This window comes from Pleurodeles waltl, chromosome 10, assembly GCF_031143425.1.
Source record: "Pleurodeles waltl isolate 20211129_DDA chromosome 10, aPleWal1.hap1.20221129, whole genome shotgun sequence".
Lineage (NCBI taxonomy): Eukaryota > Metazoa > Chordata > Amphibia > Caudata > Salamandridae > Pleurodeles > Pleurodeles waltl.
Window position 1 is genome coordinate 1,069,029,675 of NC_090449.1, and position 118,873 is coordinate 1,069,148,547.

Sequence of the window (118,873 nt, forward strand, 5' to 3'; positions counted from 1 at the left end):
ATCTTGTGCAGCTGGTTGTGTGTATGGCGTGGGTGTGTGTCACTGCTGTTTTCCCCCTCCCTCCCTTGTGTGCCAGGCAGCTGTACTGACTGTCTTCTTCGCTGGTGTTGGTGGTAGAGCATGACGTAGAAGATCATCGGAAAGACTTGCAGTTCTGGTTCCATGGCGCCGTGGTTTTTGCCTGTGTCTCCAATGGTGAGTCCTTTTACTTCTGAGCTCTGTGTCTGCCAGGCTTTTGATGGCGTTGGTACCGCCCCGGAAAAGGTGGCGGTTTGCTAGGTCATAATATGGTGGGCGGAAGTTTGTCTTCTGCCTGGCTGTAGGCGGCTACCGCCGTGGTGGCTGTTGTTTCTGCCCTGGCGGTCGATGGGGTACAGTGGCTGTCTTTCGGAGATATCACCGCCCATGGTCATAATTTGGAGGTAGTTACCGCCAGCCTGTTGGCGGTATTACCGCCACTTTATCACCAACCACCAGGGTCGTAATGAGGGCCTATATCTCTGTATATTATTTGTAGTGTGGGTACCCATGTTGTAAGAGTTCTTGGCGATACGTAACCTGGTGTGTTCCCATCAAGGAGAGCATGTGTTTTCATATCTGTGTGACGTACCTGCATGATCATTGCAATTGACTGTAGTGCAACCTGTTGAAGTATACTTTGTGTGACCCCCCACTCCCAACAAGAACATTGAACCCCAATACTGGTGGCACACGGGCACACCTTTACGTTCCTCCAATACTGAAAAAAGAAAAAACATACAACAGTCGTAGATGAGGGCTGTCTATGTGAAAACCATCTGAGGAGACGTGGCAGCTTCCATTATTGGCCTGTGCCTGGGCCCTGTAAGATGAGAAACGATAACCAAAAGAAAGCCATCCTCGGTTCCTTCCACATTATAGAACATATACAGTCCCAGTGCGGGTGACTCTCCATTACCAGTATAATTGCCTCTTCCCGCTACCAGATCAGTGTGTGGGGTGTCGTGGTTGGCCCATTACAGGTCCTCATTGTCCATTATTCATGCAATCACGAGCCCTCACCACGTGACCTCGCACTTGGTAGACTCTCCTTCCTGTCTAAGAGTTTCAGGTAGGAGAATAAATGTAGCATGTTTTGGCGGTCGTCCGCCGTTCAGGGGTTGATGTCTGGGCCCTTAGTCACATCTAGGAGCATTGATCTAGAGCTTCCAGTTTCTGAATCTGGAGACATCTGTGGACTGTCTTGCAGCAGCGCAAAAGTGTTTTCAGTGGGGAGTGCTGTGTCACGCACGCCCTCACGCGTTCTGCAGCTGCTTGCGTTTTAGTAGGTTTGGCTTGAAATAGTTTCCGGGGTTGCTGGTGGGCGGTAGAAGTTAGCTATTCCCCTTGTTCCTCTTCTTCTGTTGTGGATTGGGCGATGCCTTTAGCGTGCATCCATGTGCAGGCATGTGCAGGCATCCGCAGGCATGGGGAAGATGTCAATTCTATTATCATCAACAGGTACTCAAAGTTTAGGAGGAAGCATCAGAGCGTATTTGATATTATGTTCCCAGAGGCGTTGTTTAATTTGTACATACGATTGTCGTTGGCGCCGTACCTCCGTTGTAAAATCTGGATAGGCCGTAATGGAGGCCCCCTCGCAACGCTCAGAACCAGTGTTCCGGAAGCATTGAAGTGTCATGTCCCTATCTCTGTAATTAAGAAAGAGTGCTATAAGAGGGTGTGGCGGCAACCTTGGGGGCAGCGATTTTTCAGGAATCCTATGGGCACGTTCTATGGAGAAAATTTTTGGTATTGACCCTTTCAGCACTGTTTTCGTGAGCCAATGTTCTAGAAAATGTCTGCACTCTGACCTTCCACTTTCTCTGGGAATCCCATGAATCGTACATTATTACGGCAATATCTCCCTGCAGCATCCTCTGCTCTTCTGTGTAGAGTTTTCACTTCCGAGTCTAGTGGCTTCACATGATCCTGCAGCTCCAAGACAGTAGGATCCATAGAATTTCTGTTCGCCCCCACCACTGTTACCCTGTCTGTCAGCTTACGGTGGTCGGCTCTAAGTAAATTAACATCTTGGGAAACAGAGTCCATTCTATTCTCTAGGGACAGTTTAGTGTCCATGATAGCTTGCAATATTTTCTCAAATTGTCCAGAGTGTGATTGTAAGGTGGCCTCAAAGTGCTGTAGAGTCAGTGGGGTTAAGGTCGCCGACGACAAATCGGGTGGTCCCTCACGATCACACTGTGATGACGATCTGGCGGCCTTAGTTTTCCCCATCATGCCTTCCGATCAACTCCTCCTTGCAGTATTTGTAAACCAAGTCCTCGCCTGGCAATCTGAGTCTCAGGTTTCCACAGCAGCAACGTTCCCCAAGTGGTACCCTTCTGCACTCGAATGTTTGTGGCAGGCTATGAAATTGCTATGATCTCCCTTTACATGTCATTTCTCATCGAGGCGCCCTCGGGTGTGGCCACCAAAGCGGGGTGAGACACTTGTAGGGAGTAAGGTTCTCAATTGCCCCTCACGGTGATTTCCACTTAAAATTGAGGGTGGGACATCTTATACTGACCTGAGTTAAGCTGGTGGGAAGGGTGGTGTTCCCTCCGGTAATATGTCCAAGGCTATTAGCACCGGTGTTGAGCTTTTGTCTCGTGCCCAGTCTTAACTTCCGCCACCCCCTCCTAGATACGAGTAGAGGATATGATTATCCACCCACCCTCCAAGTTTCACCGCATGGCCTCCTCAGTTCAGCGCCAGTTCGTGCATCGGGTTCCCTTGCGCAAGCGTAGCACATGATGGCCGCTGGAATATCTCGGCAGAGGACCCAGAAGAGATACCGGAGTAGCAACAAGGTCGCCAATGAGGCCGCCGATCCGGAACGCTGTGCAGTCCCACCACAGGTGGTATCACTTTGTGGGTGGGGGCCGAACCAGCGCTGCTCCCAGCATGATCGGATGCTCGCCGTTGGCCCTTGCCCAGATTGTGTTCCAGGGGCTCCAGTGCGGTCTGCAGGTTGTCTTCATTTCTAGCGGCCCCGGTTTGGATGTTCCTCTGCTCCGGTCAGCTTCTGCTCGATTCCCGCTACTGCCTGGGTGTTCGGGGCTGTCTTATGGGTGATGTTTGGCAGGATTTTTCATGGGCCTGAGGCAGAGCTGATTTCTAAGCGTCCGACTCGGCCACCATCATGGCCACAGTCCCTGTTGTCTTCTTTAAACATGGTAATATTGACTCACCCCCCGTTTGGCACATTTAATTTACTTGTAAGTCCCTAGTAAAGTGGTACTGCATGTAGCCTGGGCTTGTCAAATGTTGTTAGTGGGGCTGCAGCACTCTGTGGCACTTTCTGAAGTAGCCTTTTAAACATGTCTCCCACTGCAGTCTGTTGTGCAGTTAAGGGCTAACCTTTGATTGGGAACAGGTAGAAATGTCAAGTTTGGTCTAAAAAAAAAAATAATAATAATATTTTGATACCCTCTTTAATGGTAAAGTTGGATTTTAAGTAACAGTTCTGAAAATCCCATTTTTAGAAAGTTGGCATTTTCTTGTCCTAACCATTTGGTGCCTGCAGCCTGTGTACTGGGTCACGTGACTGAATTTAGTTGGCAGTTTGTCTTTGTGTATTCCTCCAAGACAGACAAAGGAGGACTAAATGTCAGGATGGGAGGGACTGAACTGTTCCCTGCCTCAATTAAATTTTGAAGGGCTACCTCCAGCACACCCACAAAGACCCTAAAACCAACCATTTGTCAACCTAGCCCCATTGGAGCCTGCCTGGGCAGAGGAAGGAAAGAAATTCAAGAACCAGTTGTGGATGGGCAGTCTAGATGTTTCATCCACTTCAAGGGCAGGCACCAGATATACATATTGAACCCTCAGACTAACTCTTCAGTATACTCCTGGGCCTGTGGAAGAATTTAGAAGGACTTTGTTGTACTCCAGTGGACTGCCGTGCTCCTTGCGCCCCATCTTGTTTCTCAGAGGGCTACCCAGCTGCTTGCAGCCTGCTTTGTTTCTCAGAACACTGCCCTGCTTCTACCAGAGGACTGCTCTGTTGTTTACGACTTGCCTTGTTTCTCAGAGGACTATCCTGCTGGTTGAACCCTGTACTATCAAAGTGACTCCAAGGGTCAGTTGGCTGACCTTCTGTTCTGAGCTACAGGGACACACCAAGCACCAGTGGCCTCCCTGTGACTGTCCAGCTGCAACCAGCTTGGACTAGACCTGAAAATGGATCTGCCTGAGCCCTGCTGTCCTCTGCAGGAGCGAGTTACTCCAGTATTGGAATCTTTCATAGATTCACATGCTTGGATCATTCCCCGTCGTCAAGATGGGAGTCCCCGGTACCTTAGAAAAGACAATGTCCTAAAGACATAACAGGTATAACATAAAAAACTCTACATTTTAGCAATCTATCCAAGTCCTTATGTAAAAAGGACCAAACTTGAAACTCAGCCAATCAGAGACCACCACCCTCTAGAACCCTCCTGAGAGAAGCTTCAGCACCTCAGATTTTCTAAGCACTAGTGCGCAAGTCAACGGTTGAACAAAAGATACTGAAGGTTAGCTTCCCCCGGGAGCACTATAGTTACAGGTAAGTAACTTATTTTCTTACTCCAGTATTGGAACTTTCATAAATTTACATGCTTGAATCAGACTATAAAGCAGTATCCAGAGCACATTACATTGATTCTACATCCTCCAACTTAATCAGAGATTACTGAGCTGTTCTCAATAGCATGAAGTACATTACCTTCCATACATATAATATCATGAATTTGTACACATACTTAAATGTTAGGAAAAAAGAACATATGCAAATGAAACACAGCATATTTAAACCATGCAATGTGCATAATAGAAAAGAAGGATGGAGGGAGGCAATGTGAGCTCACCGTTACTGGAACAGATGCTGCAGAACTGCCTGACCAACCGCTACATCTCCCTTAGGAATGGCATCCAGAAAATAGTGCTTCATAAACGTGTGAGTAGTCTTCCAGGTGGCTCCTCTGCAAATGTCCTGCAGGGGTACCCCTGCAAACAGTGCCATTGACACTGAGACAGTCCTCATAGAATGTGCCCTCACTGAGGATTGTAAAGGCTTTCCACCTGCTTGGTGGCAAACGTTTATAGCTGCTACTATCCACCTAGCTATACTCCTCTTGGAAAGGGCCTGTCACTTCCTAGGGGCATTTTATTCAACAAATAATCGAGCAGTCTTTCTAAAATTCTTGGTTCTTTCCAAGTAAAATTTTAGATTTCGTTTGATGTCCAACAAGTGCAGAGCTTTCTCTGCCGAAGATGTTGGGTTCGGAAAGAAAGATTTTAAAACCACTGGTTGGATAATATGAAAGTCTGATGGCTTCTTTGGAACAAATGGGGTTTGTACGAAGTATCACTCTAACCTGTTTAAATTGGAGGAAAGTCCCCTGAATGGTCAACGCCTGGATCTCACTGACCTGTCTATAAGAAGTAAGGGCTAGTAACAGAGCCACTCTGCACGATAAATGCTTCAGATCCGCTCTGTGTAGCAGTTCAAATGGGTGTTTCATGAGCTGAGAGAGAACCATGTTGAGTTGCCAAGACGGTGGAGGAGGCGTGACCAGCGGAAAAACTCGAAAGAGTCCTTTGAGAAATTGTTTGATTAATCTAGAAGACCACAGAGATGGTGACGTAGGTGAATGTCTGAAGCGAGATATCGCCGCCAAGAGCATCTATATGGGTGCATGCGCCAAGCCTGTAGACGCCAGATGGAGGAGATAGGGCAGTATTCGCTCCGGCGGTGATAGTGGATCAATATGCTCCTTCTGACACCATAAACAAAATCTCTTCCATTTCAAAGAGTATGATTTATTGGTGCTATCTGCTCTGGCATTTGCCAAAATAGCCCAACACTCAGGGCGAATGTTTAAATGGGCGAACTCATTGTGTTCAGGAGCCAGGCCGATAATTTGAGTGATTTGGGGTCTGGATGTAAAATCTGCCCCCCGTTCTTTGTCAAGAGCTGTGATAAAACTTTCAGCGGAATGTGAGTCGCCTCCGAGAACAGGAGGAGTTCCGAGAACCAATGTTGGCGGGGCCAGCACGGAGTTATCAGGATGATCCTGCAATGTTCCTGTTTGATCTTTGCAAGTACTCTTAAGATTAGAGGAGTGGGAGGAAAAGTGTAGGCAAATATTCCGCAAAATGCCATCGAAAACGCATTCCCCAAGAGCCTGGATGGGGAACCCAACTTGCATAATAGCGCCATTTGGTGTTCTGCGGGGTTGCAAAAAGATCCATTTTGGGTTTTCCCCACCTCCTGAAGACCTGGTTGAGCACCGCCTGGTTCAGCTCCCATTCGTGTCAGGAGGACATCAGTCTGCTGAGAGTGTCTGCTGTCTCGTTCTGTCTTCCTGGCAGATGTTCTGCTCGTAGACTGATGCCATTGCGAATGGCCCAATCCCAAATCGTCTGCGATTCCGGAGATAGGAGGAGAGACTTTGTACCCCATTGCTTGTTTAAATAATGCATCGCTGCAGTATTGTCCGTCCTTATGAGAACTGCTGAATGTTATATTCTCAGGAGGAAAGCCTGCAGGGCCAGGGAGGTCGCTCTCAACTTCAGGAGATTGACATGATACTTTTGGAAGGAGTTGCTCCACTTCCCAGTGATTTGAAGATCTTGAAGATGCGCTCCTCACCCCTCTAGGGAAGCATCCGTGGTGAAGACCAACCGAGGCCAAGGCGGTAGGAAAGGAAGACCTACCGTGATGTTTTGCTGATCTTTCCACCAGTGGAGCACCTGAACCATCCGAGGAGTTACTTTGATCAGATCTTCGAACAAGTTCTCTCTCTGTATCCACTGAAGATCTAATTCCTCCTGCAGGGGACGCATTCTTAGGTGACAAAATGGGACCAATTGTATGCAAGAAGACATCATCCCCAGAAGCGATTTGTAGGTGCGTACAGAAAGAGAGTTTTTTTGTTCTCTGCTTGCTAGGCAAACAAGTTTTGCTTGTCTTTCCATTGACGGGAAAGCTCTGTCCTTGATGATGTCAATTTTTTCTCCTAAAAAGGTTATCCCTCTTGTTGGCAAGATGTTTGACTTGTTCTGATTCAGAGTGGGACCCAGCTCGTCGAATTATACTATGCAAGCCATTGTTGAGTCGTGAGCTGCTTGAGACGTCCACACCTTTATTAGCCAATCGTCTAAGTTGGGAAAAATGTGCAATTTTTTCCTTTCTCAAGAAATCTGATACCGGAGCTTTACAAAGGTAAAGATTCTAGGGGCGGACTTGATGCTGAATGGAAGAACTTTGAATTGGAAAGGGCTGCTGGCTACAACGAAATGGAGATATTTTCTGTGGGCAGGTGAAATCGGAATATGAAAGTAAGCGTCCTGTAGATCCAGAGACGTCATATAATCTCAGTGGTTCATGCGGAGAAGAAATCCTGCAAGGTTACCATGCGAAAGGTTTGCCGTTTAAGGTACATGTTTAGGTCCCTGAGATCTAGAATGGGACGCCAAGATTCCCAATTTTTTGCGCACCTGAAAGTAACAGGAGTAAAAACCCGTGCCTTTCTCCGAAGAAGGAACTCTCTCTATCACTCCCTGTTTGAGCATGTTCACGTCCTCCAACCGGAGTTGTTTTAGATGCTTCTGCAAGAAGGTATAAGGAGGACTGGAAGGTGGGCATTGAATGAACTCTAAAGTATGGCCAAATCGAACAATTTTTAAAACCCAATGATCCGATGTTATTTGTTCCCACTTCTTATAGAAGTGTGATATCCTTCCTCCTATCTTCCGGCTCTGTGGTAAAGTTGTAGCTGGAGACTGAAACTTGTCATTGACATCTATCTGCCTCTTTGCCCTGACACGGTCTTCCCCTAGGAGGGGGTGTGGAGTAGGACGCCTGAGGTGGTTGCCTTTGGGTGTATTGAGACCGAAGTTGGGAAAAATTAGCAATTTTTTCTTTTTCAAGAAATCTGATACCGGAGCTAGGCACTTTGTAAAAATTCTGGGGGCGGACTTGAGGCCGAATGGAAGAACTGTGAATTGGAAATGGCTGCCGGCTACGACAAAATGGAGATATTTTTTGTGGGCAGGTGAAATCGGAATATGAAAGTAAGCGTCCTGTAGATCCAGAGACGTCATATAATCTCCGTGGTTCATGCGGAGAAGAAATCTTGCAATGTGACCATGCGAAAGGTTTGGTGTTTAAGGTACATGTTTAGGTCCCTGAGATCTAGAATGGGACGCCAAAGATTCCCAGTTTTTGCGCACCTGAAAGAAACAGGAGTAAAAACCTGTGCCTTTCTCCGAAGAAGGAACTCTCTCTATCCCTCTCTTTCTGAGCATGGTCATGACCTCCAGCCGGAGTTGTTTTAGATGCTTCTGCAAGAAGGTATGAGGCGGACAAGAAGGTGGGCGTTGAATGAACTCTAAAGTATGGCCAAATTGAACAATGTTTAAAACCCAATGATCCGATGTTATTTGTTCCCACTTCTTGTAGAAGTGTGATATCCTTCCTCCTATCTTCCGGCTCTGTGGTAAGGTTGTAGCCGGAGCCTGAAACTTGTCGTTGACATCTGGCTGCCTCTTTGCCCTGACGCGGTCTTCCCCTAGGAGGGGGTCTGGAATAGGACGCCTGAGGTGGTTGTCTTTGGGTGTATTGAGGCCTAAACTGATGCATAGGAGGGGTAACGAGAATTCTAGTAGCCCCCTCTATATGTCCAGACTCCCCAACCTCTGAAGGCACAAAAAGGCATTCTCTTAAACTGAAGTGTCCCTAAGGACCTCGCTGTGTCTGTGTCTGATTTGATGGCTTGCAAGGCCTCATCCACATGCTAGCCGAACAACACCTCTCCATCAAAAGGAAGGTCCAACACCTTGTTCTGAACCTCTGGATGAAAGGAAGTAGCCCTCAGCCAGCCGTGACACCGGAGCACTGCTCCACCAGCTAGCTGCTGAAAGGCTGTTGTTGCAATATCAATAGCACAGTCTATCGCCTCAGCCGAGGTGTCCTTGCCCTCCAAGAGGATTTTCTTCACCTCCGCCTTTGAGTCTTCTGAGAGGTGGTCCAGATACAGGGCAATATCAGCCCACAGCTGTCGGTCATACCTCCCCAGGATTGCCAATGAATGCGCTGCCCTCACTATTAGGCCACACATGAAAGATAAATGTTTCCCGATGTTGTCAAGTCTTCTCCCCACTTTGTCTGGAGGAGCTGAAAGTGGTGTTGATGGATTTTTGGACCGTCTCTGCGCTGCCTGGGTTATAACGGAGTCCGGCTTCGGGTGACTAACAAGACACGCCAGGGCGTCCTCTGGGGCCTTAATCTTTTTGTCCAACCTAGGCAAGACTGCCGTCACCGTACCTGGATTTTTCATTACTTTGAGACCTTCCTCCCAGATGTAGACTACTGTCGGTATGGAGCGGACACTGTTTTGATACCGCTCCTTGAAGTCGTATAAGAAACTATCCATCTGTTTCGATGGCATGGGTTTCACAAATCTCTTTGCCGCACTCTCAAGCAAATTATGGAAACCCCCACTATCTCCTGGGGGAGAATCCACTGGAGTAGGCGATGGAGAAGAGGATGTTGGCAATATATAGTTGTCCCAATCCGAGTTGTCCTGCAATTCTCCTTCTTCCCTCTCTTCGTCCGAAGATTCAGTAACCTGCATGAAAGACCTTTGCGGGGTACTTCTGGCCAATCTAGGAGATGATCTAGGTTGTGATGCTGGAGTGTCAGGCATCGATGGAGGAGGTGCCATCTGAATGTCTGATTGTGGCGCTGATGGAAACCTCCTTTTGTAATCTGACAACATAAACTGTAGATCAGATATAAGGGAACTCGGAACACAAACCATGTCCTCTGGTACATATGTCTGCTGTCGCTGAGGAGAATAATACTGTTGAAAATATTCCTCTTCATCCTCTTGACACTTAACTTGAAGCTGTGAAGGGCTATGGGCTGCCCCAAACAGCCCATCGTCATCCGAATCTTCCTCCAGAAGATGAGTTGGGATTAAAGGTGTAACCTTGCTTGGGGAAGTAGCTCTTGGAGCAATATCTTCCCTCCCATACACAGACTGCATTTTTCTTTTCGTCAACGGTGTAGTCTCTGATAACCCTAGCGTTCCTGTCGACGGTGTGGCATCCTGTGAGCTGTGTGAAATCCTGAATTTCTAAAGTCTGTGCACCAGACTTTGAGAAGGTCCCTGTATCTGTCCCACACTCCATCACAGATGGCCTGAGCTTGTGACGTTGTCCCAGCCTAGTGAAAGTGCTTTCTGCTTCTTGGCACTATTTTTATTTAAATGTTTCAAACTGAGTCTCTCCAGTTCTACTGATTGGATTTTTGTCGTTTTGGCCTAATTTTATTAAATTTTGCTTTATTTTACTCAATTGGTGTGGGATATCTTTTGTGTTGTGTTGTGTTCTCACTTTATTACAGTTTGTGTGCTTCATAAATACTTTACACATTACCTCCAAGGTGTGCCTGACTGCTTTTGTGTCAAGCAACCAGAGGGTAAAGAGCAAGTTAATGTAACAACCTTTCTGGTTAATCCTCAAAAGGATTGTGGTTGTTGCTTGGGAAAGGTTTTCACCTCCCTCAATCAAAAACCTAATTTCTCACATTGGTAGCAGCGGAGGGATCCAGTGCTTGTATTTGTGCGGTGCCACTCAGTGATTTTGTGTTACACTAAAATCTCATTTAAAACCTTTTATAACAGAACCAACCCTTTTCCAGTTCTCCTTGATTGGCTTATTTAGCTTTTTCCATATTCACAGAGAGCCATTCGCAATGGAGAAGGCTGAGGCAGAGAGAGCCATGAGCAAAGAGAAATGTTTTGGGGCAGATGTGAATTTTAAGGAGCTGGACAAAAAAGTAATGGTGGCAGCAGTCCAGTGTCCCATTAAGTGATGCAGGTCCACATACCCAAAGACTTGTTGCCAAGCTATGTGATGGGGGATGATCTACTGTAGATAAATGTTTTTCTGCCTATGAGGTAAGCCTGAGGATGCACATGGTCCCAGAGGAAGATTGTGGGTGTGTGCAAGCTTGTGGAAACGCATGTCCACAGTGTAGAGGGACAACTAGAGGAGGGGGATCAGATGATCTTTGCTCTCATGAAGGCCATTCACTTACCAGGTTTGGGCTGACCCCTGAGATGTGTTGTATAAGGTTCAGGGACAGCCATAAATTGCCAAACCAGTCTTGGATGGACGTCTTGGATGGACTTCTTGGATTACTTCAGCAAGGCACTTAGTGGTTGGTCGAGGAGCAGTAAAGTGATTGATTTCAATGGACTGTACGACCTGATTCTGACAGAATACAGGCTAAGTACTTGCTTCACAGAGTTGTGCCACGCCTGATTGACAGCAGGGTAACTGATCTCCGGAAGCATGCAAAGGAAGAGAACCACTGGATCAGCACTTGGTTGTCCAGGAAGGTCCCTGGGAGTGAGTCCAAGAAGAGCAGTTTTGGTTCCTCCAAGCAGAGTGGTGAGGAGGTCCAGGGTGACGCAGGCAAGTCCCTGAGTAAGGTGAGGGGAAGAGTTCTCATGCCCCTTCTGAGAAATACCCAGCAACAGGTGGTAGAACATACTCTGATCTCCCTTAGTTGGGAGATAGACTCAGAGGGTAGACTTGCGGCCCCTGAGGGTTGGAGTCATCACTTCATCAGATCACAATAAGTAGGATCCCTGTCACTGTTCTGAGTGATAATGGTGCCAGCTAGACCATGGTGGTGGAGAGGTTGGTTTCCCTGGACCAGTGTGAAGGGTGAGTCAGGCCTTTGTCCACCCTATGATCCTCATACCCCTAGAATGGGGTGGGGAGGTAGCCCTGAAGAAGGCCATAGTTAGTCCTCAAATCCCCATTGATTGCATTCTGATAAATTAGTTACCACATGTATTAGAAGAACTGGGAGTGGCCGTCGAGGGTGTGCTGGAAGCTCTGATTTCTGGGGGTACTGCCCCCAGAGGGAGAGAAAAGAGGCCTGGGTGGAGGGGCAGGAGCTGCAAGCAGTCCACAGTGGGAGGACTAGTGGATCAGGGGTTGCCAGCTGTGAAAAGAGAGTGAGCTGAGACTGACCCTGGTGAGGCCACTTCTGACCTGGAGGTGCTCCCTTCGCAGTCAGAGACAGAGGCCTTGAGGCAGGCACCAGGCAGGCCCTTGCATAACAGTGTGTGCCACCCTCGGAGAAAGGTGGGGTTCCACCTTGGAAATCCTGGCTGACTAGGCACCTGTTCAGCCTCAGAGTACAGACCTTGGGCTAAATGCCCAGTATCAGGGTACTACCCCTGGAGTGATGGGAATGAGAGTGCAAGTAGGGTATCTATCAGCCGGACCAGCCCCGCCCCCCCAAACCCACTCTGAGAAACCTGAGATGTCAGATGACCCTCAGGAGCAGTTAGGAAATGCCTTGCCAGCCCAAAAGCTGGAAGTGAGGACTGCCCAAGACCCCTGCTTAGAGCCTCCATCTGGCAGTGGATGGCTTAGGACCTGGCTGTTGACATTCACAGCTGTCAATGACCTCTGTTGGTTGCTGTCGTTAAGGGCATACTTTTCCTTGGGTTGGGGACAGAAGTCTGATTCAAAGGGTGGAGTGGGCCACATCACTATTGGATATGGTGGTACTGCCTGCTTACAGGGATGCACCTGTGTGCAAGTTATGATCAGGTGATCTGCAGATGGGTCCACAGATGAGAAGAGTTACCATGGGTCGGATCAGTGGCTCAGGGGAGTATGCACCGATGGATCCAACTGAGTTCGGAGGGGCATAGAACTGACATGTGCCACTGCAGAAGAGGCCCATTGTCTAAGCAGGGAAGTCCATCAAGGTATTGATTAGTCTATCCTAGGCCCTCTCTGCAGGGTCACCCCCAAAGCTTTACCCTTCCTGTCTTCTGAACCTGTTTATATTGTCTTTTAGGACTTTGCCACTGCTAACCAGTGCTGAAGTGCCTAGGCTCTCTTCTTTCGACATTGTAAAATTGACTTACACCCAATTGGCACATTTAATTTACTTTTAAATCCCTAGTAAAGTGGTACTACATGTACCCAGGGCCTGTAAATTAAATACCACTAATGGGCCAGCAGCACTTGTTGTGCCACCCCTTAAATAGCCTTTTTAAACATGTCTTAGACCTTCCACTACAGTTTTAAACTGCCAATTCAACATGGCAAAATAAACCTTTTTACGGGCTTAAACTGTCCGTTTAATACATATTTCATACCTAGGGTGGGCTCTGAACAGCCCATGGGGCTAGATGAAGTGTATTTAAAAAGCTGGGCATATAATTGTAACTTTTAAGTGTCCTGATGGTGAAAACCCTCTGAATTTATGTTTCACTACTGTAAGGCCTACCTCTCCTATTGGGTAACATTGGATTACCCTATTACATTTAATAGGTGCTAAAGTTTGATTGGAAATAGGTAGAAACCTCAGGGTTGGTGTCAAAGGAACTCTTAATTGTAAACCCCCTTTAATATTAAAGTTGGATTTTAAGTCACAATTCTGGAAATCCCTCTTTTAGAAAGTTGGCATTTTCTTGTCCTGACGTTTTGGTGCCTGTAGTCTGTATCCTGAGTCACATGGCTTGATGTACTGGCAGTTGGGCATTGTGCAGTCTTACAAACAGTGAGACAAAGGCAGAGTAGATAATGTCAGGATGGGTCTCTCTGCCAGGAGGATGGGAGGGGTGAAGCTGCTCCTTGCCCCAATTGCATTTCTAAGGGACTACCTCCAGCACACTGACAAAGAACATGACACCAACCTATTGTCACCCGAGACCTCTTGGAGCCTGGGCAGGAAAAACAATCAGCTGCGAGGGGTTGGGGGCGCAGGGTAGTCTTAAAGTTTGTCACACTTCAAAGGTGGGCACTAGGTCTGTGACTAGTATTGAACCTTCAGACCAACTTTTCGGTACTCTCCTGGACCTGTGGAAGAGTTCATAAAGACTATCTTGTACTCCAGAGGACTGCCCTGGTGTTTGAAGTCTGCCTTATTTCTCAGAGGACTGTCCCGCTGCTAAAGGCCTGTCCTATGTCTCAGAGGTTTGCCCTGCTGCTTGAATAAGAGAGGACCAGCTGCTTCAACTAAGGACTACCAAAGTGACTCCCGAGGTCAGTTGGCTGACCTCGTGTTCTGAGCTACAAGGACACAATAAGCTCTAGGGGCATTCTTGCAACTGCCCAGCTGACTTGCTGCAACTTGCCTACTTGAGCCCTGCTGACTTCAGCTGGAAGGAGTTCCTGATTCATTCCCCCCCCCCCCCACAAGAGGTGCCTCCCCAACTCCTGGGTATTTAGCTGGCATCAGTTGAGCTCTTCCTGTGAAATCCTGAAGTTCCAAACTCTGGTCACAGGCCTTTGAGACAGTAACTTTCTCAGCAGAACTAACCTGGCCCTTGTATCTGTCCTGCACTCTGTCACTTTTGGCCTTAACTTGCGACTTTGCTCTGGTCCAGTGTGACCAGATGCTCACAGTTAGCATTTTCTGCTCTTGGGGCTTTTTACTTAAACCATTAATTTACGCAAATCTGGTTCTACTGATTGGATTTCTGATTGGTCTCATTCTGTTTATTAAATTCTACTCTATTTTTCTAAATTGGTGTGCAATATCTCTTGTGTTGTGTTTTCACTTTATTGCAGTTTGTGTGCTGCATAAATACATATTGCCTCCAAGTTAAGCCTGACTGCTTTTGTGCCAAGCTACCAGTGGGTTTAACACAGGTTAATTTAGTGACTTTCATGGTTCAACGTGAAAATTGTGGTTGTTGGGATGGGTTTTCACCCCCTCAATCAAAAACCCAATTTCTCACACAATCATCACTCTGTTACAGGAATTCAAAGAGGCCTTCTGGAATTTGACGCACCTCTGTAGGAGAATCTTCAGATTGTGTTGGTGTTATACTGATGCCTACCAATAGTGATCGAAGGCCCTGCATTCTCCACCTGCTGCTGGTTGACAGAGTGCCCCCACACCAGCTGGTCTTGTGTATTTATACTCATATAAATGGCCACCAAGTTAGAAAGCCACCAATCTTTTAAAAGTCCTTTTGTCTCCATGTGCCCTGCTGTCTCAAGCTAGCCAGCTCATAGGAGTCTGGCAACGGTTGCTACCACCCTTCAACTCTCCAACAGTGGAGCCTGCGGCGTTCTGTGCCTCAACACTTATCTGTGGCACTCTTGAAGAAGTGAGCCATGAAGAGAACTCTGAAAAGAGCGGCCAAGTTGGATTCCCTTCAAGACACCAGTCAAGACTATTCAGCCATTAAAAATTATGATATTATCAACACATCAGAACGAGTGCTCGGGTGACTTCTGAATCTTTACTCCTGTGAGAATAATACATGTAGGTATGAATATATATAGGCAGATATCTTTGTCTAACACAAGCCTACCTGTGAAGTAAACATCAGTACTATTACTAAAACAATATCTTTCATACAGTGGGTTTTCATTTATTTTCTGATCACCAGGAAGGTCGAGGATGGAGGCGAAAGCAGCAGAATATTAAAGGTAGATGGAAAAAGAAAGGCCAGGGTGGGAAGACAGGTCAGAGGTAAAGACTCTGAGAAGGAAATGATGAAAGAGTAAAGAGAGGGGAAGCTTTAAGTGTGAATGGATCAAGCAGGAGGCAGAGGCACAGGACAGTGATTGAGACATTATCACAAAGCATCCTTTGTATCCTGGAACAGTAATCGATACACATGCACCAAAAGGTTGCTGAGTTTGTGTTTATTTTTTTCATTATTACAATATTTGATTACTTTCAGAGTAAAGAAAAGGCAAAGATTAAAAGAAAAAAAAATACAAAGAAAGCAAGCAGATGTTTACATTTATGGCCTGGTGCGTAGCATCACACCAGACAGCGCAGTTCCTATGGCAAATCCATCATCTGCTTCCTGGGTGGAAAATGCTATCACTCTGGACTAAAAGGCGTACCCTAACAGCAACCAATCACGGATTAGAGTGCTTACTTCAAAGAGTTGAAACAAAACAAAAAAAGGCTGGACCTGTGTGTTCATATGGCAACTGGCTGCAGGAGAGGGGTGAGTGGGAGTGGCATATCTGCAGAGTTCCAATATATTCTAAGCTTGCTGGTGACAGAATGAACCCCCACACTCTCCTCCTGCACAGTAATTGTCTCTGTAAGGCCTTCCACTGCATCTTCCGCTGCGCTCTCACTTTCTCCATCCATTGTGCCACAGGGCATGTGCTGTCAGGGTATGCCTTACAGAATGGGTCACTGCCTGCTCCAGGCAGTTTGCCACAGTGCAAGTTATTCAGGGATGGGACCACCTTATAGACTTGGTCTATACTCACTGCACCCAATGTGCCACAGTGTAGGCCATGCCAGATATGGCCCTGTCGAATGAATCATTGGTCATTGTGCCATAACAAAAGTTAGGCCAGGTAAATGCATGGTAACTAAGTACAGGAGCCCACAGCTTTCACTAAGCCAACTTACAGTACTAAGTATCTTTCATTCAGCATTTTTTTTTTGCATGTATGGGATTATATGTAGAGCCACAAGCTTGCTCGGAAAATACTACTTTGTGCAGAAGAGCTGTAAAATAGTTTTGCATTTTGTATTGTAACTGCTTCCTTTTTAGTTTAGCCGTAGACAGCCAGTTTTAAGGATATTGCCCTTGTTCAGCTATACCAGGCAGTGCCTCTCTTGCCACTTAGTGAAACCCCCCCTAAATTATTTTTTCATTACTGTAGGGCCTAACTCTCCCATTGAATAATATTGGGTTACCCTGTTATATTTAATAAGTGCTACATTTTGATTGGGAACAGGCGTAAATCTCAAGTTTGGTCTCAAAGGAGCTGTAATATAAAACCCTCTTTAATGGTGAAGTCAGATTTTAAGTTCTGGAGATCCCGCTTTTAGAAAGATGAGATATGGTCAGTGTGTGCCATGCTAGGTCGAAGTACACAACAGCCCTTGAGTGCCATTAATTGACGTCATTGGGAATCTAGCAGGTAAGGTCTGACACACAAATAGATTTGTCTTCACAGCACACCAGAAGTGTAGGTGATTTGTGAGCAGGAAGTACTTTCCAGAATTTAACTACCAGCACTGAAAAGACTCCCTCGTCTGTAGACTTTGTAGAAAGAAATACCTAAGCAGAAGGTGTCTGCAGGAAGGCTAATGTGAGTGAAGGAGTTGATCAGCAAGATAAAGGAGATGACGACTTTCAGAAGAACTCTCTGAATAATGAGAGCTTTAAACTAGGAGGTGAAGAGCCAGGCCACTGTATTTATGCGGCAGGAGAGGACAAAATTATGCAGTAAGGTTTACTATATTATGTCGCATCAAAAGGCTAATTATGAGGCATAATACAGCACATTTTCTAATAGCATTAATTTACTATTTTGTCATCTTTACACGCACTGACACTGTCTGGGGCAGAGGTTTCATCTCATTAGTAGACATCAGAGATTGAGGGATACACTCGTCATGTGTAGTTCAAAACCCTTAGTGTTCTTTTTTTCTGTACAATGCAATCCGGCCAACACCTGCTTTCCAAAACAAAAAAGCTTCTTCGGGACCTCATAATTGTGTTAGCAACACTTAACACTGAAAACGAATATATGAAAAACAAAAATATATAAATTCACAATTAAAAATGCCCATGAAAAAAAATAGTTTGAAATAACACTGTTCCATCTTTAAAGGATTTAGTTCATGCATTTTATACTGAACGGATACTCAATACCTGTCGATCCTCTAGATCATATTGCCTTAGACATGTTCAATCATGTGCACACAACATTCATGATTTTCTTTCATTGAACAGTATGCATCACCTAACAAATAACTGCTGATTGTCAATCGCTTATCTCATGGTCAGCATTTGAATAATCATACTCTTTCTTTAGAACGTCAATTGTGAATTCTGATGAGCTAGAACAGTTGTGGTCAAATACTTAAAATAAATTAATTCCTCATAAACTTTGATTCACTTCAAATGATCAACAAGAACTCCTCTCTGATCTAGATATCGTAGCCCATTGACTCCTTATCAGTTCAGTGCTCTCCCATGTCTATTACAAAAGCAAGCAATCTCTCTAACATGCTATCATCCTAGGGTTCTCACACCTAGTTTCATCTTTCCTCCTGTTGTCTGAACATTCTTACCTACATGAACAATATTTTTCCTTTCTAAATTATAAATTCCATTTATCACTCAATAAAAATTAGATTAGTCTAATTAGTAAAGTAATGTAACATTTTTATTGTAACTGGATGCTGTTCTCAAACTATTGATTAAAAAAATATAACAAGCATTTACAATACAGTAGGTCTTGCATTTGAGTTAGAGCTATTGGCGTTGTAAATGCATACCTGGACTTTTCTTGCTACATAAGTTGGTCAACCCTGACACATAATTTGGTCCTCTCTGCCACATAATTCCAGTGGCCCTGCATATAAATAAAGCAGTACCATTTACTGCAAAGAGTCTTGCCCTGATAACATTGAACATTTCTTAGATTGTTTTTAGTATTGTTTTCTTGTAATTTATACTTAATGTGGGTGATGTGTGAAGGACTGCTACTGACATTGTCAGAGAAATGTTGTTTGTTTCATGCAGCATCTGTGAAAAAAAGGCCCCTTTGTGACCAAAACAGGACCTCGTACTTGAAAGATGGGAGGGTGTCACTGAGGTTATTTGCAGTAATATTAGTGAGTTGCTGCTGTGTTACAAGTACTGAAAACAAACATCACTATTCCTGAACATTGGATGTAAACACATTAAGAATTTGGATGGGTGTGCCTGTGCATTGTCAGTGACCTGGCCAAAGAGGGCGAGAAAGAGCTGGTACTGGATCATGATTCAAAAGTATTACGAACACAGGCCCCCAAAATATGTTTGGCCCAGGGCCCCCAAAATCCTCAAGATGCATTAGGGGACAACTAGGGCAAAAGTATGATAAATGTGGTTGCACAAGTAGGGAAGTGGATTAGGCTGCAAGTAGCTTGGAGAGAATATCTCATGAAGATGGTTTTTCACCTGAAAAGCATTAACTAAAGAGTTTACGACAGACATGGAGCCTTATATGGGACAAAATTGAGTCATGATGGCTGACATCTCCTCGCAGCTATTAATAAGAAGCTGGAACTGGAGGGGCGGCTTTTAATCAATGTGACAAGCGCTAATCTGTGTAAACACACGTTTTCATCCCAAGCTTTCAGTGGCTGAAACATACTATTATATGGTAAGTAGGGCTCACAATAGGGGCTTAAGGGGCAGCGGAAAGAGGGAGGAATGCAGATTTGTAGTGTAGTAAGTGGGATAAAGCACATTACTTTGTGAAAGACCAAAAGTTTAAGTCTTTCCAAAAAGAGAGAGTGCGGATGCATTTTTGCCTGTGTGTAAAAATTCCTGGTGAAATCTGACAAACACCACACCATGCCCAACTGAAAGCACCTTTTCGAGCCACAAAGGATGGAAGGGTATACATTTTAATGCGACTTCAAGCTCGTCACCTATGTAAATGCTTGGTGCTGGACGACTTATGGCTTGAAATCTTCTCCAGAATATTTTTTGCTGTTTTGTATAGTGCCAACGCAACCAGCAGGCACTGAAGTGCTTTACAGGAGCACCAGTTAAATTACCCAAGCGCAGATTAATTTTTTGGGGGAACGGGGAGATTAAGGGAATTGGCCAGAATCACGGGATGGTGAACTGACGTCGATAATCCAAACTTTGTTCCCCTGTTACAAAGGGAGCAGCTTTAGCGCTATGCCACATTTGAGACATCTGTTGACGGAGAGCGTTAATTACAGTGGGAACGCTTTATATAGCATGGACCAAAAAAATAAGTTTAAGTAAAGCATGTGAAATGTAAGCAGGAAGAACATGGTTAGGTTAACACTTTTACACTTATAATATGCTGGCTGAAAAAAAAAAACGGCAACATTTACGGTTCTCGTGCATGAAGCAGGGAAAGGGTTCAGTACCACAGACTGTCCCTAGGTGTCCCTTGAGACCTCTTTTGGCCACAAAAGGTACTGCACCCTGCATTCTTGAATTCAGCACATCCCCAATGACTTTAAGGAGCCATGCTGAAAACAGAAGCGCGGTGCCCGATTTGTGAAACGTTTTACGCTGTGCATTCGGGTTATGAGGGAGGGAGCCAAGAGTAATATGCTGGTGTAAGGCTGCGATATATGTAACTTCACGTAGTGATGTAAAGCGATCTTCTGATCGAGTTTGCGCTATATGTAACTTCACATCCTCATGTGGAGCACTCAGACACCACAAAGAAACAACGGCATGCCTAAAACAAGGAAGAGAAAGAAACAACATACAGCCAAGCAGCACAAAGCGGAGAGGCAAAACAAAAAAGTGCGCCAGAACAAGGTATATGGTAAATCGTGCAATAATCCTTGTAAAAGGGTAAGTCTGCAAGGTGGTAACAAAGCAGCCTCAAGGCAGGACAAGCATGAAGCATTTTCCTACAAAATCAAGAGAATGTTGAAAGGCAGGCCAAGGAACGAATGGAAGTGATGGGCGTTAGATGAGCGTGGCTAAAGCCCACAAATGGTGATTACAACATGTCGAGAGACATCGATTGCGTGCTGCCTAGGCTCGACCTAAAAACTAGAGGGCTTAAAGGACTCTTTTACTATTAAGAAGGGGTAATATGAATTGATTGATTAGTAAACAACAACCTAACTTTGTTATTGTTAGATCATATAGTTCAGTGAAAAGAAATCATGAATGTTATGTGGACATGATTGAACATTACTTTATGGCAACAAGATCTAGAGGCTCGGAGAGGTATTGAGTATTCCTTCAGCAAGAGACACTTTAACTAAATTCTTTAATGCTATAAAAAGGGTTATTAATTTAAGCTAAAAATATTTTTTTCATGGGGATATGGAATGCTTTTTGTTTTCATTATGTTCATTTTTTAGTGTCGGTAACACAACTGTAATGCCCTGAAGAAGCATTTTTTTTTCCTCCAAAACACATGTTGGCCAGATTGCATAGTATTGAAAGGAAGAATGTTAAAAAAAAAAAATCTTTAACTAAACATGACAGGTGTGCCCCTAAGTCCTTGATGTGATGAATATCAGTTTCGGCAAATTGATATAACAGGAGGGAACACCTCTGCGGTCTGTTAGTTGTGTATGAAAGTAATTCTGTTTGGAAGTAATTTATCTCATCAGTATCAGTTTGATACCCAAATACAGCAATAAGCAACAGAAAGATGACTAGTCAACCTTTGCTAAGGGCCTTCCACTTTGTGGCAAAAAGAGAAGCTGCATTTTTAGTAACTTTTGTTGCATTTGAGCTAGAAACAAAATGCGGAAAATGCTGTGGTCGCACAATCGATAATTGCAGAGTTCTTCACTTAGAGAGGGGGCCTCAGGCGGTAAGAGTGTACCAGGTACTCCTGCGCCTGGTGTTTTTTGTGAACCGATTGGATACTTATGTATTTTTGGCACACTTAAGTACTTACAAGTGGTAAAGTGGTATACCCCCCCCCTTACAAACTCTTCCAACGGCCTATGTGGTAAATATCAGACGCGAATACAGTTTTATCTTGCAGCAACATATGTGCAGAGGTCTACTGAAAAAAAATAGAAGGAAGCTGCACTCAAAACCAAGTTAGTCTAGGGGAGCCCAAAAGAGCTGTATTGACTCCACGACTTGATACATACAGCTGTGGTGGCAGAAGAACCTACAGTTAATGACTATGGTGAACTGCACGGTTTAAGCTTACAAACATAAGACCTGCTCGCTCGGGTAGAGTTGGATTTGACTCAACTGATATTGCCCTAATCAGGAACAGTCAAGAGAAAATGTTGTCTTAGCACAGAATTACATAGCTGAACATTAGATGAAGCAAGGTGCAGAAGATGAAAATTAAAGAAAAAGGGAGACATTGTGGAGTCGCAAGGCACTCAACAAATGATATGGTGACGAGAGGTGGATGTGAATGGAGGAATTGTAAATGGCTTGATCTCCTAGGATAGAAGTGTGTACCTTTCTGGTCACCGGGCCTCTTTTCCAGACTGGATGTGAGCTGTAGGCTAGAAGCAAGTGATGGAGTAGGTCATAATCGGGGGCAAAAGCCTTCATCAGCCCATGTGAGCTACTGGCCTTCTAACAGACAGCCCAAAAGGTTGCCTTTTGGGAATGCACAGGGTTCATACACTGATTTTGGACATGTACCTTGGTGCACCTCAGGCACAGGTGGACGTAGAGTCACGTCTGTAGCGGCAAGGATTCAGTGGAACTGTTAGCCTTCTCCAGTAGTGAACTTAGAAAGAATATCTGCTACGGGCAGTTCTTTGTGTTTCTCTGTGCCCTGGGACCTCAAACAATGAAGGAACCTACAAAGATGCTAATGAGCTACAAGAAAACAAAAACTGTTGAAACCACTCTTTAGATCGGCCAGACAATGGAGGAACATTCAAATAAGCTGTGACTGTACAGAAGATGATCCGCCCTGGAGATCCCTTGTTCCAGGAATGGAGCAAGTGGTCTTTATATTGGAAAAGTTGGTTTAAAGACCTTTGTGCATGGGAGCGAGGCAATCCCGTATATCTGCTCTTCCATGGTATGTGCCTTATTCTAGGATTCCCTGATAAAATAAGCTTTGGTCCCCTAAAGGTCCAAGCCAGACTCATCTGACTGCTGAGCTCTTGGATGGACAACTATTTTTTGTGCTATAACTTTTTGTTCAAAGGAGTCTGTGCTTGTGTTCCACCAAATTAAACAGAGGTGTATGACTTTTTCAAGTCCCATCTCTCAAAACTATCCAGGATTTAGTCAGTTTCTCTTAAAATTAAAAAACCTTTTGAAGCCCATTTGTGCAGGTATCGGAGATGACAACAGTGCAAGCTATGCCACTCTACCCAAGGGGTTCCTTTCAAGCGAGGGGCAGCACAGGCTGTTTTAGCATGACTGTTGTATTGGTGTGCTCTAATACAGTGCCACAGGTGCAGCTCTAGACAGAACAGACACCTCAGGCTACCTCCAAGACTGCTGAAGAGAGGCAGTATAAACTGCACACCCAATTGTACAAGTGCAACCCTGGGGCCGTATTACACCAAATACCCAGGTAGTGCAACAACACGCTTTTTGCTCCCTCAGTGCATTTTGTGATCACAGAAGGGGCAGCAGATGCTTGGATGGGCCATTTTGGAATATTGCTGGCAATACATGTGACCGGGCACGATCTCAAGGGAACATTTTCTTATTTGCTTGGAAACATGGCTTAATGGAAATGTGGAAACACTGTCTCTGTGCTATGTTATGGAAGGGTCGCAGGGGCTATCAGTGTGCGCTGACTTGCACCACATTCATTTGGGGCACAATCAATGTTCCCCCTTTCAAGGGCACTGATTAATAGGAAGTGGATAAATGAACCTCCCCCCCAATGGGAGGTGCAGTCACTCTCCAAGTAGCCCCCATTCCATCTTTCACTAGTGCGCTGTTTCCAGTGGAGGTGCTGGTTCACGCCTGTAGTGGGAAATGCGCATTTGTTGTGATGTGCACTGTCCCAGTCTGTGCCAGAGACTCGGATTTAAGTATGGGCTGCGGTACAGATTGGACCAGTGGGCCTTTTCTATAATGAGGCCTTATTCCATAGGCAGCCTTCAAAAGAACGGGGGAGTGAGATGCCAGCTCCGGTGTCATGCCCAGGTAATCCAGGGAACCTATGCTAATAGGAAGGGAGCACCTTGCCACTTAGAGGCAGACGCTGGGTGGCAGCTCATTTCACTCAGCCTCAATGCCAGGTGGTCAATTTGCAGTCTTTTTTTAGGGTCCTTCATTTACTTCCCTAATAACGAAGTTCCTGGAAATGCCTTAATAAGTTATCTATATCTTTTCCCTGGTCCAACATTCTAACTTGTACAACTTTTCAAGTGCTACACCATTAGCTTCAGTTCAGATGAGGGGTGCACGACCAACGTGCAGAGATCCCCCTCCTAAAAAGTTTGAATCACTCCTTCAATGTGGGAAGGAGACTGGCCTACCCTGATAGTGCAGCAGGGCGGGGTTAAAAGAAGTGACTGACATGTGGCGGCGTGTGCTTTAATCTAAGCAGACAAGGAGTCACCGGCGTGGCTAGAAGTTGTAGGTTGTCTCCCACGGATGAGCAGAGCTGGCAGATGGAAACAAGGTGGAGCAGCCACGGTCGATAGAGGGCGGTAGGTTGTTTGTTTCATCATTATTGGCCGAGAGCACAGTGCAGTGCCCCACATCCAAGCCAGTCTAGAGCTGTCATTCTCAGTCAGTGCAGCAAAAAGATGCGTCGTGGGGTGAGTTGTGCTTTGCGCTTATTGCCATAGAATTTACTGTTATTGCAACTCTTGCACATAAGGATGTGGATGGGGTGGTACAGCCAGCCACAGGCTGCTACTCCTGTGCTCAAGCTTTGGGAAGCTAGTCGGCCCGCAATAAGGTAACACTGGGGAATGTTAAGGACTTCTCAGCTGTGGGACAGTGGTCGCAGCTGTGGGACAGTAGTCTCAGGTCAGAAAGAGTGGCTCTGCACAGTGGTTCCTCAATTGTGGAACAGTAGTCTCAGTTCAGAAAGAGTGGTTCTGCACAGTGGTCCATCAGCCGTGGAACAGTGGTCTCAGCTATGGAACAATAGACTCAGTTCAGAAAGAGTGGCTCCGCACAGTGGTCCATCAGCCGTGGAACAGTGGTCTTAGCTGTGGGACAGTAGTCTCAGTTCAGAAAGAGTGGCTCTGCACGGAGGCCCCTCTTCTCTGGAACAATGCTCGAGTCACCGGAACCCATGTTCTGCAAGGCCCAGATCACGCTGTGGAAGATCTGGTCCCTCCCTGGGGCCACGGCGGCCTAGGCCACCCTCCTTCAGTCTCTAGCCTGTAAGACTAAAGGACGGGTACCCAGGAGTGTGTGTAGATGGCACAAGTAGTTAGAGTATGTACAAATGCCTGGCCCATTGCCAGAATGAAGGCTACCGTGACAGGAGGTTCTGAGTTTGAAATGTTCCCAGCAGCACTGCCGCCGCCAAAGTATGGAAGTGACAGTAAAAATACTGATTATCGAAAAGATCCCTAAACTCTGCAAAAGTTCCTGCATGCTCAGTATGGGATGGTGCTGTGTGGTCTTCAGTGTGAGGCTTGTTGCCCCCTGCCCACGACTGTCAGAGTCCTACACTGTTTAGTTTTTGCTTTCACCTCTGCCTGGGTTGGAGACAATTGGGAACTTTTCATTTGTGTGAAGGAGGCTTTCTTCATCTCTGCTTCCAGAGGAACATGTCTACATTTTGAGCCTCTACAGCTACGACCTAGAGGTAAAACCATGGAACGTGTGGGTTGGCAGTCGTCGGCAGAGCTCCGATTGGTCTCTCGTTATCCTGTGCATTGGCCTTTCTTAGCCTTCAATTTATAGCCAAAGACTGATAGCCTATTGCCTGCAGTGGTTGGTGGTACCAACGTTTCTCTCTTGTTTAGCTCATGAGGAACAACTCCCCAAATTCACTGCCTGGTCTATCTTTTTATTTCCCGTTGGCACATGGTGGGGAATTGCAAAACTGATATACTGATTTATTGCATAATGTAGTCATACTGAAACAGCCAGGTCTCCAGGGCACCTCTTTTAGGCACCATTGAAGGCATGGGGGAATACACAGGCAGAAATCGCATGAGAATACAGTTGTGCTTACTACACCTTCAATACAATACAAACTAGCTTATCTCAGATACTGTCGTTTTTGCCAGAGAGTGGTCAGCATGTCAGCCCTTAGCGCAGGAAAGCCCCAGGCATTAAGGTGCCCGCCTGTCTTTCAAACAGAAGAGCAAGCAGATCGCATATGCAATATTAAAATCTTTCGCAGGCAGGATTAAAGCATTACAGCACCCAGCCAGTTGCCCACATGTACGGGGCAGCATAGAGTGCGCCTTCGCTAAGCAGCACTAGCAGACACGGCTAGGGCTTCAGAGGCATTCTTAGGGTTAGGAGATTCCCTGCATTGAACTGTGGATCACCCTAGGGGCTTTGAATCCCTTCTAAGCAAGAAACCACGGTGATTTCAACCCAAAGTCTATATGTGCTTGGATTTGGAAGCCCCTAAATGTTCTTCCCGGTGCCTCCTTTCGTTTGAGTGTTAGGTAGGGAGGTCTTAGCCCAGTCTCATCCATCACTCACAAGATGGGCTTTCCTCCTGGGTGAAGGGAGCTGCAGTAGCAGCAGTCTTCCCTGGCACTGCGAGTTTAACCTCCACCATGTGAATCCTGTACCCCCACCTCCCACTCTCCACCCAGTTCCCTGCCCCCCTCCCCTCCAGGTTTAATCTAACCCAAGTGAAACACTGTTGGTAAATCACACGACTGTTTCCACAACATCCAGGGACACACAGGAGACCACTGGCTACTTGGAGGCTGGAAGAGGGAGTCGGTTGGTGGCTGTCGGAAAAGGAGAAAGTCACAGAGGGTTGGTTGGTTCCTGGGGGTCACCCACAGAGCAGGAAAGGTTGGAAAACGTGGGGTTCCAGGAGGGCGGAGACTAGTGTCTAATTCTAGCGTGGACACCGGCACAGGAGGGAGGTGGTTTGGTTTCTAGGGTTGCAGGTCTCACTCACGGTAGAACACGTATTCGGTGTACGAGGTCCATATCTTGTCGTCGGTCTGGTCGTGGGCGAAGGCGCAGGTGCCGGTGGAGTTGCAGGCCACCATGTGGAAGCCGGCGTCCGCCAGTCTGTCGAAGGCCTGCTCCAGGAAGGTGAACTTGAGGTAGTAGCGGGAGGTGTAGCGCTCGGGGGGCCGGTCCGGGTCCCGGCTCTCGTTCAAGGTGTCCCCAAAGACCTCTTTGGCAAGTGAGGTCTTGCCGCACACCATGATCCGGGCCACTCGGCGGAACTTGGCGTCGGTCTGGCTGTCCCGCCCCAGGGTGTAGGAGCCCCGGTACCCGATGGTGACAAAGCCGGACCTCCGCAGGTCCGGCACGGCCCCCAGGGTGTTGAGAGCAGAGCCCCCCGCATTGCAGGATGTGACCCCGGCCAGGGCCGCGCTGACGGAGGCCAGGTTCCGGGCTATGTCCGCGTTGGGGGAGGGCTCTTCCGGATCACTTTGGCACGGGTCGTCGCAGAGGGAGTTCTGCTTGCTGAGGCGCGGGGCCAGCACCTTGGCGAGCTCGGGCAGCCGGAAGTACTCGGCCTCGCGCTGCAGGCGGCTGCGCTCGGGGAAGTGGTCAGGCAGCACCAGCTGCTGGTCCCGCAGGTAGTCCAGGATGTACCGGAAGAGGAAGCCGTCCCGGTCCAGGAAGAAGCGCCCCTTGCTGTCGCGGGCCAGGGCGCGCGCGTTCTTCAGGCTGAACATGTCGAAGAGCAGCGAGCCGGGCACGCTGAGCAGCGTGTGGTAGCGGGTGATGTACACCTGGCCGCCCACATTCAGCTCCACGATCTCGGGGAAGGACGCGGCCTCCTCGCCCACCTTGGCGCCGTTCGAGTGGTCTGCCAGAGCCATGCTGCGAAGACAAACAAAAGGGCCTCGTTAGAGCAGCCGACAGCACAGCGTGGCACACATCACATTCTACTGGGCGAGTTCGAGAGTGTCTGAAGGATAATGACTAGCGCGACTGCAAAGTACTAGGAGTGCTGCCAGCTGCTATAAATACAACTAGTGGCGATCATCCTTCTGCGCGCTAACACCAGGGCCTCTATGCCCACACGCCTGGCATGTGGCACCTACCGCTAATCTAGTTCAGGCACCCCAGGGCATCTGTGCCCATCTTTCTTGGTTGAGGCTTGTAGCACCCATCCGAGCACAGCCTCCTCCTCAAAGGTTGTAGTACCCACCTCTGTAAGTGCACCTCAAATCTGGCATGTAGCACCCACCGCTAATCTAGCACCCATGTCACCCCGGGGCTGCACCCATACTCTATGCAGGCCTCTGGCACCAGCTCCCACCTACCCCATGCACCTAAATCCTCACGTCGTACCCCCTTCTATCCCAGATCTGAGATCTAAACACAGCTCTAGCAGTGCTCCTCAACCCTGCCAGCATTCACTGCTAGACCACCCTCTCATGAAATTAAAACCACCTAAATATCGCAGCACGGTGAGCCAGTGCTCCAGTCCTGACAGGGAAATTTGGGAGCCACCACCATTTCTGAACACTCATCTCAAAGTGTCACTCAGTCGTGACATGTTGGACCTTACACTGCACCTCTGTTGTGACATAGGGCACTGCATCATTAAAACCACACAGTCACACACCGCCCCACCAATGCACCCCACTCCCAATAGGTAGCACCCACTGATCGTGCAGCACGAAGACCCCACCCGTGCTTGGTTCTGGGGACAGTACAGAGCTCTGAAGTCAGCATTACATCGAATAACATTTACATCCGTTGCAAGAGATTAGTCGCTCGAAAACATTCAATATGTAAAAGTAAAAGATACATATTTAAAGGTCCAGGATGAATATGTGAGCTCGCACCTATTCATTCATCAATCATAACAGTCCTCTCTCAAGGCACGTTCGCATTACTCCGAAGTCCTCCGGGGGTAAAATGCGCATTTTATAGCAGAGCTCCCTTAAACCACCTTAATGCGGCAGCAGATAGCCCTGCGCGCTGCATTCCCTCGGCAGGAGAGAGAATGCAGCCTGATTAGGTTTTTATTGCTAAAGCTGCGTTCTCGGCCAGTTCCTCATTTGAGCATTCATCTCTGCAGAGAAGGTGAAGGCTTCTGGCTTCAGGTGTGCTTTACTAATCTGTGAGTACCTCGGGAGTGAAACCAGATTCATCTCTGTAGAGAAGGTGAAGGCTTCTGGCTTCAGGTGTGCTTTACTAATCTGTGAATACCTCAGGCGTGAATCCAGATTCATCTCTGCAGAGAAGGTGAAGGATCATGGCTTCAGGTGTGCTTCACTAATCTGTGAGTACCTCTGGCTTTAACCAGGTTCATCTCTGCAGAGAAGGTGAAGGATCCTGGCTTGAAGTGTGCTTTACTAATCCGCGAGTACCTCGGGAGTGAAACCAGATTCATCTCTGTAGAGAAGGTGAAGGCTTCAGGTGTGCTTTACTAATCTGTGAATACCTCAGGCGTGAATCCAGGTTCATCTCTGCAGAGAAGGTGAAGGATCCTGGCTTGAAGTGTGCTTTACTAATCTGTGAGTACCTCGGGGGTGAAACCAGATTCATCCCTGTAGAGAAGGTGAAGGCTTCAGGTGTGCTTTACTAATCTGTGATTACCTCGGGAGTGAAACCAGATTCATCTCTGCAGAGAAGGTGAAGGGTCCTGGCTTCAAGTGTGCTTTACTAATCTGTGAGTACCTCGGGGGTGAAATCAGATTCATCCCTGTAGAGAAGGTGAAGGCTTCAGGTGTGCTTTACTAATCCGTGAGTACCTCAGGCGTGAATCCAGATTCATCTCTGCAGAGAAGGTGAAGGATCCTGGCTTCAAGTGTGCTTTGCTAATCTGTGAGTACCTCGGGGGTGAAACCAGATTCATCTCTGTAGAGAAGGTGAAGGCTTCTGGCTTCAGGTGTGCTTTACTAATCTGTGAGTACCTCGGGAGTGAAACCAGATTCATCTCTGTAGAGAAGGTGAAGGCTTCTGGCTTCAGGTGTGCTTTACTAATATGCGAATACCTCAGGTGTGAATCCAGATTCATCTCTGCACAGAAGGACCAGGATCCTGGCTTCAGATGCGCTTTACTAATCTGTGAATACCTCGGGCGTGAATCCAGGTTAACCTCTGCACAGAAGGCCCTGGTTCCTGGTGTATTTTGCTAATCTGAGAATGCCTAAGTGTGAAACCAGCAGCACTGGAGTGTGGGACATTCTCGCAATTCAGACATCTTTGACAGAGGTAAATCATGCCAGATTGTGCACAAAGCTCTTCTGATGAGGCTCTGTTCAACAACTGTAGCAACCTTACAGAGGAAGGCAATAGACATCAGGGACTTTTCCAGCTGTAGCAGGCATTATCATGACATGTGACAGACTCTTCCCACATGTAATAGTCTATTATTCCAGGCTAACACGGCATCACTCTGACACGTGTGTTTCATCCCCAGCTCCAACAGAGCCTCGTTCTGACACTCCCGATATATCCCCAGTTCCAACAGAGGCAGCCCCATGACACCCGCGTTTTATCCCCAGCTCCAGCAGAGGCATCATCCTGACACACGTGATTCATCCCCACCTCCAACAGAGGCATCACCCTGACAAGCGCGTCCCTCCCCCCCACACTCCCCACTCCAACAGACTCATCATCCTGACATGTGACTCTTTCCAGCTGTAACAGAAACATCAGCCTGTCTTGTGTGACTCTTCCCTGTCTGTAATAGAGACATCATCCTGGTACGCACGATTCACCCCCAGCTCCGACAGAAGCAATAGCCGAACATTTGACTTTCAAATCCAAGGGCCGAGCCCTGGGGCCCTGCAGCCGAGACACTGCACTTGCATATCGAGAAATTTGTCATACAAACCTCTTGGAATCTGTCTTCAGGGAAGGATTTCAACCACTTCAGCCCTGTGCCCCTAATGCCCATCTCAGATAAACTAGAGTGCAGGCATGTACAGCAAACAGGTCAAGCAGTGCCAGGACTGCCTTTCCTGCTGCATCTAGTCTGCATTTTAGTTCTTTAGATGCTTCCAAAAGAGCGGTCTCTGTACTACATTTAGGCCTGAACCCTGATTGCCTGGGGTTGAGAAGCGAATTGAGTTAAATATAGTTGGATAACTGCTGGTTAACAACCCTCTTCACCAATTTTGATGAGACTGGCAGTAAAGAAACAAGCCTATAGTTCTAGGAATGTTAGGGTCAGCATTGTTTTTTTTCAAAAGAGGCAGAATTTTGGTCTGTTTCCAGTTACAATGAACAATGCTGGATGACAAGAGACTAGTTTTGAATGGAGTTTGATTCTGGATTGATGATGTCAACTCCCTGTGCTAAACCAAAAGGATACAGGAGTCTGAAGGGGAGCCTGACTTAAGGACTAAAATCGCAGCTCTTGAGTCATTCATCGAGATCAGGTCAAAGGAGGAAAGGTGACTGGATGGGCTATTGTAATTAAAACTTTCTGAATTTCTAAAAAAAATTTTTTTAAATACTGGCCAGTTGTTTACACCATTTGACTGAGGGAGCCTTATAGTGGTGGCAGGCCACCGGGTTTCAACATTTTTGACTACCTAAAACAAATAAAGTCTAGGCTTATTTCCCACCATATCAACACCTGCCTCAAAGAATTTTCTTTTAGTGGACTTGATTAGATTGGCGTAGGGTTGTAGTGCCAACTTGTATTTAGCTTTGTCTTCCCAGCTATAATTTTTGCACTAAGCCCTCTCCACCTTTTTGCATGCTTTCTTCTCCTTCCTCAGAGGTTCGTTAAACCAAGGGCAAGAGAGCCTGGTAAGACATGTCAAGGGTTTGGGGAGGGGAGGTAATTGTTCCACTAGGAACAAATCCATTTGTCAAACACCTGCACATCTAAATCAAGAGGACCAGGACAGTTGGATGCAGTACCTTTTAGAGTGCTGTGCAAGCTATCCTGAGATATCCTAGAAAAAGGTCAAGTATTATCAAGTGTTGGGGAAGTACTGAGACTTCCGTACAGGACCAGCTGATATCCAAAATGGATCAAATAATGGTCGATCCATGGGAGAGGAAGTGGGTCCAACAAACGTAATCTTTTGTTGGAGAATACAAGGTCGATAGTATGTTCGCCTGAATGTGTGGGCTTGGTGACCATTTGCGAAAGGCCACGAGGGGCCATAATGTCTTTAGGACTAAGTGTACCTTTATCCAAGGGGGCAGTCCCAGTGGATATTAAAGTTGCCTAGTATAAGACAGTAGGAGTAGCAAGACCTGCAGCAGTACTTCATTAGGAGAATTCAAGACGGGGTCTGCGGGTCCAGGGGCTCTAAAGATTACCACCAGCCAAATGTTGGGCATTCAGTGCCAGGCAGAAACCAAGGGCCTCTGCCTCCAGTAAATAGTCTACCGGAAAGGTGGAACGTGAGTAGTTATGTTTAAAAATAATAGCAATGCTGCCACCTCTACCATTGGCGTGGTCTAGATTCTGAATCATGTAGCCTGAGGGAATAGATGTATCCAAGATAGGTGTGGAAGAGGGCGACAGCCAGGTTTCAGTGAGGAAAAGCACCTGGGGTCTCATCACATAAAAGGTCATATGCATACTGCATGTTTATGCATGGACCATGCGTTAACAAGAAAGGCTTTAGTGAATCTAGTTATTGGTTGGAGGAGAGGCTGCCATGGGCCATACTAGAGGGGTGTGCCTTGAACTCCAGACCACATAGCGTGTAAGCAATATCTGCCTCGCGAGGGAGTAGTGTGTTAGGACAAGTAGGGAGATGTTAAAGATAAATAGCTCATCTTTTGAGTACTGCAATCTTACCCTAAAGACTCTTGACGAGCCAGCATGGTAGCTGGCGCTGGCCACTTCTGAGAGGCTGCCATGGAAGAGCTGTACACTTAAAGCTCTATCACGGTCACAAAAATATTTAAAAAGCAGCCCCCACAAAATCAACAACCCCCCTGCGCAAATGAGCAGTGTGTTCATAAAGATAAAAGCAATATAGAATAAAAGAAAGCAACTTAAAAAACAGAGTGCCCCTTACAATCCACTGCACGTCCGCATTAGGCTCAACTTAAGCGCTGATGCAAGAGTCAAGCAGAGAGCAAGCAGCCCACCGACTGCAGACACTGGAGCGGGGAAGCAAAAGCAGAGGTATTAAATTGCCACCATGGGAGAGTAATACTCTTAAAGCTCTACAGCGATCACAAAAATATTTAAAAAGCACCCCCACACCAAATCAACTGTTCACCTGTGCAAATGAGCAGTGTCTTCAAAAAGAAAAAACGGCACCGAATAAAAGAGAAAGCAACTAAAAACAGCATGCCTCTTACCGTCAGCTGGGATGAATATAACCTTGTCCTTGAAGCGGTCTAGTAAAGTAGGCTTTTCAGATAGCTTGTCAAACCCACCTGCTAAAATATGTCATAGACAGCTTCTATCCTTGTTGGCGGGCCATAAGAAAAAGAGAAGTCTACTTCCCGAAAAGTTCTCTTCTTTCCAAATAAATCAGTAATGCTTTCTTCACACCTGACAAGGACCTCTCCCTCAGATTGACAAACTGAAAGCACACTCTCTTGTTCCGCATGAAACGTGCTGTACTTTATGTTTAAACTTAGGGTCAAGTTTGAGAACCACCCTATCTGAAAAAGAAATTAAGGCAGCATAATTCATGCCTCCGCTAACATTCTAGCAGAGGTAATAGCCACAAGGAATATTTCTTTGACTGTTAACCATTGTGAATTTGCTGACTTTAATGACTCAAAAAGGAGACTCTTGAAGACCTCCAAGGAACTGCACGCAATCCAATGGAGGAACTAACATGGTTGAAAAGGTCTCCTAAGTCGAAAACTCTTGAGGAACTTCTTCACAAAAGGGGATCAATATTTTGGAAAAAAATCAACCAGTGACTTACTGAAACCTCTAATGGCTGCACACTGAGAAGACAAAGTAGAAGGAGATTTCCCCTTTTGGAATATATCGTTCCAAAAAATTCAGGACCGTAACAGGCCTAAAAGGTAACATCTAGATTCTTCAGGGATTCTTCAGGGAGCACCACTTCTCAAAATGTCTCCAGTATTTTGAGTAATAAGACAAAGTCGATGGTGTGTTGGACTCTGGGATAGAAATGGCTACGTTTCTAGAGCAACCTAGATTTTGCAACACAATCCTCTCAACTTCTACCCAGAAGGCCTTAACACTTTTAATGGCTCATGAGACAACAAGGAATAGCTGATCGCTGGAGGAGCCAGCGGACATTTTTTTACATTGCTGTTTCGCTAACTGCTTCAGTTTTGGAAATCACATTTTCTTGGGTCAGAATGTTGTTACTAACATTAGAATAACTCCCCCTCCTGAATCTTCTGAAGCTTCCCAGGGAGAATGGGAGGAAAGTTATACAGCAGAACTGTCCACCATATGAAAGACAGAGCATCCAGTGCCCATCCTTGACTCTCCAATCACTTCGTGCAGAAGGGTTAGATGGGAAAGTGAAAAGATCCTCCTTGGAAAGGCAAATGTATCCACTCTCTGCTAGAACGCCTCCCTCCGTAAGTGAAAGTTTGCCAAAGATGGTATATCCATGCTTGGGCTGTCTGCCTAATAATGGTGTCTTCATGGGATGTACATCACGATTAGTGACAGAATGTGTGTCTCTGCCCATAGACAGATTCTTTGCACTAAATTAGATGTCTATTTATATAATTCTTGGCCACCTGGTTGGCCATTCTAACTATCACTTCCATTCTCTTGAGTGTTGAGAAAAAAATAAGTGAAAGACATTCCATAATGTTGACAGTTATCTTCAAATTGAATAGGCTATTTTTGACCAACTTTTCTATCCTTCCATTTCCTCTAAAGTAACACCACAACCCCTCGAACTTGCGTGGATGGATACCACTATTGGAATTGGCTGATTTAGGGATGCTATCTCCCCCCCCCCCCTTGTGAAGCTTCTGTGTTTAACCACCAACTAAAATCTTGAGTTGAGGACTGTGAAATCAGAAGAGCATCCTCATAATTCTGGGCTTCTGGAGACCAGTCATCTAAAAGGTGGTGAAGAAGGGGTTTAAGATGGAGATGAGAGAACAGCACCACCACCGCCGTTAAGCCCCGAACTCGCAAAAACAGGCTCACGCGGGCCTGCTGGTACGATAAGTCTCTCAGGGCATCTTACAAAGTCTGAGGTCTTGACACTGATAAGGAGCCTTGAGCTCTCCTTATATTGAGTAGGGTTTGAATTAACAGTCTTTCCCAAGCAGGCACCAGATTCATGTTTTTTTTATTGTTTTTTTTTATCTTCAATACAAATAGCAGGGAGAGCAGACACTCCAGGACTCTCATGATGTTGGATTTGGCCTCAAACAAAAGAGGAGTAGAAATTAGTAGTCATTCAAAGCAAACTATCCAGATAGGGCATTATTTAAATGCCCACCAAATACAACCACTGAAGCGAACACCTTTGACACATTTTTTCCGAGATGTTGAAAGGTAAAAAGGGAAGAGGGCTGATGGATGGGCACGGGAAAATGTGCGTCTTGGAGATCCAGTGTCATCAATTAATTAATGTTCTTTTCTTCCGCTATTTTCGGATTTGGAGATATGGTCTAAAAAGCTTTTAACCTGGGAAGAGAAGCCGACAAACCCAAGACTGATAAGCAGCATATAACTCTGATAAATTGAGCCACAACCAGCTCCTGGCTGCCACAGAGGCTCCTGTTGCAGTTGACAAGGACCACAGGAATTAATGTTGTCCCTGGTATATATTTTGCTAGCATTTTTATGTTGCACAGAACTACTGCAGCTAGTCAAACAAGGACTGAAAATCCTTTAATAAAGTTTGTACTGCATAAGCCGCACATGAACTTTCTTTCATGGCACAATTGAGGCGGCATAGGTACACTTTAGGGCACGCTCTAATTTGTTACCACATGCATCTTTCAACAGAGACTCCTCAGAGGCCAGTGATGTAGCGGATATCATACATGAGAGCATTGAATTCACTTCTGGGACATTTGGAAGTCATTTAAATAATTCTGAAAAATATCTCTTTTCAGAAATTGTGGGAAATTGGACTTGTCTGTATCCTTCGATTTTAAGATATTTTTCTAAAGATAATTTATAGGGAAATGGTCAGTCTCTTGTACCTCATACTGAAAAACAAAAACACAAAAACGTCTTCAGAAGTCTGGAAAGAAGGTTCAAATCCCAACACCTATCTTTTGTGTACCAAGATTTGTTGAAAACTGGCTCCCTGTACATATTTTCTTTATGACCAATAACTTGCTCCTTATTCTTATTAGATAAGTCCAGTATTTGTTTTTTGCAGCTTGCTCATTGAAGGCTGCAGATACAACGTCCTGTATCATAGGTTACAGATAAAAACCTTGACAATGTAATGACCTCTTGATCATACTCCCCCACTTGGTGCCTCTTTTGTGAGCACTTAGCTGGATCCATGGCTTATGAAAGAATAGCCCCAGTCATTCAGTAAGCAGTGACTTCCTGTTTTAAGGGGTTTCCGTAGAGACCACATCTCTTCCCACAAGATTTTGGTACTGTTAGAAATGGGGTCTCTGACTGGCAGTCAGTTTGTACTCTGTCCAAGCAGAGACCCTCCCTCTAGTCAGGGCAAGGAAGTTACACTCCTAAGACAACCCCTTATCACCCCCTTGGTAGCTTGGCACTAGCAGTCAGGCTTATCTCAAAGGCAATGTGTAAGGAAATGCCTCCTTGGCATGGTTACCCCCTGACTTTTTGCCTTTGCTGATGCCAAGTTATGATTTGAAAGTGTGCTGGGACCCTGCTAACCAGGCCCCATCACCAATGTTCTTTCCCCAAACTGTACCTTTGTCTCCACAATTGGCACAACCCTGGCACCCAGGTAAGTCCCTTGTAACTGGTACCCCTGGTACCAAGGGCCCTGATGCCACAGAAGGTCTCTAAGGGCTGCAGCATGTCTTATGCCACCCTGGGGTCCCCTCACTCAGCACATGCACACTGCTTGCCAGCTTGTGTGTGCTGGTGGGGAGAAAATGACTAAGTCGACATGGCACTCCCCTCTGGGTGCCATGCCTACCTCACACTGCCTATGGCATAGATAAGTCACCCCTCTAGCAGGCCTTACAGCCCTAAGGCAGGGTGCAGTATACCACAGGTGAGGGCATAGGTGCATGAGCACTATGCCCCTACAGTGTCTAAGCAAAACCTTAGACATTGTAAGTGCAGGGTAGCCATAAGAGTATATGGTCTGTCATACACGAACTCCACAGCACCATAATGGCTACACTGAAAAAGCCTGCGCTTTTGGTATCCAACTTCTCAGCGCAATAAATGCACACTGATGCCAGTGTACATTTTATTGTGAAATACACCCAGAGGGCATCTTAGAGATGCCCCCTGAAAACATACCGACTTCCAGTGTGGACTGACTAGTTTGCCAACCTGCCACACACACCAGACATGTTGCTGGCCACATGGGGAGAGTGCCTTTGTCACTCTGTGGCCAGGAACAAAGCCTGTACTGGGTGGAGGTGCTTCTCACCTCCCCCTGCAAGAACTGTAACACCTGGCGGTGAGCCTCAACGGCTCACCCTCCTTGTTACAGCGCCACAGGGCATCCCAGCTAGTGGAGATGCCCGCCCCTCCGGCCATTGCCCCCACTTTTGGTGGCAAGGCTGGAGGAGATAATGAGAAAAACAAGGAGGAGTCACTCCCCAGTCAGGACACCCCCTAAGGTGTCCTGAGCTGAGGTGACTCTGACTTTTAGAAATCCTCCATCTTGCAGATGGAGGATTCCCCCAATAGGATTAGGGATGTGTCCCCCCCTCCCCACAGGGAGGAGGCACAAAGAGGGTGTAGCCACCCTCAGGGCTAGTAGCCATTGGCTACTAACCTCCCAGACCTAAACACACCCTTAAATTGAGTATTTAGGGGCTCCCAGAACCGAGGAAGATAGATTCCTGCAACCTGAAGACGAAGAAGGACTGCTGACCTGAAGCCCTGCAGAGAAGACGGAGACACCAACTGCTTTGGCCCCAGCCCTACCGGCTTGTCTCCCCACTTCAAGAAAAACTGCAACAGCGACGCATCCCACAGGGTCCAGCGACCTCTGAAGCCTCAGAGGACTACCCTGCATCTAACAGGACCAAGAAGCTACCGAGAACAGCGACCCTGTTCAACAAACCTGCAACTTTGCAACAAGAAGCAACTTTTAAGGACCACACGTTTCCCGCCGGAAGTGTGAGACTTTCCACTCTGCACCCGACGCCCCCGGCTCGACCTGTGGAAAACTAACACTACAGGGAGGACTCCCCAGCGACTGCGAGCCCGTGAGTAGCCAGAGTTGACCCCCCTGGCCCTCCACAGCGACGTCTGCAGAGGAAATCCAGAGGCTCCCCCTGACCGCGACTGCCTGCTTCAAGGAACCAGACGCCTGGAATCCACACTGCACCCGCAGCCCCCAGGACCTGAAGGAACCGAACTCCAATGCAGGAGTGACCCCCAGGCGGTGGCTACCCCGAGGAGCCTCCCCTGTGCCTGCCTGCATCGTTAAAAGTGACCCCCGGGTCTCCCCATTGATCTCTATTGAAAACCCGATGCCTGTTTGCACTCAGCACCCGGCTGCCCCTGTGCCGCTGAGGGTGTACTTTCTGTGCCTGTTTGTGTCCCCCCCGGTGCCCTACAAAACCCCCCTGGTCTGTCCTCCGAAGTCGTAGGTACTTACCTGCTGGCAGACTGGAACCGGGGCACCCCTATTTCCATTGAAGCCTATGTTTTTTGGGCACCACTTTGACCTCTGCACCTGACAGGCCCTGAGCTGCTAGTGTGGTAACTTTGGGGTTGCCTTGAACCCCCAACAGTGGGCTACCTTGGACCCAACTTTGAACCCGGTAAGTGTTTTACTTACCTGTGAAGTTAACAATTACTTACCTCCCCCAGGAACTGTTCATATTTGCAGTGTCCTCTTCTAAAATAGATTATTGCCATTTTTGCCCAAACTGTACATGCTATTGTGATAATTCAAAGTTCCTAAGATACCCGAGTGAAATACCTTTCATTTAACGTACTGTTTGTAAATCTTGAACCTGTGGTTCTTAAAATAAACTAAGAAAATATATTTTTCTATATACAAACCTATTGGCCTGGAATTGTCTTTGAGTGTGTGCTCCTCATTTATTGCCTGTGTGTGTACAACAAATGCTTAACACTACCCTCTGATAAGCCTAATGCTCGACCACCCTACCACAAAATAGAGCATTAGAATTCTCTTTTTGCCACGATCTTACCTCTAAGGGGAACCCTTGGACTCTGTGCATGCTATTTCTTACTTTGAAATAGTACATACAGAGCCAGCTTCTTACACAATGTGTCAAATATTTGTATCAATACACACAGTAATACAGTGAAAACAACAAAAATCCAATATACACAAGCAAAGTTATGAATTTTTAAAGAAAAAAGTCTTAATCCATAGAATTCAATGGATGTGTTGTTTTTACACAAAGTACCTGGTTTGCGTAAAAAGTTACGCTGCACAGATGAGCATGCTTCAGAAAAGTCAACATTGTGTTGATTCCTTACTCGCAAGTGAGGCTGTGCATTGTTCTTCTTAAATTGAGTAGGGGAATATGTAGTTTTTCCTCTCATGCAAGAGAGCGAAGTGTCGATTTCCGGATGGGCAACCTCGGATCCACGCAGGTTCACGATGACTTCGACAACCAGCGACGATGCGTGCTAAATCCGGCCGCACAGTGGTGAAGAAACGCACTGTGTGGGGGATGTGTCGATTTTAGCAGCTGCGATGCAGGTGGTGTCGATTTCCAGCTCCGATACAGGTGGTGCGTCGCTTTTACAGCAGCTTTGCAGATGGTCGGTTTTTCTCCCTCACGGTTCCTGTGCGTGGATTTCCACCTTGTTCCACCAGCTTCACCTTTCAAGGGATCAGGGACTGGAGTGGGCACCACTTGGCAGGGTAGGAGTCTCAACAAGAGAGGCCAGGTACAGGCAGAGGCAGAGAAGTCTTTGATGGCCCGAGACTTCAAAACAGGGGGAAAGATCAGACCAACCCCTTGGAGACACTTCACAAGTAGGAAAATACCACAAAGTCCAGTCTTTGTCCTCAGGCAGAAGCAGCAACTGCGTGCCAACCCAAAGCACACTCGCAGGCAATGAGGCAGTACTCCTCCTCCAGCTCTTGTCCTTGGCAGAGGTTCCTCTTGGTTCCAGAAATAATCTAAAAGTCTGGGGTTGTGGGTCCACTACTTATACCTATTTCTGCCTTTGAAGTAGGCAAACTTCAAAGGAAAGTCTCAGACTGGGCCCAGACACACCTGTGGGTTGGAGACTGCATTGTGTGAGGGCAGGTATAACCCTTTCAGGGGCAAGTGGCAGGTCTGAGCCATGTTTACAGAGCTACTCATGTGGGTGGCACAATTAGTGCTGCAGGCACACTAGTAGCATTTTATTTACAGGCCATGGGCACCTCTAAAACACTTTGATAGGGACTTGCTAGTAAATCAGATATGCCAATCATGGAAAAGCCAAATACACATATAATTTTCACAGAGAGCACTTGCACGTTAGCACTGGTCAGCAGTAGTGAAGTGTCCAGAGTACCAAAACCAGCAATAACAAAATCCAGCACACAGCCAAAAACATAGGAAGCAGAGGCGAAAAGACAGGGGAAACCACGCGAAGGATGCCAGGTCTAACAGGTACACTCGCACACTCCAGTGGATGTGGTGGAAGCAGACCCTCTCATCCTCTGGTATGAAGGGGACAGATACTGCCAACTGTCCAACCTCGCAGAGTGTTTTACGATGTCCCTACTCAGCACACAAACACAGGATGGCCCATTGCACCAGAATGCACTTGCTCTAGCGAAACTCTGCAAAAAACTGTAATATATAATCTTTACTGCATGCTTAAGAAGCATTGGCAAAACCAATAGGTCTTGCAAATGCAAGAGCTATTGACTTTGTTAGTGTGTTTTAGCAATGTTGTACACCAGCATGGCTGTTGTTCAGCATGGCTAAAAGTTAGTGGCGTAAAGGAGAGTGGTGTGGAGTGGCAAAGAGTGGAGTAGAGTAGTATGGCAGAGAGTGTTGTGAATTAGAGTGGCATAGCGTGGAGCCACAGAGTGGCAAACACTGGTGTGGCAGAGTAGAGCGGACTGGTGTTGAGTGCATTTGTGTTGCAGACAATAGAGGCATTTAGTGCAGTGGCACTGAATTCAGCAGTTGTAGCATGCAGTGGCGTAGAGTAGTGCAATGGAGAGTGGAGTGGTGCAGAGTGGCGAGAAATGCAGAGGGCAGGGACGCATAGTAGTCGAGTGGCATAGAGTGCAGCGACGTAGAGTGCTGAGTAGAGTCCAGCATAGAGTGGTGTGGAGTATAATGCCATAGAGTAGTGCAGAGTAGAGAAGCATAGAGTTCAGTGGTACAGAGTAGAATGTCATAGTGCAGTGGTGTAGAGTGGAGTATAGAGCTGTAGCGTAGAGTACAGTGGTTAACAGTACAGTGGCATCGAGTGCAGTGGTATATAGTGGAGTGGCGCAGAGTGGAATTGAGTGGCGTAGAGTAGACTGTGTCAGAGTATAGTGGAGTGGTGCAGGGTAGATAGGGTGCATTGGCTTAGAGTGTTATGGCATAAAGTGGTGTAGAGTGCAGTGGTGTAACATGCAGTTGCACAGAGTGCAGTGGTACAGAGTAGGTTGGAGTGGCATACAGTGGATTTGCATAGAGTGCAGGGACATAGAATTGAGTGTTACAATAAAGTGCATTGACGCAGATTGTATTGTCAGAGTGCAGTCTTGCAGAGTGGCATAGATTACAGTGGCACAGAGTGGGTGGTGTACAGTGGAGTTGTGCAGAACAGATTGGTGGGGCCTAGCCTGGAGTAGTAAAGTGCAGTGGCGAAGAATGCATTGGCATAGAGTAGAAAGGCACAAGGTAGAGTAGAGAAGCATAGAATGGAGTTGTGCATAGTGCAGGCTTATGGAGTGGTATAAAGTGGAGTGGTGCAAAGTAGAGTGCAGTGGTGCGGAGTGGAATAGTGTGGAGTGGAGTATTCATGGTGTGGTAGCACACTTCCATTACAAACAACGTATTTTTAATTTAAAATGACCATTACATTTGCACATACATACATTGTTTTCTAATAAACCTATATAGGGCACAGATGACAATTTGGAACTTGCATAACTTAGTTAAGGATTCGTTTTGATCATATTAAAGTATTTGGTTCCAACACACTTCAGAAATAACAGAAAAGGTCCCTCATTTGTGCGTTCATATTTCTAATATATTCTAAAATACTTACACAGCTCATTTAAATGTGTGCTAGAAACAAAACTCTTTCATACCCCAGTATCCAGCAAGATAGTCTCATAAATCTTCTCACTTTGAAGTCAGAGAAGGAAACAAGCATCCTTGGAAGACAGCACCTGAAATTTGGCCTCGATCTTTGAATGCCCAGCAACTGTGATGAGAAAAGTTCCGTCCTCAGCCACGGTGGTCATGTGTGGAGGACGGAACCATTCCGTCCTCTGAACGCAACCAGGAAATCCCTCTGCTGTTTACAGCAGAGAGATATCCTTTTTACTAAAAACAGCTTTGGGAACTGAGAAAGAGCTTTCTCTGCTCCAAAGGTGGTTTTCAGTGAAATGATGAGCAGCGTGTATGATGCGCAGACGTCGTTTCACTGAAAACAAAAGTGAAATGAGCCGATTGGCTCATTTCACTTTCCCTGCTGTGTGATTTGGGGACTATGTCAACCACCCAAGCACCTAGGCAGACTGGAGAAGTACAATTGAAAAGTGGATCCCTGCTTGGGGATTGCCACAGATGGGCAATCCCCAAGCAGGTATCCTCCCACTAGCCCCCAATGTCTCCCCCCTCCCCTAGGTACCAGGGATTCATATTATTAGGATTTTTAATACATGGGGGTGGGGCTGCACAAAATGGGCATGCTAATGCTCCCACCCTCAAGACACAAATAAGAACAGCCTTACTGGCCCCCAGGAGGCAGATGGGGGTTATTACCCACATCTGTCCCACTTAGAGATGGCGCGGGGGAGACAGAGTGCCCACTAGACAATAGCGTGTTTTTTTAAAAGGGGGGGGGGTCGGGGTTCCCCAAAATGGGCATACCAGTACCTCCCCTTTCCCTCTCCACACACACAAATGGGAACAGATGGGAGTTATTACCCATGATCTGACCCAGTGAGTGAGGCAGAAAGCGTGCTTGACACCAAGGATTTCTTTTTTTTTTTTATTATTAAAGAGGGATGGGGACTGCCCGCAATGGACATGCCAATGTTTCCTCACATTTCTGTGAAGGAAACTTCAGATAAAATTCCACCCAGCATTGTCCCACTTCTGCTGATAAAAATGCTGTGCCACTTGTGTGGTTGGGCCTAGTGGCAGCAACAGGAACAAATCCAACCAATGTCAATAGGAGTCCCCACACAAGGGCTCTCATTGTCCTTTTTTTGATAAGTTCCTCTCACCTGCGCCAGCCCAGTCACACAAGTGGTGCAGCATTTTTATCTCCAAAAGTGGTCAGTGGTAGGAGTTTTGTGGATTCCTGCAGATTCCATCACAGAAATCTAAGAAAAATATGACATTCCAGGCAAAGTTTGAGGTTTGCAGGGCATTGTGGATAAAACAATAAATAAATAAAACCTCAATGGATCCATGCAAGTCACCTCTCTCTGGATTTCGTTAGGTGTCTAGTTTTAAAAAATGTACAGGTTTGCTAGGTTTCACTAGGTGCCAGCTGAGCTAGGGCCCAAAAACCACAGCTGCCCACTTAGCAAAAACCAGTCAGTTTTGTGTGGAAAAAAAATGATTTATCCATGTTGCGCTTTAGGCCGTTACCTGTTGCTGTCACTAGGCCTACCCGCACAAGTAAGGTACCATTCTCATCAGAAGACCCAGGAGAATGCTGGGTGGAAGGAAGTGTGTGGCTCTGGGAGGATTCCAGAACTTTCCATCACAGAAATGTGAGGAAAATGTTTTTTTTTGGTCAAAGTTTGAGGTTTGCAAGGGATTCTGGGTAAAAAAAAACCTGGTGAGGGCCATACAAGTCACCCCATCCAGGATTCCTCTAGGTGTCTCATTTTCAAAAATGTACAGGTTTGCTATGTTTCCGTACATGCCAGCAGAGGTAGTGCCCAAAAACCACAGCTACTCACTTTGCAAAAAACGGGTCAGTCCTGTGTAGACAAAAATGGATGTATCCATGTTGCGTTTTCGCCAGTTTCCTGTTGGCTGAGGTACCATTTTTATTGGGAGACTTAGAACACTGAATAGTAGAACAAGTGCTGTTGCGATTTGTATTTCTCTGCATTTGCACCTTCAAAGTGTAAGACAATGTGTAAGAAAAAAGTCATTTTGAGAAATAATCTCTAATTCACATGCTCATGAGTTCCCATAAATTCAGAGATGTGCAAATAACCCCTGCTTCTAAACTCCATGTCTTGTGCCCATTTAAGAAATACGTAAGTTTCCTTAATACTTTTCACGATTTATAATTTACCATATGAATTGCTCTATACCAGATACACAGTTAAAACCAGGGCAAGGTGCTGCTCAGTTTTTTACTCTGGGTACCTTGAGTTCTTGGAAAACCCACAAACCCTACATATATCCCTACAACCAAAAGGGTCTAGCAGATGTAATGGTATATAGTTTTTGTGAATTGGTCATTGTGACGAAAAGCTACAAATGAAAATGTCACAAATCCCTGTTTTTCCCACTAATTTTCAATTTTTCTTTTATTTCAACACTTTGCTTCTTTGAGAAAACCTTGAAGAATCTACATAAATGACCTCTGGCTGAGTTCAGAATTTCGTCCAGTTTTCAGAAATGTATAGCTTTCGGGGATCCATCATGGATTTCACACCTGTTTCCACCAAAAACTGGAAGGAGGTTGAAAGCACAAACAATTGAGAAAATGGTCTATCTCCCAGTAAAATGCCAGAACTGTGTTAGAACATGTGGTTTTCTGAATCAAGTGCCTGTTCCTGAAAGCTGGTGACTTAAGCACAACAAACTTTTTGTTGATGCTATTTTCAGAAAAAAATACACTTTCTGATGGATACAACTACCTGTGGATTCCTCACCTAAAGAATCTTCCCCTCGCGCCAGCTTTCGACGGAAATTTCCTTCTGCACGTCGACGATGATGTCACAATTGCCTGACTCCACGCGACACCATATGATGTCATCCAGGCAATAAGAAGCCCTCGTCAGTTCCCTTTTAGCCGTACCTTCGAGTAACGGTTTTTCTTCGAGGCTACCAGGGAGCTACAGTTTCACTTCGGTGTAACTATGTCGCAGCCGAGGAAGTCGGGTTTTAAACCCTGTAAGCAGTGCAGAGGTCGCATGTCGGTCATAGGACCCACACGACAATTGCTTGTGGTGCCTTAGTTCCGACCATGAAGTCGAGTCGTGCGGTTCATGCCAACGCACGAATCCTAAGGCCCTGAAAGAACGGGAGGCTAAGTTATTTCTTGCTCGATCCAAGAAGAAGAAGGATAAGCATCATCATAGAGAGTCTTCTTCTAAATCTTCGAAGTCTTCTTCTAAATCTTCGCAGTCTCATCAGCGTCATCGGAACTCTCGGCGCCGATCGAGCAGAGACCGCTCCCGTTTGAGGTCACCATCTGCTTGGCGCCGACTGATGTGGGAGATCAGCCCAACTGTGACGCCTCCACCTCGGACGACTCCAGTTTCACCAACGTCTCCACTGTCGGTGTATGAAGTGGATCTGCATCAGGAGCAGAGGGCTTCTCCGGAGCAGGAGATGCCTGGGCCGTCATCGGCTTCACCTCCAGCACCGGCTCCTCAAGGTTATCCAGCTTTCCCGACGCCTGGCACGGACCAGGCAGCATTTCTTAATGCTATGTTTAATATCTTTGCCACAATGGCGCCTGGAGGTGTGCATGCGGGCCATCAGGTCCTTTGGCCTTTGACATGGGTGCTCCGGCTCCTTACAGGCTGACACCCTTTATGCCCTTTCTTCCTTCGGGAAGTACCGCTTCGGCGCCGATGCCTTTGGCGTCGCCCAGAATTCCTGTGGCGCCGGGGGATCCCGCGTCAGATGGCTCAGAGGATCGACACCGTCAGAGGTCTTCGGCGTTGGCTGATGCCTTATCGATCCCGGGGATCGAGTCCAGGCTCCGCTCCAGGAGGTTGGCTCTGAGGCTGCTGGAGGAACCAGAATATGAAAAGCTGCATTTGAAGGAAGGAGAGCTAAATGGAGCCTTCAGGGGACCTGCAAGGCTTGGACACTGCAAGTGGCCTAGACAGTTACCCGGAATGGGACTTGGCTTCTCCGGGGGAGTATACAGAGGAGGCTGCTTCTTTTCATGCTGTGGTGCGGAAGGCAGCAAACTTTTTGGATCTTCGGCTTCCTGCTGCGGATGTGAAGACCAACATCCTTACTGAGGTGTTGCATCCAGCATCAGCTGTGGCGGAGCCCCTTCTTCCTTTCAATGAGGCTCTTATGGACCCTATTAGGGAAATTTGGAAGAAGCCAGTGACTTCGGCTGCCGTTAACAGGGCGGTGGCAAGATGCCAGGTGATCCAGACTTTTTGTCCAAGCACCCGGCTCTTGGTGGTGCAAGCGTTGTGCTCCTCCCGTATCGTTCCCCAGAGTTCCAGCAGACAGGGAGTATAAGAGAATGGACCAGCAAGCTAAAAAGGCCTTCTCGTCATGTAGCATGGCTTTGAAATCCACTATTGCTACTTTCATTTTGGGACGTTACATTTATGCCCTTATGGATGAGGCTAAGGGGCACCCTGGAGTATCACAAGAGGTGCTGAACCTTTTGTCGGACACTCAGGCGGCGGCAACCCAGGTGATTCAGTCTGGGCGGGACACCACGGACTCGATAGCCAGGGCTAAGGGCACGTCCGTAGCGATGAGGCGGCATGCCTGGCTGCGATCGTCAGGGTTCTCCCCTGATGTTCAGACCACTCTGCTTGATCTGCCATTTGATGGAGACAAACTTTTTGGATCGAAAGCCAACTCTGCTTTGGAACGATTGAAGGAGAGTATCCTTGGGACTGCAAGCAGCCACATCCTCTTCTTTGAAAACATTTAGAAGGTTTAGAGGATTTGGTCATGGCGCTTCCTTTCGTGGCAGGCTCCATGCGGCAGGACAGCAGTCTGCAGGAACGCTTCCTTTCAGATCCTTCAGGGGCAGGGGTAGAGTACGCACTAGAGGGGCCGCCCAGCAGCACTCTGCTTCTTCCTCTTCCTCCGGAGGGGTACAGCAGGGAAAGCAACCTTAGTTCTCCATCACTCCCTGTTCACACATCTCCTGTAGGGGGGAGACTAACTCACTTTCTTCACATGTGGGAGTCAATAACATCAGACTCCTGGGTCACCGACATTGTGGGGAAAGGGTATGCTCTTCCCTTTCAGGAGTTCCCTCCTCCCATCCCTCCTCGCCCATCCTTCTGTTCGGACGACCATCTTCTGTTACTGCAACAGGAGGTGATACCCCTTTTGTCAAAGGGCGCAGTGGAGTTGGTCCCGGAGCAGGAGAGGGGTCAGGGCTGCTATTCAAGATACTTCCTGATCCCCAAAAAGGATGGTCGGTTGAGGCCAATCCTGGACCTGGGGATTTTAAATTGGTTCCTCAAGCAGGAAAAGTTCAAGATGCTGACCCTGTCACAGGTTCTTTTGGCGTTGAACGAAGGAGATTGGATGGTGTCCGTCGACTGGCAGGATGCGTACTTCCATATTCAGATCCTCAAGTCACACAGGAAGTATCTCCGGTTTGTGATGGGGTCGCAACACTATCACTTTGCGGTCCTTCTGCTTGGTCTTACTTCAGCACCTCGAGTCTTCACGAAGGTGATGGCGGTGGTTGCAGCGGAGGTCAGAAGAAAGGGGATAGCAGTATTTCCTTATCTGGATGATTGGTTGATCAAAGCCAAGTCTTCAGAGCTCTTGCGACATCACCTGCAGTCGACAACTCAGTTGTTGTTCGATCTGGGCTTTTCAGTGAACGTGCCCAAATCTCACCTGGAGCCCTCTCAACGCCTCCTGTTCATAGGGGCAGTACTGGACACAACATTGAATCGGGCCTTTCCTCCGCCGCAGCGGGTTCAGGACATTCAGGCGTTGATTCCAAGATTTCTGAATGGAGAGGTAGTTCCAGTCCTCAAAATCCTTCGTCTGCTCGGTCTGTTCGCTTCTTGCATTCTGCTGGTCACTCATGCACGCTAGCACATGAGGGCTCTTCAGTGGTGAGTCCGCAGGCAGTGGTTTCAACACAGGAGATCTCGAGGACTCGATAAGGATCTCCAGAGACGCTGCAGCGGATCTTCAATGGTGGGCTGCGGTCGGCAACCTGTCGCAAGGAAGGCCGTTCTCGCTACCTTCGCCAGTGGCCACAGTTGTAACAGATGCTTCCACTCTAGGGTGGGGAGCTCATCTGGGGGACCTGGAGATCAAAGGTTATTGGTCTCCAGGAGAACAGAGGTTTCACATCAATCTGTTGGAATTGCAGGCAAATACGTCTGGCTCTCAAGGCCTTCCTCCCGTCCCTTCGCGGTCAGTCGGTTCAGGTCCTGACGGACAATACTACCGCAATGTGGTATATAAACAAGCAGGGAGGAGTGGGGTCGTATTTTCTCTGCAGAGAAGCTCTTCGGCTCTGGTCCTGGCTTCAGGACCACCGGATTTGCTTGGTAGCAAATCATTTGGCCGGAGTTCTGAACGTGCGTGTGGACAGTCTCAGTCGGATCATCTCGACTGATCACGAGTTGCGTCTTCATCCATATCTGGCCCTTTACGTCTTCCAGAGGTGGCGGTATCCACAGATAGATCTGTTTGCCACTCGGGAGAACGCGCACTGCCCGTCGTTTTGAAGCCTCCAGTATCCGGTGCAAGGAGCTTTGGGGGACGCGTTTCAGATGTCCTGGAAGGTTCAGTTGCTTTACACGTTTCCTCCCATACCCTTGATTCCTCGGGTCTTGAGGAAGATCCGCCAAGACCGGGCACAAGTGATCTTAATAGCCCCGGATTGGCCAAGACGGGTGTGGTACTCGGATCTTCTCCAACTCTCTCTGTGCCCTCCACTCCGTCTCCCGTACAGGGTAGACCTCTTCTTGCAGAGGCAGGTTCTACACCCCCACCTCCAGAGCCTGCACCTTCATGCCTGGAGATTGAACGGGGCAATCTGAGTTCCTTTTCTCTCCCGCCGGAGGTGGTGGAAGTTATTTTATCGGCCAGGCGACACTCCACCAAATCGATCTATGCAAGCAGGTGGGCCAGATTGGTCAGCTAGGGTGGAGAGAACCAAATTGGTCCCTTGAAGGCCCATTTGTATGAGGTATTGTTATTTGCTTTATCCTTGGCACAGAAGGGTTGTGCAGTTGCCACAGTTAAGGGTTATTTATCAGCGCTGTCGGCTTTTCTGTGCCTTCCAGACCAATCCTCCTTGTTTGTCACCTCTTGTATTGAGGTTCATTAAGGGTCTCACTAATAAGTTTCCGCCCACTCCGTTTGTTATGCCACAGTGGGATCTTAACTTAGTATGGACCTTTCTTATGGGATCGCCATTTGAGCCGATGCACTCTTGTTCCTTAAGATTTTTTAGTTTTGAAGACTTTTTCTATTGGCCATAACATCTGCTAGAAGAGTGAGTGAGCTTCAGGCTCTTAGTGTAGAACCCCCATATATTTCTTTTTACAGGGACAAAGTGGTGTTAAGGACCAAGGCGGCTTTCCTCCCGAAGGCTGTTACACCCTTTCATTTGGGACAGTCTATTACTCTCTCTTCCTTTTATCCTCCACCTCATCCATCCAAGACGGAAGAGAGGCTTCACCGGTTGGATCCACCAAGAGCGTTGAGCTTCTTTGTCGACAGGACGAGGGAGTTCAGGCAAGACAATCAACTCTTCGTTGGTTATGTGGGGAAGAGGAGAGGCAGAGCTGTCCACAAGAGAATGCTGTGCATGTGGGTCATTCTTTGCATCAAGCTATGTTATTCTTTAGCAAAGAAAGAACCTCCTGTAGTGCACCGAGCCCATTCCACCAGGGCTAAGGCTACTTAGTCGGCCTTGGCTAGGGGTGTTCCTGTGGTTGACATCTGCAAAGCGGCAACTTCGTCATCCCTCCATACTTTTGTCAAACATTATTGTTTGGACTCTGAGGTCAGGAGGGATGGCCATTTTGCCCACTCAGTGCTGCAGGATATCTTGGTTTGACCATTCAGGCACCCACCTCCTGAGGTGGTACTGCTTTGGGACTCTATTCTTTAGGTGAGGAATCCACAGGTAGTTATATCCATCAGAAGAACAAGTTACTTACCTTTGGTAACGCCTTTTCTGCTGGATACACTAGCTACCTGTGCATTCCTCACGTTCCCACCCGCCTCCCTGTTGCCTGACTGGTCTTACCACGAATTCCTTGGGTGAGTACCTGTATATTGTACATATGTATATGATTATACGATGTATATATATATTGGAAACGTGTGGATATGTATATATATTTATATGCATAATTTGTGTTGTTTCCATTAGTTTTGTTTCATATTATTGGAATAAAAGTTGGTAGATAAGTTTGATTGATGTACTTATATCACTTCTGTAATGTCAATGTTCACCTGTTCGCCTCAAAGGCACGTAAAAAAATGGTGAAAGCTGACGAGGGCTTCTTATTGCCTGGATGACGTCATACAGGGTTGCGTGGAGTCGGGCAATTGTGACGTCATCGTCGACGTGTAGAGCTAGAAGAAAATTTCCGTTGAAAGCTAGCGCGAGGGGAAAATTCTTTAGGTGAGGAATCCACAGGTAGCTAGTGTATCCACCAGAAAAGGCGTTACCGAAGGTAAGTAACCTGTTCTTCTTCTGCAGCACTTTTTTCACATTTCCCCCCCCCCAAAAACAAAATTTAGCTATATTTCTGCTAAATTCTCCTCCACAGGAATCCACAAACCCAGAGTACCTTTAGAATCCCTAGGATGTTGGGGGAAAAAAAAAAAAAGTTGCATAATTGGCGTGGTTAGTTTATGTGGACAAAATGTTATGGAGGCCTAAACGTGAACAACCTCAAATAGCCAAAAAAGGCTTAGCACTGGGGGAGAAAGACCTATCAGCAAAAGGGTTAAGGGCCTAGTAACAGAAAGCAAGCGGAATGGATTTCTAGGTCAACTTTCTGAAAGTCCCCAAGATGTCTTTAGCAAACCAGACAGCTGTGATAGGCTGCAACCTAAAACTGCTTTACATAATAACAATGCTCACATAAGGCATAGAGGCAGACCTATCAGGTGGGGTGCAAAATTTGAGGTGGTCTTTACTGAGACATTGGTTCATCTAGAAGTACATTTTTATTATCTGTGTTTTAAGGTTTCCCTTCTTAACCCTAAAATTCTGTAGAGTTGGTGTTTATCCTGCCACTACTAGTAGGAGCTATTTCACTAGGGTTAGATCCTGTGAAATAAAGGGTTAACGCAGTCTTCACTGCATCAGATGCATGAATTCTAAGGTAAGGAATCTGCAGCTAGATAGAGTCTCTACCAGATACCTTGTTACCGAAGGTAAGCAACTTGTTCTTTAGCACATCTCTCTGGGGAGTGTTCTTGTAGGAAGTTGGCTCTGTATGTACTATTTCAAAGTAAGAAATAGCATGCACAGAGTCCAAGGGTTCCCCTTAGAGGTAAGATAGAGGCAAAAAGAGATAATTCTAATGCTCTATTTTGTGGTAGCGTGGTCGAGCTTTATCAGAGGGTAGTGTTAAGCATTTGTTGTACACACACAGGCAATAAATGAGGGACACACACTCAAAGACAATTCCAGGCCAATAGGTTTTTATATAGAAAAATATATTTTCTTTGTAAATCTTGAACCTGTGGTTCTTAAAATAAACTAACAATACTTTAAATGAAAGGTATTTCACTTAGGAACTTTAGGAACTTTGAATTATCAAAATAGCATATACAGTTTTCACACAAATGGCAATAAGCTATTTTATAACTGGACACAGTGCAATTTTCAACAGTTCCTGGGGGAGGTAAGTGTTTGTTAGTTTTGCAGGTAAGTAAACCACCTACAGGGTTCAAAGTTGGGTCCAAGGTAGCCCACTGTTGGGGGTTCAGAGCAAACCCAAAGTTACCACACCAGCAGCTCAGGGCCAGTCAAGTGTAGAGGTCGAAGTGGTGCCGAAAACGCATAGGCTTCAATGGAGAAGGGGGTGCACTGGTTCCAGTCTGCTAGCAGTTAAGTACCCGCGTCTTCTGAGGGCAGACCAGGGGGGTTTTGTAGGGCACAGGAGGGGCACAAGTCAGCACAAAAAGTACACCCTCAGCGGCACGGGGGCGGCCGGGTGCAGTGTGCAAACAGGCGTCAGGTTTGCAATAGGTTTCAATGGGAGACCCAGGGGTCTCTTCAGCGATGCAGGCAGGCAAGGGGGGGGCTCCGCGGAGTAACCACCGCTGGGCAAAGGAGAGGGCCACCTGGGGGTCGCACCTGTACTGGAGGTCGGATCCTTCAGGTCCTGGGGGCTGCGGGTGCAGTGTCTTTACCAGGCGTCGGGTCTTTGAAGCAGGCAGTCGCGGTCAGGGGGAGCCTCTGAATTCCCTCTGCAGGCGTTGCTGTGGGTGCTCAGGGGGGGTCAACTCTGGCTACTCACGGGCTTGCAGTCGCCGGGGAGTCCTCCCTGTAGTGTTTGTTCTCCACAAATCGAGCCGGGGGCGTCGGGTGCTGAGTGCTAAGTCTCACGCTTCCGGCGGGAAACATGTGTTCTTTCAAAGTTGCTTCTTTGTTGCAAAGTTGCAGTCTTTGTGGAGCAGAGCCGCTGTCCTCAGGAGTTCTTGGTCCTTTTAGATGCAGGGTAGTCCTCTGAGGCTTCAGAGGTCGCTGGACCATGTGGAACGCGTCGCTGGAGCAGTTCTTTAGAAGTGGGGAGACAGGCCGGTAGAGCTGGGGCCAAAGCAGTTGGTGTCTCCGTCTTCTCTGCAGGTTTTTCAGCTCAGCAGTCCTTCTTCGTCTTAGGTTGCAGGAATCTATCTTGCTGTGTTCTGGGAGCCCCTAAATACTCGATTTAGGGGTGTGTTTAGGTCTGGGGGGTTAGTAGCCAATGGCTACTAACCCTGAGGGTGGCTACACCCTCTTTGTGCCTCCTCCCTGAGGGGAGGGGGGCACATCCCTATCCCTATTGGGGGAATCCTCCATCTGCAAGATGGAGGATTTCTAAAAGTCAGAGTCACCTCAGCTCAGGACACCTTAGGGGCTGTCCTGACTGGCCAGTGACTCCTCCTTGTTTTTCTCATTATCTCCTCCGGCCTTGCCCCCAAAAGTGGGACAGTGGCCTGAGGGGGCGGGCAACTCCACTAGCTGGAGTGCCCTGGGGTGCTGTTACAGTGCCTGCAGGGGGAGGTGAGAAGCACCTCCACCCAGTACAGGCTTTGTTACTAGCCACAGAGTGACAAAGGCACTCTCCCCATGTGGCCAGCAACATGTCTGGTGTGTGGCAGGCTGCTAAAACTAGTCAGCCCACACTGGTAGTCGGTTAAGGTTTCAGGGGGCATCTCTAAGATGCCCTCTGGGGTATATGTTTCAGTAAAATGTACACTGGCATCAGTGTGCATTTATTGTGCTGAGAAGTTTGATACCAAACTTCACAGTTTTCATTGTAGCCATTATGGTGCTGTGGAGTTCGTGCATGACAGACTCCCAGACCATATACTCTTATGGCTACCCTGCACTTACAATGTCTAAGGTTTTGCTTAGACACTGTAAGGGTATAGTGCTCATGCACTTATGCCCTCACCTATGGTATAGTGCACCCTGCCTTAGGGCTGTAAGGCCTGCTAGAGGGGTGACTTATCTATACCTATAGGCAGTGTGAGGCTGACATGGCACCCTGAGGGGAGTGCCATGTCGACTTAGTTTTTTTATCCCCACTAGCACACACAAGCTGGCAAGCAGTGTGTCTGTGCTGAGTGAGGGGTTCCCCAGGGTGGCATAAGACATGCTGCAGCCCTTAGAGACCTTCCCTGCCATCAGGGCCCTTGGTACCAGGGGTACCAGTTACAAGGGACTTACCTGCATGCCAGGGTGTGCCAATTGTGGAAACAAAAGTACAGGTTAGGGAAAGAACACTGGTGCTGGGGCCTGATTAGCAGGCCTCAGCACACTTTCAAATCATAACTTGGCATCAGCAAGGGCAAAAAGTCAGGGGGTAACCATGCCAAGAAGGCATTTCCTTACAGTTATCCAACTAAGTTTTTTTCTTTGATTTAGAACCTTTTATGTGTAAGATCAATTTAGAGCTCTTCTGCATGTTTTGTTGCACTGCACATACTTGGGGACATTGCCACAAGACCTTGTTATAGGCCACATTAGCACAAGTGTGATAATGCAAGATCACCAACCAGGGAAAATAAAACAATGATAGCATATCCAGGGATATACTTCTTATTTTGTCAGAGTCTAACTCCTGTCTAACAAGAGGTGCTTGTATCTCAAAACCTCATCACAGTACAGTTCCAGGCACAGAGAAATGTACTAGGCAAGCAGAAATCCGCCCCGGATGTCTAGTTTTCAGTCAAGGCACACTTCAATGCACTAACCAAAAACATTTAAAAAATTGCTACAGATAACACGGAGAAGAATGTAAATAATGGAATAATACACACACAGCCTTCAGTGACACCCAGCGCACACACACCTCCATCTCCCTTGTGCACACCAGTACATGCATGCAGACAATTTGCAAAGACACGCAAACTCTACACACTAGATAACCTAAGGCTTTCCAAAAAGCATGAAAAGTAGCATGACTACACACAGACCATGCAGCTAGACTGACAGACACGTCTGGCAATCCATCTCCTTTCGGAAACAAATCCTACAGCCATACTCATGCACGCGCACACACACACACGCTGAACAATAGCTTGTCCGAAGACTGTCCACAAAGCGTGACAAGTAGCACCAACGTGTGTGTATATATATCCATCCCTTACTAACCCTGACAATGCATTGAAGTTCTTTTTTTGGCAAGTACCATGTGACTCCAGAACCCAAAGTGGAATAGTGTGGGTTAGTATAGGCAAATATAAGTTGTTAATTAGAGTGAGGGACATGTGAGTCTCTTAGTTGGATTGGATAGGATAGGATAAAGCAGACCCTCCAGGATTTCGTGATTTAGCGATTAGAAAAAAATTAAATAAATAATAATAATTAGATTGGCAGTTTTGTAAAAAGCACACACTTTTTTTTTTATAAAAGTGCCTGTGAAATTCACAGAATACAACCCTTCATTTTATTGGTCCTGCATTGAGCCAAATCAAACGAAGTTGTGGGGGGGGGGGGGGGGGGTAGGGTGGGGGTCAGGAGGAGGCAAGATGTTAGCTTACTCACTTCCCTGTTGCTATGTCACATCCCACTGCCTGGAGGCGCCTGAAGCAAGACTGCTGAAGGCAGGAGAAGAAGATCAGAAGTATACTGAAGGGACAATGGAAGAGAGAAGACAGAAGGGAAGAAAGAAGTCAGCCGAAAAAAAAAAAAGAACACTGCTGCTGTTTGGAACGGCACACTAAAAAGCAGGCATGTTTTGGCCCAGCACGATGCATTTTCTCTGCTCATGCTCCTCCATCCTCAGCAGTCCCACCGTCCACGGACTGAAAGCGGATGGTGTGACTGCTGAGGGCTGGTGGCAGAAGTGAGGAGCACAAGGTGGCGAGACCTGGGGGCAACACATGTTTTTCTTTTTACCTAAAGAGAAGAGAACTCTGGCCTTCCATCCATGTGCATGTGGTGGGTCCCGCTGGGGGAAATAAAAAATAAATAAATAAATTGGGGCCTGCCGTCCATAGGCATGCGGAGGGTCCAGCATGCTGTGGGACCCACCGGGACAGAACTTTAAAAAATGTATAATACGTTTCTGCTAAAATACTGCAAAATTTAATTTTTTGGGCCACTAAATTGTCATTTTTGTGCCATAAAATTTGCTAATTTATTTCAAAATCAAGATCCATAACAATGTCATAGAAAAAAAATAAAACCAAGGCCTATAAGCAAATGATCAAATAACCTATGTAAGCTATGCAGTGACATATATGTTAAGCATAAATATACATATTTTAAATATAAGTAATATATACATTTGTTAAGACCTATAAGAATAGCTATGTATGTGTGTGTATATATATATATATATATATATATATAAAATATTATATATCTCCTAGTGGTGGTTGCCACTCGGTAGTTATCGTTAGGACCATATTTCCAGAGAAAAAGTCTAGCGGTGATTTCTTGTTGCACATGGAAAGTTTGGGGGTGATCTGTCACACGGGGGCCAAAAAAATGGGGGCTCAAAAAACATTGCATTCCACATGTTAATTCCCATAGGATTTTTTTAGACATGACTACAGGCCGAACCACTGGACGGAATTACACCAGATTTGGCAGAAAGCTAGCTGTTGGTACGCAGATTAAATTTTCGCTTATTTTGTGTGAATCTGTTCAGTAGTTTTTGGGATATACAAATTTATTTTCTATCTCTGGACGCCAATACTTTGCGAATAATAGGCAAAATTTGCGGTTGGGTGGGTATAGGGGTTTGGCTGCAGGGCCTGGCTGCAGGCCTGGCCTTGCAACCAACCTCTGCTGTGCACAGCCAAAGGGTGTGCACAGCTGGGGTTGGAATAACGTATAGTAATTACATTTCCTATGCCATATACAGCTAATTACTCCACATCTTATAACATTTATGAGATCTTGTATGGCATTTTGATATTATCACTGCAACATTTGCAAGAAAATTATTGCTAAGAAAACTATGCTTGGCAAGTGCACAAGTTATAGTTACCTTAGAGCATGAGTTAAATAACATAATGGCACAGTCAAAGGCTTTTTGCCGAAACGCGTAGGCCAGGTTTTCTTTGTGGCACCTCGCACTTTATTGAATGAAACAAAAAATCCCTTTTGAAAAGCAACTAGTCTAACTGAATTTGTGCTGTCCCTCAGAATTGCCCGAAGAACAGTGCAGATTGGGGGCAGACATATATTTTGTGTGTGTGTACAAAGAAATGCACATATTCAGATACATATAATCAAATTATACATGCTTACATACACAGGCATTTGCAATACTTTTGTATTTTGAGTATGATGGTCATGTAGGAAAGAGCCAATTCTTGAGTAGTCTTTTGAAGGTCAGATTGCTATCTGTGTTTGGGGTAGTGAATTTCATAGTTTGGCTACTTAAACTGAGAAAGGTGTAACAATCATTTTTGTTTTTATTGTATGCTAGGGTTATAAGACGAGCTATTAACCTGGAGTGGAGGTTCCTTTGTTGGATGTATTTGACGATTTTATTTCTGATGAAAAGTGGTCCTGTTTCTTTGTGGGTGATGCTAAGGAGCTTGAAGGTGGGTCTTCCTGCAACTAGAACCAATGTAGAGCCCTCAAGGCAGGGGTGATGTAGAAGTAGTCTGACAGCAGAGTTCTGAATCTGTTGTAGTCTTCTCATAGTTGATATGTATGATTCATAGTAGAGGATATTGGTGTAATCAGGTTTTCATAGTACAAGAGAGATAGCAGCTTGGACAGTGTGTGGAAATCCTAAGTGGAAAATGATGCGTCACAGAGTTTTCTTAGTATTGAAGCTTGATCTTGCTAACTTATACACTTGGCCATTCATTGATAGCTTAGAGTCCATGGTAATTCCAAGGTTTCTAACTTTCTAGGTTACTTTACCAGGTGGCCCCAGATCATCAGGCCAAGTGCAGAGAGGTTCCTAATTTTAACAATTGCCATATGTGTGTATTTCCGTTTTTGGCACATTCAGTTTCAGGTGGCTCCATGTCATCCACTGATCAACAACTCTGAGACAACTGAGGATTTTTGAGTGTCTAATGTATTTGGGGCTTTCCAATTCAATAATTATTTGTCATCTGCTTAGTTATAGCACGTGGGCTGAAATTAATTGATCATTGCCGGTAATTACTTCATGTACACTCTACAGACACAGAATATCCCTCCACACTCTGCAGTATGTACTTGACACACCTCCAGCAGACTAAACCCCAGCAGAACCTTTGCCCTAAAAGAACAGTCTGATCTTGAGAGGGGAGTGAGTGCGAATCAGGCGGAGGATAAACTAGCCTGCTAGAAGGAGTATATTCCTGAAGATCTGTGGAAAAGGTGTTGCTGCCCTAGCACATCAGGGGTAAACGACAGGCCCTGCCACAGAGTGTTTCAAGACTCTCAGAAACAGCCTCGCACCATCTACAGGCTGCCTGGGCCTCAGTGCTAATGCAAAGTTTTCCAAGGCCTAAATACCCATACAAAGTATGCCCAGACCAAAGGACCCATGCAGGTTATGTTCATGTCAGAGTGCTCATTTAAGGTGTGCCCAAGCTGAGTACTGGTAGAAGGCCTGCCCAGGTCAGATTACCCGTGCAAAGTCTTTCGGAGCCAGAGTACTGGTACAAGGTCTGTCCAAGCTAGAATACTCATAAAATATCAGCTCACTGCAGAGTACTCCTACAAGGTCTGCCCAGGTCAGAGAACCCCATTCGAAGTCTTCCAGGGCCAAAGAACCCCTACAAGGTCTGCCCAGGTCAGAGTACCCTCCACAAGGCCTGTCTGGCCTATAGTACCCCCCCCCCACAAGGCCTGTCAGAGTACTGTGCAAGGTCTGCCCGACCCTGAGTGCCTATGCAGGGTATGCCAAGTCAGAGTATTCACACAGCTGAGTTCTGGGCACAGAACCCATGCACAAGCTGCTACTGCCACAGTTTTGTTCAGGCAGCCCACTACATGGTATGCATCTTTAGGCTTTCCAGGACACAGTTTACATCTGCCAGGCTGCCCTAATTGAAGTACACCTTTGCAAGCTGCCTAGGATGGAGTTCATATCTGCAGGCTGCCCAGGACACAGTGCTGATCAAGATGGTTTACATTCATAGGCCTCCTAGGAAACTGTTCCTAGCTATAAGTTGCCAAGACCATAGCACAGGTCTGGAGGCTGCCAGGACAGTACTCTTCTACAGACTCCTCAAAAAGGCGTTCATCTGTCCCTGGAAAGGCGAAGGAACGGTGATGGAACACACACTGGACCCTTAAGTAGACTATTACACCCATTACTCTCTGTTGATCAATAACCCAGACACCAAGGCAAATTAAATTGTCAGATGTATTTGATGTGATCTTTCCCTAGTGAATTCACAAAAAGATGTGAACTGCCCATCAGTCTGAAGTGCCAGGCCAGAAGAGCACAGGCTCTACTTGGTCTACAGCATTAGCAGCATGTCCTGGCCCTCCCCAGTGCACCATTCTCCTGATACACTAGAATGACTCTCCCCTAGCCCGTTCTTAGCACGAGAAGGACCCCTACCTGGCAGTGCCTTAAGCTACCTGCACCTACCATAGTGGATTTCCTGATCATTGTCGGAAGCAGCCAATGTCCATTGAAAGGTGTGAACTCTCCCCCCCCCCCCCCCCCCCCCAATCTCGACAGACTCAATGACCCTTTGGTTGGTGGGGGCTTGGTGAGGGGTAGAATGCCTGTTAGGTAGCTCTCAGAAGGAGCCCCTCCTCACACAGTATAATTCATTTGTAAATTGGCAGGTTGGGGTTAGGGCCAGGATTCTGACTCGGTGCCTCAGTGCCAGGGGGAATGCCCATGCCGCAGGCCCATTGTGTTGCTCTGCCCTTGAATCAGACTTAAATCTTTGATTGGAGCGTAAGGCCCTGCACCTTAGCATCGCCGGCATTACCCTTCTTCGACAAAAGGTGGGGGTGGGATCTGTACCTTAGCATCGCCAGCATTACCCTCCTTCGACAAAAGGTGGGGGTGCGATCTGGTCCTTAGCATCGCCGGCATTACCCTCCTTCGACAAAAGGGGGGGGGGGGGGAGATCTGGACCTTAGCATCACCGCCATTACCCACCTCCGACAAAAGGGGGGGGGGGGGGGATCTGGACCTTAGCATTGCCGGCATTGACCATCTTCGACAAAAAGGGGGGGGGGGGGGTGGGGGGGGAATCTGGACCTTAGCATTGCCAACATTACCCTCCTTCGACAAAAGGGAGGGGGGGGGAGAGATCTGGACCTTAGCATCACCGCCATTACTCTCCTTCGACAAAAGGGGGGGGATCTGGACCTTAGCATTGCCGGCATTGACCATCTTCGACAAAAGGGGGGTGGTGGGGGTGGGGAATCTGGACCTTAGCATTGCCAGCATTACCCTCCTTCGACAAAAGGAGGGGGGGGGATCTGGACCTTAGCATCGCCGGCATTACCCTCCTTCGACAAACGGAGGGGGGGGGATCTGGACCTTAGCATCGTCGGCATTACCCTCCTTCGACAAACGGAGGGGGGGGGATCTGGACCTTAGCATCGCCGGCATTACCCTCCTTCGACAAAAGGTTAATGCGATTATTTCACATGCTTTCATAAGGCATGTGTCACATACATGGCTGTGCCCCATTGTCCATAGTGAGCTGAGCCCACAGAAGCACAGGTGCTGTATACAGAGTACCAGGATAGGATAGCTCCCACTACAAACCCCTTCCACCTGTGCTGGCGGTTGCAGGGACAGTCTACAAACATCTAGGATGGGATACCACCTACTACAGACACCTTGCAGCACCCTGTGCCTGTGATGGTTTGATACAATGGCTGCTTACAAAGATCAAGGATTGGGTACTGCCTACTACAGACACCTCAGAGCACCCTGAGCTTATGGTGAAATACAGGGGCTGCCTACAAAGATCCAGGATGGGATACCACTTAATACAGATGAAGGAAGGTGGCCTGGTGTGTGGTGGACACCTATGGTGTTGTCACCTTATACCAGGTCCAGGTATCCCCGATTAGTGAAGTGTAGGCAGTGTCGAGGGAGCCAGGCTGTCTAGAGGTAGCTGTGGATGAGCAGCCAAGACCTATCTAGGAGATGTGCAAAGCTTATGCAATACCAATATAGTCACAGAACGTGAAAGAACCACACAGTGTTAAAAAAATAAAGGTACTTTATTATGTAACACAAATACTAGAATACTTCTCTCGTAGGGGATTTCCATGTATAGTCATAAGCATTGAATAGTTCCGCGCGCCTGCGGGGACCCCGGAGCACTGATGTGAAGTATATTCTTAAGTGCAAACACCAGCCGTTTAAAGAAAAGGTCTGTCAAAAAACACTTAAGAATAACATTGTGCAGCCTATGTGAACAGCTACACAGGCCAAATTGTTGAAAAGAAAATCAATAGTAGTGTAAATTCATGTTCAAACACCTATTTATTCTAGAAATGTAATAACAAATACATTCTCATACTTTATTTACACCTCTGATGAGAATAAAACAATGCAGGGCAGTGTAGCCCATAGGCTGCCATTATACAGAATGTAAATAGAGCTGTGCCTTTAAGAAAAGTAAAGTCTTCCTGTTTCCCATCATGCACAGCAAAAGGCAGTTGCCTCAGTTCTTTTTTCCGGCTCCTGCTGACAGGACCCTGAAGCATTGAGCTCTACCTCACAAAAGCTTTTGTGACAGAAATTCATTGAAATATCTTCTGAATTTCATTTTCACTCGACGTTTTTACCTTTGAGTGATCATTTTCTACTGATTTCTGTTAAATTCTGACAGAATTTTGAGGTTTTTCTAGTTAGAAATGCCTTCACTTTTTGATAAATGTCCTTCTTGTGGAAGAAAGAAGGCTAAAACAGATTCACATAGGGTCTGTATAATTTGTCTTCCATCCAGCCACAAACCGGAGTCGTGTGACATCTGTAAAACCTTCTCTAGAAGAACCCTTCGTGACAGAGAGAAGATCCGACTCCAGGCGAAAGAGGACAGGAGAAAAAGTGGCCATTCCACTACAGAGCGAGGAGAAGGTCAGACTTCTACCAGGGCTCAACCGGTTTCCTCCATGACTCCTTCCAGACCTGCTGAAAAACGACATAGATCTCCGACGACGTCGAGAGCGTCGACGTCGAAGCAGGGAACGGCGCCAACATGTTCGCCGTCGAGGAGTGCTTCGCCGGCGAGAAAACGACATCGTTCGCCGTCGACAGCTATTTCGCCGTCGAGGCGGCGAAGACACCCGACGTCGAGAGGATCTGGGTCGCCGTCGACACGGCGAACACAGTCCACGCCAAGGAGATCCGAGTCGGGCTCGCCGTCGACACGGCGAGGGAGATCGCCGTCGAGAGAGAGTGTTCGCCGTCGGAGGCGTTCACCGTCACTGCACCGACGTCGAGGTTCGTCGTCGAGAGGTTCTCAGCGGCGAGACGAGTCGACGTCTAGAGGCACTCGGCGTCACCGCAGTTCGACGTCGAGGAGTGCTTCGACGTCGAGAAGACCATCTAAGAGGCCTAGAAGGGTTTATACAACCTCAGAATCCTCGGCCTCGCTTATCCTACTTCCAGCATCACCACAGCTCTCACAAAGGCAGTCGCCTTTACCCGAGACTACTCTCCAACCTTATCAGACTCACCATCCCCAAGAGTGTCTCCCATAGATGATGTCAACACATTTCAGGAGGTCTTAGTGAGAGGGGCAACCAAGCTGAATATCCCGCTAGCAGCTCCAGCCCAATCGACATCAGTAATCTTTGAGACCTTGCATCAAAGGACATCTTCACGACCTTTACTTCCACTGGTTCCGGGTCTTATTGAACCGGCAATGGACATTTTTCTCACGCCGGCTACAACAAAGTCTGCTCCTTCCAGACTCATTAAAAAGTACCGTCCACCAGAGCAAGATCCTCTATTCTTGAGGTCGGACCCAGTACCAGACTCGGTAGTTATAGAGGCAGCGAAGAAATCGCATTCGACGTCACCGTCTTCCTCTGCTCCCCCAGACAAAGAAAGCAGAAAGATCGATGCTGCAGGAAGAAAAGTATGCTCGACGGCATCTATCACCATAAAAGCAGCCAGTGCCACTGCTTTATTAGGGAGATATGATCGATCCCTCTGGGACTCTATACTACAGTTCTCAGAGCATCTCCCTAGGGACAAAAGGGAAGATTTCCTAGAGGTCGTGAGCGAGGGAGCAATGGTTTCTAACCAGATCATAAGTGCTGCGGCAGATGCTTCAACTCTATCCGCACATAACTATGCTCATGGTATAGCGCTCAGGAGACATGCATGGCTGCGGCTTACATCGCTTAAACCCGAAGCACAGCAGAGGATACAGAACCTGCCTTTCTCAGGCTCCACTTTATTCGGCTCTCATGCCGATGATGAGATGGCCAGAATGAAGTCGGAGCTGGATACCTTAAAAGCGGTAGGCATAGAGCGACCTAAAGAACAGCGAAAGGGATTCCGCCCATATCAAAGAAGACTGTTCACCCACAGGTATCAGGCTCCACATTGGTCGTCTTCACGCCCTCAGCAACAGCAGCAGCAGCAGCATCAGAGGGGCTTCTCCAGAAAGTCGACAAGGGGTCGTTCAACACCTCAGACCCAGACACCTCGACAAACTCCCACGTCTAGGCCCTGAATCTTTGCTTCCCCCTCCTCCGTTACCCACTCCGGTAGGGGGAAGTATCTCAAATCATCTAGACGAGTGGCTACGCATCACAACAGACGCCTTGGTATTGAATATTGTGAGACATGGTTACGCTCTCAGATTCACCAGTTCTCCACCATCTGTTCCACCCAAAACAGCCAACCACCATCTCGAAGCTCTGCAGTTAGAGGTCAATATCCTATTGCAAAAAAGAGCCATAGAACCCGTTCCCATCAGCCAACATGGGAAGGGGATTTATTCGAGATATTTCCTTGTACAGAAAAAAGACAAACAAGAGTTTCGTCCCATCTTAGATCTGAGGACAGCAAACAAATGGATTCGCAAAGAAAAATTCAGGATGTTAGCCTTACACCAAATTTACCCACATTTACGTCAGGGCGACTGGCTATGTGCGATAGATCTTTGCGACGCTTACTTCCATATCCCAGTAGCCAAGAAACATCGAAAATTCCTAAGGTTCACTGTCGGAAAACTCCATTACCAATTTGCAGTTCTACCGTTCGGCCTAAAATCAGCGCCAAGGACTTTTTCCAAATGCATGGCGGTAGTAGCCGCCCACTTGAGGAAACAGCGAATATTCGTCTATCCCTATCTAGACGATTGGCTCATAAAGGCCTCCAGCTATCTCGAGGCACAGCAGCATTTCGAATGGACTCTACAACTGCTACAAAAACTTGGTCTTCAAGTCAATATTCTGAAATCAACAGCAACACCTGTTCAGAGGTTGCATTACTTAGGGGCCATTGTAGATACCAAGCTAGGAAAGGTGTTTCCTTCGGAGGAACGACGGTTATCGATTCTCCAAAAGTGCAAACAACTGCAGGAAAGACCTCAAGCCACTGCAAGAATAATAGCTTCTCTACTGGGCTCGAAGGCGTCTTGTATCCATCTGGTTCCCAATGCTCGTCTCCATATGAGACCTTTGCAGGAAAATCTAGAGGATCAGTGGTGTCAACTGAGGGACCATTGGGATAACAAAGTCCTGCTGTCTCCTCACACCCTACAATCCCTCAAGTGGTGGTGTTTGCCCAGCAATCTCTTGGTGGGGATTCCGTTCCAACAACGACCTCCATCTCAAACCATCGTAACAGATGCGTCACTGCTCGGATGGGGGGCGCACATGGAACATCTTCGAGTCCAAGGCGAGTGGTCACAGAAAGAGATTCTCTATCACATCAACCTGCTGGAACTTCGCGCAGTCCACCTTGCGCTCAAAGCCTTCCTTCCCTCTCTGAGAACGGAAACTCTCCTTCTTCAGACAGACAACGTGGCCACTATGTACTACGTGAACAAACAAGGAGGCACCAGGTCCAGAATTTTATCCAGAGAGGCCCAGACAATCTGGCATTGGCTTCTAGCCAGGAACCTGTCGCTAGTGGCAACTCACCTGCCCGGCATCCAGAATGTTCAAGCGGATGCCCTCAGTCGGGTAATAAGCGAGAACCACGAATGGGTACTACACGACGACGTCGTTCATTCCATTTTCGCACTCTGGGGTACCCCTTCTACAGACCTATTCGCAACCCCAGAAAACAAAAAATGCCAAAACTTCGCCTCCAGATATTACCATCCAGGGACACTGGGGAATGCCCTATGGATAAGCTGGTCAGGGGCATTTCTTTACGCCTTTCCACCGCTTCCCCTGATTCCGGCAGTTCTCCAGAAGCTGTCCAATGCTCAGACCAAAATGATCCTAATTGCTCCGGAGTGGCCACGCCAGTGGTGGTTCCCAGACCTTCTTCACCGGTCACTCAAACCACACATCAGGCTACCATATCGCCCGGACCTTCTCACGAAGTTCAGAGGGCAGATATCTCATCCCAACCCCTCATCGTTGAGTTTGGCAGCATGGCTCCTGAGCTAGTGCAATATGGACATTTGAACTTACCTCAGGACTGTATGGAAATTCTGAGGGAAGCAAAACGCCCTTCCACACGATCAGCCTATGCAAGCAAGTGGAAGAGATTCTGCATTTGGTGTTTACACAACAACATTGACCCGGTTTCTTGTGGAGAACAATCTATCTTACCATACTTGTTAAGTTTGGCAAAATCGGGCTTACAACTGTCGTCAATAAAAGTTCACTTGGCGGCGATAACAGCATACAGAAAGAGTCCTTCACAAACTTCTTTTTTTCGGATTCCGATTATTAAGGATTTCCTAGAAGGTTTAAAAAAGGTTTTTCCTCCCATTAGAAAGCCTTCTCCTCCATGGGAACTGAACGTTGTCTTATCACGTCTGATGCTGCCGCCATTCGAGCCGATACACAAGGCATCGCTGCAGCATCTCACATGGAAAGCTGCTTTTCTGGTGGCAATCACTTCAGCGCGTAGGGTCAGCGAAATCCAGGCCCTTTGCGCTCAGGAACCCTACACGGTTTTTCATTCTGCAAAAGTGGTAATGAGAACTCATCCAAAATTTCTACCTAAGGTAGTCTCCGACTTCCATGTGAACCAAACAATTTCATTACCGACTTTCTTTCAGAATCCAGCTACTCCTGCTGAGAGAACTCTGCACTCTCTGGATGTAAAGAGAGTATTGAAATTTTACTTGGACAGGACAAAAAGCTTACGAAAATCACAACAGCTTTTTATTAACTATGGCCCAATCAGAACAGGTTTGGGCACATCTAAACAATCTTTATCCAGGTGGATTGTTTCATGTATAATGTTATGTTATCAGTTAGCAAACAAATCCCTTGGTGGTAGACCAAAAGCCCACTCGACCAGAGGGAAAGCAGCTACTGTAGCCTTGATGAGAAATGTCCCTTTGGCAGAAATATGCAAGGCTGCCACTTGGAGGTCGGTCCATACCTTTACTAAGCATTACTGCCTTGATACAGACGCTAGGGCAGATGCTCAGGTTGGACAGGCTTTGCTCAAGAATTTGTTTGCATGATTCATGTTTTTCTCAGTATTCTTATATCGACTCCACCGCGGCTATGGGGATGGGCTTGCTACTCTATTCAATGCTTATGACTATACATGGAAATCCCCTACGAGAGAAGGAATGGTTTCTTACCTGTAACTCCAGTTCTCTCGTAGGGGTATTTCCATGATAGTCATAAGCAACCCTCCCTCCTCCCCGGTGGAGTTGACATAGAACATGAATATTATGGAGGTGGGTACTCCAACAAATGTTTTGTTGTTTCTTCATGTCAGGTAATAGCCTCCAAAAAAGAACTGAGGCAACTGCCTTTTGCTGTGCATGATGGGAAACAGGAAGACTTTACTTTTCTTAAAGGCACAGCTCTATTTACATTCTGTATAATGGCAGCCTATGGGCTACACTGCCCTGCATTGTTTTATTCTCATCAGAGGTGTAAATAAAGTATGAGAATGTATTTGTTATTACATTTCTAGAATAAATAGGTGTTTGAACATGAATTTACACTACTAGTGATTTTCTTTTCAACAATTTGGCCTGTGTAGCTGTTCACATAGGCTGCACAATGTTATTCTTAAGTGTTTTTTGACAGACCTTTTCTTTAAACGGCTGGTGTTTGCACTTAAGAATATACTTCACATCAGTGCTCCGGGGTCCCCGCAGGCGCGCGGAACTATTCAATGCTTATGACTATCATGGAAATACCCCTACGAGAGAACTGGAGTTACAGGTAAGAAACCATTCCTTATAGGCAACCCCCTCCCACCCAAACTGGAGGTACATACACACTCAGGATATACACAATAGAAATCAGTAAGGAGCATAAAAACAACAAGCATTGGCAATAAGTATTAGAAAATAGTGTGAGCCCTAGGAGAGGGCCAAACCGTATACTAAGAAAGTGGAATGCAAGAGACAGTTCACCACCCACGGATGTGGAATTGTTAGAGGGGAGCTGAAAGAACTAGGAACCCCAAGAGGGGAGTACCTGAGTGACCCCCAGCAACCAGGAAAGCAAAGATAAGGACCTGGTCTTCCCCAGAACTGACACAAGTACCTTGCAAAAGGATTGTGCAAGACCCAGACCAGACCGGAAGAAACCAAAGGTGGATTAGTGCAGAAGAGGACCTACAAAGAAAGGGGACAGAATCCAGTTCGTGATGGAGTGTCCGGTCATGGCAGAAGCCACTACCCACTCTTCTGTGGATGCAGGACCAGGTCAACGAGGGAAGACGACCAGCTGTGCAGCACAGGAGATGCAGAGGAGTCCAAGAAGCGATAAAGATGGTGTCCCAAGTCACCTGTTGGGTTGCAGTTGGTCAGTGGTGTAAGAGAACCAACAAGCCTTGGCAAATGCAGAAGGAAAAGTAGAGTTGCAAGGCTGAAGAGGACCAGCAAAGTCCAGGGGACTCGACCCAGGGAGGGGAGTCCTAGGTGACCCTCGGAAGCCAGGAGAGCCAGCAGAAGTAGATGCAGCCCTCATCGGCAACCCACTGGCGGCAGGCACAGTAAGTTGCAATGAGGCCCACTTAGCACACCTTAAGGGGAGTCCCACGTAGCTCGCGCAGCAGAGAGGAGACTGTACTTGGCAGGATGAAGTGCTGGAGGTTGGGGCTATACGGAACCTGAAGATCCCTTGGAGCAGAAGCCAACAAGCCTTGGTAGCTGCAAGAGTCGCTGTGCACATGGGTACTGCCCTGCAAGGAGAGGCAAGTTGGACAGCTGGCAGAGAGGACCAAGGGGACCATTCCAGACCACCACCTGTGTCGCAGGATCCATGCGGTTCCCAGAGGAGAGCAGATCCACGCAGCCGTACTTCGTTGCAGTTGGGGTTTGCAGGGGAGTAGCTCCTTCACTCCAAGGGAGATTCCTTCTTACTGCAGGCTGAAGTCTCGCCGACCTCAGAGAATGCAGAGTTGGGGAAATGTTGCAGTTGCTGGAAGGAACCGGAGAAACAAAGTTGCAAGTAGAGTCGTTGCTGGAGTTATAGACTTGTCAGGTCCTGAAGGGTCCAGATGCGGTTCCAGTGGCCAGAAGATGAAGTAAACAATGCAGAGGAGTCCTGGGGTAATCTTGCACATCAAATCTGAGGACCCACCCACAAGGGAATACCTCAATAACTCCAAAAGGGGGTTTGGTCACCTAGCAAGGTGACCACCTATCAGGAGGAGGCTGTGATGTCACCTGCCTGACCTGGCCACTCGGATGCTCCCAGGGGCCTCTGCACACCTTGGTTCCAAGATGACAGAATCGAGTGGACAGCTGGAGTTGCTCTGGGCACCACCCCTGGGGTGGTGATGGACACAGGAGTGGCCACTCCCCTTTCCTTTGTCCAGTTTAGCAAATGAGCAAGGACCAGGGGTCCTTGGGCTGGTGCAAACCAGTTTATGCAAGGAGGGCACCAAATATTCCCTTCAAAGCATACCGGTGGCTTTAGGAGGCTACCCCTCCCAAGACATGTAACACCTATTTCCAAGGGAGAGGGTGTTGCCTCCCTCTCCCACAAGAAATCCTTTGTTCTGCCTTCCCCAGCTTGAGCTGGTCAACCAGCAGGAGAGCAGAAAACTGTCTGAAGGATGGCAGCAGCACAGGCTGCCCGCAAAACCCTGGAAGACTGTTAGGAGCAATACTGGGGGGTCCTCTAAGGAGGCAACAGTATTGGGGTATGATTGTGACATGTTTGATCCTAAACATGTCCAGGTTCGGAGTTACAATTATGTAGCTGGACACAGGTCCAGTATACAGGTAAAATGGCTTCCCCACACTTATGAAGGCCAGTGCAATGGGACTGGAGTTTGTAGGGCCACCTCTGCTCAAGCAGGGGTGCCCTCACAAAATGGGACATGCACCTTGCCCTCTGGGCTAGGAGGGCCTACCATAGGGGTGACTTGGTGCAGTGACATGTGGTGAAAGGGTGCATGCACCTTTTCACGCAGGCCTCTATGGCAGGCCTGCAGACACATTTTGCATCGGCTCCATGGGTGGCACAATACATGCTGCATCCCATGGTGAACCCCTGGTACCGCAATGCCCTGGGTACCTAAGTACCATAGACTAAGAATTTGTAAGGGGGAACTAATATGCCAATTGTGGGGTGTGCAAAATCCTAGGCAACCAAATTTAGAGGGAGAGAACACGATCACGGAGGTCCCAGTTAGCAGGATCCCAGTAAAAACCGTCTAAGCATACGGATAGCAGCCAAAAAGTGGGGGATAACCATGCCAAAAAGAGTCACTTTCCTACAAAAGACACCTTCCAACACCTTGAGGCTGAGGTGGTGAGCTATAGGGGCTGCCTACAAAGATCCAGGATGAGATGCCACCTAACAGACACCTTACTCCAGTGTTGGAACTTTCAAAGATTCACATGCTTGAATCATTCCCTGTCAAGATGGGAGTCCCTTGTACCTCAGAAAGGTAATGTCACCATAGACATAATCACAGAGGCCTTTGGCCTTTTCGTTTTGTACCATATCAGAGCACATTTTCAAGGACACCTTAGATCTTATAATACAAAAGATAATAAATATACACACACACACACAAAATAAAATGTGCTTTATAGGTAAGCATCTGCCTGTTGGTGAGAGAGTCTGGCACTCCTGAGCCACCCCACACACATCCCTTGTGTCCAAGGGACATTCTCCCTTTAAGAGAGGGCTTTCTCAAAAATAAAGGTCAGTGTGTGTTGTTATAACAGTGGTGCCTGGCAGAGCGAGGCATCCATGCTGCTGTAATCTGCCAGGTAACCTTGGAGCCTGGTGAGCCCGCTCCGCCTCACACCTGCTTGTTTCATTAGTTTATCATTCCGGTGCAGTTGTTTCATATTTTCACGCCTCCCGTGCCCTTGACTGGGGCCGGGAAAATATGATATTTAATACTGATATTTGAAGAAACAGTATTAGCTTCAACACACCATGTGCACCACTCCAGCTGTCCCATTCATTTCTGCTTCTCTACCAGCTGACCAGCCTTAAAAATCGTGGCATCGGGGACTTGTGGACATTTCAGTGCGTGGCAAACACTGACTCACTCTCAACACCGGTGCCTGCCTGGCGGGGAGTGCCTTTTCTTTTTTTTAAATACCCTGCTCTCCTTCCCATCTTGCTGACAGGCATTTCCCCGCCTAAACTGCAGTGATGTTTAATTAGGCGCTGTAGTGCAGGCGGAAAGATGCCCGTCGGCAGGAAAAACGCAGCCCTGAGTTCTCATACTGACTGGCATCGGCTCAGGAGTGGAAAGATCACAAGGAGAAATAGGCACACCTCTGACCAGCCTTGGTCCTGAAAGACCTCTTACCATGGATCCAGAGCAGCCGGATCCATGACAACTCTTGAGGATATCAAAATAAAGCATACTTTGAAAAGACAGTAGGACTGATCTAGGCAAGTAGGGGCAATGGTTACATCTATTTTCGTTTAAAGCAATAAAAAAATGCCACTGCTTGAATGTTGTGCCATACGCTTGCAATAAAAAAATTAATAAAATCACAAATTTACAATAACATTACGGGTGCTTCCTATAAGGCAAGTATACTTAAAACAGGTGTAGAAACCTTATTTAGCCTTAGATGTCTGTAGCTGACTGTCCTATGGTTGCCAATAAGTAACATACTTAGAGCTGGTTTTGAGTCAGCCCCTTGCTTATGATTGGATTGCTCTCAAACCGGTGTAGGGTGTCAGAGCACTTTACAGGGGACTACAAGGTGTAGGATTCACATATCATCCACACTGCTAGGCATTTTCCAAGAGTGCTTGGTCTGGAGAAACACAAACGTAGGATTCAGACCATAACACAGTGGTTAGTGTTAACTTTAATTATAAGAATGTATTTCTACTCAAGGAAACCTGTTTTTTAGTAGCATAAGGAAAATGCGACTGGGGGAAAAAAAAAAAAAAAAAAAACTTTCTAAATTGTACCATGCAGTTTGCATGCAGCTCTTTGATGGCAGTTTATAGTTCATTGTGCTAGATTACCATTGTAACTTATGAACTCCTCAGTAACAAAAATATGTTACAAAAGCAGTAACCCACTGTGGTATGCACATTATAAACTCTTCTTTACATGATACATGTTCTTTGCAGCAGGCATATTAACCATCTGCGCTACCTTAGATGAGTCAAAACTGCCACAAGACAAAACTCCCATCTCTCTCCAGCAGGTACATAAATCACCAGAGGAATCTAGTGCCTTCATTGCCCAGACCTACGGACCCCTCAGGGGGTGTGGCGAAGTCATCGAGAACATTGTGCACGACAGCTATTCGTGTTCCCATTTCATCCACCAAAGTCTTTTCTTGTAAATGACTGTCAACGGTGGATTTGACTTCTACAACACTGTTGAAAAAGATGCTGGTCGACAAAGCAAGCCTCAACAAAGACGCTGTCAGCAACGGCAGTAGCACCGTCGGCATCAGCACCGTCCTCTGCACTATTGTTGACGACAGTGCCGTTGACATTGTCAACGGGACAAATTTTACCTGCAACGTCCCACTTCACAATTGCAGTGTCTACGACATTGACTCATGCAACCATGACAATAAAGATCACAAAGACTGCTTTGTGCCCTAAAGTAACTTCTCCAAGCAAAGTTTCGGCTTTGCTACCAAGTCATCTACTGGACTGGGAAGAGTGGAATGATGAAGGACCTTTTGGGGACGCACACAGTCCTTCAGAACTTCACGTGAAGTATCAGGAGAAAGAGGATGACTAAGATAATGAACAACAATGCTATGAATCATATTACAGTCCTCATAGCAGGTATTATGAATACCCTCAGCCTAGGGAGGATGTACAAATGCCTACAGCGTTGGTTCAGGATTTGCTGGCCATGCTACAATATTATATGAGGTAGTTTTCCCGATGCAACCAGACTGTTTCTCCTGCCATGCCAAGAAACATCCCTCCACCACCAACGCCCAGGTTCACACCCGCTTCTACCATCGCAGCACCTCCTAGGGGGGCTAACACTTCTACAGAAGATGAGAGAGAAGATGGCAAAATCCCTGGTCCACGACACCCACAGGACGAATGGGATGATTACCTAGTCCCTACTCTATCCCCTCCACCTCCTCATCCTTTGGACTCTCCCCCTGAAGACATCCGAGGTTTCCACAATCTAATGGACCGAGCTGCAGCACATTTCCATCTCCCAGCCTCCATGACACAGTCAGAATGTTTTCTCCACGATTTTGGGGAGCAGGCTAGAAAATCTGTGAGAGCCGTTAGCCGTCATAGACTACACCTGGAATGAGGAACTTATAATCATGAAAAATCTGGCTATGGTACCTTCAGTTCCACATCACCAGGACAAAAAATACAAGGCCCACAGATGAATCCCTTGCTTGCCTCATTGGTCACCCTAAGCCTGACTCTGTCATCTCAGAAGCAGCTCAGAGGCATTCCGAATATCCTTCTGTTCCCATCTCTGCGCCATCAGATAAGGAAGGCAGGTGCCTGGATGATGTGGGGAAAGAGATTTTATCTTATTTCTGCCATTACCATCTGAACAACTAACACTCTTGCAATCTTGGGGCGCTATGACTGGCAAATGTGGTCAGATATCAAGAGGTTACTTGCTCTCATCCCTGAAGATACATCTAAGGTGAACAAGATACTGCAGGAGGGAGAACATACTTCTTTTGAGATTATAGATTGCGTCCTTGACATCCTCTCAACAGGTTTCCGCTAATTAGCCACAGCAGCAGTTTTAAGACTCCAAGGATGGCTAACGACCACATCTTTTAGACCGCAGGTCCAATCAAAAATCTTGGACATGATCTACGATTACAAAACATTGTGTAAGAAGCATATTGACAACGCTTTACTGCCCTTAAAAATGGAGAAGGAGATGGCTAGATCTCTCTGCACTTTACAGTTTAAGAAAACGCCCTTTTGAGGTGCCAGAGGGAGAGGTTTTTCCTCTTACAGAGGTTGCTACAAACGATCCCAACAATTTCAAACCCAGTCTCTTATCTCCAGGACTATAACCAGCTGCCCTCAGCAGCCTACAGCAAGCAAGGTTCACGCCAGAAGCAACCCCTCCAGGGTTGTGATACAAGCTGCAAACAATGACCTGGACCAGGTACCCGCTACATCTGCTCCTTCCACCCATATGGGTGCAAATATCTCAAACTAACTCCACCAATGGAATGAGAACATCAGACAAATGGGTGTTGGATTTAGTAAACTACAGCCATACCTTGGAGTTTGTGCAGAGACCACCAAACCATCCTCTGAAAGGAGTGCACCCACAGAGTCCTTCCTTTTGGGATAAATTCAGCCCCAGAAATTTTCACAAAACCTCTTGCCCCAGTTGCAGCCACACTCTGCAATAAGGTCATCAGGTATTTCTCCACCTAGACAATTAGGTGCTGAAAACGTCATCTCTGCAACAAGCATCCAAAGCTACCAGAGCCTGCCTCTGTTTCACAGACTAGGCCTCACTGTAAACTATCCAAAAATCACCCACCATTCCAACTCAAATGATCCTGTTATTGGATGGCAACTTCAATACAATAAAGAACAAAACTTACTTATCACAAGACAGGAGGCAAAGGCCATCCAATCTATCTTTACAAATCTCAAAAGTCAGTTTCTGTAAGGCTATTCAGGTCGCTCCTGGGGGTGATCTCCTCTGCGATAAACCTAGTTCCTTTAGCACAACTAAAGATTAGGCCATTGCAGGAGGAGCTACAGTTGCAATGGATCAAATTTCAAGACTCCTTCGAAGACTTGATCAGCATTACCCAAAGGATGATAGAGACACTAGCATGGTGGTCTTACATAGCTCATCTCTCTCTCACGGCCTTACATTCCTGACTCCAGTTCCAGACTTTGTCATCACAACGGATGCTTCCTTGGAGGGTTGTGGCAAGCCCTACAGGACCTACAGATCCAAGGGAAATGGACCAAGCATCAAAAAAGTAATGCATATTAGTCGCCTAGAACGGAGAGCAATATTTCTCACCCTACAAGCTTTTCTGCTGAGAATACCAGGAGCCTCTGTGCTAGTCCGTACAGACAACACAGCCAGCATGTATTACATCATCAAGCAAGGAGGAACCCGATCGCTGTCTCAAGAAGCTCAAGCTTTTTGGAATTGGCTCACAATTCACAAGATATCTCATTGTGCCGAGCAAGTATCTTAGGTGAACAACACCTTAGCGGACATTCTCAGCAGAACTGGAGGGAGTTGCCACTAGTGGGAACTGGATCAACTATAATTGGACAAGATTTTCTCATGCTGGGGCAAGCCTGCATTTGATATTTTCATGACAGACAAGAACGCCAAATGTCAGATCTACGCCAGACGAAACCCACTCCTGGGGTTGTGGGGAAATTCTCATTCGATGCAATGGTCCGCAATTCATGTATACGCTCCCCCACTTCCCATTAATTCCCAAAGTTCTCAGCAAAATGAAAACAGAACTGTTACCACTTGGCCCAGACAGCACAGGTTTAGGGAACTCATTCTCCTATCCTTAACCCTTCCCATATGCCTTCTGAAGAAGCAAACTCTTCTTACGATTAACGAGGGCCAAGTTTTGCACCAGGAGCCAGCCTATCTCCACTTACACGCTTGTCTCTTGAATTCGGAACTTAAACATCAAGAATGCAGAGATATATTGTCCAAAGCAAGGGTGGAAAGTACAAACAATACATACAGGATAAAGTGGAAAAGATTCTGTTCCTGGTGCCAACAGAATAACTTGCATTCGTTTGAAGACCCTCCCAAATAGATAAGACTGTATCTCCTTTCACTAGCTAAGTCAGGCCTTGTTCATACATCAGTTAAGGTTCACCTTGCAACAATTTCAAGATACAGACGTTCTACGCATGCTGTATCTGTTTGGTTCACAGGACTCTTTAAGCAATTAGTGAAAGAGCTATTCAGGGCTTTCCCACCAGTGCCAGCTCCTACCCGGAATGGCATCTCACAGTTGATGAAGCTTTCTTTTGAACCAGTTCATAAGGCTGTCTTAAAAGATTCTCACATGGAAGGTTGTTATAATACTTGCTCTCTCATCCACCAGAAGTGTCAGTGAGATACAGGCCTTCCCAACCCTAGAGCTTTCCTACGTTTCACAGACTAATTTCTACTTCTTAGAATAAATCCAAGGTTCAATCCAAAGGTTCCTTCACAATTTCATCTCAATTAGCCCATCATACTTAAACATTTTTTCCAATCCAATCACATTGGCTGAAAGATCTCTCCATGCTTTAGACATTAAATGGTGTCTAAAGCTCTATATCCACCGTACTAAATAGATTCGCAAAACGGATCAACTGCTAGTTTTTTATAGTCAAGGAACTGCAGTGACGAAAGCAACAATAGCACGGTGGATCTCCGCAACAATTCAGTTTTGCCATTCGAAAGCAGGCAAACCCTTAACAAGAAAAAATAAAAGCACATTCCACAAGAGCAGTATCCACTTCAGCTGCTCTGTTCACAGGCATCCCACTGGAGAAACAAATGCTGTGCTGCAACATGGAAGAGCACCCACTCGTTCATGCAGCACTACTGCCTTCAGTCAGCACAATGCAGTGACTCATTTGTGGGGCAGGCTGTAGTACGCCATCTATTCCAATAAGGTGAGCCTCTTTAAATAGAGATGTTTATTCTTATTACCTTCAGATACTTTCAGTCAACTGTGTATTGCCACCTCATTGTTTCTATTAACGCTTATTTATCTAAAGGTATCAATATGAATGCTTACGATTCCAAATGTGTGTGTGTGTGTGTGTGTGTGTTATATATTAGTATAGATGGCTAGAAAAGTGTATTGCTTTTACCCACCATCCTCGAACGGTACTTAAGTTGCCTACAATACCGCTTGCTATTCTGATTCAAGCATGTGAATCTATGAAAGATTCAGTACTGGATAAGAAAATGGGTTACTTACCTGTAACTGCGGTTATCCAGTATTGGTATCTTTCATAGATTCATATACCACTCACCCTCCTCCCCCGAGAGGCTCGTCTTATGACTAGGGATGTATTCCCACTTGTGCTTGAAAATCTGAGGGAATCAGCCTCTCTTAGGAGTATTCTAGAGAGTGCTAGCACCTGATTAGTCATAGTTCAACTTTGGTCCTTTTTTTTTTTAGAAAGGACTTAGGCTATTAAAGTGATGGCCACTAAAGCCCATTATGGTTTTTTAATATAATCGCTTTACTATGGTACCATGGGACTCCCACTTCGATGATAGAAAATGATTCAAGTATGTGAATCTACGATAGATACCAATATGCTAAGTAAGTGGTTTTCTTCTAATATACTACATTTGTTTACAGTGGCTTTGGATCAGTCCTTTGCTCATGATTAGATGGCTTTATCTAGCTGATGTAGCTTCTCTTGAGTTGTTGGCTTTCTTCTTTATCCCACCCCAGAAGCAATTTGGTCTTACTGCAGTCTTCGTAGATGAGTTGTATCCTTCCACTGCAGACTTGAGGGAACTCTTTCTTGTATTCAACACTGTATGGGAGGGCATTGGTTTTCTTGCCCCCCCACACTTTCTTCTTATACCCCATTGCTCTCGCTTTGTACATTCCTTACGAGTGCTCGCGTGCCCTTATCCTGTGTTTACAGGAAAGCCCAACTGCTGCAAAGTACTGCTGGATCTCTAGCTTATATATTTTTTGCTCTGTTGTGTACTTTGTGTTTCACTTTTCCTTACTTTTTAATTTACTATCCTAAAATGGCCATACAGTACGTTAGAACTGAAAATTAAAAATGTCTGCTGTAGCACATTGATGCTATGTGCACCCTTGTGGGTCTGGGAGGACTGTGAACCAGAACATGTGATGTGGGGGAGGTTCTGGGAAATATGTTGTAATTGGGGGGGGGGGGGGGGGAGAATGAGAGAGAGAGAGAGAGAGAGAGAGAGAGAGAGAGAGAATGAAAGTTGGAGAATAAAGACAGGTTGATCCGCTGCTCCCTTGAGTGGCATACTCCGTCTGCATGCTCCAGGGCTGGGGAAGACACTACAGCTGCTCTGCTCTGCTCTGAAGGGGGCTGCACCGCAGACCAGGTGTGTGTGTGTGTATATATATATATATATATATATATATATATATATATATATATACACATACATACATATATACACACACACACATACACACACTTCTTTACCTCCTCTTCTTCAGAGCTAAATGTGTGGAGAAATTGTTTTTGAAGAGCGCATGACCTCGCTTTCTACTCTCCCAGTTTTCTTCATTTTTTCTGTGACGTAGGAAAACGCTCAACAAACCAAGTGAATGTCATTTATTTGAAAGGAGTCGCTTTAAACGCTCCCTTTCCACCGATTTCTGAAGTGCACCAGCTCTCGGTTCCAGCAGCGCGGTGGTGCGAGTGGGTTCAGCTGGGGACATCTGTTGCTTCAGGCCTTGTTAGCCCTGGGGCCTGGGTTGCTACCGTAATTCGTGAGTCATGTGTCAGGCGCATCACTGAGCCAGCAGCTGGGCGGGGCAGGAGAGCTCTGCTGTTGTGGGAGCCAGGCATGTGGGCGGAGCTATGGCCAGGGGTGTAGCTTGGTCAGTAATATTGGCTGTGGGGGGTTTCAACTTCAAGCTTTCCGACAGCCACGCTGATTATGTTAAAGTACATTATATGAGAAGCAGGACAGGGGGGCGCTTAAGCAGCAGTAGGAAGGGAGAGGAGTGTGGATTGTGAGGGGAACTTAATACTACATATTTTGTGAAATAGAATTTGTGTGTGTTTGCCCCAAGTGGAATATGACAAACCCCTCACCATACTAGACTTAAAACACCTGTACCCAACTGTAATTATGAGGGGGGTGTAAAACACCGCCCCTGCCCCCCAAAAGGCTACACCTGTGGATATTGGAATGGGTCATGGAATCGGGGGGGGGGGGGTGACCACGTTAGCCAGGCAGGTTGTTCGTGGTTTGGTGGTGGGCTGGGCACGTGGGTCGTGGTATCGCAGTGGGCCACACAAAGGCCGGACACTTGGGCCTTGGTATCATGTTAGGCAGGTCATGTAGACCATGATATCATGGTGGGTTGGACCCATGGGTCGTGATATTGCAGTGGGACAGACACACACCAGACACTTGGGCCTTGGTATCGCGGTAGGCCGGACATGTAGGCCATGATATCACGGTATGCTGGACACGTGTCTTGTGATATTGCGGTGGGCCATGAATGTCATGGCACACAAGAGATCATTTTTAAAGAAGCGATAATCTTGTTGATCCAAGTGGCTCCCGATTACATCAAACGTGCCACCCCCAAGAGCTACTCTGAAGTTCTGCTTAGGCTGTACGAATCAGTAATTCAAGGTTAGGTCAGAAACATGCCCTGCACTTAGCTCCAAACTCTTTTAGGCCATTAATAACCTTTCTAGCCTACAACATAACTAATAATCAACAAAACGGGAGAAAATTCTGTCACAAAATCATATATTCATATCATCCAGAGAAACCAAGAAATCGAAACAGAAGAGAATGTCTATGTAATTAAATAATTCTTATTGTACAAAAATATTGAGATGAAAAAAATTCAATTTGTGTATTTATACATTTTATTAAAAGGCACGCCACGAAACAAGTGTTAAGTCCACTTTAGATATTGTGGCTTTAAACCATTTGGACATCAAGTTGATCTGTTTTCAAATTATTATAAACTTGAAGCACTTTCAATTACACTATCTCTAGTAGTATTTGATAGACCCATTTTACTCTCTTGGATACGTTTGAGGATTATGAATCGATGATTGTTTTTTCAAGAGCATGTATATCCAGAAATTCATTCTCTTTGAAGGAATTTACTTTTAGAGAACTCTGGGGGTTGAAACCGCTTTCAAACAAAGTGTGTCTAGTAAATTTTAAAGGTTTAATCTGTTGTCGCCACTATCAGCAAGCAAGACTAAAGCTTTGACAACATACCTTTCCCTACCGAGCAACTTACAGGAGAGGTGGTGATAGCACCCAAGGCCGTGGTCTTACAGGAGAGGTAATGATAGCACCCAGTGCTGTGAGCTTACAGGAGGAGTAGTGATAGCACTCAAGGCCGTGGTCTTACAGGAGAGGTAATGATAGCACCCAGTGTTGTGAGCTTACAGGAGAGGTAATGATAGCACCCAGTGCCGTGAGCTTACAGGAGGGGTGATGATAGCACCCAAGGACGTGGTCTTACAGGAGAGGTAATGATAGCACCCAGTGCTGTGAGCTTACAGGAGGAGTGGTGATAGCACCCGAGGCCGTGGTCTTACAGGAGAGGTAATGATAGCACCCAGTGTTGTGAGCTTACAGGAGGGGTGATGATAGCACCCAAGGACGTGGTCTTACATGAGAGGTAATGATAGCACCCAGTGCTGTGAGCTTACAGGAGGAGTGGTGATAGCACCCAAGTCCTTGGTCTTACAGGAGAGGTAATGATAGCACCCAGTGCCGTGAGCTTACAGGACGGGTAGTGATAGCATCCAGTGCTGTGAGCTTACAGGAGGAGTGGTGATAGCACCCAAGGCCGTGGTCTTACAGGAGAGGTAATGATAGCACCCAGTGCTGTGAGCTTACAAGAGGAGTGGTGATAGCACCCACGGCCGTGGTCTTACAGGAGGGGTAATGATAGCACCCAGTGCAGTGAGCTTACAGGAGGGGTGGTGATAGCACCCACTGCAGTGGTCTTACAGAAGGGATGGTGATAGCACCCAGTGCTGTGAGCTTAAAGAAGGGGTGATGATAGCACCCAAGGACGTGGTCTTATGGGAGAGGTAATGATAGCACCCAGTGCTGTGAGCTTACAGGAGGGGTGATGATAGCACCCAAGGACGTGGTCTTACAGGAGAGGTAATGATAGCACCCAGTGCTGTGAGCTTACAGGAGGAGTGGTGATAACACCCGAGGCCGTGGTCTTACAGGAGGGGTAATGATAGCACCGAGTGCTGTGAGCTTACAGGAGGAGTGGTGATAGCACCCGAGGCAGTGTTCTTACAGGAGAGGTAATGATAGCACCCAGTGTTGTGAGCTTACAGGAGGGGTGATGTTAGCACCCAAGGACGTGGTCTTACAGGAGAGGTAATGATAGCACCCAGTGCTGTGAGCTTACAGGAGGAGTGGTGATAGCACCCAAGTCCTTGGTCTTACAGGAGAGGTAATGATAGCACCCAGTGCCGTGAGCTTACAGGACGGGTAGTGATAGCACCAAGTGCTGTGAGCTTACAGGAGGAGTGGTGATAGCACCCAAGGCCGTGGTCTTACAGGAGGGGTAATGATAGCACCCAGTGCAGTGAGCTTACAGGAGAGGTGGTGATAGCACCCACGGCAGTGGTCTTACAGAAGGGATGGTGATAGCACCCAGTGCTGTGAGCTTAAAGAAGGGGTGATGATAGCACCCAAGGCCGTGGTCTTACAGGAGGGGTAATGATAGCACCCAGTTCTGTGAGCTTATAGGAGGGGTGGTGATAGCACCCAAGGCCGTGGTCTTACAGGAGGGGTAATGATAGCACCCAGTTCTGTGAGCTTATAGGAGGGGTGGTGATAGCACCCAGTGCCGTGAGCTTACAGGAGGGGTGGTGATAGCACCCAGTGCTGTGAGCTTACAGGAGGGGTAGTGATAGCACCCAGTGCTGTGAGCTTACAGGAGGGGTAGTGATAGCACCGATGTCCTTGGTCTTACAGGAGAGGTAATGATAGCACCCAGTGCAGTGAGCTTAAAGAAGGGGTGATAATAGCACCCAAGGCCGTGGTCTTACAGGAGAGGTAATGATAGCACCCAGTGCTGTGAGCTTACAGGAGGAGTGGTGATAGCACTCAAGGCTGTGGTCTTACAGGAGAGGTAACGATAGCACCCAGTGTTGTGAGCTTACAGGAGGAGTGGTGATAGCACCCAGTGCTGTGAGCTTACAGGAGGAGTGGTGATAGCACCCAAGGCAGTGGTCTTACAGAAGGGATGGTGATAGCACCCAGTGCTGTGAGCTTAAAGGAGGGGTAGTGATAGCACCCAGTGCTGTGAGCTTGCAGGAGGAGTCGTGATAGCACCCAAGTCCTTGGTCTTACAGGAGAGGTAATGATAGCACCTAGTGCTGTGAGCTTACAGGAGGGGTAGTGATAGCACCCAGTGCTGTGATCTTACAGGAGGAGTGGTGATAGCACTCAAGGCCGTGGTCTTACAGGAGGGGTAGTGATAGCACCCAGTGCCGTGAGCTTACAGGAGGGGTAGTGATATCACCAGTCCTCCTGTAAGCTCACAGCACTGGGTGCTATCACTACCCCTCCTGTAAGCTCACGGCACTGGGTGCTATCATTACCTATCCTGTAAGACCACGTCCTTGGGTGCTATCATCACCCCTCCTGTAAGCTCACGGCACTGGGTGCTATCATTACCTCTCCTGTAAGACCATGGCCTTGGGTGCTATCACCACTCCTCCTGTAAGCTCACAGCACTGGGTGCCATCATTACCTCTCCTGTAAGACCACGGCCTTGGGTGCTATCACCAGTCCTCCTGTAAGCTCACAGCACTGGGTGCCATCATTACCTCTCCTGTAAGACCACGGCCTTGGGTGCTATCACCAGTCCTCCTGTAAGCTCACAGCACTGGGTGCTAGCACCCAAGGCCGTGGTCTTACAGGAGAGGTAATGATAGCACCCAGTGCCGTGAGCTTACAGGAGGGGTGATGATAGCACCCAAGGACGTGGTCTTACAGGATAGGTAATGATAGCACCCAGTGCCGTGAGCTTACAGGAGGGGTAGTGATAGCACCCAGTGCTGTGAGCTTACAGGAGGACTGGTGATAGCACCCAAGGCCGTGGTCTTACAGGAGAGGTAATGATAGCACCCAGTGCTGTGAGCTTACAGGAGGGGTGATGATAGCACCCAAGGACGTGGTCTTACATGAGAGGTAATGATAGCACCCAGTGCTGTGAGCTTACAGGAGGAGTGGTGATAGCACCCAAGTCCTTGGTCTTACAGGAGAGGTAATGATAGCACCCAGTGCCGTGAGCTTACAGGACGGGTAGTGATAGCACCCAGTGCTGTGAGCTTACAGGAGGAGTGGTGATAGCACCCAAGGCCGTGGTCTTACAGGAGAGGTAATGATAGCACCCAGTGCTGTGAGCTTACAAGAGGAGTGGTGATAGCACCCACGGCCGTGGTCTTACAGGAGGGGTAATGATAGCACCCAGTGCAGTGAGCTTACAGGAGGGGTGGTGATAGCACCCACGGCAGTGGTCTTACAGAAGGGATGGTGATAGCACCCAGTGCTGTGAGCTTAAAGAAGGGGTGATGATAGCACCCAAGGACGTGGTCTTACGGGAGAGGTAATGATAGCACCCAGTGCTGTGAGCTTACAGGAGGAGTGGTGATAGCACCCGAGGCCGTGGTCTTACAGGAGGGGTAATGATAGCACCCAGTGCTGTGAGCTTACAGGAGGAGTGGTGATAGCACCCGAGGCCGTGGTCTTACAGGAGAGGTAATGATATTTATTTAATGCATTTTTATATAGCGCGGACTTTACCCGAAGGTGTCAGAGCGCTTCACAATAGGCAAAGTACAGATACAAGAGGAGACAAATTACAAGTGAGCCAGTTACAAAAACAAGCGTTACATTACAAGAGGCAATCGTGATAATTGTGCACGTATCAAGAGCAAAAAAATAAACGAGGTAGCAAACGATACGTTATGAGAGGAAAAAGTGACGTGTGCAGGTTACAAGAGTAAATAAAGTACGAATAGAGGTAAAAAAGTTGCAATCAATGGTAGACACTCAAAACACTAAAACAATAGTTACGTTACATGAGGCAGTGGTGGCCGTTGTGCATGTATCAAAAGCAAACAAGATATAAGAGGTAGCAAATGATACGTTGAAAAGGAAAGGTGCCGTGTGCATGTTACAAACGAGTACAAGATACAGGTAGAGGTAAAATACTGCACTAAATGGCAGACACTCAAAACACAAAAACACCCTGGGAAGGCACTTCTATAGGCATGGAGAACAGAATATCCTATAATGGAAGGACTTCCTGCTGAAAACAGAGGGCTTGAATTAACTTAGGAAGTGTCTTTGAAGGAGGAGAGCTTTGAGGTCAGGTTTGAAGGCCTGGGAAGAGGTGGTGGTCCGAAGCGGAGGCGGAAGTGAGTTCCAGATTCTCACCGCGTTGCCTGAAAAGGATTGGGCCATCAATCTTTCCTTCTTGAAAGTGGGAGGTTCAAGCAATAACTTTTCTGCATTACGTGATGGTCTGGAGCCCCCAGAGAGTTTCAGTTTATTCACCAGGTAGCGAGGGGAGGAGGAGTGCAAGGCTTTGTGGGTGATACATGCAGTTTTGTAGATAGATCTTGCCTCTATGGGAAGCCAACGGAGGGTGGATAAAATGGGTGTGATGTGGTCGCTTCTTTTGGCCCCATATATGAAACGAGCTGCTGAATGGAGAATAGACTTCAGGGGGGAAAGGTGGGATTTGGGAAGGCCAGTAAGAAGAGAGTTGCAGTAGTCCAATCTGGAGAGAACCAGCGCTTGGACCAGGGTTTTAAGGTCGTACTCCGGGAAGAAGCGACGAATCCCCCAAAGAAGGCGCAGTTGGTGTCGAGCAATGATAGCACCCAGTGTTGTGAGCTTACAGGAGGGGTGATGATAGCACTCAAGGACGTGGTCTTACAGGAGAGGTAATGATAGCACCCAGTGCTGTGAGCTTACAGGAGGAGTGGTGATAGCACCCAAGGCCGTGGTCTTACAGGAGAGGTAATGATAACACCCAGTGCTGTGAGCTTACAAGAGGAGTGGTGATAGCACCCACCGCCGTGGTCTTACAGGAGGGGTAATGATAGCACCCAGTGCAGTGAGCTTACAGGAGAGGTGGTGATAGCACCCACGGCAGTGGTCTTACAGAAGGGATGGTGATAGCACCCAGTGCTGTGAGCTTAAAGAAGGGGTGATGATAGCACCCAAGGCCGTGGTCTTACAGGAGGGGTGGTGATAGCACCCAGTGCCGTGAGCTTACAGGAGGGGTGGTGATAGCACCCAGTGCTGTGAGCTTACAGGAGGAGTGGTGATAGCACTCAAGGCTGTGGTCTTACAGGAGAGGTAATGATAGCACCCAGTGTTGTGAGCTTACAGGAGGAGTGGTGATAGCACCCAGTGCTGTGAGCTTACAGGAGGAGTGGTGATAGCACCCAAGGCAGTGGTCTTACAGAAGGGATGGTGATAGCACCCAGTGCTGTGAGCTTAAAGGAGGGGTAGTGATAGCACCCAGTGCTGTGAGCTTGCAGGAGGAGTGGTGATAGCACCCAAGTCCTTGGTCTTACAGGAGAGGTAATGATAGCACCTAGTGCCGTGAGCTTACAGGAGGGGTAGTGATAGCACCCAGTGCTGTGATCTTACAGGAGGAGTGGTGATAGCACTCAAGGCCGTGGTCTTACAGGAGAGGTAATGATGGCACCCAGTGCATTGAGCTTACAGGAGGAGTGGTGATAGCACCCAAGGCCGTGGTCTTACAGGAGAGGTAATGATAGCACCCAGTGCTGTGAGCTTACAGGAGGAGTGGTGATAGCACCCAAGGCCGTGGTCTTACAGGAGGGGTAGTGATAGCACCCAGTGCTGTGAGCTTAAAGAAGGGGTGGGGATGGCACCCAAGGCTGTGGTCTTACAGGAGGGGTGGGGTGGTGATAGCACCCCAGGCTGTGGTCTTACAGGAGGGGTGGGGTGGTGATAGCACCCCAGGCTGTGGTCTTACAGGAGGGGTAGTGATAGCACCGAAGGCCATGAGCTTACAGGAGCGGTAATGATAGCACCCAGTGCTGTGAGCTTACAGAAGGGGTGGGGATAGCACCCCAGGCTGTGGTCTTACAGGAGGGGTGGGGTGGTGATAGCACCCCAGGCTGTGGTCTTACAGGAGGGGTGGGGTGGTGATAGCACCCAAGGCTGTAGTCTTACAGGAGGGGTGGGGTAGTGATAGCACCCAAGGCTGTAGTCTTACAGGAGAGGTAGTGATAGCATCCAAGGCAGTGCTCCTACAGGAGGGGTGGCGATAGCACCCAAGGCTGTGAGCTTACTGGAGGGGTAGGGATAGTACCTTCTGCTGAGAGCTTAAAGGAGGGGTAGCGATAGCACCCACTGTTGAGAGCTTACAGGAGGGGTAGTGATAGCACCCAGTGCAGTGAGCTTACAGGGGAGGGTGGTGATAGCATCCAAGGCTGTGAACTTCCCAGTAGTGATAGCACTCAAGGATGTTAGCTTACAAAAGGGGTGGTGATAGCACCCAGGGCTGCAAGCTTACAGGAGGGGTGGTGATGGCACCCAGGGCTGCAAGCTTACAGGAGGGGTGGTGATAGCACACAAAGCCGTGAGCTTACAGAAGGGTTAGTGATAGCATCAAAGGCTGTGATGAGCTTACAGGAGGGGTAGTGATAGCAACGTAGGCCATGAGCTTACAGCGGGGGTAGTGATAGCACCATAAGCCATGAGTTTACAGGAGGAGTAGTGATGGCATCCAAGGCCATAAGCTTACAGGAGGGGTAGTGATGGCATCCAAGGCCATAAGCTTACAGGAGGGGTAGTGATGGCATCCAAGGCCATAAGCTTACAGGAGGGGTAGTGATAGCACCGAAGGCCGTGATGAGCTTATAGTCGGGTTAGTGATAGCATCAAAGGCCGTGAGGGTACAAGAGGAGTAGGGATAGCACCGAAGGCCGTGATGAGCTTATAGTCGGGTTAGTGATAGCATCAAAGGCCGTGAGCGTACAAGAGGAGTAGTGATAGCACCGAAGGCCGTGATGAGCTTATAGTCGGGTTAGTGATAGCATCAAAGGCCGTGAGCGTACGAGGGGGGGTAGTGATAGCTCTTATTGCTGTGAACTTATGGGTAGTGATAGCACCTAATGCTGTGATCTTAAAGGAGGGTTAGTAATAGCACTGAAGGCTGTGAGCTTCCAGAAGGGTAGTGATAACACCAAGTGCCATGAGCTTCCAGAAGGGTAGTGATAACACCCAGTGCCATGAGCTTCCAGGAGGGGTAGTGATAGCACCCAGTGCCATGAGCTTCCAGGAGGGGTAGTGATAGCACCCAGTGCCATGAGCTTCCAGGAGGGGTAGTGATAGCACGCACTGCAGTGAGCCCTGTGGTCAGTGAACACCACTTCGTCACAAATATTCAGTCAGCCATATTACAATCCCATTATATTATATGGAGATCGTAATACGGCGATGGAATATCCGTCACATTTCTGATGGAGTATTCCATCCGCCAGGATTGTAATCAAGCCCTTAATCATAAAGCATGGGGCTAGCAGTGCGAGAGATCGGCCCACCATACAGAATCACGGCTTATATATGCTGGGTGCTGCACCATCCATGATGCTCTTCCTAGCCTAATGGCTGATCAGAGATTCCAGCCCGTCACAATTTCTCCTAATGTACCTATAGGACAGTTGACCTCAACAAACCCTGCACATGGCAGCCTGCTGAGACACCTTTTCTTCCAACGTAGCAGCAATGGCCTGCTGAGACTTTCACTATATATGAAGGAAAGCGACCTTCCCTTTAGCCAGTAACTCTGTGCTAAGCAGTGTCTTAAACAAAACCCAGGCCCGCCATACCCAAACTAATCTCCCCTCTCGATATGGTGCACTGGTCTAGCACGGCTCCTGCACAACAGTTCTGAAATCTAGGCCAGACGAATAACAAGCCTTGGTAATGCCAACGAGACTGACTTAACTGAAAGTGCCTCTTCAGTCATTGATGAGTTTAGGCAATGAGTAGGTCATCATGCACGCACTCTGCTATTCATCCTTGCACTCATAGATCCATTCATCCACCCACCAACTCATTCTTGCTTTCACTTACCCATCCACAATAAAACAGACACAAACTCAACAAGTATATGGAATATAAATAAACAAAATAGAAGTAGAAAAAAGAAAACATGTTTCCACCAAAACGTGGTGGGCATATGCTTGCAGTACAAAAATAAACAGACAGCGCATCATGTCACTGTCTTGCAATGATGTTGTACATAGTGCATGGTTATTTAAAGTTCCAACTTAGCTGCCACATTTAGAAAAACAGGCTAGCCATCTTGGAGTGATGATAATACAGTTTGCACAGTACCATTCCAAGATGGTATTTCACCATCACACTTGGAGGTCAACTTGGAAAGCCAAAATGTATAGTGTACCACTGTTCTACTGATGTAAGGTTGCCAACCCAATGCTTCTAAACATGGTGGACATCTTCCAACTGCAAAACAATGATACACTTGGACAATCCCGTTCGAAGATGGCTGGTTTGATTAGCAAAAGTGGCAGTATGAGATCCTGCACACCAAAGATTAAATGAATGAGAAGTGAGTGACCCAGTAGGACTGTCTGCAGAGCTTCAAGTGCAGTATGATAAAACGGAAAAGAAACAAAGGAGTAAAAAGGGGTACTTTAAAAGGAAGAATGAAAACCTCCAGCCCAGATACTGAAGGACAGTCATTTTCAGGTAGCTGTGCACAAGTAATCAGGCAAATGCTGTTACTCACAGGGTAACAAGGCAAGTTGCAGAAATTGGCTAAGCCATTTCCCCTGCAAGTATGGGGTAAAAAAAAGAACGCAAAATGACACTTTAGATAGAAGATGAATAACCGAAAGACCTTCTAAGTATGTATCATGTTTTAAAATTATTATTATAACAAGGCCTGGTAGATACACTTGCCATGCCCTACCAAGAGGGCCAAGCAAGGATTATCACAGTACAGCTTTTCTAATCCCAAAGGTTTGTTAGAGGATGTAATCAATGCCTAAATCCTTGGGTAATGCAGTAATCTGTGACATTACATGTACCAAAATGCCTGTCTATACAAGCATTAAACGGGTGTAATTCCATCCAGACCAGTTATATTGACTAGCATACGTTTTTCACATTAAGTAAGTCGAACCTACTCTCTTTGTCCTAATTTTCATAATAAAAATTTCTTATGGCTACTTCTGCCTTCAGAAAACCCCACTTTTGAGCATCCCAGACATTCAACTTGATCCGTAGACTTTTCTGTAGTTCTTCCACAATAGTTGAGGTGCTTGCTCCACAATGGCGTAGGAACTCACTGGAACCACAAAGTACCCACCCCAGTTCCTGACATCAATTCTTGTTTGTTCCACACCTATGACGCAGGTTCAAAGCATACCGTTATATATCCCTGTCAGGAATTCAACATTTTCTTCTGTGTAGAGCAGTACGTTTCTCCTGAAGTGATGAAAAGTTGATGCCCTGCAGACACGGAGGGTTAGAAGCCCATTCTTGACCCTAACAACATTGGCATTTGGTGTCTTGGTACTGGCCACAACTCAAGGTCATGAGAAACTTGTCAGAATATACAACAAAAGGGCACTAAAGAGGGGACGTGGGGGGACTGTTTATGGCCAGGGTTCAAAGATGACCACCAGGCTAAGAGAAAGTTCCGACCTTGTTCGAAATTGCCATGGTCCCTGTCTTCAAAGTTGTAGTGGAGAGGGGACACGAGAAATGTAAGATCCCTAGACACTCCCCAACCTGTATGGTTTCATCTCTGGAACCAGAGTTGGCTACGATATTGCCTTCTTCTGACTTGATGCCATTGGCCCCAGCTACCCTGGCCTGGCAGTGTTACTACCTCCTACCCTACCTCTGCATTCACCATCAAGACCCCTTGGTCTACAGGCCTATTTGGAATTCCCTACTTCAGTCATAGATCCATCTTTCTTGAACGCCATAATCTGATCCAATGTTCTAGCCACAGATTCCTTACCTTAGAATGTTCCCCAGGTGTCAGACTGAATCCAGAAAATCCTTTGCAGTACCACTGCATCCTGATCGGCAGCGTTGAGTAGCTGTGCCCCAGAAGTGATGTGTGCAGTGCCTAAATACCCACAGTATTGGGAGGCTGACATCAGTTATTTTCTTTGCACGCCATCTGCAGGATCCAAAGAGAGCTACCTCAATCCATGTTTTAGACCTTGTCACACCAAAATAAAAAAAAGAAGAAATAATCAGTTGTCCAAAAGGTCAAAACGCACTTAGACTTTTCAGCGCCGTTTCAACTCTACAGACAAGGTGGTGGATTAAAACCACAGATCTAGGCCCTGCTCCAGTACATCAGCTGTGGAGCCAGAGTCAGAGTCTAGGTCTCCTCTGCGCGTCCCAGAAATTCCCAGAGCGATCCCGGCTCAGCTAAGAGAATTTTATAAGGCCATGCAATTCATATTTGGGTGGACCAACCCTTCTAGAGTGCCTTCGGGCCCCATGCGTTCAGCAGGTGTCCACACTGTATTCACTCTAGTGGGCTCGTCCTTGGTGCAAATCAGGCCCATTGAATCCATTCCTGGGTCCTGTGGCGAGGTTGTGACCTTTTCAGGAGCCTAATCCAGGGGTGCTGACCCAATCATTACAGCAGACTCCAAAACTGAGCCAAACTGATGCTGATCCATCCCGATCTGAGACAGTGCCTCCCTTTACTGATGGACCCTGTGAGGAATACAGTTGAAGAGCCAGAGGATTACTGATCCCAGTGGTATAGACACCTCTCCAGACACTGATCTAGGCCCTCCTTCTAGTGTAGATATAGAGGAAGTGGCTTTGTTTGCCATGGGTATGAGGAGGATGGCTGAGGTCCTGGACCTAAGCTGCCCTCAGTGGCAATCAAGATGAACATCTTGACAGCGGTGCTTCAACCAGGAGAAGCCCCATGGAACCTCTTCTTCCTTTTAATGAAGCCCTCACTGATGTCCTGTTCAGGGGATGGGTCAGTCCCTTCGCAGGGGCTCCTGCGCACAAGACAATTGACTGCCACCATTGCTCTGTTCCTAGGGATCCAGTTTTCCTAATGCTGCACCCCACCGTGGAGAATCTGGTTGTCTAGGCCTCCAAGGTTAACCCTGGCACGTTTCCTATCACACCACGAGAAAGAGAATCCAAGAGGCTGAACACCTTTTGTAAGAGGATTTTCTCTTCCATCAGCCTTGCACTGTAGTTAGTGACTACCAGATGCCTCTTGGGCCAGTATTCCCCCACAGTTTGGGACTTGGTTGCACAAGTGCTGCCCATGGTCTCGGAAGAGGCCCAAGGCATCCTGTCCCACACTATCGCCAATGGCAGGGATGCTGCAGAGTTCATTATAAGTTGCAGACTGGATATGGCTGGCTCGCTAGGCACAGCCATTGCTTTGTCAGTGGCATTTTGCCATGCCTGGCTGAGGTCTACTGGCTATTCAGGGGTGAGTGGGTTGTCCAGGAATCTCTAATGGACATGGAGATTCGGCGCTTGTGACCTCTAAAGCCAGCATGGCCACTGCCCAGTTGTTGGGACTCATGGGCCCCATGCCAGCCATTCTCTGCCTTTTCATCCTTTCTTTGTCCATGGTAGGGGCTACCAACCATGTCCTTTCCCAACCAGCCACCACTGCCAACAGGCCCCCCTCTCCTTTTATGGCTGCAGTTTAAACAAGCCTCTTGGGGCAGAAGGCCAGAGATCTGGCCAGTGCACCACCCACCTATAAATCAAATCCTTTTTATATGCCCTCTCGTCATTATGGGCAACCTGTCGGCAGCAGAATCAAGTACCATCTGCCTCAGTAGCAGTCCATAATCTTGAACAGATGTCTCCAGATTGTCCAACAGGGTTACATCCTTGGATATACAGAAACCTCACTGCCCATGCCACCATCCTAAGACTGACTGATGGAGTTCCACCTCCCCTGACGCATCAGGATGTGCATGCCCTCTCAGCGAAAGGAACCACCGAGAGGGTGTCAAGCTTTAGAAATAGGTTGTGATTGCAATTCCCAACACTTTTTGGTGCCTCTGCCTTATACTACACCTGTACCCTCTCAACTACTTCCTGAAACAAAAACAATATGTTGGCTCAGGGCCTGTCTGCCCTGGGCCCTAGACATTGGATGGTAGCATTGGTCTTGCAGGACACCATTTCCACATCTATGTGCCGGCCCACCAACGTTACCTGCGGTTCATAGTGGGCCACAAGCACTTTCAGTTTGCTAAGCTTCCCTTTGGCCTTGGCCTTACCAGCACCTCTCTATTATTCACAAACGTGATGGTAGGAATTACAGCTCAGTTGCAGAGGTTGGGGGTTTCAGTCTTCTTCGATCTCAGTGACTGACGGCTAAGGTTTTAGAGCTCCTACTTACCTCCAAGGAAACTAAAGAAAATATAGGGTGCTCTAGCCTAGGATTCATTTCTCTGAGCTGGTCATCAGGTGACATCCCGACAGTTTAGTTGGACCTGGACACTGAAGGCTCTGTAGGACAGAGCTGGGGTGTCCTTCTTTCTATAGGCCTGAAAGACCATAACTTCAGACCAGTAGGTTCTTTAAATTGTAAAGAGTATACCCTCCCTTTCCTACGGTCCCCTCTCCAGACCCCTGCCTCGGTGTTCTGGTCAGACAGAAGATGTCATTATTTTGTAGCAGGAGGTGGCACTTCTGCTCCAGAAAGAAGCAATGGAGCCGGTGCCAGAGCAGGAGATTGGGCAGAGGTGGTACATTCTGTACATCCTGGTGCCCAAAAAAGGATGTCTTCGTTGGAGCCTAGATCTCAGGCTTTTCTTCGGCAAGGAGAAAATCAAGACTTTGTCCCTGGCTCAGGTTTTTTTGGTGCTGGAAGCTTGAGACCGGATGCTGTCCTTAGATATGCAGGATGAGCATATCAACATATTGATCCTATAGTAGGTACCTGTACCTTTTTTAGTGTGGTCCACTTACTACCAGTTTACAGTCCTCCCGTTTCATCAAACGTCAGCACTGCAGGGGTTTCTGAAGGTGATGGCAGAGGTAGCAGCCCATCTTAGAAGGTCAGGGGATCCTGGTATCCCACAACTGGCTGCTGAGATCCAGGTGTCAGGAGATGGCGTCTCGCTTTTTGCAGTTGATACCATCCAAGATTATTGATCTGGACTTTTCCATCAGTGTGCCCAAATCTCATGGAGCCCCCTCAGTGCTTCCTGGTCACAGGGGCACTGAACACGAAATCAGACCTAATACTGACAACTTATTATTACAGATATATACAAAATTGTAGATGGTAACACAATATACAACCCTTGCTTAAACAGCATAACAAGGATTCTCCATCTATAAATCGTCTGCCCCAATAGTTTGTCATGGCGTAACCAACACCAAAATCCCTGCCTAATATTGTAACAAAATACCTAGGGTGCAGAAGGTTTTGCACCCTGTAATGACAATACGCCTTAATGGCCTATTGGCTTTAGAATATGATTTTCACAATAAATGTGTCATTCTTTCTGACTTGATGATAACTTTTCTTCATGAACAGGTAATGCCAATAGCCTTGATCGATGGCTTGGCACCATAACCGCCTCAGTGCTGCAGGGCTGAGCTTAAGCTTTTACTCAAGGTGGAAACTAACACTGGCATTTACAGCGAAAGCACACAGCTGCTGCCAAATCACTATCTGCACTCAAGGAAACCAACATTTGGGCGGAGCCAAACCCCTCCCTCAGTAGTGTTTCTTAAAGGCCTTTCCTTCTGTTGAGTACATACCGTAGTGTGACAGCTAACCTGTCAGACCAAACCTAGAAACGAGTGATGGTCCCCACTTCCTGAAAGTGCGGCTGATCTGTTCTCAAGTTAAGCCAGTTGGAGGGCATTTACTGACCCTTGAGAGCTAGGGCTGTTGTCAAGCCTAAATTGGAGCATTTCGTGAATATACATAAAACACACGAGTTTAGGATTAGAAAATGTGCACATACTAACATCAACTTCAAAATTCTATGTTCTCACATAAAAAGATTTTTCACCAACACGCCCTTTCTTTCTTCACTCCTTGTGAAAAGTGCGGTGATTGATGTTTCTTCGCCCGTTTTCTGCAGCAGTTATATCTCCTCCTCCAATTTGTAAATTAAGTGTACAAATAAATGAAAAATGCAATTAAAAAGGTTTCTCAGTACTAAAAATGTATACCCTAATGGGTGTGTACCACATTGCATTTCTCTAAATCTTTTCCCTGAAACTCCCACAGGTACAATATAAGAAGACACTTTATACACAGGAAATTAGGTACTTTAAATTCATGGGAATTACACCGCTTTAACTTTTGTAAAAATGGTGTAACCTACGCATTGGTAAGCTCCTTCTACTTGAAGGTGTCAGGCAAAAGTCAAGAAACATTTGTTGGTAATGTGGGCCCTTGTCCCTAAACCTTCAGCAGCCTTCAGTCGCAGCAGACCCTTTCATGAAGGGTGCTGACATCCGATAAAGCTTACAGAGCTTGGCATCCAGGTAGGTTTTTAGTGCTTGCACCTTCATCACAGACACAACATAGTGGCATGTTTATGTAACGCAGTGGTTTGTGGCACCCAGCACAAGGAATCTTTTACAGCATTTGGAAACAACCCATAGGGGTGATTCCAAATGGCAGAGAACTAAAGAATAAATTATGCACTGCAAAATAGCGTTTATCTTTGCTGTGTCACTAGGCGTAGGTGATCTGTGGGGGCATTTGCCTTCCGCAATGCCCCCTCACTGTATAACAATACCTGTGGCTGTCCCCTATTAAAAAAAACAATGCGTACCCTTGAAGCACAAGTGATACCAGACCCTCATTTCCTGCACAGGGAAATGTTGGAGCCTGCAGAAAGATACCTCGGCCCTGCTTAATTCATGTTCCTGCAGTGCCCTTCACAATCCTCTATGTCAGGTAACAAATGCCGTGCCAGCAGTATAAAAGGACAAGTCAGGGTAGCAAAAAATCAATTTACATGTTATGTTGAGTTGTAAAGTGCAGTCACTCACAAGTGTATTATGGCACTGAGCTTGTGTGTGGGCCTATCCCTGCCTATAGTAGGTTGTTTGCTTGAAAATCCATGTCTTCATTTTCTTGCAGCATTCAAGGAGAGAGGAAGAGGCTCTGATGTGGACTGGGAGCTTGTTCTACACTTTACGGGCCGTGTAAGAGAACCTGTTTCTGCCTTATCTTGTTCTGTGTATGCTTGGGATGTGCGAGAGTAGGAATCCTTTGGTGCGGAGCAGTCAGGTTGGTTGGTGGAATGAGATGTGACTGTTCAGGTAGGTGGGACCTGATTTGTATAGTGCCTTGAAAGTGTGTGGAGAGTTTGAATTGAGTGTGTATTAGGAGCCATTGTAATTCCCTGAGGTGTGGTGTGATGAGAGGTCTGTGTGGGAGATTGAGGATGAGTCTGGCTTCCGACTTCTGGATAGTGTGTAGTCTTCTAATGAGTGATCCCAGTGTACTGGGTGTTCTCCCCAAGTCCAGTTTGCTGGTAACTAGGGCATGAGTGACCCTATGAAAATTGCATGGGGAAAAATGTTTTGGGACACCCCTTTATCTTGGCCCCTGCTTCACTAATGACCCTGAAAATTTCAACACAGTAGCTGAACTGACAGTTTTGAAAATGTTATGAAGATTCGGCAAAGTTATTGGCAAAACAGAAAAACGTTTTTCCTATGGAAACTAGGTCCTAACTATAAGTACCTACTGGCGAATGTGTGTGTGTGTGTGTATAATACACACACAAACTGTAGAAAAAGCTTTTTTTTTTTTTTATTAAACTGGTCTATATCTTTGGCGCTGGTTGCTGAATCTTGACATTTTCCCCAAAACATACAACTCTGACTTCAGCTGCTATCTGGAAACTTTTGGGATGATCCCTCAAGTGGGGGCGAGAAAAAAAGAGGGGGGTCCCAAAATTAGGTTTCTCACTGTTAATTTCCTTAGGGATTTTAAGCAGGAATAGAGGCTGAACTGCTAAATTGAATTAAACTAAATTTGGCAGAAACCTGGCTCTTGGTACAGAATGAGCCCTTTTTGTTATCTGGTGTAAATTTGTTCAGTAGTTTTTGAAATATTTAAAGAAAAACAAAATTTGTATATGTAAGGACGTGAAGGCTCTGCCTTCCCAATCTCATGCTGAGATTCCAACAAGGAAGCAGTGGGAGCAATCTTGGGACTCTGCCTTAGCCGAGTCCCATAAAAAAATTTTTTTAAAACATAAGAAAAGAGGCCTTAGCTTTGGGCAAAAAATTATTTAAAAAAAACATTATTGCAAATTTGTGACGGGATCATCAATCTGAGGTTTAAAAAAAAAAACCTGGAGCGGTCTCTGACGCTTGTTTTACGAAAGCACCTGGGAGGGCCATGTTGAAAATAAAGGAGGGTGGTGTACAGGGCACCCCCTTCTGGGCTTATCTATGCCCTGAGGATGCCACCTCCCCTGGGCTTTATTTCAGTAGTATGTTGGGGGGGGGGGGGCCTACGTGCCCCCACGGACTACCACCTCCCTGGGGCAAATTGAGTAAATTAAATAAATGAGACCCCCGGGGACTGCCACCTCTCCGGGGCAAATATTTTATTATATGCGGGTGCCACAAGTTCCCTCACAGCGCTGGGTATCACCACTCCCTGGTGTAAAGAGTGTAAAAGAAATAGGATAGACCCCGGCACAGCTCTGGTGCCCGCCACCTTCCCGGGGCGGACTATCAGTTGCATGCATCCCCCCCCCAACCGCCACCTCTGCAGGGATATTTACTTAAATTGGGGGGCACGGGCATGGCCTCTCCAGCACCTCATTGTGACAAATACAAAGTTGGAGGGGGGTGCGCAGCCCCACTCGTGGAGCCATAGATGGCCCTGGGGACCACCATCCTCCAGGGTCGGCTCCTGCTATGTTCCGGGAGTGCCCACCCCGGGGACATAGCTGTTTGCTCTAACTTGGTGGGAGCTTTGACAACTCCAGTCAGAGCAAAACACTCCGGTTCCAGCAAGCGAGAGCTGTCAAACAGATCTTGGTTGCTGGAAGCAAAAATGTCCTCTATTTCCCTGGCTGCAGACATACAGGCAGGGAAACATTTGCTCTTACAGAGAGGGAGTTGCATGTTTAGCAGCTCCATGTCTATGACAGCAATGCCGGCTCCCACAGGAGGTGGGGAGCTGGCTGGGACAGTGGGTATCTTCAGGCTCCCACCCCGCAGTCCCCAGTGGTGCTGACTGGGTGCCCTGCAACTAGAATATGCCTCCACCAGATAATTCATTACCAAAGGTAACTTGATCTTTATGATGAAAAAGTCCACCTTATATTGTTTTTCGTTGTTACATTGTTTCACTTTCCACAGCGAAAATATGTAAAGGCACTGGGAATTGACGAAAACAATAGAAAGTGGACTTTTTCTTAATAAAACTGTTAGTCTGAGAAGAAAATACACGTATCTTTCCCATACAGTGTGAAACTGGCACGGTTTTGCTCCCCGAAGTAATCCCGTTCTTTTGTATCTTCACCCTCCAGCCCTCCCTGGACCCAAAGACATCATCTCGGTCGAACTCCAAATGTGGTCGCACCCAGGGGACGCAGTGGACACTGAAACGACATAGGGAGGAGGCACCAGGGAGTGTAACTGGGTGCCAAGAAGAAAGGAACCTTTCTAGGCCAACTTTACGTAGCAACTCTCCCTCGCACGCGCCTGATTCACCACCACCCACCCGGCGAAAACACTAGCAGCCCACGAGGGGTCTTCATGCGTCAAGGCGATGCAAACGCCCTAAAACACTAGAGAGCTCAAATCACAGCGGCCTGGATACCCAAACACTCGCAGCACGTGCAGAGCCCCTCCAAACACATCACACTCCTCGCACGCGCAGCCTCCCGCCAAAGAGATCACACGCACCGCGCGTGCACCGCCGCACTTATAAACAGAGCACTCCCCGCACGCGCAGCAACCCGAAAAAGAGATCACACGCACCGCGCGTGCATCGCCGCACTTATAAACAGAGCACTCATCGCACGCGCAGCAACCCGAAAAAGAGATCACACGCACCGCGCGTGCATCGCCGCACTTATAAACAGAGCACTCATCGGACGCGCAACATCCCTCCGAAAGACATCGTACGTGCATCGCCGCACTTATAAACACAACACTCATCGCACGCGCAGCACCCACCACAGTCCTCACACATACACGTGCATCACCTATAACCTTTTGTCTTCCACCTAAAAGTGAAGTACAAAATGGTTGCGTTTGGCTTTTCCCAATGGTGCACTGATTAGTGCGATATCGGCAGCCCTCGCCTTCCGCCAGTAGCATCTTGCATTGTGGGGCTTTCAGTCTTCATGCCATTGTGGGCTTCAAAATCTCAACATGCAAGGACGGGCCACACGCGCCAAAGTGCATGGAAGTTGGAGAAGGGGTCCTATGCGCCGGGGCAATGACCCCAAGGAGCAGCGGCCGCTGCACATCTGCACGAGTGGGAGTGCAGTGGCAGGGCTGGGGTTTGTGACTGGACCTGGGCGGTATTTGCAAGACAGCAGTATATTTGCATTTTAATTAATGTCCGTAATACAGTGTTTCCTAAACAATGGGTCATGGGGAGCCAGCCAATTCTTGGTGATTGTGAAAGTCCAAGCAATAAACAAAGATTCCTTTAAATTCTGCATTTATGTGTCACATTTGCCTCACCTCACAGATGTCAGATGTCAGGCAATATCTTCTGACAAATTGCTCCTTTTTTACATGAGGATTGTTGTTTACAGACTCCTCTCACTTTGCAGCCAGAGAAAGAAAAGTGAATTATGAGACAGTCTTGTGGGGGTAGGATGTCATTTTATTAAACACAAACTGTAAATACGTGTAAATGAACTGTACGCATTCAGAAGTTAAGGAAGCAAAAATGGAGCACAACGTAGAGAGGGGTGGCCGTGCCCGCTAATACACGGCGGAGACCGAGTCACCCATTCATGGCAAAGATGGGGTTCACGCGCCCACATCTATGGCAATGACGAGGGGGGCGCCTCCACAGCGCCGAGGTCCCACATCATCCACGGAGAGCGGGAAGCTCCTCCACTCACCCTTTGAAACCAGAGGGACACCAGGCCGTGGCTCCCGCAGAGGGCACCGGACGTGAGTGGGCACACACCGGGGCTACAGCGGTCGCACTTGGTGTGGTCGGATTAGGGCTCAGTGCTCCTGCATTTAGGACACTGGATGAAGCGTGTGCGTGTCCCACACGATGTCCGTCCTGGGGGGGTGGGTGGCGGGAGGCAGTAGTACTGCATCCAGAACTCTGGATGGACCGTGTGTGTAGCACTGACCCTGCTCCGTGCAGTCACACAGTGTGCGTCCCAAGAGGGGAGGCAGGGTCCTGGCTGGACCGTGTGTGTGTGTGTAGCACTGACCCTGCTCCGTGCACTCACACAGTGTGCGTCCCAAGAGGGGAGGCAGGGTCCTGGCTGGACCGTGTGTGTGAGCAGCACTGACCCTGCTCCGTGCACTCACACAGTGTGCGTCCCAAGAGGGGAGGCAGGGTCCTGGCTGGACCGTGTGTGTGTGTAGCACTGACCCTGCTCCGTCCACTCACACAGTGTGCGTCCCAAGAGGGGAGGCAGGGTCCTGGCTGGACCGTGTGTGTGTGTAGCACTGACCCTGCTCCGTGCACCCACACAGTGTGCGTCCCAAGAGGGGAGGCAGGGTCCTGGCTGGACCGTGTGTGTGAGCAGCACTGACCCTGCTCCGTGCACCCACACAGTGTGCGTCCCAAGAGGGGAGGCAGGGTCCTGGCTGGACCGTGTGAGTGAGCAGCACTGACCCTGCTCTGTGCACTCACAGTGTCTGTCCCAAGAGGGGAGGCAGGGTCCTGGCTGGACCGTGTGTGTGAGCAGCACTGACCCTGCTCCGTGCACTCACACAGTGTGCGTCCCAAGAGGGGAGGCAGGGTCCTGGCTGGACTGTGTATGTGTAGCACTGACCCTGTGTGTCCTGAGAGGGGAGGCAGGGCCTGGCTGGACCGTGCATGTGTAGCACTGACCCTGCTCCGTGCACCCACACTGTCCATCCCAAGAGGGGAGGCAGGGTCATGGCTGGACCGTGTATGTGAGCAGCACTGGCCCTGCTCTGTGCGCCCACACAGTGTCCTGAGAGGGGAGGCAGGGTCCTGGCTGGACCGTGTATGTGTGCAGCACTGGCCCTGCTCCGTGTACCCACACAGTGTGCGCCCCAAGAGGGGAGGCAGGGTCCTGGCTGGACCGTGTATGTGTGTAGCACTGACCCTGCTCCGTGCACTCACACAGTGTGCGTCCCAAGAGGGGAGGCAGGGTCCTGGCTGGACCGTGTATGTGTGCAGCACTGGCCCTGCTCCGTGTACCCACACAGTGTGCGCCCCAAGAGGGGAGGCAGGGTCCTCGCTGGACCGTGTATGTGAGTAGCACTGACCCTGCTCCGTGCACCCACACAGTGTGCGTCCCAAGAGGGGAGGCAGGGTCCTGGATGGACCGTGTGTGTAGCAGTGACCCTGCTCCGTGCACTCACACAGTGTGCGTCCCAAGAGGGGAGGCAGGGTCCTGGCTGGACCGTGTATGTGTGCAGCACTGGCCCTGCTCCGTGTACCCACACAGTGTGCACCCCAAGAGGGGAGGCAGGGTCCTCGCTGGACCGTGTATGTGAGTAGCACTGACGCTGCTCCGTGCACTCACACAGTGTGCGCCCCAAGAGGGGAGGCAGGGTCCTCGCTGGACCGTGTGTGTGAGCAGCACTGACCCTGCTCCGTGCACTCACACAGTGTCCGTCCCGAGAGGGGAGGCAGGGTCCTGGCTGGACCGTGTGTGTGAGCAGCACTGACCCTGCTCCGTGCACTCACACAGTGTGCGTCCCAAGAGGGGAGGAAGGTTCCTGGCTGGACCGTGTATGTGTGCAGCACTGGCCCTGCTCCGTGTACCCACACAGTGTGCGCCCCAAGAGGGGAGGCAGGGTCCTCGCTGGACCGTGTATGTGAGTAGCACTGACCCTGCTCCGTGCACCCACACAGTGTGCGTCCCAAGAGGGGGGGCAGGGTCCTGGATGGACCGTGTGTTTAGCAGTGACCCTGCTCCGTGCACTCACACAGTGTGCGTCCCAAGAGGGGAGGCAGGGTCCTCGCTGGACCGTGTGTGTGTGTAGCACTGACCCTGCTCCGTGCACTCACACAGTGTGTGCCCCAAGAGGGGAGGCAGGGTCCTCGCTGGACCGTGTGTGTGAGCAGCACTGACCCTGCTCCGTGCACTCACACAGTGTGCGTCCCAAGAGGGGAGGCAGGGTCCTCGCTGGACCGTGTATGTGTGTAGCACTGACCCTGCTCCGTGCACTCACACAGTGTGCGTCCCAAGAGGGGAGGCAGGGTCCTCGCTGGACCGTGTATGTGTGCAGCACTGACCCTGCTCCGTGCACTCACACAGTGTCCGTCCTGAGAGGGGAGGCAGGGTCCTCGCTGGACCGTGTGTGTGTGTGTGTGTAGCACTGACCCTGCTCCGTGCACTCACACAGTGTGTGCCCCAAGAGGGGAGGCAGGGTCCTCGCTGGACCGTGTGTGTGAGCAGCACTGACCCTGCTCCGTGCACTCACACAGTGTGTGCCCCAAGAGGGGAGGCAGGGTCCTCGCTGGACCGTGTGTGTGTGTAGCACTGACCCTGCTCCGTGCAGTCACACAGTGTCCGTCCTGAGAGGGGAGGCAGGGTCCTCGCTGGACCGTGTGTGTGTGCAGCACTGGCCCTGCTCCGTGCACTCACACAGTGTGCGTCCCAAGAGGGGAGGCAGGGTCCTCGCTGGACCGTGTGTGTGTGTAGCACTGACCCTGCTCCGTGCAGTCACACAGTGTCCGTCCTGAGAGGGGAGGCAGGGTCCTCGCTGGACCGTGTGTGTGAGCAGCACTGGCCCTGCTCCGTGCACTCACACAGTGTGCGTCCCAAGAGGGGAGGCAGGGTCCTCGCTGGACCGTGTGTGTAAGCAGCACTGACCCTGCTCCGTGCAGTCACACAGTGTCCGTCCTGAGAGGGGAGGCAGGGTCCTGGCTGGACGGTGTGTGTGTGCAGCACTGGCCCTGCTCCGTGCACTCACACAGTGTCCGTCCTGAGAGGGGAGGCAGGGTCCTCGCTGGACCGTGTGTGTGAGCAGCACTGACCCTGCTCCGTGCAGTCACACAGTGTCCGTCCTGAGAGGGGAGGCAGGGTCCTGGCTGGACGGTGTGTGTGTGTGCAGCACTGGCCCTGCTCCGTGCATGTGTGCACCACCGGCCCTGCTCCGTGCACTCACACAGCCTGCGTCCTAAAAGGGGAAAGAGGGGCAGTGGTCCTGCCCGCAGGAGCAGTAGAAACAGGGGCGGCGGATTGTCGGTTCGAGGGACTTGGGGGTGAGCGAGATGGGCTGGGGGGACGGGGGGAGATTCAGTGGAAGTCAATGAGTAGCAGAACTGGGGGGGGGGAGAACAGTGAAACTAGGGGGCTATGACAAATAGGGGTGCAATGAAAGTTAATAGTATCATACGTAGGGGGAGAGGAGACAGTGAAAGTAGGGGTTGTGGGCGATCGGGGTCAGTGGGAGTTGGGAAGCGTTGGGGTGCCGCCGACCTGCATGAAAGTTCGAGAGCCAGGGGCAGTGCCCCCCAAGGAGCAGCGGCCTCTGCACTCGGGGGTGTGGCTGCTACGAGTTCGGGGTGAGCAGGGCTTGGACATCTGCACCGGTGGGAGTGAAGCGGCAGAGCTGGGGTTTGGGGTTCGATCCTGGGGGTATTTGCAAGAGCCCCAGGGGAGACAGGCGTCAGTGCAGTTGGGGTTCAGATGGGGCTTTGCATGGGTGTCAGACGTCAGTAGAAGTTCGGGGTGAGCAGGGCTTGGACATCTGCACGAGTGGGAGTGAAGCGGCAGAGCTGGGGTTTGGGAGTGGACCTGGGGGGATATTTGTAAGAGTTCCAGGGGAGAAAGGAGTCAGTGCAGTTGGGGGGGGGGGGGGGGGTTCATTGAGGGCTTCCCGTGGTTGTTCAAGGTGCGCAGAAGTTGGTCTATCTGCAAAAGTTCTGGAGTCGGCAGGAGTTGGGGGGTCTTGGGAGCAGCAATGAGAGGGGGCGGTGGAGGCTGGCCTCCTCTGGGGGGAGCAGTAACAGCTGTACAGTTAAGCCGGATGGGGTACCGTGGCTTATACTGAGGGTCAGCGCGGATACGGGGGTTCCAAGCAGCATTTAGTGGGGTTCACGGGAACTGGACGGTGAGCGCGAGTGGCGGGGTGACATGGGGGTCTGGTGGAGGTGGGGGCGAGGCTGTCGGGAGTTAAAGGGCAGCTGGGTGTCAGAGACGGGGCTCCATAGGGCTGGAGTCCGTGGGTTTGGGGCTAGAGGAGGGATCGGTGGGATCTCGGTGGCTGGATGGGGCTGGTGGGGGGAGAGCCCCGGAGACCCCCGCAGAGACACAGCCGCCCGCGCCCGGTACAAGAGGCAGCGCTATTTAAATACATAAAGCAGATTACAATTACCGCGGCTGAAAGGGAATGGGGGCGCGGTGGGGGCTTTACCTCGGATCCGTTCACTCCAGGGTCCAGGCGGCGGATCCTGCCCTCCGGGGCTGCGACGTCGCGGGCTCTGGTCCCTCCCGGACCCGCTGTCCTCCAGGAGCTCTCTCTCCTCCGCCTGTCCCTCCCTCTGCTCTCTCCTCCCTCGCAGGACCTGGACCTGCAGTGATTACTGACGCGTCACACGCTCTTCTTCCTTCCTCTCCCCACACCCCCCCTTCCTCTCTCTCCTCACGCTGCCTCCCTTCTCTCCGCCATCCCTCCACTCTCTCTACTGCTCTTCTTCTACCTTTTTTTTTATTGCCGGAAAGGCAGCAAACATCCCCCCACCACATCCTCTGACGTCGCTCCGCGCAGCCGCCCACATGCACATGATTAGCGCAGGGGTGGGGGCCGGTTTAGGGGAGCTGGGTGGGGTCAGATGGGGGGAGACCCGGGGTGAGGGGTTTTAACACGACGGGAGAGTAGTGGGGATGAGGGAGTGTAGAAGGACTGAGATGTGAGGCTAGAAAAGGGGCGCGGGGGAGAGAAAGGCAGGGGTGGGGGAGTGTCACAGGTGGGTAGCGCAGTGTGACACTAGGGGAGAGGGGCCGTATGAGGGGGTCTGAGAGTGCGGCAAAGGGCCAAGGATCAAACGAGGGAGTGCGGGGGAAGACATGCAGGGGTGGAGTTTTGGAGAAATGGAGGACGGAATGACATAAGGGGAGACAAGTTGGAATGGGAGAGGTGGGTCCTGGGATGTGGAGTGTGACACGAGAAGGTAGGGGAAAGATAAAGGGGTGAGGGTGGAATAGGGCCAGTGGTTGAATGTGAGCGTCTGAGAGAGGAAGGCAGCTAGAGACGTCGAAGAGAGAGTAAAGGCGGGAGAGTTCGATGGGAGAGAAGAAAGGCGAGGGCGTGTTGGCCAGTAGGGAATGTGAAGGGAGGGACTGGAATAACTAGACGAGGGCCTAGGGATGAGGGATCCTAAGGGCAAGGGGCCAGGATGGAGCAATGTGAAGGGAGGGACTGGAATAACTAGAAGAGGGCCTAGGGATGCCAAGCCATGACATAGGGTTGGTTCATGGATTGCAGTCTTGATAGACTGGGAAGAGCGCCCAAAGCTCTGCCCTCATTGTGGTTAAAGTCTGGTGCCTTTGCCAGGCGATAAGTAGCACAAGCTGGGTGGTGGCAACATAACGTGTTGTGATCAGTAACAGTTAACAGGCCTGTTTGCCTGTTTCACTGGAGTGCGGCATACAGGCTCACTCCTGTAAAGTGCTGCAGCTGTATGCTAAACCAACCTTTGCCCTACATCAGGTGAGTATGTAGTGCTGTGCAGTGTGTTGTATGCATGTGCTGGGTATATCTGTACCTGTGAATGGTACAATCCATGGAAGATTCTGGCTTCTATTTTGGGAGACCCAGGGCTGACTGGAGGAGCATGAGGAGGTAAAGGAACCTCATACACATTTGTGGATTGCTACATTCCCTTGAGCCATTCCTGTGAGCTGGGTTGGAGGAAGGAGAGCCAGGTTCTTCAGTAGACTTTAAAGGGTGCTCTTTGATTCAGAGAGAGAACACCAGAAAGAGGCCTGGGCACATCTCGGGAAGGAGATGGGTCTGTTAAAAGAATCATGCAGAGTAGGGCTAGGGCGCTTGGGTAAGCACACATCACTGTGGCTGACTTCCAGGTGTGAACCTCTAGTCATGCTCATAGCCTATTTTTGTGGGGCTATCAGATTTGGAGTTGCTCCTGCTATGACAGACTGCTTTCTGGAGGAAGGGCAGAGGAGAGGGCATTTCAAAGCAAACAGCCCTCCAATACAAACTTCAAAGACTAAGACCCTAAATCACATTTGGTGTCTTGAAATGAACTATAAGAAGGGGAGCTCAAAGCCCCCCAAATTGTCAACTGTCAAACACCCAGTCATGCTGGGAAAGGGGGAGAAGCTGTGCAATATTTCTGTGTGTGACCAGGGCTGAAGGTAAAGGCGTGCCAGATTCCCAAGTGGGCAGGGGGGACATTACCCAGAGAATCCAAGACCCACCTGCCCCTGGAGCCTATAGCACCAGTGACCGCCTGCTTGCCAAGACCAGTGAGCAAGAGGAGGGAACTGGAGGGAGCAAGGTCCAGCAGAATATCATGTAGAGTGAATTCCTGTAGCTAGGCTGCACTGATTGGGTCTTTGCCTGAAAGGAGGTTTAAGTCAGGGACCCCCATATATTAGAGAGGCATATAAAATAGTTGTGGTCAACTTTACAGCCGTGCCAAGCATGCAGTGGCCCGTGTGCCAGAGGGATCAGGCTTTCACATGTTTGTGCTGTGTAAGTTAGCGACACTGTGTGACAGAAATGGCCAATATGAAGTTAGCTGTACCATTCGAGCTGTCACCAGTGTGTTAGTGATTCCCGTATGCCAGAGGGGGCTGCAGTGAAGAGGAACTTGATGTTGTACCGCTGGGGCAGTCACCTGAGTAAGGAGCAGATGTGGTGACCCTATACGCCAGAGGACACTGAAAAAGACAAGGATCATAGCCTGATTGATGACATTGCCTCATGGAGCGGCTGCAGTAGTGACTCGTGCAGGCCCGAGCACCGCCTGAGGACCAGAACCAGCATCGGATGAATCCCTCCCAACCTCCATACCTATGAGAAAGACTAAAGGAAACTTATTGTCGCTTCGGAGGAGCTCCAAGGACACCCAGCCTTGGCAGAGCCACATGTGTGATACTCACCAGAGCTGCCGCACCCACAAGACAGTCTTGAACACTTCAGTCAGACAACCACTGCTGGTAAGACTGAACGATGGACTGGAAGTCCCTGTAGGAAATTGCTAGATAGCGCTTCGGCCCTGGAACACATTTGACTTTTCTAACACACAGAGTGGGATTTCTGAGACTCGGACTGCTAGTGGGGCCTAACCTGAATTTCACCTATAGTGAATAGTGAATAACCACTACCACTAGGGAGAGGGAAGTGGGACGGAGGGACCTGCCTATTAAACACTAGAGCCCTAACCGCAGGAGGCTGTGTGTATTTGTTTATGTCACATTTCACTTCGTGTTCCTATATAAATACAGCTTTTTTAGTAAAAGATAATAATTGACTGAACTGTAATATTAGTGGTCTATTGAACATACTTTGTGTTGTAAACCGGTGCTCACTTCCCTGTGTCCTCCTCTGAGGCTGATTGCTAGGCCCGTGCTACCACTAAGATTCAAGTGCTGAAGGGGTATTTGGGCTAGTTGTTTCAGAATCCATAGTAAGTAGGGGACATCAGGAATAAAATGCCTCAACCACGACAGTTGGGCCCTGTAGCCCCTGCTCGCCCTGTGTCCCTCTGAAAGGGGTTCTAACAGTCAGGTAATTTGGAGTGGGTGGGTCTGTTGGGCTATCAGATTCCTACCTCCCAGGACATATAATGGAGGCTGCAGCTCCACCCGGGTTCCTGAGCCTGATTGGGACAGCTCCGCCTGCACTACTGAGCCTAATTGCATCTTCTGATGCCCCTGCCAATGCCTCCTTTGCTCCACTTCTGCTCCAGCCCTCCGCCTTCCTACCTCGCACCCTGGCCCTTCCCACCTCCCAGGACATATAATGGAGGCCGCAGTGCAGCAGGCGCGCCAAAGGCAAGCCCCTTCTGCTCCTGTGTGTGCCTGGACTGTGCCCAGCGCCAGGACCCCTGGTCCTCCCACCCCCACTGATACACCACCGGGGAGTTCAAGGCCCTGAACGTCAGACATCCCATCAACAGCTGCTCAACAGCCTCCCCACGTTCAACCAAAGGACCCTTCATCTGTCTACACTGCTGTTTCTCCTGCAACACGGGCCCACATGCGCACACTAATGCCTGCACTGCACCCACACATAAGACTACAAACAACCAAGCAGCACTCCATTGAATCCTGCTAAACACCCGCTGCGTATGCAGATGCCACAGACATCTCGGACACCATTACCACCCACGACCTGGATGTCACCTTCATCACAGGAACATGGCTAACACCCTCCTCAAACCCCCGACATTGCCCTAGCCACCCCTGATGGCTACAAGGTGATACACCAAGACTGCACCAACAAACATGACAGGGGCATCACCATCATCTTCAAGGAAACCATCTAATGCACCATCACCGACGACGACCCAACACCCCTCATGGAGCATCTCAGCTTCCAACTCCAAATCGATGCCAACACCATAATGCAAGGCACCCTCGCATACAGACCTCCGGGACCACACCCAGCCTTCTGCGACACCATAGCCAACCTAATCGCCCCTCTCGCCACTACATCCTACTCAACGATCAAAGTTTTCACCTTAACAACACCAACTCCACTTCTTCATAGAGAACCTCATTAACATCGGCCTCACCCAACTAGTTACCAAACCCACACACAAAGCTGGACACACACCAGACGCCATCTTCACTTGTAGCGATAGAATTAGTTTCACCCACATTACTGAACTGACCTTGACAGACGTCATCGTCCACTTTACCATCTCCAATTCCTAGCACACTAACTCCAAGCACCGCAGCACCCCCCCAGTGAAGCTGGGGCAAGGTAACAGAGACCCTATGGGTGCAAACCCTATGCACCGTAGAGTCAGTGCCCACGGCAGACCTCGACCTCAACCAGGCATTCGAAAACTTCACCACCTGATCACCAAATCCGCCAGCAGAGTCGCCCTGCTGAAACCAGCTAAAACCAACAACACCTCCAAGCCAGGAAGATGGTACACTCCGGAGCTCAGAAATTCCAAACACGACTGCCACCAACTTGAGAAACGATGGATAGTGATGAAGGACTCCTCCGACAGAGCAGCCTACAAGACACCCCTCAACAACTGCTACCACCACCACATCAAGGCAGCAAAAAGAGCAGGAATCACTCCTGCATCAACACTGCAGCCAACCGTATGAAAGAACTCTTCAGAATCATCAAGGCATTAATTAGCCACAGAGATCACCATTCACCCATCCCAGGAACTCTGCGACACCTTTTGACTACTTCCACAGCAACATCACCACCACATGCAACAATTTCGACCCCTAACCCTCCACCTTTAGCCTAGGCAAAGAACACCAGCCACACAATAACCTCCTGGTCCCTGATTATCACACAGACCACGTAGCCATCATGGAATCCATCCACTCCGGAACACCCACCGACACCTGCCTCGGAGTCAACACTGTTAGCACAGAACTAACCCGCATCCTCAACACCTCCATCTCTGCGGCAACTTTCTCGGACAAATAGGGGCACACAGAGGTGAGACCCCTCCTAAAGAAACCCTCCGCCGACCCCAGGAACCTCAAAAATTACAGACTGATCTCCCTGCTTCCCTTCCCGGCCAAAGTGCTTGAGAAAGTGATCAGCCACCAGCTCACTGACTACCTTGAACAAAACCACCTTCTCAACACCTTACATTCAGGATTCTGGGCCAACCACAGAATGAAGTCTGCATTGATCGCCGCCACGAAAGACATCAGGACCCTCCTCGACTGAGGAGAGTATGCAGCTCTGATCCTTTTGGACCTCTCCACAGCGTTCGATACACTTTTCCACCAGACTCCACATTGTAGGCATTGAACAGAACGCTCTTAAGTGGGTCTCCTCTTTCCTGTCAGGCCGCAACCAGAGCATCCTCCCTCCTCCCTTCACTTCAACACCAAAGAACATCACCTGTGGTGTACCCAAAGGATCCTCCCTCAGCCCAGTCCTATTCAACATCTACCTGACCCCCCTTTCAGACATCGTCAGATTCCACAGACTCAATATAGTCTCCTACGCCGACAACACTCAACTAATACTCTCAGTCACTGAAGACCCCCATGTTGCTAATTTCTGCAACACCATGACCAACTTCGCAACATGGATGAAAAACAGCTGCCTAAAACTAAACACTGACAAAATAGAAGTGCTGATCTTCAGGAAGAAGACCCTCTCCATCCGACCACGCACGAAACCGCTGCATCATCCTCAACTGCCAACCATCCATCAGTCGTCAAGTAAACTCAGTTGCCTCCTGCTTATACATCTCCATATGCTCTGCCAAATCTTCAAATGATTCCCTAATGACAGCAGAAAGACAGTCACCCATGCCCTGGTCACCAGCCGCCTCAAATGTGGCAACACACTCTACGCCAGAGTGTCCTCCCAGCTATTTAAGACTCCAGACTCTGCAGAACACCGCAGCCAGACTCATCCTCAACCTTCCCAAGTATTCAAGCATCACCCTCCTCCTCAAGAACTTCCACTGGCTCCCTGTCCAGAAGAGATGCCAATTCAAAATCCTCACACTCGTATACAAGGCTCTCCACAACCTTGGGCCGTCCTACATCAACCATCGATGAGCTTCTGCGTCCCAGTAAGACAACTATGCTTCGTCTCGCTGAAACTTGCACACACCCACCACATCAATCACAGCTGTAGCAGAGGCCGCTCTTTCTCCTACACAGCAGCCAAGTCCTAGAACAGCCTTCCCCTCCACCTCTGAACAGCTCTCTCCTTGGCGGACTTCAAAATGAGACTCAAGATGTGGCCTTTCAACAGAGGCACAGCACTCTCAGCGCCCAGATACCTTTAGGGGTAATAGTGCTGTGCTTTACAAATGCTTTGATTGATTAATTAGGGCACCATGTAGCTGACAGACAAATGCGCGAAAAGGAAAGTCTGATCAATCCCACAGATAGGTTTAGCAACAATACAGTGGTCCCAGGAGATTGGCCCCAATAAAGCACATATGGCCAGTGGAGTGCGCACATTCCTAAAACACCATAAAGTCAGGTGCCACATGAAGTTAGGAACACTTAGCCAGTCAGAACACAGCATGCACTGTAACACGCAGCAGTCACGTGCCCCTCATGCCGGCCATCTGGACACGTTGCCCACTGGCCCTCATTGTGTCCACGCAAGGTTGAGGCCCACCTGCATTTGTTATCAGGGACCTTATTTACGACTCCAAGACAACTGCTCACATTCCTTATCCTAAAAGGAATGTTGTAATTATTTTATGGTACTCAGAAATGTATTCAATACCGTGCAGCTCAATTGTACTTTGAGACAATCCTCAGACCCCATTTCTGGTACTGTTCTTCCTACCGTAATGATTAATAAAACAAACTGTTCCTGTTTTGGTAAACTTCTCATGTCTTTTTTTTTTTTCTTCAATGTAAATTCACATTTGAGCAACATTTTGGCGAGCCAGCCAGGAGCTGATTGGTTCCTCTGACCAGACTGGGATGAAAGGAAGGCGCCCCTCCCAAATGGATTCACATTTGAGCAAAAAGGAAGGTGAGCAGATGCTGCAATTGATTGGACATTCTGATGAATCTGCAGGGAGAAGGTCCATCCTGAAGCCGCTGTCAGAAGGGTAAGAGACTACATCGAAGACTTAGTCCCAGCATTTGGTGTATGGCAAACTATGAAAAGGCACCTTTTCAGAAAGGTGAATGTTGTTTGAAGGTTGTTTTGTCGCTTGGACCGCTGAGCGTGACACAGTTGATACACATAGATCCTGGGTGCGATATAGGGCCAGTACCTCAATGAGAGGTGTTTTGTTGCTTGGACCGCTTGTCGTAACACAAATGGTAAACTTGTTCCCTGGGTGTGATACAGGGTTGAGACCATACCGCTTGGGAAGCTGGGCGTGACACAAATGTTACACTTGGGCTCTGGGTGTGATAGAGAGCCGGTACCTCAATCTTATTTTTTAGTCAAAAGGGTTTTCTCAGTGCTATTGGTTTCTTAACACTGTTGGCATCTGAAAGAAGTGAGAGATGTTGTTCTCTTGGACAGCTGAGCGTGGCACAGATGGTACGCTTGAGCCCTGGGAGTGATATAAGGTGTGATTTGTACATTAGGAAAAATATTTGGATCTGGGAAATTAGGTGTAGCTTGTGTTTGCCATATGTAAGAAAAATGTCTCTCCAAAATTAACGTGGGTACATATACCTCACATTCTAATTAATAAAGCATATTCTGGAAACCAAACAATACATGTTGAATATAAATTTAGAAATATACATTTATTTTGATCATATCAAATATGTCATTTTTTTGCAATTTCTTCAGGATCCAGGCATGAAAGACTAACAGACCAACAAGCCCAGGTAGTCACGGCACCACCCCAGTCCAGCGCTAGAGTGCCCTGTAGTTTGAGCCCAGGGCTCCCCCCGTCTGTTGCATTCAGTCCACTGAACCTCAGAGGGATAGAGAACCTGCACTCTCACTGGTTCAATGTGAACACACTAAAGTGACAGGGAGAATCATAGCAGTTCTAGACAGTGATACAACTAGTGGGGGTAGGTAAAGGGGTTCCAGTCCTCCAGGACCCACCAATGAGGGTGGGCACTACCAGGCCCGAGAACATAATGATTGTAAGCTGACTCCAAGGGAGATTGTAGTGAGAGGCGAAGGAGAAATGTTTGCACCCCCATTCTGCAACTTACCAGCAGGCTGGACTAAGGAGGGGAACCAATTTGACCAGTTATGGCCTGGGGAGGATCATTTGAGCCAAAGGACATGGCTTTGGCAGAGGATTGCATCAGATACAGGAGGGGAAATCCTGACTGTAATTTCCCCTACATTCAGGAATGCCATATAATGTGGAAGAGAAAAGAAGAAAAATAGAGAGAGAACAAGAAGGGGTTGGGACGGAACCATGAAGTTACTACGAAACCCCTGAGCTCAGAACAGGCGGTCCGGGTCAGAAGCACTTTGGCCGCAATGGCACAGAAGGCTGCAGCACCAATGAGAGTACGGCAGCAGAGGTTCGGAAACGGTAAAGTATGTAGTAGCAGGATTCAGGGAAATAATACAGCGGATTACCAAAAACCAGGACCGTGTTACTAGCCCCCCTCTGCTTCCCAGAACCAGATAAGCCCCCGCCCAACATGGGTCAGTTCACAGCTGCGCCACCGCAACAGGGGTCAGGTAGTTGGACAAACACATGGTAACAGAAACCATAGACAGGTAACCCAGCCCAACAAGGACCAGGGACAAAACCACAACAGGGAGGGGTAACCATTTTGGAAAACAATGCCTTCACACAAATGCAGAACTCAAATGTGCAGTAAGCTGAAACCCCCCAGTGTGAAGCATCCATTTCATGCACACCTCAAAATTTGCTATACCAGAACTCAAAAGAAGGACGGTCGAGACGACATTAGGGATTCACACATTTACTTGCGTTCAGGAAACTCAGGGCTGCTGCACTTATTCTGTCCATCGGTATCCTCACTAGAGTCCGCCATTCAGGGTGTCTGCGGGAGCATAGACCCACTCTGCTACTGTGGCAGGGTTAGCTTGCCACACCCTAGGGGGATGGCAGTCTGAAGGGGCAGGGCGGCTCCCAACCAGTGCTTAAAGGCAGGCACCCAGGTTTTCCGCACCCATAAGTCAACTGGGGCGGGTTCCAATCACCAAGTCGAAAGGTCGCCTTTCTCAGGCACCCAGCCTGGGACCAAAATTCCTTCCTGGCTTGTGGTCCCAACTGCGCTCTAGAAAGCTAAATGGCCTCCAGCCAAATGGAGGCCTCCTTTCAGTTCCAAAACGAAGCTGTCCTCCAGTGTCGCAAACCAGGTTTCCTGCACTCTTGGCATAGTAAAGACCCAATAACCTCTACAGCACATGTACGAGGTCTGACAGATTGCGTAGCACCGCATGATGCTAAGTCAGTAGAGAGGGTTCACCAGAACAGCCAGCCATCCCAATCCATTACCATAATTTGGCCAAAATTTGACGAGTTCTTGGCCTTGCACCAGGCTCTCTGCCTCCTCAAAGTTTTCTAAATTACCTAAGCCAGCTCGCTAGGTCGTGCCCCTCCAAAATAACAAAAGAAGCATGTTGCTGTTTAGAAGTCTGTGGCCACATTCGGGAGCTGCAGGTCCGAATATCCCGAGGAAGATGTGGTCCGAGGGAGAGAAGGGTGCTGGGAAAAAAGGAGTCTGAAATAGATCAGTCACAGCTCTGAACAAAATAGATCGCAGAGATGTGCTCACCCTCATATCATGCATAGCAATTCACCAACACACAAGACTTTACACACATGTAACGATAATCCCAATCTCGAACACCGCAATATCAGAGGCACATGGGGCCCGCAGAACAACTCTCCAGCCCCTCCTGTTCACGACAGTTGAAGGTAACAGATCATGAAAAAATCTAGGGAAGTACCCAAAGACCAATAAAAAGAAGGCCAAATCTAGTCCAAAGAAAGTTTCTAGAAAAAGGCATAGTCAAAACACCTTGCGCCACTACGGAGGGTCACGTGGCCAGGTTGCATGCCACATACCGGGATTAGAGGGGTATACATGTGAACTCAGGGCATGTTGCGATTGCCAAACAAGTGCAATTGCAACACACCTCCCCTTATACATCGCCCCGCTCACATGTAGGTCAGAGGATACCGCACGCACCAGTGACACCTAAACCACACACTAGGATACTGGAGGGCTGGCAACGGTCACAGAGCACTAGTTAATACGTAAAATTACCTACTCATGAAATCGCCCTATAAAAAAAACGCTTTACTGCCATGCCCCAGGCAGTCATGGAGAAGGGGGTGAACAACAGCTCATACAAATTAATGTGTCCATGAGCAATATCCCACTTTTCTTCCCAATTTTTCAAAATAGATACCCGATTGTGGCCACCCTCCGGTGCCTCACTAAAAATTGCGCAAAGTATGGAAGAAACAGCCCCCTCAAAAGAAAGGCACCAAAACACCTAAAGAAATAATTGGTGACAACATATGCAAAGATGCCATGTTTTCTAAAATAACAAACCAAACTGAGCTCTTATCCAACAGGGCAATTGAGGCTCCAGGTGCACCACCTTTACAGCGGACCATCACTTTTTCAGCAGCCACATCGATACTCCCAACAGGATCAAGAACTACGAACTGTACAGTGAACTTATTTTTTTCAAACTGATAAAACTAAGAAACCCCCATCACCAGAGGACTACAGGCATCTCCCCTGGATCCATCTCAAGATCATCAATGCTCCATACATTATGTATTGGTGCACATTTGTATACCCTCTTTTCATTATGGGTATTGCTGCGTACATTCATTGCCAAAGAACTGTCTAGTCAAATTGAGTCCATCCTGACATTGTCACAGTGCATGCGTAGCAACCTCTCCAATGCCACCTTTAATTACACCACACCCAACACTTGCATTCCACACAGGCTACACAGCGTCCTGTTACACAACACATGGTATCATCACATAACTGCCATAGGTTCCAAGACATCAGCCGGGTCATGTTACGTCTGTTCACTGATACTGCATGCAGTAGCTGTAGACAGGCTTTACTTTTCTCCCGAGAGGTAGCCCCTAGAAAAGCAAAATGCCTTCTTCACCTACTTTGTAGGATTAGGCCCACGATCTAACCCAGCAGAATGGAACTCTGTAGAGCAGTAGTGAAAATGACCCGATATGAGACCAATCCCACAGCACTGTACCTTTTCACCGAGCCTAGCGATATTCAAAGTGAGCTACACAGGGTGCGCAGGAGGGGCACCATTGGGGAGGATACTGTTTGGCTCGAGGCTTTTCAGAAAAGAGACTCTCAGAATTAGCAAAACCACCAAATCAGTGCACAAACACGTGCACTCCCGCTTCTCTCTGTGGTGCCAGGGTGGCCCTTAACGTGTCTGGGGCTGCTTTCTTTAACAACAAGTTGACCCTAGACATGGAGTTTCAGTGTAGGGCCGTCCACCTTGATTATACTAAAGGAAATGAGTAGTAGGGGAGGGTTGAATAACGGCATAGATACCTCATGTCATGAAATCTATGTTACTGAGATAGATACACATGGTTAGAAGGAAAGGAGCAACCCCCTAATTGAACGAAAACTCACACTGTATTCTTTGTGTTTCGGAGGTAAAGGAACAGTTCCACTGGGAACAAATGAAAACTGTGGCACAATCCTGCATTTTCTGGACATGCAATGGGGCACCTCCACGCTGATGGACATGTACTGGCAATGCAACAAATTTGCCTACACTCAGCTTATCCCTGGATGGTGTGGCCTTTGTTCCCTTGTCACCATACACATCCCGACGCTGGTCACTCCGGGAGAAGGTCTGTCCGAGTTGTACCAAACCCTGCTAAAGAATAAGACGACTCTGTTGCATTGGCCAAAAAAAAAAGAACTGCTGATTATTTTGGCTTCAGACTGCTCTCGGACGCACAAATACAGGCGGGAGGATCCATAGCCTTCAACGTGCACACAAAATCAAACGCCTGCTGGTTACAAATAACTAGGTGGGAAATGCTCAAGATGATGTTCAGCACTGAGCTCAGCCTTAATTCAATCAAGGAAGAACTGGGAACCATCCGCTTCATAATGATACAACATCAATATCTGTTGGACTTAATGACAGCAATGGAGGGTGGGCTGTGTACTGAGAGCAGTGCCTCCCGCTGTACATTTATACCAGGCAATGACATGGACAATGGGACTCTGACTCCTGCTATCCAAGCATTACACCATTTACAAAAATACATGTATGAGGAGGAAGGTGCCCCATAGCAGGAATGGTTCAGAAACTGGTTCTCCTAGCTACCCCAGTGGCTGACCGGTCTGAACATCATTGTTGCCTGTCTTCATACTATTGTTTGGTCTCCTGCAAGTGGTGGTTTTCTGCTGTAAAAACACAGTCCTCAAATTGGGAAGTAGTAATAGCCCAAGCTGAAGAGGTACAAGCTCCCAATAATGTGACTGACATGAAGTATGAGCTAGTGTAGTTGAAAATTCAACTAAAGGGGGAATGTTAATATTGGAACCATGATACGTTCACAAGTAAAAACAAAATCACATCACTGTTATCAAATTCACCCGTCTTGAACTCTCCATCAACACTGACTCAGAAGTACGTGGTCAGGCAGGCTTAGAGACATAGGCCTGAGGTTACTGATTGATAGGTCACAAGTGGGGCAGCATGTAGCTGACAGACAAACGTGTGAACAGGAAACTCAGATCAGTCCCACAGATAGGCGCAGCTACACCACAATGGTCCCAGGAGATTGGCCCCCAATAAAGCTCACATGGACAGAGCGATGCACTCATTCCCAAAACAACATAAAGTCAGATACCACATGAAGTTAGGAACACTCAGCCAGTCAGAACACAGCACGCACAGTAACATGCCATGATCATGTGCCGCTCATGCCGGACATCTGGACACGTTACCCACTGACCCTCATTGCGTCCAAGGAAGGTCGAGGCCCACCTGCGTTTGTTATCAGGGACCTTATTTACAACTGCCAGGCTGCTTACTTTTTTTACCCAAAAAGTATCATTGTAATTTTTTTATGGTACTTAGAGAAATGTATAAAAAACACAGATCAATTGTACTTTGAGACAGTCCTCAGACCCTGTTTCTATTACTGTTCTCCTGGCCGTAATATTTAATTAAACAAATATTTCCTGTTTTGCCAAACACCTCTTGTCTTTTGTTTCTTCAAGGTGTAGGAAGTAGGCCTGGTGTGTGGTGGACACCTATGGTGTTGGCACTTTTTACCAGGTCCAAGCAACCCTTATCAGGTAGTGTTAGTGTCTAGGAAGCCAGGGCTCTCTAGTGGTAGCTGTGGTGAGCAGTCAAGACTTATCTAGGAGGAGTGCAAAGCACTTGCGATTTCACAGTAGTCACACAGTAACCTATCACACATGAAAGGAACCACACAGTGTTACAAAAACACTGAACTAGAATAATATAGGGAATCCCCTCTTCCTGGAGGTAAGTGCACACAAAGTATACACAGGTAGATACTAGGAGTTAGCATAAAAACATTAGAAATAGCAAGGGCCCTAGAGGGTGGCCATACCATATACTAAAATAGTGGAATGCGAGAATGGGTCCCGCACCAGAGGGTATGGAGTAGTTAGCCAAGGGCTGGGAGAGTATGGAACCCCAAGAGGTAAGTATCTAGAAGACCCCCAGCAACTAGGAGAGCAGAGGTATGTTACTTGGTCATCGCTTAGGCTAACATGGGGACACGAAATTGGAATATTACAAGAACAGGACCAGGCCGGTGGAACCCCCACGGTAGACTCCAGATGAAGAGGGTATGCAAAAGAAGGGGACAAAGTCCAGTCCATGCAGGAATGTCCAGGTGGGGCAGAAGGCAATGCCCACTGTTCTGTGGGTGAAGATCTGGGTCAACGGTGGTGGACGAAGTCCAGCTGCGGAGTCCAGGAGCTGTAGATGAGTCCCTGAAGTCACCTAGGAGCTGTCCCTCGAAGGTCACCAGATTGCAGATGGGTCAGTGACCAGGAGGGCCACCACAAGCACAAGCAAATGCAACTGGAACGGTTCAAGATTTTCAGAGCTGAGGAGGACCAGCAAGGTCCTGGGGACTCAACCCTTGGAGGGGATTCCGGGCTGACCCTAAGAAGACAGGAGACCCAGAAGAAGCAGTCGGAGCCCCCACTAGCAACCCGCTGGAAACAGGCAAAGTAAGTCGCAGTGAGGCTCAGGCACCACACCTGAAGAGGAAACCTATGTCGCTGGAGCAGCAATGAGGAGACTGTCCTTGCAGAGGTGGAGTGCTGGGGACCGGGGCTACTTGAAGCCTGAAGATCCCTTGGAACTGGAGTCAACACGCCTTGGTTGCAGGTGCACAGTGATTCTGTCCTTGAGAAAGAGGTAAGGGTTCACCGTGTTCCAAGTTGAACAGAAGGCAGAGAGGACCCAGGGGACCCCTCAGAATCACCACCTGTGTTGGAGAATCTTCACAGGTCCAGAACACACCAGATCTCAGCAGCTGGTTGTAGGGGCCTTACATGTCTGCAGGTGCAGGTGCAGGTGAGTGACTCCTTCACTCCATGGGAGATTCCTTCTTACTTTTTTGATGCAACTGAAGTCTTGCCAACCTCAGAGGATCCAAAACAATGGAAATGTTGCAAGTTGCTGACAGGATCCACAGAAACAAAGTTGCAAGGAGAGGTCTCAGTGTTGCAGTCTTGTTCAGTTCCTGTAGAGTCCAGCAGCGGTTCCAGTGGCCAGGAGCAGAAGAGGCCATTTGAGAGGAGTCCTGGTGGAGTCTTGCATGGCAAATCTGGGGACCCACCCACAAGGGAGTCCCTAAATAGCTTAAAAAGGGGCTTGGTCACTTTGCAAGGTGACCACCTATCAGAGGGGGTAACTGACGTCATCTGCCTAACCTGACCAGTCAGATGCTCCTTTGCGGGCCTCTGCCCATCTTGATTTCAAGATGGCAGAATCAAGTGGCCACCTGGAGGAGCTCTGAGCACCACCCCTGGGGTGGTGATAGACAGAGGAGTGGTCAATACCATTTCCATTGTGCAGTTTCACACCAGAGCATAGACGGGGGTCCCTGGACTGGTGCCAACCGGATTATGCAACCAGGCCACCCCTCCCCAGCCTTGTAACATCTATTTCCAAGGGAGAGGAGGTTGCACTCGTACCACAGGAAATCCTTTGTTCTGCTTTCCCCTGATTGACCTGGTCAAGCAGCAAGAGGGCTGAATCCTGTTTGGGGGGCTGCAGCAGGGTGGGCTGCACGCAGACCTTGAAAGACTGATAGGAGGAATACCGGGGGGTCCTGTAAGGAGCCCCCAGCGTGCATGGAATCATTCCACCAATTCTGGCATCAGTATTTGGGGTATGATTGTGACATGTTTGACACCAAACATGCTTAGGTTCGGTGTTACCATTATGTAGCTGGATCATAGGTATTGCCTTATGGCCAGTACATATCTAAAATGGCTTCCCCGCACTTACGGAGTCCAGGTAATTGGAACTGGAGTTCGTAGGGGCACCTCTGTTCATGCAAGGGTACCCACAAACACAGGGATCTGCACCCTGCCCTTTGGGCTGGAAGGGCCTACCATAGGGGTGACTTACAGTGACCTGGTGTAGTGACCAGCAGTGAAAAGGTGCACACACCTTTTCATGCAGGCTGCAGACGCCAGGCCTGCTGACACAGTTTACATGGGCTCCGATGGGTGGCATAATACATGCTGCAGCCCATGGGGGACCCCGGGTGTACCAGTGCCATGGGTACCTCAGTACCATATACTAGGAACTTACAGGGGTACATCAGTATGCCAATTGGGGGGTATGAAGGGTGCTAAAGCAACCAAATTTAGAGGAGAGAGCACAATCCCTAGGGTCCTGGTTAGAAGTATTCCAGTGAAAACAGTCTAAGCACACTAACAACAGGCAAAAAGTGGAGGTTAACATGTCAAAAGAGGGACTTTCCTACAGAAGGTAAATTCACATTTGAGCAACAGAGTTACCAGAATTTATGAAATATGGTCATTCCTTTAAGCCCCAGAGACGAAACGTACTGCTGAATGTGAGATTGCTTTTAGTGCAGTGAGCTGAATCATTGAAGTCCATTTGAAGAGAAAATTACAGTAGTTCATTCTAGATAGCATCCGTGATTGAACCAGAGTAATGAGATCTTGCTGAATGAAGGGGCAAAATCCTCAGAGAACATGCATTTAAAGGGTGCATTTCTAGCCATGGCGTTGATTTGGGATTGTAGACTGTGTTTTGTTTAGAATGACTCCTAGGGATTTGTCACTGTTGACAATAGTAGGTTTGCTGTTAAGGATGTTGAATGAGTTCTTTAAGGTGGAAAGAAATTCAGTTTTGGATGGGTTCAGTTTTAAATCATGGGAAGTCATCCAACTTTGAACTGTGTTTAGAGCTTTGGCGAGA

The 118,873-nt window shown here is 48.0% G+C and overlaps 1 protein-coding gene across 1 annotated transcript; it reads right to left on the reverse strand.

Annotated features, from left to right (window-relative positions):
• Positions 1-15,695: 15,695 nt before the first annotated feature.
• Positions 15,696-102,512, reverse strand: LOC138262245 (BTB/POZ domain-containing protein KCTD12-like). The gene is made up of 2 exons (XM_069212110.1): positions 102,191-102,512; positions 15,696-27,443 (listed from the first exon to the last, which is right to left on the reverse strand). The coding sequence occupies exon 2, from the start codon at positions 27,440-27,442 to the stop codon at positions 26,552-26,554; it is 891 nt and encodes a 296-aa protein (XP_069068211.1). The 5' UTR covers position 27,443; positions 102,191-102,512; the 3' UTR covers positions 15,696-26,551.
• Between the last annotated feature and the right edge of the window lie 16,361 nt (positions 102,513-118,873).

Coding starts and splice junctions, on each gene's coding strand:
- LOC138262245 (XM_069212110.1), bottom strand. CDS start 27,442: ATGGCTCTGGCAGACCACTCGAACGGCGCCAAGGTGGGCGAGGAGGCC.